This window comes from Lampris incognitus, chromosome 6 (assembly GCF_029633865.1).
Source record: "Lampris incognitus isolate fLamInc1 chromosome 6, fLamInc1.hap2, whole genome shotgun sequence".
Lineage (NCBI taxonomy): Eukaryota > Metazoa > Chordata > Actinopteri > Lampriformes > Lampridae > Lampris > Lampris incognitus.
In genome coordinates, this window is record NC_079216.1 from 60,500,085 (window position 1) to 60,644,263 (window position 144,179).

The following is a 144,179-nucleotide window of genomic DNA, read 5'->3' on the forward strand; positions in this document are numbered from 1 at the left end:
GAACAGCCTTATTATCACCAGGGGGGACTATGTCTGGTAAATATAAATACAGTAGTGCTGCGATGCCAAATAGCGCCACAGGGTTTTGTTGTGATGCACTGGAGTAGAGCCGTTCTCAGTGCTGCTTTGACCGACGTCCACAAGAATGAACTTTCACCGTAACAAGTTGGTGCAGGTTATGACTTTTATGTTTTACTGTTCATGTATGATCAATGAACATAGTGCCGTGGAGACCTGGCATTGTATGGTCAATGCATGTATGACAGAATAAAGTTGCAGTGTGGAAACCCCCCTCTCATTGTCTGTCGACTCTGAACTAATCAGCTATCCTGGGGCTCTTGCTAACTAGCCACATGCTGCTAGCTGTCTCCACCTACACCAGCCCAGTGTTACAATACACCTTAGCCAAATATAATTAAAATCAGTTTTTCACAATTCCTGATATTTATTAATCCTGGAAAACTTAGGTCAGTTTAGGATCACTAATTTAACAATGTGAAATGTCAGAAAAAATAGTAGAGTGATTTATTTTAGCTTTTATTTCTTTCGTCACATTCTCAGTGGGTCAGAAGTTTACATACACTTAGTATTTGGTAGCATTGCCTTTTAAATTGTTTACCTTGGGTTAAACGTTTCGGGTAACCTTCCACAACCTTCTCACAATAAGTTGCTGGAATTTTGGCCCATTCCTCCTGACAGAACTAGTTTAACTGAGCCAGGTCTGTAAGCTTCCATGCTTGCACATGCTTTTTCAGTTCTGCCCACAAATTTTCTATTAGATTGCGGTCAGAGCTTTGTGATGGCCACTCCAGTATCTTGGCTTTGTTGTCCTTATGCCATTTTGCCACAACTTTGGAAGTATGTGTTTCAGTGTGGTTTAATGGAGCGGACATGGGAACTCCGAACTCGGTTTCAGACATGTTTCTTTATTTCTGGCGCCATCCTGTAACTTCCAACGTAAATGACAGTGCATCAGGCTGACGATTGGCAGATAATTCTCATATCATGACACCCCCCCTTTTTTGTTTTAACACAAATCATAATAAAGGAACTAAAACCACACTGTCGAGCCTATCACTTTAAACAGAAATGTCACTGACCAACACGACAGCATATTTTCAATGGCTTTCGGCTTCAACAGCTTTTTGTTTCTCCAATGGCTCTTTAAAATGGTCTTTCATTCATTTTAACTGTTTGTGTTTTTAAATCATGAAACAGTCTCTGGCATTAAACAGTCTATTTAAACATGGAACAGTCCATAGAGCTACTCCTCAGTAAGCCTCTGTGGCTTTGAAGGAACTCGACCACTTGCAGTTTTAACAGGGAGACTTGGGAGCTCTGTTGGACTGACATCTCTTTCCAGTGTTTTGCTTTGAGTGTTCAGTTCATTTTTTCCCCCCAGTGTGGTCACTCACATTGTGCTGACTCACATTTTGATTGTTCATTTCCTTGGGTTTGCTGTTAATTTGTTCCTTTGATAGCATTGGAAACTTTCTGTTCTGTCTATACACCTGTCCATCAGACGTCTGGACAACATAGGATCTCGGCTGCTCAGCAAGTGCAGTTACTTGAGCTGGATTCCATGTGCCATCCTGACATTGTCACCAACCTGGAGTCTCTGAAGTGCTTTGTGCTTTGGATCCTTGGTCAAAGTATTCCCTCTGGTTCCTTTGCCTTGTTTCTAACAACTGCTGCACTGGATTGGTTACAGTCTGAGGCTTCAACAACTGAGATGTAGTCGGAAGTCTGGTTCTCATTCTTCGACCCATCAACAGTTGGGCTGATGATGTTCCAATATCCGCTATGAGGGTGCGTCTCAGGTTCAGTAGAGAGAGGTAAGGATCTTTCCCATCAGCCTTAGCACGAGCTTGACAGTCTGTACTCCTCTTTCAGCCATTCCATTTGACTGCGCATGGTGGGGGCTTGAAGTTTTGTGACTGAACTCTCCCTCTTTTGCGAAAGCTTAGAATTCACATGAGCTAAACTGTGACCTATTATCTGAAATTAATGTTTCTGGAATTCCATGCCTGGCGAATTGGGATTTCAAATGGGTAATGGCTGTTGCACTTCTTGAGTCTGACTTCAGTCACTCTACTTCAATGAACTTGGAATAATAGTCCACTAAATGTAGATACTCCTGCTGGTCAAAAGTGAATAAGTCAACACCGATCTCCTGCCAGGGCCTTTCAGGAACACTGTGTGGGCATAACGGCTCTCTGATTTGCCGTTTTTTCATGTGTACTGCACAGTTCAGTTGTTAACCATTTCTGTTATGCTCTGAAGCATCCCAGGCCAGAAGAGCACATCTTTCGCTCTCCGCCTGCAGCTCTCTATGCCTAAGTGAATTCACTTTAGCATTGCTGCTGGAATGATGAGTCATTCTCCTTTAAAAACAATTCCATCCACAACTGAAAAAATTTCCTCCTTGAAGTTCAAATACCTTTGTATTTATTTGGCAGCTTGGCTCCCCCTTTCAGGCCATCGATTCAGTACTGTCTCGGTAAGTAAGTTTTGTCAGTGTTACATCCTTTCCAGTTTCCTTTTTGAATTTTCTAATTTCTCATTTGACACAGGTAGGTTTGACATCAACGTGCACCTGAGCTTCTGTTTCTTTATCAGGTAAGTCAGTCTCTGGTAAGTGTGCTCTGGATAACACATCAGTGACATGCATTTCTTTACCTGATTTGTATTTTACTTTTACCTGATACTTCTGTAATCTCATTAACAGCCCCTGTATTCTAGCTGGAGCTCTGCTCAACGGCTTTTTCATAATTGCTTCAAGTGGTTTGTGGTCAGACTGCACCTCAACCTCTCTTCCATACCACAAACTGGTGAAAGCATTCCGCCCCAAACACAATTGCTAACATTTCTTTCTCGATCTGTGTGTAGCGCTGTTCAGTTTCAGTCGACGTGTGTGATGTATATGCTACTGACTTGTCCTCTTGAAGTAAGACAGCTCCCAGTCTGGTTTTAGATTCATCAACAGAGATTGTTACTGGTAGTCTCACATCATAGTACCTGAGTAAAGGGGCTTCAGTGAGCATTGTTTTCAGCTTGTTTAATGCACACTGATGTTCATCCTGCCACTGCTAGGTGACATCATTCTCATGTAAGTCCATGCAGTGGCTCAGTGTGTTGTGACAAATTTGGACTGAACTTTGCTAGGAATGTGACCATGCCTAGGAATCGCTCCACACATACTGTACATTTTTTTAAAGTTAATTGGCTAACAAAGTGTCTGGCAAACCCAGATTCTCTGTAATTCTTCATCCCAAATCATATTTGTGATACAATTGTTGGTCTTTCTTTTATATTAACATGCTCACCTAACAAACTCCCCGTGTCTTTAGCTAAGTTTCGTCAGCAATCCCTTCTTGCCTGGAAGTTATGCTTCATCCACAATTTTTCTCCTCATAAAACTTTCTTATGGAATAATGATTATATTAGGAATAAGTCTCTTTTTTTATCCCAAGTGGTTCCCAAGAAATATTGCCAATGTTTTATCCATTGTAGATGAACATGGCTGTATACTGTCCTATGAGCTTTTTATAATTAGACACAACTTTCCAATTTCTTTTAAAGAATACAATTCCGTTGTCAAAGCCATTCCTTCTGGTCTAATCCATCTTATTAGGAGTCACCTATGTTTTGGTGGAGGAAATACCCCAGATGCTCCATCTGCATTGCTTTTGAATGGTATCGCCATAAATGACAAGAAATGTAATAATAGACATATTCGGCAAATTTTTCAAAGTAAAAACAAAATCACTCCAAGAGGAACATTTTACTGGAATTCACATTTGGAAGAAATTAACTGGCAAAAAAAAAAACATGGCTTTTACCTTATAAGTTTTGTATTCCCAACAAAGTCAAAGAAGTTCATTTTAAAACCTTACGCCAAATCTATCCAGTGAAATCTATAATCTCCAGAGTATGTGGATGTTGATAACGCTTGTTCTTTTTGTGGACATGCTGATGAAACGTCGATCCATTTATTCTTTCAGTGTAAAATAACAATGAAATTTTGGTCTGATTTAAAGTCTCATATTTTCAATATCACTAATGTTACTCGTTGTTTTACTCTTAAAGATATAATCTGTTACTATGACAATATGAAAGACAAATCTCTGAAATATGTTGTTAATTTTTTTATGTTATTGGGAAAATTCTTTATTCATAAACAGAAGTTTTTAGGTTCATGACCATCCTTCCCTCTTGTTTTTTTTGATGGAATTTAAGTCAGTGCTTAACTCTCTTGCTCTCACACACAACAGAAGAAGTAACAGGTTCTTAGAATATTACAGAAACATATTTGATGAAACCCCCTGATGTCAAATGATTTTTTTTCTTTTTTCTTTTTTTGATTTTATTTAGTTTAAGATTTTTCTATTTATTTTTGTCTTGTTACTATAATTACTTCATTTTCAACTATTTAGAGTGTCATTCATCTCATATATATTGGTTTTTGGTGTTGTTATCAGCTCTCCTGTATTGTGTTTTTTTTTGTTTTTGTACCTGACATATTATGTACATTGTCTTGTTGAATAAAGTAATATAAAATAAATAAATAAATACCCGTGACTACTGCAGAGTCATTTGACCCGGGAGTGGATGCCGATTATACCTTTTTATTTTCCCACTGGCCAAAAAACCCACTAACATCCGCCTTCTTACGTTGACCAAAAGCAGGTTTTTTTGGCCAGTGTGTTTGCTGAGTGATGAACCAAACGCATCTGCCAATAAACCGTTGTAGCCGTATGAACTGATTCGCCCTGCTTTGATTTTCTTACCTGGATTATTGAGCATGCCTCAAGACAGTTGGTTTTTTGTTCAGACCAGAGGACATTTCTCCAAAAACCAACATTTTTGTCCCCAAATTGAGCATCCAGACAAAAGGGGGCAGTTACAAGAGAAGGTACCAAGAAAACAACTACAATGGTCAAAATTGGAGCATTCACCGGCTGAAATGAACAATGTCCCCAGCACTTAATAGATTTGGCCTTTTTTGGGGGAGAAGGTAGAAAGAAGCCCTCTCCGAAAAACGCCGACATTGAGTCTGTGAGGGCAATTCATATATGACTGTTGCTTACTTTTAAGTACTTTTAAAGTTTTGTATGGTTCATGTATTTGAAATGTCATCAATTTAGTACTTAATCACAACCAGTAAGTGTATTTTATATGCACAACACACTATCTCTATCTCACTCATATACACATGCACACACAGATACACATACACCACACACACTGTTGCGGAAATGGTCTGTACCGTGGGTTGAACATCTGGTTATTTCCTACAAAGGGGAACCATCCAGTCATTTGCATCTAAGGGAGGCCATCTTACACATCAAGTCACACAACTTCCCACCCCCTCCGTATCACGAATACGAGGGCTCCTTTTAAAGAGATTTGGCTAACGTAAGCATAGAGAAACAGGTACACAAACAAGAAATGAGGATTCTTTTTCTGTCACAACACGCACACGTTTTCTCTCTCCTCTCCTGAGCAGGAGCACACCAACATGTACATAACTTGGAGGGTCCGGTGAGATCCTAGGGTTTTTCTTTTGTGTAAAATGCATATGGCTGGGGGGCCCAGGAAGCATAATTCACGCTAGATGTCAAAACAGGAAGGCTATAAAAGCCTTGGCCACACAGGGCACACTGAACTTCCACTTAGGGGTTTGCCTGGTGCACCGGCGAGATGATCTGCGACTAATTTTTTAACTTTTTGTGCGCTATTGTTAACTTTTGGAGAATTTCAGCAAAACTCGATTAAGAAGAAATAGTTTGTGTTTGATTTTTTTTTCTCTCACAACTCTGAAGAATCCACTTTGGCATCGAAGGTTTTTCCCCCTCCCCAACCAATATAATGCTAAAGCCAGATGACCGTTTTTCTGCCTATGTGTGTGTGTGTGTGTGTGTGCACATGTGTGTAGCTTCCTTCATATGTGTTCACATGTAATCCTGTAATGCACGCATGCGTGAACGTCCTCCGTCTGATGTAACCCAAGCGGTCTGCATGCATCATGCCAGCTCCTGGCCTCTGGGAGCCTTTGACGGTGTTTCATCAGACACTAGACCCGAGGAGACTACCTGCTCTGCCTCCCGCGCCGCGCCACAAGCCACCTGATTACCTGTCACTCATTTTAAAGTGGTAAACAGTTCAAGGATTCACCATAACGGATTACGCGGAGGGGTTTTTTTTTTTTACACTCGAGCGTTTGTCTCGCTCGGCGAGCTCGGCTGCAAAACGAACAGCATCACGGACTGCCTTCGAATGGGTGGAGGTGAAACACTTTGAGGAAACCCCAAACTAGTCGGTTTGGTTGAAAACGTGACGTAAATGCCACATTAACTCAAGAATAAGGGAACGGTTGACTGAACAGGATGGATAACAAAATAAAAAGAAACCACATTAACCACATGGCCCCTAAATCCGTCACATCACGGTGAATGTACACGTCTTGTCAACATCTGGCAAAACAGGGTAGGGGCTCTTCGAATTTGACGTTCCTCATATTGATCACCCCAGAATTAACTTAAGGCCACTCGTCGTCTGTTGCATTTCACGGGCGCAGCCCACTTTTTACCCCAACGTGGTTCTTATTCCCGTGCTGATTTTATAAAATGCCACTTCTGAGAGAAACCTGTCAGGTGAAAACAACCGCTGGTAACGTGGCAGTCGGTGTGTGCAGGCTGACGGTAAACATTCATCTCAGAAGTTGAGTTTCGTCAAATAACCCATTAATGTTAAATAGCCATTCACTCCCTTGGCAGCCTAAATGTTCCCCGGCATAAGTATCACAGCATTTGTGCAAGGTTTGCAATATGAGTTCGTCACATTATTTTGCCTTTTCCGGCTGGAGGACGGAGGATGTTGCTGGGAACTACACAGCATACCCCTTGATAACTTGTGTGGCTTGCCTTGAGGCGTGGTGCCATGGTAACGGAAAAGGGAAGAGACGGGGGGGGGGCGGGGCTCGTCTGCAGAGAGATAGCTCCATCCCTGCTCCCAGATGGCAGCCCTTAGCATCCTTAGAGGCGTCAAGGCCACAGGGACCGATAGAAGTCACCAACTTGTCTAGACTAAACTCCGGCAATCTCACTGAAACACAATTTAGACCCCGCTAACGGATTAAAGGATGCCTGCATGATGCAAGTGCAACAATAAATTGGCTCATTCGGGCGGAGCGTAACTCGAGCGGAAGATAAAAGAATTTATACCTGAGGTTTTCGATGAATTGTTTTCCATGGCTTAATATAATGAACATGCTAATCAAGACCGGCAGACTGTGGTAGTGCATGAAATCAACATGCTAAAACACCAATGGGCCGTACTGATGCATGCTCAGTAATCCAGGTGAGAAAGTCAAAGAAGGTTGAATCAGTTCATCTGGATACTACATTTATTGACAGATACGTTTCATCACTCAACTAAGCGACCTCTTCAGTCTTTGACACTCCGTTCAAACCAGCGTTCCTCCCTATCAAGGGTGTGCACATCCTCATCCTCGATGTGCACACCCTTGATAGGGAGGAACGCTAAAAAACATTCCCAATATATACCAAGTCCAGCTGCACTTGATTCAACTCCTTTGGATGACCAGAACCTGGATGAATGAGAACATTCCCAGACATTCCCAAACCAGCGTTCCTCCCTATCAAGGATGTGCACATCCTCATTCACACACTCTTTCAAGGATGAGGATGTGCACATCCTTGATAGGGAGGAACGCTAAAAAACATTCCCAATATATACCAAGTCCAGCTGCACTTGATTCAACTCCTTTGGATGACCAGAACCTGGATGAATGAGAACATTCCCAGACATTCCCAAACCAGCGTTCCTCCCTATCAAGGATGTGCACATCCTCATTCACACACTCTTTCAAGGATGAGGATGTGCACACCCTTGATAGGGAGGAACGCTAAAAAACATTCCCAATATATACCAAGTCCAGCTGCACTTGATTCAACTCCTTTGGATAACCAGAACCTGGATGAATGAGAACATTCACAGACATTCCCAAACCAGCATTCCTCCCTATCAAGGATGTGCACATCCTCATTAACACACTCTTTCAAGGATGAGGATGTGCACATCCTTGATAGGGAGGAACGCTAAAAAACATTCCCAATATATACCAAGTCCAGCTGCACTTGATTCAACTCCTTTGGATAACCAGAACCTGGATGAATGAGAACATTCCCAGACATTCCCAAACCAGCGTTCCTCCCTATCAAGGATGTGCACATCCTCATTCACACACTCCTTCAAGGATGAGGATGTGCACATCCTTGATAGGGAGGAACGCTAAAAAACATTCCCAATATATACCAAATCCAGCTGCACTTGATTCAACTCCTTTGGATGACCGGAACCTGGATGAATGAGAACATTCCCAGACATTCCCAAACCAGCGTTCCTCCCTATCAAGGATGTGCACATCCTCATTCACACACTCTTTCAAGGATGAGGATGTGCACATCCTTGATAGGGAGGAACGCTGGTTTGAACGGGGAGTCAGAGGCCATCTATGTTAAGAGGGAACGAACATACCTGAACCGGGGTGGGGTGGGGTGGGGTGGGGGGGGGGCGCGAAGAGTGTATCTGTCGCCATCTTACGATGCTGTGTTTGCAACCATTCCTAAATCCTCTGTGAAGAGAACACATGGCCATTGTAACTCTAGTTAATGATCACGCCTGTATTTGCATATGGTTTTGGTCGTTATGCGTCTGTATTGTTTAAGGGTGGGGATACCTGCAGTCAGTTGAGACTGAAGATGTCGCTTAGTTGAGAGATGAAATGTATCCGTCAACAAGCGGTGTATCCGGAAGAACCGATTCAGCCTTCTCTGACACTAATGGGCCGGTTATTCAGATTCAGATCCAGACAACTTTATTTATCCCGGACGGGCAATTCAGTTTTACAGTCTACCCAGACCATACACAAACTCCCACGTGGCAGTCAGCGGTGTGTCAGAGACAATAGACAGATCGGTACACTGGCGATTAAAACTCAGTTTTGAGACGACTTTGGAAAGCGGTCACTGGGGCCCGCTGCAGCACGGCAGCGCAAGAGCATTTGGCAGTATGAAAGCCACTTTATTTGACACTGTATTCTTACAACGAATCTGGTCTCTGCATCCAACCCATCCTATTGTATAGGAGCAGTGGGCAGCTGCAGCGCCCGGGGACCAACTCCAGTTCTTCTTTCCATTGCCTTGCTCAGGGGCACAGGCAGGAGTATCAACCCCAACATGCATGTTTTTTTGATGGTGGGAGGAAACCGGAGCACCCGGAGGAAACCCACGCAGACACGGGGAGAACATGCAAACTCCACACAGGAAGGACCTGGGACGGCCTGGGGGTTCGAACCCAGGACTTTCTTGCTGTGTGGCAACAGTGCTAACCACTGGGCCACCGTGCCAAATATCCAAGAGGCCGAAACATATGTTGGCTCAGGATGACTCAACAACAGCTGAAATACATCCAGACCTGACCTGCTATCACAGTCTGGATGTATCTGCTCTTGTAAGCGACATTTATTCTTCAAGAGTGTGAACACGATGGGGCCCCACATAGGTCAAGTGGCCCCTTCGGCTTCGCTTCAGTTCAACGGCGGTTTTGCCCTGCCGGGCCACGCCCTGAATAAAGGTAGCAAACCATCCCCCTTTCGCCGTATCGGCACCCGGCGGCCGCGGCAACATTTATGAGCTCACTCATATTTTGGGGCCTCAAAAGCAAATTTCCCTAAACAACTTGACACATGTATCACTATCGCCAATTTCCTTTCCTTGTTTGTCCGAGAGATCGTTACACATGTATAGACCCTTTTGCTGCCAAAATGTGCGCGCATACTACGCGTGACGTATTTCATAAAAGGGGTCTATACTCTACGCTATGTATGATTGTCCTGCCGGGAGCAGGAGTTGAGGACCCACATGCAGACAGGCTGAACAGCGCTTTAATAAAGCAAGCTAACGTACAGAAAGAGTAGACTCAGACAGCAAGGAATGCCCGAGACAAGACGTGAAGTATGCTGCTAAACATAACGCTACCTCACTTATAACCCCAGAATGAGCTGGGGCAACCAGGGGGGGGGTACATACCTGCTGGAGATCCAATCAGGGGATGGGGAGCAGGTGAGCAGGGCAGGGCAGGGCAGGAACAGGCATGCCAATCAGGTAATGGGGGGCAGGTGAGCAACAGACATGGCATGCCAATCAAGTAATGGGGGGCAGGTGAGCACAGCAGGGGCAGAAACACAGCCATGACAATAATAGCCCAATGGAGATTTGGTCCCCTCGTTCTTCATTCCCCCCTTTATCCCATCTCACCCCAAGCTGTCCCAGGAGGGCCCCCACATGCGAGCATCTTGGCACACGCTACAGTGAACACACGTGTTTATAAGGTATTTACTTGTTCCAGGTTTCAATTTCTCTTTCCTGTCAGCCCGCTCATGGTGCTAGGAGTAAGATCTGAAGAAGTCCAAATTCATCTCTCATATTTTAAACGTGGATGACAAAAAAAAAAAGGGGGGGGGAGAGGGGTTCTGACAATACCTGACTAATATAAGATTGGTTTGCTCAAATAAAAAAAAAATCATGATTTTAATAAGTTTATGAAACAGTGGTATCCGTGGCGTTGCGGGTCAAAAGCATCGTAGGTCAAAATCAGCCATTAAGTGCCCTGCGAAAAAGTAGAAAATCCCTGTTTGGTTTTGGCTAAGAGCGACACAGTCGTATGGAAACGGTTACGTATCTGAGCAGACAAATTACATTTTCACGACGCGTCAACATACTGCTGTAATTTCACTCGTTCGATGCTGTTAAACTTGTTTCATTGACGTTTCATTGCTTTAATATTCATTTGACTTCACTGATGATTACTGCTTGATTGGTCATTTTCTTTTGTTGGAGGTTTTTCCAGTGTGGGACTTCAGGAATAAGGAAGCACTTTGTCATTATGAAGCAAAATGTTGTGTCCCTCAGCCCACAGCAGTGCAACGCAAAGACAAAAACACATCCCAAAACTACAAGAACACATATATCCAAACTAACCCACATATCCAAACTAACACGTATATCCAAACTAACACTTATATATCCAAACTAACACATATATCCAAACTAACACTTATATATCCAAACTAACACTTATATATCCAAACTAACACACATATCCAAACTAACACGTATATATCCAAACTAACACATATATATCCAAACTAACACACATATCCAAACTAACACGTATATATCCAAACTAACACATATATCCAAACTAACACGTATATCCAAACTAACACATATATCCAAACTAACACTTATATATCCAAACTAACACATATATCCAAACTAACACACATATCCAAACTAACACATATATCCAAACTAACACACATATCCAAACTAACACATATATCCAAACTAACACACATATCCAAACTAACACACATATCCAAACTAACACACATATCCAAACTAACACATATATCCAAACTAACACACATATCCAAACTAACACACATATCCAAACTAACACACATATCCAAACTAACACATATATCCAAACTAACACACATATCCAAACTAACACACATATCCAAACTAACACATATATATCCAAACTAACACATATATCCAAACTAACACATATATCCAAACTAACACATATATCCAAACTAACACATATATCCAAACTAACACACATATCCAAACTAACACACATATCCAAACTAACACATATATCCAAACTAACAAATATATCCAAACTAACACACATATCCAAACTAACACATATATCCAAACTAACACATATATCCAAACTAACACATATATCCAAACTAACACACATATCCAAACTAACACATATATCCAAACTAACACATATATCCAAACTAACACATATATCCAAACTAACACACATATCCAAACTAACACATATATCCAAACTAACAAATATATCCAAACTAACACACATATCCAAACTAACACATATATCCAAACTAACACATATATCCAAACTAACACACATATCCAAACTAACACATACTATGTCCAAACTAACACACATATCCAAACTAACACACATATCCAAACTAACACACATATCCAAACTAACACATATATCCAAACTAACACACATATCCAAACTAACACACATATCCAAACTAACACATATATCCAAACTAACACACATATCCAAACTAACACATACTATGTCCAAACTAACACACATATCCAAACTAACACACATATCCAAACTAACACACATATCCAAACTAACACACATATCCAAACTAACACATATATCCAAACTAAAACATATATCCAAACTAACACATATATCCAAACTAACACATATATCCAAACTAACACATATATACAAACTAACACATATATATCCAAACTAACACATATATCCAAACTAACACATATATCCAAACTAACACATATATATCCAAACTAACACATATATATCCAAACTAACACATATATATCCAAACTAACACATATATATCCAAACTAACACACATATCCAAACTAACACATATATATCCAAACTAACACATATATCCAAACTAACACATATATCCAAACTAACACATATATATCCAAACTAACACATATATATCCAAACTAACACATATATACAAACTAACACATATATATCCAAACTAACACATATATCCAAACTAACACATATATACAAACTAACACATATATATCCAAACTAACACACATATCCAAACTAACACACATATCCAAACTAACACATATATCCAAACTAACACATATATCCAAACTAAAACATATATCCAAACTAACACATATATCCAAACTAACACATATATCCAAACTAACAAATATATCCAAACTAACACACATATCCAAACTAACACATATATCCAAACTAACACATATATCCAAACTAACACATATATCCAAACTAACACACATATCCAAACTAATACGTATATCCAAACTAACACATATATCCAAACTAACACACATATCCAAACTAACACACATATCCAAACTAACACATATATCCAAACTAACACACATATCCAAACTAACACATATATCCAAACTAACACACATATCCAAACTAACACATATATCCAAACTAAAACATATATCCAAACTAACACACATATCCAAACTAACACATATATCCAAACTAACACATATATCCAAACTAACACACATATCCAAACTAACACATATATCCAAACTAACACATATATCCAAACTAACACATATATATCCAAACTAACACTTATATATCCAAACTAACACATATATCCAAACTAACACACATATCCAAACTAACACACATATCCAAACTAACACACATATCCAAACTAACACACATATCCAAACTAACACATATATCCAAACTAACACATATATCCAAACTAAAACATATATCCAAACTAACACACATATCCAAACTAACACATATATCCAAACTAACACATATATCCAAACTAACACATATATCCAAACTAACACACATATCCAAACTAACACACATATCCAAACTAACACATATATCCAAACTAACACACATATCCAAACTAACACACATATCCAAACTAACACATATATCCAAACTAACACAGATATCCAAACTAACACACGTATCCAAACTAACACACATATCCAAACTAACACACATATCCAAACTAACACACATATCCAAACTAACACACATATCCAAACTAACACATATATCCAAACTAACACACATATCCAAACTAACACATATATCCAAACTAACACACATATCCAAACTAACACATATATCCAAACTAACACAGATATCCAAACTAACACACGTATCCAAACTAACACACATATCCAAACTAACACACATATCCAAACTAACACACATATCCAAACTAACACATATATCCAAACTAACACATATATCCAAACTAACACATACTATGTCCAAACTAACACACATATCCAAACTAACACACATATCCAAACTAACACATATATCCAAACTAACACACATATCCAAACTAACACATATATCCAAACTAACACATATATCCAAACTAACACATACTATGTCCAAACTAACACACATATCCAAACTAACACACATATCCAAACTAACACATATATCCAAACTAACACATATATCCAAACTAACACACATATCCAAACTAACACATATATCCAAACTAACACATATATCCAAACTAACACATATATCCAAACTAACACATATATCCAAACTAACACACATATCCAAACTAACACACATATCCAAACTAACACACATATCCAAATTAACACATATATCCAAACTAACACACATATCCAAACTAACACATATATCCAAACTAACACATATATCCAAACTAACACATACTATGTCCAAACTAACACATATATCCAAACTAACACACATATCCAAACTAACACATATATCCAAACTAACACACATATCCAAACTAACACATATATCCAAACTAACACACATATCCAAACTAACACATATATCCAAACTAACACACATATCCAAACTAACACATATATCCAAACTAACACATATATCCAAACTAACACATACTATGTCCAAACTAACACACATATCCAAACTAACACACATATCCAAACTAACACATATATCCAAACTAACACATATATCCAAACTAACACACATATCCAAACTAACACATATATCCAAACTAACACATATATCCAAACTAACACATATATCCAAACTAACACATATATCCAAACTAACACACATATCCAAACTAACACACATATCCAAACTAACACATATATCCAAACTAACACACATATCCAAACTAACACATATATCCAAACTAACACATATATCCAAACTAACACATACTATGTCCAAACTAACACATATATCCAAACTAACACACATATCCAAACTAACACATATATCCAAACTAACACACATATCCAAACTAACACACATATCCAAACTAACACATATATCCAAACTAACACACATATCCAAACTAACACATATATCCAAACTAACACACATATCCAAACTAACACGTACTATGTCCAAACTAAACCAAAAAAAAATCACTGCCCAAGGGTCTGCATGGGCTAGCGGTTAGCTTAGCCTGCCCTGCTTCCGCGTCCCGTCAGACCGCCCCGGGTGATACCTCCCGGGGTGCGGCTCCGGGCAGGGCCGCGGTCCCTGGGCCCACGGGATGCAGCAGACCAAGCTCTCCCAGCCGATCCAGCGCCAGCTCTCAATCCAGCCATCAAACCAAGACACAAACTCTTAGACGCAGACGTGGACAAAGACGCTGTATGGACGGTACTGGGTGAGACCGCCTCAAACGTGGATTCACGCCACCAAAAAAAAAAAAGACTTCTTGATTTTTACAAATTCGCTCAAATTGGTCGTATGTGTGGGCCCTGTGATGGCCTGGCGGCCCTTCCGGGGCGTCTCCCCTCCTGCCGCACCCCCGTGACCCTGAGAGCAGGATGAGCAGTTTGGATAATGGATGGATGGTTGTGAAGAAGCTGGGTTTATGGTTTATGCCTATTAGATATATAATCAATCTGTCATGTAGTTACTATAGTTGGCTGAACGTACGGTGATACACATCTTTCTCTCTGTTGCTCTCACAGACGCACTACACATAAACATCCTCGTAAATTAAGCAGACACCTACAACAACACACACACACACACACACACACACACACACACACACACACACACTCTTCCTTTTATGGTCATTTCTTCACATGAGGACTTGGTTTACATACTCTGGCAAATGGCCAAAAGAGGTGGAAGCGTGTGAAAGTGGTTTGTTTGGAAATGTATTGAAGGCTTCGTCTTAAGAAACCGCTCTTTCAGTTTCATCTGATCTCCCCCGGCGCGCACCAGGAACTGTGTCAGATTTTTGTAAAAAATTTTTTACATTTTGGGTTTGTAGTATTTCGAGAAACTAAATTTGTAATTGAATATTTCCAGTAAAGATGGACTAAAATGGATGTTTTGTGTTTGCTTGTTCTTCAATTGCCGCAACTCTCGAAGAACCCATTTTTTTGACAATCTAGAGGGGTTTTTGGTTTTTTTCTTTCCATCCACATTTGCTCGGTTCATTCCCTCCATCACGATGAAGGCTTTCCATGTGTGTATGGCCTCAGCAGCTGAGTAACTACTCCATGTCCACATTTAGATATTGCATTTTCCGGGCGTTCTTGATTTTTTTCACCTGAAGACGGGCGACTCAGACGAGGAATGGCGACAGTGACCTCAGGCACTGTGTTCTGTAGCAGGGACTTGCCCCAAATCCCCCAAACATGGTGTCTTTCTCATGGTAAGCACTGTCCATTATTACACAAAACTAGATAACTATTAAATACTGTGAAAGGTGTAAAAACACACAGCACCACAGAAAATGGTGTCATCCTATAAGCTAAAAGGAAAATGACGTCAACGTTTGGCAGTTCTTTACAGGTCTTGTGTTAAATCAGTGCTCACTTATGTTTCTGACTTCTAACTGTACAAAACAAAGGTTGCAAAAGGTTGATATTATCATCTTGCTGGCCAACATTTGCCGGTAAGGTGTTAGGTGTACAGCGCCATCTTACTGTTATTTTTGAGCAGCAGGTGCTCAAAGGTGTTGTGGGCAGTCAAAAGCCTCCTTTAAATGAGGGATTTTGAGTTGCTCCCTTTAGGATGGAGGACTAAGTTGCCTAGATTAAAGAAGCACATTCAGACGGGTGACAAATTAAAGGGAAAACCTGAATGCTTGAGTTGACTCCTACCGTGACGGGGGGGGGGTCTGGGGACTCTGCTGTGCTGCGGGGGGTATTTCCCTGGCATGGTTTGGGTCGACTTGTCCCCATAGAGAGAAGGGTAATTGCAAATCAATACAAAGTTATTCTGAGTGATCACCTTTATCCAGTGAGGGAACGTTTCCATCCTGATGGGAGTGGTCTCTTCCAGGATGACAATGCCCCCCCCCCCATCCACAGGGCATGAGGGGTCACCCTGAATGGTTTTGATGAGTATGAAAATGATGTAAATCATATGCAACGGCCTTCCCGGTCTCCAGACCTCAACCCAATTGAACACCTATGGGAGATTTTGGACCGACATGTCAGACAGCGCTCGCCACCACCATCATCAGAACACAAAATAAGGGGATATCTTTTGGAAGAATGGCGTCCATCCCTCCAGTAGAGGTCAGAGACTTGTAGGATCTATGACAAGGAGCACTGAAGCTGTTCTGGAGGCTCCTGGTGGTGGACCAACGCCTGACTAAGACCCTGTATGCTGGCTCTTACTTTAATTTGTCACTCATTTGCACTTAAAAACTCATAAAAAGCTTCTGGAGGCTCCTGGTGGTGGACCAACGCCTGACTAAGACACTGTATGCTGGTTCTTTAATTTGTCACTCATTTGCATTTAAAAACTCATAAAAAAGCTTCTGCAATTGCCTTGCTCGATTTGCCAAATATGGTTTCAATGCTGATTTGCATGCAGCTGCGAGTTGCACGTTTGCTTTGCACAAGCTGGATCTGTTGCACCTGCGCGTCTCCTACCTCCACGTCGAATTACCCCCGTATTTAATATCTTGGCTCCTTTCAATAATTGTGGGTGCACGGTGTTGTTTTTATGCATTGCACTAACTCGTTGCTTCTAGACACGTTTCCCGTGAAGGGCCGATGAAAGGGCCAAACGCGAGCTCCCTTCCAGTTTGCGTCGGGACCAAAACGCGGTTCCCCTCGCAAAGCGGGGTTCCCTCCAGAAGGGGGCAGCAGGAAGAGGTGGAAGCAGACGGGAAAGATGAGTAAACAGGGGAGAAAACAAATCTCGCTCGGGTCAAACGTGACCCGCGGGGATACAACGAGACGCGTTGTCGAGACGTTTGAGACGGAAGATGTGCCTCCTCAGGGGGGTCTGTGGATGAACGGGAAGAGCAAGGGTACTCCACCTGGACCTTGCGTCGCCATTGGGAACCAGTTGAACGTGACGAAGGTCACGAGAGGAAGGGACTGAGCACGTGGCGGAAACATCAGCGCGCCGCACAAAAACAAACTCCAGCTGCGTTTAAGCCCCGCCCACCGATCAAAGATCATAACCCCTCCCCTCCCCTCCCGCCTCCCCGCACTTCTTCCATATCTTCGGGACCTCGACGCTCCCAAGACGGCCCTCCGGATCGCACACGGGGCTGTCCTTCCTTCGGCGCAGACGGTCTCTCCCCCCCCCCCCTCCCCCGGTGAGCGTGGACGCCACACACCTGGTCTGTCGGGGCCCTTCTCGTGGACAGCGGCTTGAAAATCTGCCCAATTCCAGCGGTTGGCAGATGTTTGTTTAAAAAGAAAAAAGAAAAGTTCCCCCCCCCCCCCAACTCGTGACGTTGTGTTTTATATGGAGTCTCTCTGGACTTGCTGGAAACTTTTCGCAGTGGAGAGGTAAGCGAACTTTTTTTTTCTTTTTTGGGGAGGGGGGGGTCTCCCCGGTCTCCCCACGTTTTAAATTGGGTGCCGCCGCCGCGCCGTTTCGAGAAACGCCGCCCTTGCTGCGAAGACGCGAGAAAGGCTCGCGGCGTCGGGCTCGCGGCGTGTGTGTATCGCGCGGCTGCGCCTTAACGCTGAGCGAGCCGCTCCGCGACGGTCGGCCGGTCGTGCGCGTCACCCCACGCGTGGAAAGCCAGGCAGTCGTTTACCTCCCTTTTTTCTTTTTTTTTTTTTGCTCCTTCCGCGCCACGCGACCCGCCTGGGTTTCTCGAGCGCGCCCGCGTGGGAACTCGTGTTTGTGCTCGCGCGGCTTAGCTGCGCGTTGCTTTGCACCTGCAGGCTGCCGACGGTGCGCCGCGAGGACGGGGTGACGTCCTCAAGCAGATGGGACGCGCTCAGTGTGGCCGACTACAGCGTTTCTCAAACCCCTGCAGGAGGATTACTTTGTCCCGCGTGTTCTAGATCTGGCCCTGCTCCGACACGGCTGGTTCAAATGATCAACTCGTTAGGAGCCCCCGAAGTTGCCCAGTAACACAACTGATCATTTGAATCAGCTGTGTGTCGGAGCAGGGACAGGTCTGAAACACGCAGGACAACGCGCTGCTCCTGCAGAGGTTTGAGAAACGCCGGGCATTGGGGGGGGGGGTGTACAAAGTCGGGGTTAATTTAAATACAAAATGCACCGACCGGAGTAGATTGCACTAATTATTTAACAACCTGCAGTTTAATTTAAAAAAAATCAGTTTTTATCTTAACCGGGAGCCACCCTATATAGGCTCCAACCATTGCCTTACGCATCGCCACCTTCTTAAAATGATGGCCTGTCATATTTTCAAGTTTTTAAAATAAATACCAGAATAAACTGAAACTGAAACAAAATTTGTCTTTTGTTTGTTTTTTTAACTTGAAAATATGACCTGGGCCGTTATTTTAAGAAGGTGACGACATGTGCACAGCGCACTCCATGCAGGCGATGTGGTCCTCACTCAGCCTCCGCTTGGGTTCTTCTTGGGCGGAACTGTAGAGTCTCTCATCTGGACATGTGCAGTGCCGTCCCCCCCATTCCCCCCCATGCTTTCAAAAAGGTGTCGGGGGTATGTTCTGATGGAGTCTTGAGAGCCGCAGGGGCAGCCTGTGCTCGTTGATGTGGGCTTGCAGGTCAGCAAGAAACACAGGTTATGCTCTGCAGGTTATTGGCGCCAAATTTTGAAAATAATTGCGGGTGTTTTTAGAGTTTGAAGGATTTGTATTTTTCCCCGACAAGAAAAAAAAAACGCACCGGTGACACTGACATTGTAGCGTTCACCGCTGTTAAAAGAACACACGTCCAAACTCACAACTGAGCGTCGCTTTGTCGACCCTTTATGACGTAGAAGCTGCGCTGTAAACGAGATGCGCGCGCAGAACGTGTGGCAAAACATGGCTGGGAAACGACGGGCGTACCTATGAAAGCGTATAAAACTTAAACGGGGAAAAGTTAGAAATTTGGGGAAATGGAAATCTCTGAATATGTTGAAGGTCAAGGAAGACGGAAAGCATTACGATTCGACACTTAAGCTAAGCACCGGAGAAAAACTTCCCGATCCGTTTATGCTTGCTGAAGCTCAGCGGACAAGTGACATCATAAAGTTTCCAAACATCGGCTGGAGGGATGTGACTAAATGCCTCATAGACACACCGAGTATATTTATGAAAGAATCAATGAAGGCATACGAGTCTTTAGAAGCATACGATTACTTTGTTGGTGGACGTGTCCAAGACCGCTTTTACCGTCCGTAATCGAAGGAAAACAAGTTTTGCTTCGTCAAATCAAAATCAAAGGCAAGCCCTCGTAGTGTGTTTGTATTCAACCAAACTTGAATTGTTTGTATGGTTATGAGATCGAGGCTGGAGTCAAATTATGACCTCAAACCTCATGACACAAGAAAGCTGATGGAATCGTTGTCACATTTGAGGAAGGCTAGGCATTAACAACTCAAACTTTGGTTTGGCAGTTACTCTACTAGGACAGTATCACATTTAGAGCTGTTACTTATGCATGTTCAATCACAATACTTGTAATTCCTTCACAGCACAGGCAGACACAAGGGGCTTTCTTGCTACTGGTTTATTTGAAGGCCAAATCCTCCGTGAAAACTAAACACACATTATTGAAGAAAAAAATATACAGAACATGTTAGCTTAACACAAAACAATGGCATGCACAGCATGTGGAATAAAATTTTACCAAAGTAAAATACAGATAAACAAATACCTCGTTGGCTGCATGCTACAAAAAGGGAATAGTATTCAGTTCTTCCATATAACCATTCATATAGAATTAGTCTGTTGTGACCAGCATAAACCTTTCACCAGCACATATATGATGTCTGTGAATGTTCTCATTCATCCAGGTCATGGTTATCCAAAGGAGTTGAATCAAGTGCAAGTGGACTTGGTATATATCCGTGAAGACGTTTCGCCTCTCATCCAAGAGGCTTCCTCAGTTCGTGCCTTTCTGACTAGACCAAGCGGGTCTGACTGGCTGGTGATGAGACTCAGAATTTATCCTCTAGGAGTCGTTGTCAGAGCTATTGATATGCGTGGCTCTTTGTGATCCGATGTCCAGTCGCCATCGGAGCTATTGATTTGCATTTGTTTAGCAGCGACGGTCGTTGGGGGTGTTAGTTTCGACTTCATTATTCAGTGGTCATGAGAGTCGTTGTTCTTGGAGGCTAGGCTTCTTGAGTCTCCTGTGTAGAGATGAAAGGACGGCATTGTAAGTGGGAGATAGGTGGTGTCGCAGACCTCCTCCTCTGTTGAGGGATGGTTTTTCCAGTTTCACATAGATGGCTTCCTTCACCCCTCTTTCAAACCATCTATCTTCTCTGTCCAAAATGTGTACGTTGCTGTCCTCGAAGGAGTGTGTCTTCTCCTTTAGGTGTAGATAGACTGCTGAGTCTTGTCCTGAGGAATTTGGCCTTCTGGGTTGGGCCATCCGTTTGTGTAGTGGTTTCACAAAGGTCCAACTGGGGTAGCCGCAGGTTTTTAAAGGTCCCCTCAGGTGTTTGTGTTCTTCTCGTTGGGCCTGAGTGCTGCTGGGCACATCATCAGCTCTGTGTTGTAGAGTTCTGATGACGCTCAGTTTGTGTTCCAGCAGGTGGTGTGAGTCAAAAAGTAGATATTGGTCTGTGTGTGTAGGTTTCCTGTAAACCCCAATGTGGAGGCTCCTGTCTTCCCCAATGTGGACGTCACAGTCCAAGAAGGGTAAACTGTTGTTCTTTGCGTCTTCCCTTGTGAACTTAATGTTCTTGTCCACTGAGTTGATGTGTTTGGTAAACGCTTGCACCTCTTGTGTTTGGATTTTGAACCCATGTGTCGTCCACATATCTGAACCAGTGGCTCGGAGGTGTTCCTCTGAAGGAGTTCAGGGCCCTGTGTTCTACCTCTTCCATATATATAAGTTGGCCACAATGGGCGATACTGGTGAGCCCATTGCGCAGTCGTGTTTCTGTCTGTAAAACTGGCCCCTGAATTGGAAATATGTAGTGTTCAGGCAAAGGTCCAGTAGTTGGCAAATCTGGTCTGGGCTGAGGTTGGTCCTATTGTGGAGAGTGTTGTCCTGTAGCAAACATTGTCTCACAGTTTCCAAAGCCTCCATAGTTGGGATCAGGGGTGGAAATTAATTTTTTTGTCCACCTGCCACTGTGGCTGGTGGATTCAGAAATCTACCAGCCACTCAATTTTTTTTAACAGCCACTTTCTTGTTTTAACCGGCAGTGTGTAACTGCATGTGAAAAATAATAAAACAAGATCTACAATATTCAAGCAATAGGCTATTTTAAATATTTAAACTCTTAAAATACTATTTTCAAAATCTTGTTTACTCTTCTATGGTTTTCAAAATTGTGTACACTACCTTTAAAACATTTAACATATTTGTCAAAAAGTAACCAGTGTATCAGTGCCACCAAAATTCCCTTTATTATTACATAAACCAAGACTGTAACAAGTAGAAGGAATTGTGTCAGTATGGGTCTTAATTCAACGTTAGTAAATGACGATTTACTTGCTAACTACACGTAACGTTAGCTGATAATGACATTACATGACAGCTATATTCTGACCTTAATTCAACACTTAATCTAACATTGGTGAATAGATTTTTAAAAAATTACGATTTACTTTCATTGCCACACGTAATCTGTAAATGGCCTTCCTTTTCTTGCCATTGTGTGGGCATTTCTAAACAGTAGGCTCATCTTCTCCAACTGGGATGTGTTCATGGCAGCGGTATCCTGTGGGGTCGATTTTCCCTGTACTATCTTTATTACATGGATGTGACATTTGGATGATTCATGGTCTTTTATGGCTTCCAATTTTAGGTTTTTAGTCCCAATAATGAAACTGTGAGCTTTCTTGTTGGCATCCGAAGCGTGTTGACGACATACCGAACAGAACATTGTCTGGCTTGTCTCCTCGTAAACTAACCAATCACGGGACTCTCTGTCTCCGTTGTCAGTTATTCTCCGCTTCTCATTAAAAAAAATGCTTTCGTTTCGTCTTTGCCTCTTTAACCCGTGTCTCCTCCTGGGATGTTTTCTCTGCAGACCTCTTAACCCCTGCGATGTAACGCCACATTGTGTTTTCTGGCTCTTTCCTCGTCCTCGAAAGTGTCTGTGTGAATTGGCAGACTCGCAAGACAAGCGTCCCTATACTCTGCCTCTAATTGGCTAACCAACGATGGCAACAAGTACTAGCCAATCAGAGGCAGAGTAGGGCGGGTCATAGGGGGGGAAAATAAGGCAGATTCGCGATTCAGTATGTCACAAATTGCTACTTTTCTTTATCCGCCACCGTGGCTGGTAGGTTGAGCAAATTCATCCGCCAATACGCAAATCCACCCACATTTGGCGTGTAGCGGGTGCTAATTTCCATCCCTGGTTGGGATGCAGGTGAAGAACAAGGTCACGTCGTAGGATACCATGGTTTCATCCGGTTCCAGTTTTACGCCTTGGACCTTGTCCACGAAGTCAATTGAGTTTTGGATATGGTGAGGTGTTTCGCCCACTAAAGGGGTCAAGATGTTGGCTATATGTTTGGCAATGTTGTACGTGACCGAGTTTATGCTGCTGACGATGGGCCTGGGGGGGGGGGGTTCCATCTTTATGGATCTTAGGGAGTCCATATTTGCATGGAATGTTATCTTGTGGGTAGAGACGGTGGTATTGTATCCGATCAATGGTTCCTCCTTTCTGTAGTTTCTGTAGGTATTCTATTATTCTCCTCTTGTAATATATATATATATATATATATATGATATCCTTGCTTGCAGGTATTGCTTAAGTCTTACTCACATGAGAGCTGCCCAACAAACTTGTGTGTAACCTTAAGCTGAGACTTCAAAATAATAGTGCTATTACTTGTACTAAATGAAATCATGTATAAATAACAAATGCAGCTTAAATGAATTCTCAGTTATAACATTGGTCTTGGAAAAAGTAGACAAACTATACAAATTATGTAAACGACATAATGGCATCAGTTACACTCCCACCAAAATCACACACACCTTAGTATGGGATTTCTCTAAACACAGTGGTTGTTGTAAGTAAACACTTTACCTTCTCAATGAAACATTCCCTGTTATTAACCATTTAACATGGAATTTCAGGTAAAATAAACACCTTAGTCTGCCGCAAGCAGAGTAACAACCTTCTGTACAGGTCTTTCGAGGAACACAGTTTTAGTTGTGGGTTTCCCCTTTGTCAAATGTGGTGTTACTAACCAGCAATCTTAGTTTTCTCACCCTACTATCTGATCCTGGATAGGTTTCTGTGATTCTGGCCAGCTTCCATTCATTGCGTGGTGCCAGACCATCTTGTAGAAGGACATTATTGTTGACCTTCAAGTTCCATTTGTTCTTATGCCACTTTATCTTGGTTGTAAGTTCAAAAGATATTCTTTCTTCCATTGAGTCCAAAACTCATTAGCCAAATACTTCACTTGGCGCCACTTCTTTTGAAAATAAAGATCTTCTCTGACAAATTGTCCAGGTGGGGGCAGAATGATTGTAGACTTCATTGTAAGTATGTGGTTTGGAGTTAAAGGTTCAGGTCCGGATGGGTCATTCAGATGTTCAGTGGTGAGTGGTCTGCTGTTGATGATGGCCATAACCTCATACAGGAACGTTCTTAGAGAGGTGCTGTCAAGCCGTCGTGCTGACTGGTCGAGAATAGCAGTAAGGAACACTCCTTATGGTTCTTATTTGCCTCTCCCAGACACCGCCCATGTGACTTGCCGCTGGAGGGTTCTATGATGGGAATTATAAAAATGAGCTGGTCAGGAGCCTTGGTTGTCAATAAGTCATTTAGAAAAACATTTGTTTAGAAAAGCAAGACAAAAACAGACTTTGCGCGTAAAGGGACAGTTTACAAAGAGTAACCCGTCACGGAAGTACAGCCAGAAGAGAATGGTGAAGAAGAGAGAGGGCGTTGGCCCTGCTAAGTATTTTTATAGGCTTAGATCAAAGGATCTATTCAACAAAGGGCATAGGTGTGAGAATGTGCAAATGGTCTGGGGGCTTCAGTGCAATCTGAATCTGAATGGCTACGTGTAATCTCCGGATCTTCCGGGCGCAATCTGGCCGGGGATAGATAAGACAGAAGACTTTGTTGTGTTCGAAGGGGGTTATGTTAAGACAAAGGCCTTTGCTCTGTTCAAGTGGAGTATATTGATAACTACATTTTTCCATCACAGTCCTCCCTTTTCTCAGTATAAGAACACTTGAGTAATAATATGTAAAAAAACAATTTTACCTTGAACAGATCGGAAAATGTTTCAATCAAACAGTAATAAAAAATCAACAGACTAAGAAAGTTTAAGAGTAGAAAAAAACTTTGTCAATGAGGGAAAAACAAACCAAACAACCATTGAACCATATGAATTTAGCAGAGAATGTTTACATTATATTTTTAGTAAAATCGCATAGCCTACTTTTCCCTCAATGTCGCAGCGATCTGAAACCTTCGATCGGCTAGTTTAAAACCCTCGCACCCTGGCTTGCAGATTAAAACGTCAAACACAATAACATTTCTGAAAGTTCCAAATTAACTTTTTAAAAATAATCATGTCATTAAAATAAGAATTGCATTAGAGTCGGCTTCTGGCGCTTTAGCCAGACAGTGTACCATCAAAACCCGAACAAGCAGTGAACCAAATGCTATACGGGAACAGAACACCTAATACTGCTTGAAACCCGGTGAGGGCTCTACGAAACCTGGAATTCAAACTGTTAGGGAGGTGTTGCATTTCACCGTTAGAGACTTTCCTGAGAAGTGGTATCATGTGCGCCAGATAGCAACGTCCTTTACTTCTAGCGGGTAATTTAGTAAATGCATATTCACCACAGATCAGGAAAACTCCTTCTGGTAATCGAATCTGTTGACCTGAGTATCTAAAGTCGTAGATGGGTCCTGAGCAGGAGCTCTTTCCCAACTCTAGGACGGCAGAAGATGCATTTACTGGGACTGTGTTCAGACAATAGGTTACGTTCAGCAAAGGGATAATTCTGAACTTTTGATTGTCCAAAGCTCTGGCTCTCATGGTGTACTGATTATGCACCTGTTGCTGCGATTTCAGGAGGCAATCTACAATTTGGCATTTTACCCCTGAAAAATCAAAGGAGTTTCTCCAGGATACAGTTGTGGAAATCGTGGAACATATCAACCAAGAGTCTTGTAAATTGTCCTGATGTTTCTGAGTGAATACAGCTTGGATGTTATGCACTGTTTGTGATCCTTGTAGCTGAGAGAAATGTGTTACTTTGTACAATTTAATAGTTTTAAAAGAACTTGGCCTGTGATTGTCATTAACCTCTTGTGTGAACTTTCCCCAAAATGGTCTTGTCCAGGCCTGTATAATCGGATCCTAGACGGTCCATTCCAAAATGGAATTGACAAAACGTGGATGTGTTTGTGGAAATGAACATGTGGATGCTAACAATGTGAGCATTGAGATTCTGCCAATTGTACTGTTTCCATTCAGCTAGCATGAGCGGCAAGGGGTAGAAAGTAGGTGTTGTCATACTGTGTGGTACCTGCTGACAAATCCAGCATTTTTCACAATTCATTTCAGCTGCAAAACTTTGAACTAGATTTACTGCAGATGCAAATCAACTTGAGCTGTTGTTTCATCTAGTGTCTTAAATGAATCACATTCGAATTCTGTATCAGCTGGCCAATCTGGAACATCAGTACACTTGATTAGTAAAATCCTTGGTTCTAGACACTTGAGTCACGGTCTTGTTTGTAGCCCACCAATAGAATGATTTTTCACTTCGGATATTAATGACAGTCACCTTTGTGTGCTCAGAGTCTTCATGTTGGAGGAATACACAGTTTATATCCAGCAGTGTCCATTGGTCATCCATGATGGTGTAAACCCGACAGTCAATTGACAAGCAGAGTTTTAAGGGGCAAAGAAATGCTCTAGCCAATGGGGTATTTCTTCTTTGTCGTGGTGGGAAAGTTTGTTCGGTGCTGTCAAATGGGGATTGTGTGGAGTTGTGGGTTGGTTCTGTGGATTTGGCCGGGGATGGAAGTATGGTTTGGGCAGTGGTGGTAGATTGGCGTGAGAGTGGGGCTTCGGCTGAGGTGGGGGTGTGAGCTGGGTGGGCTGAGGTGGGGTTATGATTTGGGCGGGCTGAGGTGAGGTTGTGAGTTGGGTGGGCTGAGGTGGAGGTGTGAGTTGGTTGGGCTGAGGTGGTGTTGTGGTCTGGGAGTGAGATGGGGGTTTCTTCTGGCTGAGGGTGGGTGGAATGGTGCGAGTGTGGTGCCGGCTGTTGTCACGGCTGTCATGCCAATGACAATGAGAAGAAGGTAGTGCCAGTCACCCTTCTTCTGACTCATCCTCATGTGAGGCCACCCGACACTTTGCTCTGGATCTCGTTGTTGCCACTGGAACATCCTGGTCCGGAAGATTCTCCTGGTGGGCCCGGAACTTTCCTGCAGTGGCTCACATGGACCCACGAAGCTCTCTCACGAATCTTGATTCCCGTCATTGTGGTCAGAAGAACCTCATAGGGTCCCGTCCATCTGGGTTGGTGCCAAGTCTTCCGTCTCAGGTCACGTACTACCACCCAGTCTCCTGGCTCGATGGGGTGGAGGACCTCCTCTTTCGGATCTGGTAAAGCAGCTCGCACACTGGAGAACAGATCTTTGAGAACAAGGTTAAGTGCATAACAGTATTTGATCACGTCATCATCACATGCCTGGAGGGTCAGTTTTTTCTTTGGAAAAGGCATGTTAGTCATTTTCATGGGGCGTCCAGTTAAAATCTCATGTGGTGCCAACCCTGTTGTTTTATGTGGACGTCCTCTCATGTACATAAGTGCGAGTGGAAGAACTGAGACCCATGGAAGATTAGACTCTGACATGAGTTTGGTTAGTTTGACTTTCAGTGATTGGTTTGCGCGTTCTACAATCCCACTGCTAGCAGGGTGATAGCTGCAGTGCGTTCTCAAGTCAACCCGTAGACTGTCAGAGATGCTTTGAATGACTTGATTCACAAAATGACTCCCATTGTCAGATGACAGCTTGGTAGGCAAACCGTACCTTGGGATGATCTCTCAAGAAATTCTTTGCTACAGACAGTGCTGAAGCATGTTTGCACGGGAATGCTTCCGTCCATCGACTAAAAACATCAGTCATAACCAAACAATATTTCTACCCTTGGCACGGAGTAAGCTCAATGAAATCCATCATTACATGGTCAAATGGACCTTGTGGTTTTGGGTGTGCTGACAGTGGCATTTTTGTGCCTCGACCAACATTGTTCTGCATGCATATGACACATTTTGCACAACTCTGGTCAGCAAACGTGCTCAATCCTGGCGCGTACCAGAACCTGTTGACATTCTCAATCACCCCTCCCTTTGACACGTGGTCTTGCCCGTGTGCTAACTTAAACGCATAATGAAAACAGCTTCTTGGCAACACTGGCAGGTCATTTGGTCCCACCTATAGGTTTTCCTGTGGAAGAAATGAACAGTGAGCCTTTTCCCATTTCTTTTTCTCTGCTGGTGGGACAGACTCCTGTAAATCTGCAACATCCTTTAAGGACAGTGGGGTTTCTCCATCCGGTTCTGTGAGTGGGAGAGAAACCATTGAAAGCACTGGCGAGTAAGGAGACGCCGCTGCTGCTTTTGACGCCGCCGCATTACCTTTTGAGATAGGATCAGAGGATTTAGTATGAGCTTGACATTTGCACAAAGCCAAACTAGAAGGCAATAATATTGCTTCCAGGAGGTTTTTGATCAACACATGGTGTGCAATTGGCTTACCAGTTGATGTGAAGAACCTGCGATTCCCCCATAGCGTACCAAAATCGTGCACCACCCCAAAAGCATAACTGCTGTCAGTGTAAATGTTAACTGATTTACCAGTGGCAAGAATATATGCGCGGGTGACAGCGAACAACTCCACGCCTTGCGCTGATAGATGTTTTGGAAGACGAGCAGATTCCATAACTGTGTGTGCTGTTGTTACAGCAAATGCAACAAGTGGTTCTCCCTTGTTTGAGCGTTGGGCGGAGCCATCCACAAAATATTCTAGTTCAGGGTTTGTTATATGAACATCTGTGAGATCTGGGTGTGGCTTACAGACTTCTTCCACTATGGCCACGCAATCATGTGGTTCTCCATCATCTGGGGGTTGGAAGGAGATCTGCTGGGTTTAGAACAGAGCATCTTTTGATTGTTACATTTGACATGGTTAGCAACACATTTGCCAATGCAACAATCGGGCTGGATGTAGATGAGCTGTCTTCGCTTGCAAAAGCAACGCTGCAACAGCATGAGGCACATGGACATACAGTTGATGCAAAGCAACAATGTCAACACAACTTAGTACTGCTTCAGTAGTAGCTGCTACTGCTCTCAAACAGGACACTTGTACTCCTACAACACTGTCAAGCTTTTTCGAGTAAAAAGCTATAGGCCTCTTTTTACCTCCATGTTCTTGTGTTAGTACAGCTGACATGACGTTGTCTCATTCGTTCGTAAACAAATGGAAAGGTTTGTCATAGGTAGGCCAAGACAGGGGGCTGTTGATGGCCTCTGTTTCAATGTCGTGAGTGCCAGTCAGGTCTTGTCTGTCCACGTGATTTTGTCACGAGGCGCTAATTTCTGTCCATGGGCCAGATCGGACAGTGGCTGTGTGATTTCTGCATAGTCCGGGATCCAGGTTCTGCAGTAACCTGCAGTGACATCATTTGGGCTTTGGTTGTGGGCTGGGGCAGTGCCAGAATTGCTGCAACACGTTCAGTCCCCAGTGACTTGCCCTCTTTTGAGATCATGTGACCTAGGTATTTGACTTTTTCACGTACCAGCTGGAGTTTGTGCTTTGATACCTTATGGCCATTTTGCGCAAGAAACATTAGCAACGCTCTAGTGTCCTGAACACAGGCTTCTCGACTAGAGGAGGCTGATGGCAGGTCATCCATATGTTAGAGGAGTGTACTGCCACCAGGAGGAACAAAGCCCTCCAAGTTCCAAGCTAACTCAACTGAAAAATGCGTAGCACTGTCACAAAAACCCATCGGCATTACAGCCCAGGTCCATCTCTTGTTTTTGGAAGTAAAAGCAAAAAACTCTTGAATCCGGGTGCACAGGGATGCTGAAATATGCATTTGCTAGGTCAAGAACGGAAAAATTAGTGACTGTTGCCAGTATTGATGCAAGAATGGTAACAGAATTTGGAACAACAGGTGATATAGGATGACATACATCGTTTATCTTTCTCAAATCTTGGCAAAAACGCCAGGTTCCAGAAGGTTTCCTTACCGGCAAAATAGGGCTGTTACATGGTGAATTTGGACACGGCACTATGGCTCCCCTCTTTACCAATGAAGCATGTACCCCCACTATTCCCTCTTCTGCTTCTTTGGAGAGGGGATACTGTGCTCTGTAGGGCCTGTAAGGATTCTTTGGGTGTACAACAGGCTTAACGTTCTTAATTCGGCCAATTTCAAATTCCTCTTTAGCCCACAAAGTTTCAGGTAACCCCTCCAATACAGATAGATCTTCTGTTTTGTCAGGTGGTGTTTGAACAAATGAAGGAGTGAGGTTTAACCCGTGCACCCTCCGTTTTACCTCTGTTGCCCATTGCCATGGGAAGCATCTCACCCCTAGCCATGGAGAATATCTCACTTGGTGTGGTTCTCCTTGCCAGTCAGTAGTCTCCATCACGCCCTTCAGCCATGCTCCAGTATCCCTCCTGTTGACAAACTCAGAATTCGCAAATGAAATGTGGGGCACTTCATTTTTGTCTGTGTTATACAGCAGTCTCTGTGCGTCTGTCAGATGGACAGAGAGTGCTGCAAAATCTGGACCCACATATAGTTTGTCACATGATATAGTCTCTCCTGATGGTGGTGCAAACCAAGCTTCCTCAAACTCATAATTCTGTGTGACCGGTGAGAGTGACGCTGTGCAACGCAACTCTGTGAGAGGCTCAAACATTCCATCATATGTCTAGCATGTTTCGATCTCTGAAAATAACTTACTCAACTGGGATGACGTCTGATCATTGTTCTCTGATCATTTGGACCTGACTGCTGCCTTTGACAGGGTTGACCATAATATTATTTTATCACGTCTTGAACTATGTGTAGGAATTAAAGGTACTGCCCTAGAATGGTTCAAGTCTTACCTGTCAAATAGAAGCTTTTCTGTCCATATAGACCAATTCTCTTCAGCTGCGGCCCCACTTAACTGTGGGGTCCCCCAAGCCTCCATTTTGGGCCCCATTCTCTTCTCCTTGTATATGCTTCCCTTGGGATCCATTATTAAAAAACATATGTCTTTCCATTGTTTTGCTGGTGATTTGCAAATCTATCTGCCTATAAAAACAAACAGCAGAGATTCTATACAGGCTTTGCTGAGTTGCTTAAAGGATGTCAAAACATGAATGGAGTTAAACTTCCTGAAACTAAATCAAAATAAGACTGAAATTATTGTATATGGACAACCTGATGTGCTGGATGGTTATGATAGCGCTCTTGGCCCCTTAGCTTCCTACAGTCACTCTTCTGTTAGGAATCTTGGGGTGATTTTTGACAACTCTTTTAACTTTGATAAACAAATAAGCTCAGTAGTCAAAACAAGTTTTTTTTCAATTACGACTTTTGGGAAAAGTGAAGGCCTATCTCCTTCCAAATGATCTTGAAAGGGTAATTCATGCATTTATTACCTCTCGTTTAGATTATTGTAATTCATTGTATGTTGGTGTAGCTCAGTCGTCACTTCGTCGCCTGCAGCTTGTACAAAATGCAGCTGCTTGCCTGCTGACAGGAAAGAAGCGATGTGATCACATAACGCCTGTACTGGCCTCCCTTCGTTGGCTTCCTGTCTGTTTTAAGATTTTATTACTTGTTTTTAAGTCTTTGAATGAGCTGGCACTATCTTATTTATCTGAGCTAATACGTCATCATACACCAGTCAGAGCACTCAGGTCAGCAAACCAGATGCTCTTACATGTTCCGAGATCCAGGCTTAAGAATAGGGGCGACAGAGCCTTTGCAGTAGCTGCCCCTGATCTCTGGAACAACTTAACGGTACACATAAGCTCTGCTCAGACCCTAGAGACTTTTAAATCATGGTTAAAGACCTACCTCTTCTCGCTGGCATTCAATTCAAGTTGAGCTTGACACCGTGATTTTATTGTGGAAATATACTTTTACTCTTGTATTTTATTGTTTACATTTTAATGTCTTTATTTTATTATGTCTTTTTTACATATATTTTTATATTCATATGTGTCACTTATTTTATATTGTATTTTAAGCTTGTGCAGCACTTTGGTTCAACTGTGGTTGTTTTAAATGTGCTATATAAAAAACTTGACTTAAAATTCAATTTTCCTCATAAATTGTACCCCCTTCTCTATCTAAGAACAGTTGTATGTTGCCAGGAAGTAGATTATATCTTGATTTTTACGTTTGTGCAGTCTTAAATTCTAACAGGTCCATGAACTTCATAGCCTGTGAATTTAAAACGTGTGTTATTGTGTTCCCTATATCCTACATTGTTTACTATCCTTATTGCTCTTTTTTGTAGTACACATAATGGTTGTAGGTTGCTTTTGTAGGTGTTCCCCCATACCTCCACACCATAATTCAATTATGGCAATACAAGTGAAGAATACAGAATGCACAATGATTTATGATCCTGAATGTGCTTTGCCTTTCCCAGAACTCCAATGCTCCTTGCCATTTTTTTTCTCCTCATGAATCTTATGATGTTTCCAGCAGATTTTAAGGTCAAATATCACACCCAGAAATTTATTTTCATATACTCTTTCAGTGTTAATATTGTTGATCCTTCTACTTGAGTGTCTATTTTACGATTTCCAAATAACATAAACTTAGTTTTGTTCAGATTTAATGATAATTTGTTTCTGTCAAACCACATTTTTAACTTTTTCATTTCAGCTGTGATCAACGCCAAAAGCTCCTGTACCAGGAACTGTCTGTGGAACAAAAAATGGTTGTGTCATCCACAAATAAAATGAATTTCAATGGACTTGATACCTTACAAATGTCATTGATGTACAGAACAAATAATTTAGGGGCTAATACTGACCCCTGTGGGACTCCACAAGTAATGTCCATGCATGGTGATTTGTAGTCGCCTATCTGCACAAATTTCCCATATAATTTTTCAGCCAATTTAGCCCCACCTCTCTGCTACCATATCTTATAATTTTATTAAGTAGTAGTTCATGGTGAGTTGTATCAAACGTAGGGCTGGGTGATATGAATTCAAATCAATATCACGATTATTTCAAACTTTTACCTTGATTATGATTATATGCTCTTTTTTTTACACTGCCCTCATAGTTCTCTGACAGGTCTGTACTGTAAATATGCTGAACTGCCGGGATATTTTTTCTAATGAATCATATCTGTGATTTTAAATAATTTAAGGAAACACACAGATGAACTATTTATGGCTGTTTATTTAATATTTTGAACAGTTGAAATCAAAGCACACATCACTTGAAATGAAAACGTCTTGTGAAAAAGGGTCACATTTTATTTTTAAAGTAAAAAAAAAAGTGGAAAATATCTTGCATCTCTTGCAAACAAACTAAATTATTTTAAATAATGCCACGTGAAAAGTAGAAAATAATAACTTGCATCTCTTGTAAACAAAAATAATGCCATTATTTATGGCTATTTATTGAATATTTCGAACAGTTGAAATCAAAGCATACATCACTTGAACTAAAAATGTCTGGTGAAAAGGGTCACATTTTAGTTTTAAAGTAAAAAGCAAGTTCCCTAAAAAAAGTAGAAAATAATATTTTGCATCTCTTGCAAACAGAATAAATTATTTTAAACAATGCCATGTGAAAAGTAGAAAATTATAACTTGCATCTCTTGCAAACAAAATAAATGATTTTAAATAATGCCATGTACAAAAATGTCAATGTAACACTGCTGATTGAGCAAGAGAAGGGCTTGCACAGGGCACCGCCAATGGATCAGCAGGCTGTGCTCAGTGTTGTATGTGAATCTGACTCATGACCGCTGTTAGATGTGATCTGGTCCTGTTACTCTATGCACTAGGAGGTATTTTACTCTAGGTTCTTTCTAAGAAACACTAGCATGTTTACCTCTTCAGATTTCAGGCAGTATCTGAGGCATGTAACAATGTTTCCTCCTGAACTGAAAACCCGCTCATATGGGGAGCTAGCGGCTGGTATGCAAAGATACTTTTTTGCCACCTTGCTTATTGGGAAAGTGTACGTGATGCTTTCTCCACCATTCCAGTGGATTTTCCTCACTATCCAGCATGGGAGACACCAAGTAGCTGCTCAGCTCTGCTTCTCCTGTTTGCTGAAGTGACACAGTGGGTGCAGTTGAAGGGGTTGCCTCACTTCCTTTGAAAAAACTTGCTAATGACCTCCTTGGCTTCTTTGCTTTTGATGAAGACGTAGGCGGTTCTGTGCTCTCTGGGGTACTTTCCCTGTGGGCTGCAGCTGCTGACTCCATCATCTCTGTTTTCACTTTTTCCTGAATGGTGAGGACATGGTGTGCAGAAATGTATGCCGTTTTAAATCTGGGATCAACAAAACTGGCTGTGTTCAGTAGCTCTTCTGTGATGGGTTCTGAGAACTTCTCCTTAAGGTACTCGAGGATGTGGGTTTTGATTATTTTAGTCGGCTCCATGTCATCTTCCTCCTCAGCCAGCACCCGTGAATGGAGGATGTGTAGAACAGGCTTTACAAATGAAATTGTCACATACTCTTCCCCTGACAAGGCATCTGTGAACTCCATCAATGGGGAAGAGAGCTTTGTTGACAGCCTGTAAGACATCCAGGTCAGCCCAAGATGGAACAAGGTGCCTCGATTTCTTATCGTCGGCGAGGACCTGTGTGATGGCTTTCTTTTGCTCAAGGACCCTTGCAGTCATCATTTGCATTGATCCCCATCGGGTGGCACATGCAGTTTTCAACTTGTGTTGTGGCAGATTCAGCTCTTGTTGTGCCTTCGGAAGCACCTTCTTCTTTTTCCAACTATGGGAAAAAGCACCGACAATCTTTTTGCACACCCTCATTGCCCGCTCCACACGTTCTTTCACTGCATTTTCTGAAATGCACACACATGAAAAGATGAATTATTATATTATTGAGGGTTTCACTTATACCCGAAGATTTTACAAACTGTATAGCTTAAGCAAAATTAATAGATGATGTGACAGACACGGCATTCTTTTTAGGTATAAGCTGCTCAGGTTGAGGCCTATTTGTGGGCTCAGTGTTGGCGCTTATGTCATCCATACCGCCAGCTTGCTTTGAGTGAACTCGGACTACCATTAGTTGGACGGGCCGGAGGCATGTGACTGAACATGACGTAGTATTTTTTTTAAAGGGACAGTTCATGACTGCGCACATTGGGGAAATTATTAACCGACATGAGCAAGATTATGTCAGTGAGAGGTTCTTAATGTCGGTTCGATACATTTTCGGTTAATTGCCCAGCCCTGTTCAAACGATTTTTTAAAACTCTATAGATACTCCCACTGCACATTTGTTGCTATCAGTACTAGTTATTTCTTCTAGTAGCTCCATTAATGTCACAGGCGTTGATCAGAACCCATACTGACTGTCTGACAACAATTTGTTTCTCCGTAAAATTACCCACCCTTGCAATATAGAGTTTTCCCAAAATCTTAAAGAACTGGGAAATTAAGGACACAGGCCTGTAATTGGTAAAGTGATGTCTATCCCCAGCTTTATGTAGTGGGATAACTTTAGCAATGTTCATCCATCCATCCATTATCCAAACTGCTTATCCTGCTCGCAGGGTCGTGGGGATACTGGAGCCTGTCTGCATCGAAATGTACCCGTTTCGAAAGACAAGTTGCAGATGTAAGTCAGTGGGTTTACAATACCATCAGTGACTTTCTTACCTAAAGTCATATCAGTTCCATACCAGTCAGCTGACGTTTGGTTCTTACTCTTGTTAACAATATCAATGATTTCCTTTCCTTCTACAGCTCTCGCAAAGATTGAGCTTCTATCTCGTAATCCTCAATAGCCCCCACCTCTTGTGGCTGTGGGTCATCGATTTCTTCTGCCAGTTTTGGTCCCACACTTGCAGAAGATTTGTTAAACCCAGTTACCACATCATTCACCTTGTGTACAGTTTTATCGTTGTCTATGAAATACTGAGGGTAATGTGTTTGTTGATCCTTTTCTAACTGTTCTGCTTTTCATGAACTGTCTATGAAGAGCTTTTTTTTTTTTACAGGCATTTTGCAGTCCCTTTGTAATCCACGGTCTATCCTCATAGTTTTGCTTCCTGTTGTATTGTTTTATTGGGCAGTTGTTGTTTTATAGTGTTATGAATGTACTGAGAAATGTGTTATAGGCTTTGTCAATGTCATTTTCCTCATATACTTTTTTTTTTCCAGTTTTGTTTTAATAATTCATTTTTAAATGCACCCATGGCTTCTCCTGTATTTAATCATATTGTCTTCCTTAGCCTTCACATAATCACAGCCATAGATCACAAAAACTGGCAAATGGTCACTTCTGTCATTCGTTAACAACCCGCTCATTATATTGTTGTCCATATTATTTGAGAATATGTTGTCTATTAGAGTGGCACAGTGTAATGTTATTCTGCTGGGTTTTGAGATGGTGAAGACTCATGCTATACATTGGCATCGTTAAACTCGTCCGTCAATTTGTGCTTGTTTGGGATTCAGCAAATCTATATTAAAATCCCCACAAATAAACATAACCTTCTGATCTGACTGAGCAAACATTTCTTCCATCCTTTCCCTAAATATTTCAATGCTGGATCCAAGTGCTCTGTACACACAACTAACAGTTACATTTTTTTCCTTTTTTCCATGTAAATTTCAATGGTAATGCATTCCATTACATCATCAATAGTTGTAGACATGTTTTTTACTACCTTACAATTGAGGTTTCTGTCTACATATAGAGCCACACAACCTCCTTTATTGTTCCTCCTATTCCTGTAATTTAAGTCATATCCATCCATCTCAAAACCCACCCCTTTCTCATTGTTGAGCCAGGTCTAAGATATCGCTATGATATTGAACAGTTTCTTGAATAGATTTAAACGTTCTTTTATGTTTTGAAAGTTTTTATATAGACTTCTACTGTTAAAGTGAATGATTGACAAACTATTCTCTGAATTAATATTCTTGTTAAATAGTTCTTCGGTGCGATAACAATTATTGTTTAGACTATTGAGGAAGTTCATGTCAGGATCGATGTCTTGTTCAAGGTTCATGAATTTGTGTCCAATAATCCAATATAGTACATAGTCAAAACATGTTAATTATGCTATTGCCTGAAGAACATTTGTATCAACATGCGTCCAAACAGCATCTGTAAACGTGAGCAGCTTTTACATAACCTGTCAGCCAGCATCTAACCTGACTAAGCATGCCCAAGACAACGTTTGTATAGTGCCTACACTGAGTGCATGACCAGGCATGCTGGGACTGACCAAAATGGCTCGCTTTGTGGGCATTTAGTAGGTTGAATCAGTTCATCTGGATTTGCTTACCTGGCTTATTGAGCAAGCATCAAGACAGATACTGTTCTGTTACGGTAGTTCAGTGAATGACATTTTTCCAAGTCATTTCAATTGTTGGTAACACTTAAGTATGGGGAACGTAGTCACCATTAATTAGGTGCTTATTAGCAACATATTGGCTCTTAATTGGTCATTATTACATACTCATTAATGCCTTATTCTGCATGGCCTTATTATACAACCAGTAAGCCATTAACTATGAGTTTTCCCTCTATATCCTCAGAAGTATTGCTTATTAGTAGTACCATCTCAATATGCTTCGCTTAGTCTGGACTTTATAAGGTGGTAGTACCACAAGAAGAGTTATTCTCCCTTACTAACGATTAATGAATATAGTCTGTTCTTACATAACAACACGCAAAACTACAAGTGTTCATAGTGTTAAATTACTCTAAATTAAGTTTTTTTACTTGGAATATGTTCCCCATACTAAAGTGACATCTTGATCATTACTAATTCACTAGTAATTAAGTTTTTTTATGTTCCCCATACTAAAGTGTTCCCTATTGTTTTCTGCGACACGTAGTGAGTGGTTCCTTTAAGAAACACAGGAAGTTAGCCTTCCACGTGACTTTAGTCAGGAAATGAAGATGCCTTGCAAAGGACGGCTTTTTTTAAATTTTATACATTAATTTCATTTTTCTCCCAATTTAGTGGCAATCGATCCCTGTTTTTGTTCAAACACCCATCCTCGTACCGCATGCGTTCGCCAGCTGCGTCTCCCCGGCCGGACGCCTCGCCACTTCCGCGACAGGGCGAACCCAGGTTCGGCCCCACGCGTTATTATGGATCCCACTGCTTTTCTGGGCATGACTAGGAAGACCCGCCCCTACTCTATCTCTGATTGGCTAACCCTATCCCTAACCCCACCCTTAACCAACGGGGAGGCAGAGTTCGCGGAAAACGGGTACGAGTACTGGCCAATCAGAGACAGAGTGCCCAGAAAAGCAGTGGGTTTCATAATAACGACTTCCCCAGTTTGTTTGTTTTTCTCCCCGCACCCGCATTCCGGGAACTCTGCCTCTGATTGGCTAGTACGCGTTGCCTCCGTTCCCCACACACCCAGAGACGCGCTCATGTGACGAACACAAGCCGACTCCGCCCCCCTGCGAAAGACAGCGCTGCTGCGTCATCGAGTCCGGCCGCCGTCGGATCTGCCGAGTCCCAGCGGGCAAGCGCATCGACACAAAGCCGACGCTTAGACCGCGACACCACCGCGGACCCCCCCTGTGTTTTAAGGATCACTATCCATCAGCAAACGTCTGCACACGTCTTATGCCATTCGTTGGTATGTAATTCGATCTTTTATCATGCTCTACAATTGCAATTCATTATTTGGCTTAAACTAAACGTTTTGTGTATTTTGATGTAAAAAGGCTACCAAGCTATTTTCGGTCGATGCTATTGTAAACTACTAATAAGACACGTTAGCCCCTAGCTAACGGCTCAGACCCTTTAGCCGAGCGGTTAGTGACGTCGCCTTGTGGTACAGTACACCTCGTTTCGAATCCCGCACCGGGCAACAAAATAACCGCTTACATTGGTGGCAGCGGTGGGATCCGGAAGTGCGCAGATCCTCAGAAGTCTCTTCGGAGCGCGGGAAGAACAAGCGCGAGGGTGCGCTTCCGGGGAGGGTGACGACTGTAAACTACTAATAAGACACGTTAGCCCCTAGCTAACGGGTCTGACCCATTAGCCGAGCGGTTAGCGACGTCGCCTTGTGGTGCAGTACACCCAGTATCGAATCCCGCACCGGGCAAGAAAATAACCGGTTACTCTGTGTACAACGAATGCTGTGTTTATGGTCACTAGGCGTTATAGTAGAACACAGTGATAGACACCGCATTAAAATAAGACTGTTACGGGTCGTTTGACTGATGATTCATTAAATATGCCATGTAAACATGTAATAGTTGAAAAGGGATAACAGAAGTGTGTTTACGGGGTATTTACAGCAAGCGTAGTTTTGTTTTTGTCTGTCCTCAGTTTCACCCTTTTGCAAATCAATAAACCTGCGGACAGCGGATTCTGTCTCCAGAGATTTGATCAGCAGAAGGTGTTTAACTTACTGCCAAGTTGTCAGTACACAACAAGGGCAGCACTTGGTGGGCAGTATACTCATAGACTTAAAATATGACGGGAAATCGCAAAAATAGGTTATATCTACAAAACGATATGCGACAGGAAAATTTTGAGGTGATTTTTGTGATCAGCAGCCCAAAATCCACAAAATTCACCCAAACGTGTTCAGGAAGCAAAATCTTCGTTGTCCAGTGATCACTGCAACCACGAGAGGTTCTTCATCATACCGTCTGTAGATAAAAAATTTTTAGGCTGATGGGTCCAGTAGTTTGCGAGATTATCCCACACATACACGTGCATGCACGACCAAACGCATAATCCCCTCTAGCACATCATCTGGTGGAGATTAAAAGGGAAGAAAAAAAAACTAAAATCAAAAAAGGGGAAATATCAGATGGAATTTAGGGGAAAAACTGATTTCATATGGTCCTAAAGAGTTGGAACAAAATGCATGGTGACTGAAGAAAATGGTGGTGTTACATGGTGATGTTACAAAAATGTATGCGTTTCACATTTGGTCTGACTTTTAAGGCTGTTCTCATCATAGCCGGAGGCACAAACCTTGGGTCACTGTATGTAAACTCAGCCCTTGTGGAAATTCATCCATTTATTAGATTCTTGCTGAGCTCACACAATACATTCCATCTCCCATTGAAGTAAACTAGAAAATCATGTTCTCTCTTCATCTAGCTGAACTAACAGTAAATGGTCTAGTAATTAATCAGTTGAAAGACATTTGAGTTTTCAAATGCACTCACTTTCTTTATACTTTTTAGGGTACTTTAATGTAGCTGCAGTAAATGGCTAGTTAATCACTTGAGGCATAGTAAAGACCTTATAGCAGCACATAAAAAAGATTCTCATAGGCTTATGATGCACATTTGGGTAAATCAGGTGCTACAGATGGTAGGTTTCAGATTCCCAGGCATCTGGAAGTATAAACTACTTTCAGTAGCATGGTGACATGGGAGAAGCAATGAGAGTTGGTTTGTTTATTTTGGTAAACACATGATATAACACAGAGGACTTCTGGTTTTAAATGCTCTTTTTTCACAATTGTGAGCTGGAAGTCTTGACAAGCAAGGCAAGGAGTTCTTTAACTAGTCTCTTCCTCTTGATAGCTTTTTATTTACACTGGAGATGAAATTGAATGACAATTCTAATGAATATTTCTATATTTGTTTTTCAGGTCTGAAATGATATTGAATCACTGTTACAAAGTCACCACATGATGACCAACCAACCAGTGCAGAGCCTCATTGACCCAGTGGCTCAAAACAAGATGCCATTAGTTGAAGGGCCTTTAGCATCTGAAAGGCTGTCAAAGCCAGGAGATATGTCTGGGTTTCACAGTGAGCAAGCTCTGCAGTGCAGGAGGTCGCACTTTACTTATGAACCCAGTGAAAAAGATGTACCTGGACGTATTCCTGCTTGGCGCAATCTGAAGACCTCTCTGCTGGATGGCAGGATTCCTCTGAGTCACCTCTCTGGAATGAAGGGGCAAAACCACGTAATTTATTGGCCGGACAACAAGGCATTCTCAATGGAGGAAACTCATCCTCATTCCTCTTATGTGCATAATGCCCCAGGCAAGCAGGACTTTACATATTACACCAGGAGTCCTGAAATCAGCAGCCCAACAGCAGCTCCACTACAAACAGCTGGAGATGTGAATTGTTCTCCACCATCTGAAAACTCTGTTTCTTTAGCAATTCCCAAACCAATATATGGGCACAGTTCCTGCTGGAATGAACTTGGTGGTGTGTTTGGACAGAGATACAGTATAGAGCATGGGCCTCAGAGGATGCCAAGCACTGTCTTTGAGGGGGAATGGACACACGCTGATGCTCGCTATAGCAACCCGTCTCACATCCAGAGGAAAGCTACAGAATCATTGCAGCAACAGTCAGGTCTGCAGCTTGTACCCAGTACAGAAAAACTACCACTTAAAGACATGATGATGCATAAATACCAAAGCATGAGCCCAAATAAAGAGAGGAGTTTACCTACCTATATTGACACAAACTATAGCAGTTATCTCCGTGCCCCAACTCTCACACCACTCAGCCCCTTGGCTGAGCACAGCCAGCATTTACAGACGGCTCCCAACACCTACCACAGCCTGCATCACTCCCATCCTCCCATATATGGGCATATAATATCAGCACAACATGGTATTCCATCACAAGTTTGTCAAGACCGTTCTCCCATGTCTGAATACAGTCCGGTACCCGAGTACTCTATGTTTTACTACCCTCAGGCAAATATGGCAGTAGAGAGCAGGCCAGTGTGTAAAGATATTGGGAGGATGCACAGTGAACTTTCTGTTCCTGGTATTCCTAAACACCCCATCGCTAAGCTCCAGGAACACCACCTCCTCTCCCAGCCTGTTGGCACTATTGCCTCACAAAACCATTCCTTTTTGCAGGGTTTTGACCACCAATGTTATGCAGTTCACAGAACAAATATGAATGCAAGCCAAATGAGAGCTTCCTTAAGAAGGACACATGCTCCACTGAGCTTGCAATCAGTTGACCTAACCACTTCTCCATCCAGCCTAAAGATGGATGGACATGTGACGCCCTTACCCAACCTACATGAGGACCAACTCACTACCAGCCTACATGTTGAGCAATTACAAGCTTCCCCAGCAAGGCTACAAGTGGACCAGACTGCTGCCAACAAAATTATGGACCAACTTAGTGTCTCACCGTCCAGTGTGCAAATAAACAGCCCTTTCGCCCCCCGCCCAGTTCTCCATATAGATCCTGCCAGCCTGAATATGAACCGACCCTTGAATTACTCCCATTATAAAGCTGAAGTCACATGTCCAAAGCAGCCCCAGAGCTGTGCTGATTCTCTACATGCTTTGCTGTCGCAGTCACCAACTCACCACGGAGTCCAGATCCACAATGCTGCCACTTGTAGTGTTAACCCTGTAAAATTGTCTTGCCCTCCTGCCATTGTAATTAGGAAAAATCGGGATGCTTCACTGTCCAGTTTAGGCAATGCTGTTTGTGAAGAAAGCCTGAAGAGAAGTATTTCACATACACACATTGATCACACAACCCAATCCATCAAAACAAAATGGGAGGGTAGAGACTCATTTGAGATGGGCCTGTTTAATAAACGGCAAAAAGTTGAATTTGAAAATGTGAGTGTAGAGGCTGATCAGCTAGCTGACACCTCTCCTATGCCCATCATTGACAGTGTATTCAGCTTGGCTCCTTACAAAGCATACTTTAAGACTTCTGGAGTGCTGCTCCCAGCCAAAGGAAAGAGCATTGACCATCTATCTGAGCTCTGTGTAATCGGCAATCCTGAGTCATGCATCCAAACTAATGTGCCAAAGAGGGATGGAAAGTGGCCCGTTTTCTGTAGATTTCCCAAAGATGAGCTAAAAGGCCGTCCAGATAATTCAACAGAGAAGCCTGTCACACAAATACTTGAACCCACAAAGATAAAAGAAAAGAAGATAGATCCACAGGACGCAGACAGTTCATCAGAAACTCATGTCAGTGATTGTAAAGGGAATCTAGATTGCTATAGGGAAGCAACAGTCAAGGAGGAGGTAGAGGAGACCGTTTCATCCGACGTTGTATCCATGTTGGAGATTGAAAAATGTGAACCTGATGAATCTGAAAATAAATCTTCAATAGCAGTTAAACATGGGATGTCAGAAAACCCCGAAGCAGGAAACCTGTCAGCAGACAGGAAAGTAAAATCTAAGAGGAATATCAATCTACTGCTGGAAGAGACGGACAAAATCCCTTACCCTGAATCCATTACTCTACCTCAACCACCCAACAAAAACCTTGACATCCAAAATCTCCCTCCACATTTGCTTCCGCTGTACAGCTACAAAATTATCTTCCCTAACAATCTGTGTCCTACCTCTGTTGAAAATCCAACGAGGCCTCCTGTTCAGCCCACAGTGGAGGTCAAACCCAAATCGGAGCTCAACAAAAAAGTCCGCCAGCATTTCCTTGAGCTCCACCATTCCCTTTGCCAGCTGGTGTCTAGCTTTGTGTCAGCCTCTCCAGAGAAGGAGCTTAGAAACTGGCTGTCTCATTTTGAATTGACTGAACCTGCATCCTCCTCAGTCAAAGTAAAGAACCTATCCTTTTTGATGGGGGTCAAAGCAAGGGAGGTGTGGCTTAGTGAGGATATCAAGATGACTCTCCATAAGGTTCTTCAGAGGTTGAGAGAGTACATAACCCTGAAGCAATGTCCATTTCCACATGTTATGCGGACAGGGGCAGTGTTCATCCCCATGCTGGTGGTGAAGGAGCTGCTGTTTCCTCAAGTCCAGGGCAGCTTCATTGACCAGGTGCTTCAGGAGCACAAAGTAAATTTGCGGCCCACCACTCTCTCAGAGGAAAAGAGTCTTACTGAGCTCTGTAAACGTTCCTGCTCCAACAAGCTAAAGAGGCTCCTCTCTCTCAAACACCTGCCGGACATTTATCCTGATGTAGTCAGCCTCTTCTATCATGCCTGTGTCCACAAGCATCTGGGTAAGTGTAAGTTTATGTAAGGTAAACTAATATGTGAAACTTTTTTTTTTTTTTTGCAAAACTATATTTTAGATCCCAATGTGTTTCTGGCCTTTCTCCAGTGAGTGGACACTGGTATGTGTTTCCTCTCTGTCATTGTGAAACCAAATGTGGTAAACTTGGAGGGGTTGTAGTTGCACAACTGTCATAACCATCCTTCACTGAGCAATGAATGAATTAGACTTGCTTGTCTAAGCAGTCCTGAAGTTGATGTTTTTATGATGCGAAAAGGAAGCAAATGGACAGCAGACATCTATTAAGAGGTTTGGCATGAGGTGCATTCTGAACCACAACATCTGCCGCTTGGTTTAATGAATTTGAAGTCACAGAAAAGATTTACAAAAGAGAACCATTATCACTAAACAATATAGACTGAAAAAACTTGTAAAATCATATTTGCTTAATTTTTGTATTGTATTCATTTTCTTGGTACAACCACAACTGTCATTACAGCCTTTTAAATGTCATTGCAGCTATACACAGTTGCGAACCTGTGTATCTGAGAATTTGTACAATTGAGCACGTGTGTTGAATCTGCTTTCTTTCACGTCTACCACAGTTTGTTAAAATTTTGAAAGGAAAAAAAGTGATTTGAGTACATGTGCAATGATGTCCTTGAGCAGAGCAATTTGTGGCCATCTGTATCTCTCCCATTCAGTACAGTCTTGACCATATAAGCTGTCTATGGTCATGGAATCACTTCTCCTTATTATACTATCTCAGTACCTGTTTTCACTACACACATAGAGAACTGTACATTACTTGGCAAGGCACAAAATATAGAGTGTCAAAATGACGGTACCTCCGGGATCTGGAGCAGACTCCAGTGTGGTCGGTCTTGGTTTATGTGCATTTGATCCATTGAAAATGACATACACCATGGCAGCAGCATTGCCTGCCATATTCCGATTTCAGAAAATCCCAATTTATGTTGACGGCGTATTGTAGTTATTCCTCTACAATATCACTGCTGGAACAGGCCAGAGTGACAAGGTTAACCACACAAGCCTTTTACCTCATGTCTGTTAATGAGATTCTCTGGGTTCAAGGCCCATTGTTTAGATCTGGTCAAGGTAATAAATACTCCATTTCAAATCCATTATCAACTGCACACGGTCTACTGGATTGTTCCCATCTAGTTTTAAACACGCAATAGTCCGACCTCTCCTGAAGAGCTTACTCTCCACCTTCTTGTTTTAAGCAATTTTAGACCAATTTCAAATCTTCTTTTTTTTGTTTATCGGATTTTCCCCCATTTTCTCCCCAATTGTACTTGGCCAGTTACCCCACTCTTCCGAGCCATCCCTGTCGCTGCTCCACCCCCTCTGCCAATCCAGTGAGGGCTGTGGACTATCACATGCTTCCTTCAATACACGTGGAGTCGCCAGCCGCTTCTTTTCACCTGACGGTGAGGAGTTACACCAGGAGGATGTAGCGCATGGGAGGATCACGCTATTCCCCCCCCAGTTTCCCCTCCCCCCCGAACAGGTGCCCAGACCGACCAGAGGAGGCGCTAGTGCAGAGACCAGGACACATACCCACATCCGGCTTCCCACCCGCAGACACAGCCAGTTGTGTCTGTAGGGATGCCCAACCAAGTCGGAAGTAACATGGGGGTTCAAACCGGCGATCCCCATGTTGGTAGGCAACGGAATAGACTGCCATGCCACCCGGATGCCCCCAAATCTACCTTTTCTATCTAAAATCTTAGAAAAGTCTGTTGCTCTTCAACTAATCGCACACATAAATAGTTTTAGTACTTTCGAGCAATTTCGATCAGGATTCTGTACCCACCACAGCACAGAAACCGCTCTCATTAAAGTCACCAACGACTTCTTGCTCACCACTGACTCTGATGCTCACTCAGTTTTAATTCTGCTTGACCCGAGTTCCACTTTTGATACGGTTGACCACAACATCCTTTTAAATCGGCTGGAAAACTATGTTGGCATTAAGGATACTGCTTTTGCCTGGTTCCAGTCGATAACTATCTGACAGATCTTTCTCTGTTATAATGGGAGAATTCTCCTTATCCCCAACCCCCCTCACATGCGGTGTCTTGCAGGGATCAATTCTTGGTCAGTTATTTTCCATTTACATGCTCTCCCTGGGTCAGCTCATCTGTCATCATTTTCACTGTTATGGGGACGACACCCAGCTTTACCTTCCGCTTACTGGTAATGACACACACGATCTGTCTTGTCTTATGGCTTGTCTCTCTGATATTAAGTACTGGATGTCACAAAACTTCTCTGGCTCAATGAGTCCAAATCTGAGGTCCTTTTATTTGCCCCCCCTAACCTAAAGTGGCAACCTAGAAAAGAGTCTAGGGAACCTGTCCTCCAATGTTAAGCGCTCTGCCCGCAGTTATGGTGTCTTTTTTTACTCCAAACTCCGTTTTGACACACAAATCACCTAGTACAGTCTTGCTTTCTCCAAATTAGGAATAACCACAAAAGTTTGGGGAAAACTTTTTTTTTTAATTTGGAATCACATTAATAGCATTTTACATAATCATCTTTAGTTAGATACTTTTACAAAATAATCCATCTTTTCTGCTTTTTACAGAGTAATTATATAGAACATAAACATAGAACATGGGGTGTTTTCCATTTGAGATAAAAGAAAAGGTACAAAAAAACATGCTTACATAAACAAATTTAAACAAAAGAGGGGCGTTTTTGGGGAAATATACACTTTCCAAAATTTCCTCAAATTTAGTTTCCTCAAGCCTCATGGAGAAGGTAATTCTTTCCATCACAAAAATTTCATAAATTCTATTAAACCGGTCCTCTATAGATGGTATGTCTGGCTTAAGCCATTTCTTTGTAAATGCTCTTCTAGCAGCTACACTCAATATTCCAAATAAGTAACTTGTATTAACGTTTGTGGGTGTTGCATGTAATAGACCAAAGAGGAGTTCATCGCAATTAAAAGTCGTTTTTTTTCCCCCAAATATAGTCACTAATTCTATATAAATCTTACGCCAAAAGGTATTGACTTTTGGGCAGGCCCAAAACAAGTGGTAGTGATTGGCTTCCTGGGAGCCACAATCTCTCCAGCAGCTGGAAGAGCCTGAGTGGTGAGGTGACTGAACAGGTGTGATAAAATATCTACTGAGGCTCTTCCAGCCAACACTGCCCATGAGGTTGAGCTTGTTATCTTCCACTGAGATTCACAATAGTTTGTCCAAACTTCCTCTGGAATGGAACGGTTAGTTTCCCGTCCCCATTTTTGTTTTATGTAGGCGGTGCTTGCTATCGTAATCTCCCGAAGTCCCCCTGTATAGCCTAGAGATTATTGTAAGCCCTGAATCAATCCTATAGGCACTAACAAAAACTTCCAAGTAAATTATTTTCAAATGCCTTTTGACTCTTAACATAAAACCGTTAATGTGATGGTGTACCTGAAGAAATCTATAAAAGCCACTATTATTTAACCCATGTGGTCTTTTCAACGTTGCCCAGTGTCCCCTGATTTAAAAAAAAAAAAAAAGAAAAAAGAATACAGTATGAGGACAGGCCCTGATTAGCCCGTCCTTTATAACTCGCATCTGATTTGTTTGGGGTCAAGTCGAGGCCGTGAGAGCACCATCTCGTAATTCTTATCTCTTCAAACCAGCCATTCTTAGTGATCGTATTTAGCCATGTTTTCAGAGATAAGATAATTCACTTATTAAATGTTTAAAAATGTTCTATCGTTACTAAAGTCGACTGTGTGTTTTCTGAAAGAGCCCTACAGCCGTGGACCTCCCTACCTGAGGAACTTAGGCTAGCAAACCCACGGCCTTCTTTTAAATCACTTCTTAAAACTCATTTGTAGTAAATCCGTTGTTGCCCAATTTTTATTTATTTTTTGTTGTTTATATTGTTTTGATTGTATACTTTTATAATTTTACATCTTTAATTTTATGTTTTTCTTTCATCAGCTTATTTTAATTGTTTTTATCATAGTCCTTGTTTTGTCAGCCCTAATTCTCTTCGTTTTAATTATGCTCTTGTGACTTTATCCTGACCGTGTTTTACCTTGTTGTGTGGCGCGGATCTGGCATTGTCTTATATTTTTATTGTATTTTGTTGTTTTATCTTGACTGTGTGCAGTATTTTATCCTGCTGTGTAAGGCAACTTGTAACGCTGTTCAGAAAGATGCGATATAAATAAAGTTTATTATTATTATTTATTTATTTTTTACAGAATCGACCTCTTCCTGATGCCCAAAAGAGAGCCCAGGTATATTTCTCTCGTTATGTTGTCCTTTGGCTTTACTGTTCTTTGCCACGTCTGATCGCTGCTCAACTAACACGTCCTCTAACAACTAATGACGAATCACAATAAGTTCCTCTTAACATGAGTATGTGACTCATTGGGGGGGGGGGGGGGGGGGGTCAGTCTTCCGTAATACTTTTACCGGTAACACTTTAGTATGGGGAACATATTCTAAGTAAAAAAACGTCATTACTAGTGAATTAGTAATGATCAAGATGTCACTTTAGTATAAGTAACAAAAACTTAATTTACAGTAATTTAACACTATGAACACTTGTAGTTTTGTGTGTTGTTATGTAAGAACAGACCATATTCATTAAGTGTTAGTAAGGGAGAATAACTCTTCTTGTGGTACTACCACCTTATAAAGTCCATACTAAGCAAAGCATATTGAGATGGTACTACTAATAAGCAATAATTCTGAGGTTATAGAGGGAAAACTCATAGTTGATGGCTCACTGGTTATATAATAAGGCCATGCAGAATAAGGCATTGAGTACGTAATAATGACCAATTAAGAGCCAATATGTTGCTAATTTGCATGCTAATAAGCACCTAATTAATGGTGACTATGTTCCCCATACTAAAGTGTTACCCTTTTACCTGGTAACTTGCCCAACCCAGAACAATTTAGGGGAGGCTAACTGTTGGATTTTGTCATCAAAGTCCAGGTAGAAGAAATTACATGGCTAGCAGAGGGGCATAAAGGGGACAGACGGCATGCTGGCGGGTTATGTGACCTCTGGCTTGGTGAGAAGTCTGTGGTTTGACATGCTGATGCCCCTGTTTCGTGCTTTCAGAAATCTATTCATTTTCTTAAAGGCCGACATTTTGTGGGAACATGATTCACTCAATTCACTGATCCAATTAAATGGTCTTCCATTGCTGAGTCAATTTCGGAGGTTGAGGCGAACAAATGGTGACGTCAGAGAAATGTCAAGACACGTTTGGACACGTTTATCGAGAGAAATGTTTCATCACTCATCTAATGCCCCTTTTCCACTACATGGTACCGGCTCGACTCGCAGTGTTGTTTTCCATTACCGTAACAGTACCCCCTCAATGTAGGTGGTCTGCATTGATTTTGGTAACTGCTCCAGTCCAGTAACAGTTACAAAAACGCCAGTACTTTCCAGTAATGGAAAACGAAAAAGTCGAGTCGAGCTGAGCCGGTACCATGTAGTGGAAAAGGGGCATTAGTGACCTCTTCAGTCTAAACTGACTGCAGGTATCCCCACCCTTATACACAAAACAGTTGTATAACGACCGAAACCGACCAGTTTCATATGCTAATAGGTGTGACCATTAACTAGAGTTTCAATGGCCATGTGTACTATTCACAGAGGATTTGGGAATGTTTGCAATCACAGCATTGTAAGGTGGCGACAGATGTACTCTTAGCGCCCCCCCCCCCCCCCATTCAGGGATGGTCGTTCCTTCTTAACATGGATAGCCTCCTTGCCTCCCCATTCAAACCAGCGTTCCTCCCTATCAAGGATGTGCACACCCTCTTCTTTGACAGAGTGGCCACTGGCCTGTAGATGGTGTACACTGTGGAGTCCTGGCCTGACGTGTTAGCTCTTTTGTGTTGTGCCATCCTCTTGACCTGTGTCTGTTTAGTTTTCCCAATGTACAAGTCACGGCAATCCTCCCGGCACTTAACAGTATATACTGTGTTTATTAGTGTTTGCTCTGTTTATGCCAGGGGACCCGATCCTTGGGGTGGACCAATTTCTGGCGCAGTGTGTTTTGGGGTTTGAGAGCAACTGAGATGCGGTGTTTGGAAAATAAACGTCTCAACTTTTCTGACACTCCTGCCACATATGGAATCACCACTGGTTTACGCTTGGGCAGCAGTTGCCCTTCTCCTCTCTTCGATTGGCTGGTGCACTGTTTGGGCATCTTACTGGCTTTGACAAATGCCCAGTTAAGATATCACACTTAACCAGGGCCTGTTTCATATGGGATTTCTCCCCTTCCCCGGCCGCTGTGTCGGTGGGGATGTTGTCAGCTCGGTGGTACAGCGTCCTGACGACTCCTAGTTTGTGCTGCAGTGGATGATGAGAGTCAAACCTTAAGTACTGATCAGTATGTGTTGGTTTATGGTAAACATCAACCATCAAATTTCCCCCATCACTAATTGCAATTTCACAGTCCAAGAAGGCTAACCTGTTTTTCACATCCTCCCTGGTGAACTTGATGTGGTTGTCCACAGTTCATGTGGTTGGTGAAATGTGGTACGTCCTGAGATTTAATTTTAACCAGGTGTCATCCACAAATCTGAACCTATGGCTAGGTGGTGTCCCTGGATAGGACATCAGAGCCCTTTTTCCACTCCCTCCGTATACAAGTTGGCCACTAAAGGTGAGAGAAATGCTTTTTTTTTTTTTAATTATTATCATCTGTCAGTGGCCATTAGCCTTTTTTGCTCAGTTTCATTTTTTTAACAACTTTATTTTTTGTTTATTCTTTTTACAATCAACATTTTATCTATCAGTATTTTATCAAGTTAGACTACTCACATTTCTGTTCACTGCTTAACTTCATATGGTTTGGGGCATTTTGGGAATGAACATTTTCCTTGTCCTGCCTCACTGCTCTAATGTCCGTTACTGATGGCATCCCTCACTGCAACTGACCTTTTCTCAGCCTACACCTAGGACATTTTATTCTGTCTCTGATGAAAGAAAGAAAAATGGTATTACAGACTGAGTGGGTCATGTAAGACTGAGCGGGTCCAAATAGCTGTTACTGTTGCTGAAACCTTTTCCTCGGTGTTTTAGTGAATATGACTAATCAGTTTTGTGCAGGAACGTTAAAGGGCCGTGGACTGGATGGGTTGTAGGCTTTGCTTTGGAATCCTAGTGGAGGAAGACTGCTTTGTAGGAACAGGAAATGAATTTGATTCTCTTCATGAGTTCCAGCTGGCTCTTGATTTGGCTCTTTTTCTTCTCTTAACACTAATCCTGACCCCTCTCCTCGTTAGCTTTTGTTCATCACTTCACAATGCTCTTTAGTGAAATGATAATGATCTTTATGCATGCTCAATAACCCAGGTAAGACGATCAAAGAAGGTTGAATCAGATCCTGATGAACTGATTCAACCTTCTCAGATCATGAAAGTCTGTTTTTTCCCTTGCCTTATTTTGCATTAACCTAATTTTTACAATTACACTGACCTATCCTATTTGCTTCCTTCCATTTATTGCAGCAGTGGAGCTTGATGAGCCTGCTAAGAGACACCCAGATGAAGACTCGAAAGAGACTGATCCTTCCAAGAGTTCTACATATTCTGATATCATCACATCCTCACTAGGCTCTGGGTCAGACGAACCAAGACAGCTGGAGGACCAGAAGAAAAACTCACAATTGAACAAGCATAGAACAAAAGGCTGGGTGAAGAGCAGGTCAGGGCATTCGGTTTTGGAGGATGAGGGAGTGAAATGCACAGTTCAGCTTGGAGATGAAAATGTTATGCCCACACTTGATGAGAGACAGTTGAATCAAGTTAAAGGGATTCCAGAGGAGAATCCTTCGCACATCACTCCTCAGGAGGAGTGCGAGTACTTATGTCCTTTGAGCTCAGATGAACTCGGGTCATCTACTAGTGACACTGAAATAGAGGGCGCCTCCACCCTGCCCGGTGTCAACCAATCCGCAACCCTAGCCAAATGCCAGGAAAGATCCAAGAACCATCCAGGCATGATTCTCAAACTAAAGAAGGTATCATTTAATAAAGACCACCACAGTAGAAGGGCCTGCTACCAGCCAGTTTCCACCACTGGAACGGTTTCTAATCCTTCCTTCTCGGAGGCCAAGAATGGACAGAGGAAGCAGACCAAAAGAAGCAAGGGTGACCCCCGCAGGAAAATAACATCCAGGGTCACCCACAGGTGGCAGATAACAAAGCGTTTCTCTCATGCCCTGCGACTTCTAAGCAGTTCTTCCCCAAGAAGGCACCAACCCCTCATAAAAATCAAATACTGCCCCTTCCTGTCTACCTTCCACAGCGCTGAGCACAGAAGGCGTTGGGTGCTTCGCTCGGCTGTCCAGAGGGCCCGGCAGGCCATGACGTTCTCCTACCCAGACCTGGTGGGGAAGAGAATTCAACATTTGTATGAGGAGGATGACAAGTCAGAGGTGTGGTACAGGGGAGAGGTGGTGTGTATCCATGAAGCTCACCCCAATCCTCTCAAAACTGTGTTTGAAGTAAGGTACGACAGTGAGCCGGAATGGAAGTACTACCTGGAGCTGTTGATCGATTATAAAAAAGGCTGGCTCAAAATAGACTAGGTTCTTCACAAATGCCTTACTCTGTGTTTTTGGTATTTCAACAGACTTTTGTTTTGAATTGATACTGTATGTGTATACAGTATCAGTATACAGAGAACGATTCTGTGGATGGAGTTTTTGGAATGTGTTGCACTGAGTGGAGGTGTTGGCCGTTTTTTTTTTTTTTGTTTTTGCTGTGTTCTGTTTTTGGGGTTTTTTAGATGTGTTTTTGTGTTGCACTACTGTGGGAAATGTAATTTTGTCTCTTTTGTATATGTAGTACATAATATGACCAATAAATTGTTCTCGATACAGGTAGTCCCGGGGTTACGAACGAGTTCTGTTTTTGAGTCTGTAATTTTAAAAAGATCCATAAGTACACATGGGTATATATGTGATTGATTTTGTTACCTGTTACAATATGGTAGAGAATTTTCATGCTGACTGGTTTCACTTGACTTTAATTTTACTGTGTGTGTAAAATGAAGGCAGTGGCAGTACTTTACCTCTGAACCAAGCTGCTTAAGAGCCTCTTGCTAAGATGTGCTCTGAGTCAGGGTATTTCCATGGCTGTGAACATTAAACTTTCCTGTCAGTTTTTGCTAGAATTGAAATATTTAATGTTTTCATAATTGCATTTTGAAGAACAGAGGCTCGCTTATATGCATTGTTCAGCTCTGAAATGTTAAAATGTCTGTGTTTTCTCATGTACATTAAGTTGTTCCTCTTAAGAGTTTGTCATGGGATATTTGTTTTGAAAGTAAAAAAAAATTATTTTCCAGAATCTTGAGCCATTTAATTTGAAATCAAAAGTAATCAGATTGAATAAACATACAAACTTTAAACACTTATCCATCCTAATGGCCATACTTTCTTTTGGGATGGTAGTAATCTTTTGCATCAGATTTCTTGAGCATCAAGAAACCAGCCAGATATTTTCTCAACTCAAAGCAGAAAAAAATATATAAAACTTTGTTAGAAGAAACACTCAACGGTAGGGAAAGTGCTCAACAAATGAGCAAAATAATTACTTGACTCACTGGATTTTTTATATATAATGTAATAACCTGAGCAAATTTCATGCCAGCAATAAGATATCATACATTAACCAGAGGCAGGTAACTTTTTTTAAGGATGTCTATACAACAGCCCATCAATTTTGCCTGTCATTTTTATTTTTTGGGCAGAATCAAGTATACATGGTCCTTGTCTCCCTCGTGTGGCATACTATTGAAGCTGCAACGTCTTCACGCCCAGAGCTCCTGAGGGGAGGTTATGTGGCCTAATGCTTCGTGTTGTGCTGATAGTGGAGAGTTGAGAACATTGAAATTACAGGAAAGGGGGTTTGGTCTGCACAAGTCACAGAAAGACCACACTGAAAGTTTTTTTTTGATTAAACAATACCTGCCACAACAAAGATGTATATTGTGCATTATGAAACAATCACCCATACCAGAGGGATGTTTGCAACATTTTGCACTTTAATATTTTCTCCAAAACAGACAACTAATTTCTTCCACATTTTTACACTATGTAAATACGAAATAAAACACCTTTTGATAGCATAAAGAAAAGATATATGTAGAAAAGTATTAAAAGTTTTTGGATGTCTCACTTTAATGAATGTAGCTGCTTCTGTTACTTTGTTAACTTGAAATGCTTATGAACTACTAGCAGACATGAAAACAGTGAGCCCTGGATAAGAATGTCAGCCTTATGATCACAGCAATAGCTGGTGTTCTGTACCTGCAAGACAATTTGAAGAAAACTGCCCACCTTTATTTGCTCAATGTGTTACTAGGTTTTTAACATGGGCTGAGACACAAAATAAAACAGGAAAGTGACATACAAACAACCACTTGAATCCTTATATTAACAATCTGCAAGTAAATCAGTGCAAAAACCTTTTTTTTTTCTTTTTTTTTTTTTTGCCAGATCAAAGTTAAAATGAAATTACCAAAATGCTTTCATTTCACCAATATTCTGGAAGACAACCACAGCTCTCTGTCAAGGTTTGTAGAATACGCTACATTATAAAATACACAGCGCATAGATGCATTATGAACATTTGGGTATCATAATTGAGACCAAGCCTATTCTAATGACTCACACAGTACTCCCAATAATGAGATTTCTCATGACATTTATTCAAATAAAACAATACAGATTTTTATTTTTTGCTAGGATAAAATAAGTTTGTTGAACATGTAAGCATTTGGGAGAGAATTCCTTAAAGATCTGAGAATGGGGTTAAAGGATGCGTTTTAAAGATGGCTGACACTTTGGTGTCATCTTCTGACTTGCACTAATAGCTGTATGTTCATGTCCCCTCGTCAGTCTTGTAAAAGACCGCAGTAATGCAGAGACATATGCGAGCATTTACAAGCAGAGAGCTTGACGTCCAGAGCGACCACCACACAGAAAAATGTGATACCTATAGGGGCAGTGGCATTTCACTGTCAATTCTTCAACATGTGTGCGAAAAACACTAATGCAAAAGCATGTCAACAGCATTATATATATATTTATATATATATAAAAAAAAAACAATCCTACAACCCTCTGAACTTTGCTCTATACTTCCCATCTGTCTACTAAGGCTCACGCAAGTCTGTCTGTGTAGCTAGGTTTAAAGCGATGCACGGACTCACTGCAATGTAAAAGATCTCGTCAAATAAACCACGGTCATCATCAGCCCCGCTCCATTTGGGAGTTCCCATCTGGAGTGATGCAAAATGCCTGACCCTGTATGACATTGATTACCAGCAACAGATAGCTGCGCTGTCAGTACATTCCATTACCCTCATTCTATAACCAAGGTGCAAGCTGAGTTTTAAGAGCTACCTCAAGCCACGTTGAGTGGGAAAAAAAAAAAAGAAAAGAAAAATAAGAGTGAATGTCACTCAGTTTGGCTCTTGTAAATTAGTAATGTTCTCAAACGTCTCTAAAAACAACTAAGGGAAGGTACAGTAAAAGGGTTAGCGTAGAGGGATTCTGGGCTGGTGCATTCCCCTTCACCTGTAAATTAATCCCCCCCCCCCCCTCGGTTTTCGAAACCTTCTGTGCACTTTCACAGGGTCCTCAATCTCAGTTCCTGACAAGTAACCGTTTCTGGAAGTCTCTATTTTAGAGTTAATGGTAAGTAGCGATTTACGCGCCACTGATGAGACTGAGGATGATGTGGTGGGGGGGGGGGTTGCCCTAATTGCCAAAGACCTAACTCCCACACTATAGTGGAAGGTAGAGACTCACCTTACACACCAAATGTACACCTTTTTGGAATATTGGTAAAGAATAAATATTTCTAAATTTAAAAATTATGCAAACACGTGCCACTCTTGCTCTTTAATTTCCATGCATATGGATCACTTACAAAATTGAAAAATACAGACTTGCTTTTTTGATCTTTTCTCTTTTTTCACCCCGAAATGTCTTTGCCCCTTTGCAATCAGCCAAACAACATTCAGCGATCCAGACAAGGATCTCACCACACATAGCAGACATGGCCAGGACAATTAAAGCTGTGCTTAAAACATTTTCACACGAATGAATGGAAGAAAAAAAAGTCAAAATCAAAGAATAGAAAAAAAATTGAAATTAAGATGGTTCAAGAGGTGTTACAATACAAGCCGAGAGGATGTATTTATTTTAGATGGTTTCTGCTTCCTCAGACTCCACGCTGTTGCTAACAATAACTGTAGTACACTTATTTTTTTGTCATTCTACGTTTTTATTTAAATAGAATTTACTTTGAAATTTTTTGTTTAACAAATCCAGGGAAAATGATGCAAAAGTGGTTGGGGTTTGCCAAAGTGGAGGTGGTAGAAGGCCCGTGCTGCCCTGTTAAATTACATCAGCGCTCTAAGTTTGTCATGATACTCAAGAGTCCGTTGCATGGGGACGTATCCTCAATCCTCGATGTACTCCCACAGGTCCTTCTCATAGCCTTCATGCACATGCTGTAACAGCACTCTTCGCCTGCTCTCACAGTATCTAGACATAAGAGACAAGTCGGTGTGAAAATGAGACCACTAAGGCGGAACAACTGTGGGCAGCAGTGTTTCCTTGACCCACCTGTACTTATCTTGTACTTTCTGTTTGATGTCCTGCAGGGAATCCTGGGAGATGTCTCGCTCCAGGTAGCCAGACAGCACCTCAGTGGCATTTTCCAGGTCTGCCTGGTTGTTCTGATAACATACAAAAAAATAGAAATAAGAGCATGCAATTCCACATACTGCTCAATTAATTAGTAGAATATGGGGCAAAAAAGATCTAACCCACCATTCTTTTAAGACATTTTGGAGTTTTTCATTTTTTGTTGCCATCATTTAATAGTATTGTTAACTTGTTTATTGGAAATCCAGAAACTGAAATGGCCACATCAAGTTTTGATTATAGATAGTGTCTAGCCATAGTTGGGGGCGTGGTGTGGGCGGAGTCAGCGTGGGGGAAAACAATCCTTTCCCCCTGACTGGAAAAGCACGGTATTTAAACCCATCATGGCTTATGTAGTCACCGCTGCTGCTCAACAGAGCACGATATATAGAAAAAACTGAGTAGTATTGGGTCAGATTGGCCATACAGTATACATGACTGGACAAACGACCCAACTGAATGGCCAGAGGTGTCGTTTCCTGACATTTTCTGTTATCTGGTTGAGTCTCCAGGTACGAGACTTTGCTATAACCTTAGATGTGATTACGCAAACTGACTGTAATATCAGTATCCTACGGTCAATCTACGGTCTATATTGGTATCCTACGTTCATTAACACTATGATATAAAAGACTAGTATGTCTTGGCATGTTATAAGGCAGTATATAAAATTTTAGTTTGGGATTTTTTAATTTATTGATGTGCAGAACGCTACGCAACAACTTTTCGGCATGGTAGCGAGCAAAGATCAATAGTAATAGTAATAGCAAAGATCAACCACCTCAAAAGGTCTACCTGCCTTAACTCGAATGATTTGTTTTCCCCCCACGGCATAAACGGATGTGACGTTTTGTGGGCGTTCCCATAAATGCAGACTATCTATAGCTAGTTGACTGTTGATCTGATAAACAGCACAAACTTTCCAAGTGACAATTGTTACTCTATTAGTAACTTTTTGTTTCATGCAATATTTACAGTTAATTCTGTTCGAGGAGTAACTTACAGTAGCTCGTTTTACTATACCTCAAATATAATGGACTGGTTATTCTTCTTGAGGTAGAAGGCAAAGACATAGGTGAACATGAGTGTGGAGCGGCACTGGCACAGCACATCCACGGCCTTCTTCAGAAACTGCACCTCAATCCATGACATGTTGTGCTGCTGCATCTCCTCCATCTTCTGCTTGACCTGAGCATATAGCTTGTGCTCAAAGCGCAGGCTCTGCATGTGGTTCATGTAGCGGTTGCAGTAGAACAGGTACCTCTGCAAGGCTGCCCTGGAACGCTGAGTCGAGCAAAAAGCCGACAATTACAATGGAAACGACCCTGCCTTGCACTGGACGCTCACCAGCACGGCAGCAGTTTCTATGTGCCAGTTTGTCTTGACATCTTCCAAGCTTCCTTAACATTCAAAATCCTGTCCTTTCACCAGACACTTGCCACATTGTGCGAAATATGTTCAGCTATTTATGTTTGAAGATTCTGTCTTTAAACAGATACATATCTGAACATATTTGCATGCAATTTGAATGTCATTTGTGTTATTGGACATATTTACATAAGTCCTTGGCTTTTCCGGAAAGGGAAATTGTGGAGAGAATGCTGTCCCACAGTGTGACAAGTACCTGGCAAAGTAGTAAATTCTGAAACTCTAAATGTCATGGTATGCCCTTCAAGGTATTCATCATTACCTCTTGCGCATCTCTGGCTGCCTTAGCGTCATCTTCATTATAGCGATTGCAGTTGTACCTGGAAAAAACAAAACCACAACTCATCAACCGACATTTCCTGGAACATTTTTTTCTTTCGCAACATATAACTAAAGCTTTAAAATGGTGCTTGAATAGTTTGGTTGTTTTTACAGTAAATTAATTTAAAGTGACTTCTGACATGAATATTTTAGATGTGTCGACTTGTTTTTCTGTGTCTGCAAGAATATGTTGCAGACTAATACAAGATATGGGATTTAATTAGATTTTTCTTCGCAGATTTTCATCCAGCTTTCCATGTGAGATTATGTAGGCTTCAAAACATTTTGATTATGATATACTTTATTAATCTCTGTGGGGAAATTATACTCTGCATTTAACCCATCCTAGCTGCGTAGCTAGGAGCAATGGGCAGCCACAGTGCAGTGCCCGGGGATCAACTCCAGTTTGCCTTACCATGCCTTGGTTAGGGGCACAGACAAGGGAGTATTAACCCTATCATGCATGTCTTTTTAAGAGACAATTTCAATCTGATATTTGATTTTTGGAATAAAAAGATCTTAAGAACATGGTGACTGTTGTCATTCAGACGGTTTTCATAGTTATAGAGAAAAATTGTCATGGCCTTGGGTCACGTGTGTTTGAGAGATACCATGTACAGGTTACCGTGTACACACGACAACCGAGTCTGGTGAAGGACTGGTAATGAAAGAGAAGAAATGTGAAAGTGTTCTGCCAATGTAGAGAACTACGTTCAAATACCGGCTGGCCCGTAATGCTACATTTTATCTATGTCAACGGCTGGGTAATACCATCACTTACCAAGCTGAGCCATGAGGTTCCCATGGACCCAGACAGACCCAACAGAATTCAGCTTTGCAGTTCTGGTTCCGACAAACCATGTGATTGCAGCCACCATCTTTCTCAATGGTCACGTGGCATTTTGGACACTCCTGTGGGATGGAAGAGCAGCGTGGCAGTGGGTCGTAATTTAAACCAAATAACTTCCATTCTTAACGACAGGTATTTAGTCAGGAAAAGTACATTAATCCATATATTCTTCTCTCAACATGCAAAAAATAAAGTAGGCACAATACTGGGGATTAACAGGTCGATTTGATATACATCATAAATGGTTTGGTCCAACGCTGAGAGCTTAGCAGCAAGAAATGTCAAGTCAAACCAATAAACACTTCCTAAATAACTGGGACAGTGCCAAGCAAACCTTTAAGTTGCTTTCATTTAGCTCAAATTATAAGCATACAAACACATTGGAAATTTCATCTCCGTTTTTAAAAACATTTTACCACCTATTTAGCAAATCAACCGACTCCTTTTCAGGCCCATCTTTTCAGGTAGTAGGCAGAATTGAAACAGACAAACTCAAAATGAATGAATGAAAACAGACGAACAAAAACAATACATTAGCGACTAGTGGAATTGGCTTTGTGATCAAAATATGGCTGCCCGGCTTCCGGTTTGGCCAGCGAGCAAAATGCCACGTTTGCTGTGAGCTCCGGAGGCCCATGACTTTATTTCATATTTCTATCGAGCAAAATCCTGTATTCTTGACATTCGTATTCAAGGTCACGTTATCGCAGTGTATTTCGACTTTCTGTTAGATTTTTTGGCCGAAGAATGTCGTCTGGGGATGAAAATTCCGATGCTAGCAGGTCCAGCCAGGCACCTGCTAGCAACAAGTCGCTTCCCAGAAGGAAGACGGGCCGCTCGGCGAGAGAAGAGCAGAAACAGATTGAGCCGCTGGCCAAAATGATTGAGGAGGTACAGAACATGGTCAGAGAATTCAGAGACACGTTTGACGAGAAGATCAAGGGGCACATTGACCCGATTCTAGCCAAGTTTGATCAGATGGACAAGTGCCTCTCTGAGAAGACGCGTGCGCTGGAATCCATTACGAAATGCGAGGAGTCTGTCGAGTTGAACCGAGCGGACGTGTTCGAGCTCCAGAACAAGTGCGATACCACAGATGGAAAAATCGGTAAATTGGAACTTCAGGTGGAATATCTGACCGAACGCTGTGCTGATCTTGAGTCGAGGTCTAGGAGAAATAACCTGAGAATCATCGGCCTGCCGGAGAGTTCTGAGTCGCCTCCGCAGCACAAGTTCGCTGCGAGGTTCCTGAAAGACATGCTGAACCTGACCCCTCTGCCCAGAGTTGAGAGAGCTCATCGTGTGGGACACGTGCGGACCGGGGAGGAAGGGAACCGTCCCGCGGCCAGGCACTACCTGCTCTGCCTGCAGACCTTCAGGGAGAAGGAGGATATTCTGGAGAAGGCGCGGAAGATGGGTGTTCTTAAATACAAGGACGCACGGATCCACATCTTTCCGGATCTTTCTACCGTCCACGCGCAGAAACGGGCCAAGTTCGATGAGGTTCGGAGGAGGCTGCGACAGGACCACCCCTCCTTCAGATACCACTACAACTTCAGCGCCGGTCTGGTCCTGCTCCCCAGACCCGGAGAGCGTCACGTCTTTGCCGACCCCAAGAAAGCCATGCGGTTTCTGGACACCCTGGGTCCAGCCTGATCTTGGCGGCTAATCTCCGCTGCTAGCTGCCACTGACCTTCGTTTGTGGACCTGGACTGACATCTGATGCCGTTCACTAATGTGTAATCTTGCTGGGGTAGGTGCCCTGTTCTTGAGTTGAGGTCTGTGTGCTACCTGTAGTCGGCCAGACGGCTATATTTTTCGTTTCTATGTTAGCCTATCTGGTCGCTTTTTTTTTCACACTTTAATCTGATCTAGGCCTAGCCTACATTATTGTACGCCAGTTTGGATAAGATTTATGTGCCATTTTAAGGCCGTCTTCAATGTCCTGAAGTAGTTGCCAGTTTAATAATAGATATTATACATATTATTATAGCCTACCTGGCTGTTTATTTATCTAGCCTAAGGTGTAGGGAGGTGAGGCTTTCTGTAATTCATTTCATAATACATTTATCATTAAGCTAATTTTGTTGAGTAGGCTTATGTATTTTTGTTTTCCCCCTCCCGACTCAGCCATATATTAGGCTATAATTCAATATTGGTCGCACTCCCTCTGGCTGTAGGCCTACTTTTGAATGTTATTATTTCCTGTGTCCTACCATGGAAGTGTGGTTTGTGTGATAGGCCAAACACTCATTACTGAGTAAGGTTAGGTTAGTGGCTTATTAGTGGCCTAGGCCTATCAATATTTTCGTAATAGGCCTACACTTTTCTCCGCCTCCACCTGGGCTCTAGGCCTATAGCCTATGGTTTTACTTTTAAGGTCGATTGTTTTTGGGCTACTGTTCGTTGTGGCCTAATTATCTACATATACTGTTTAGGCCTATCTTTTATGTTGTTTTTATAGTGTGGGGAGGTGAGGTTTTTTGCAATTATTATTTTTTATTTCATAATACAGTATGTTTTTTTTTCTCCCCTCCCAACTCAGGCCTAGCCATATATTAGGCTATAATTCAATATTGGTCGCACTTCCGCTGGCTGTAGGCCTACGTCTGAATTTTATTGTCGATGGTTGTTTTTGGGCTACTGTTCGTTGTGGCCCAATTATCTACATATACTGCTTAGGCCTATCTTTTATGTTGTTTTTATAGTGTGGGGAGGTGAGGCTTTTTGCAATTATTATTTTTATTTCATAATACAGTATGTGTTTTTTATTTTTCTCCCCTCCCGACTCAGGCCTAGCCATTAGGCTATAATTCAATATTGGTCGCACTCCCTCTGGCTGTAGGCCTACTTCTAATGTTATTGTCAGTGGTTGTTTCTGGGCTACTGTTCGTAGTGGCCTAATTATCTTCATATACTGCTTATCTTTCATGTTGTTTCTTGAACATAATTCTGGTCGAATTTGCTGGATAGAAGCATTGCTTTGCATACCAGTCACAGCCTAGAGAAATGCAGGAACATCTCTATGCCTGTGTGCGGGTTAATGTTATGTGGGTGGGTTTAGTTGGGGGTTTTTTTGTTACTGTTTTCATTGATGCATCTTTCACTCGGACGAATGCCAGGTCAGTGGTCTGTCTAGTCAGCCGTTTTTACACTCTCAGCCCATGGCGATTCTAACGTTTATTAGCCTTAATGCCAATGGTCTGAATTACCATAGCAAGCGTGTTGCACTGATGGAGGTGGTTCGTAAGAGGGGGGCAGACATCATCCTTTTACAAGAAACCCACAGATTATCCTCTGATGTGAACGGACTAGCTAATATTTCAAGGTTGTGGCATCATTGTGCGCAAACAGTAGAACGAGAGGGGTAGCGATACTCTGCCGCCGCAGATTAAATATGGTTGTGAATGAGTGTTTCTCTGACGAGTCGGGTAGGATAACTTTGGTTAGGGTTTTTTTTGAAGGGCGGTGTATTGCTCTTGTATCTGCGTATGCTCCTAATGGCTGTGTCAAAGACTTTTTCAATCTACTTACTGTCACTATGTTAAAATATTCCGATTGTGCTTTCGTTGTGGGGGCCGATTTTAACGCGGTCATGAATAATGTGCTGGACAGGTCAAGGAGTAGTGCATCGCATGACCAAAAGGCGGCCTCTGATATACTCGTAAGGTGGGCTGATGAGGTGGGTGTGATGGACCTTTGGAGAAGGTTTAATCCATCTGCTAAGGACTTTTCGTTTTATTCAGCAAGGCATAAGTCCTTCTCGAGAATCGATTATATTTTTGTTTCGCAGGGCTTATTCCAAAATATTGATAATGTTATACTTGTCCCCATGACCCTTGTCGATCACAAAGCAGTGTTAGCTAAGGCCTCTATCCGCCCTTCTTTAAACAAGGCCCCTCGCTGGTGCTTCAACACCTCCCTCCTGAATGATGAGTCATTTAAGACAGTTTGTGGCTAATATGAAAGACTTTTTAGTTATTAATGTCGGATCAGTTGGTGACCCAAGGATTCTTTGGAATGCGATTAAGGGTTTTATTTTGAATAATACTACAGTATATACTTCGACTCTAAGTAAGGCGAGGGCTAGGAAGCTTTGTGATCTTGAAAATAGGTTCATCGCTCTGGACAGTCAGTTACAGGCCAAATACAGTGACAGCACAGCCTTACAGCGCATTTTAGTTAAAAAAGAAAGAAATTCTCTCCTTAAACGAAGAGCTGAATTCCAAATACACCGCACAAGGCAGTTTTATTATTTTAATGGGGCAAGGCTAAGTCATCTGCTTGCCATGCGTTTGAAATCTAATGAACATTTTGTTGATATTTCTATTGTCAAGGATGCTGATGGCATAGTCAGATCTGATCCTGTGCAGGTGAACAAGGTATTCCAGTCCTTTTATGTAGACCTGTACGCCTCTGAGGTTACTCCAGATGCAGCCAAGCATAAAGATTTTCTAGACAATCGCGTACTACCTCGTCTCACAGAAGAGGAATCTGCCTCACTGAACTCTCCTGTCACTCTGGATGAGTCGAAGGAGGCGGTTAAGGCTATGCGCAGAGGCAAATCGCCTGGGTGTGATGGCATCCCCCCCGAATTCTATTTAACTTTTTGGGAAGTTCTGGGTCCACACCTTCTCAACATGATATTGTTTTCTATTGATGAAGGGTCTCTCGCAAGTAGGGATGCCCCCCGAAACCCGGTTCTAAACGGGAACCGGTTCTAAATTAGTAAAAACCGGAGCATTTTTAAGATCCGACGTTTTCGGTTCTGCTATTGGTAGTCGGTAGGTACTCGAGAAATCATGGAGTGAGATTTATATTGTGGCAGTTGTGTTTTTCGAGGAATTTAAACGTCGCGAACATAATCTTGTTTGCCGTTTTCTCCATCTCTCTCTCTTACTGCGCGAGGGGCGGGGCTGTGCTGTGCTCCACACACTCGCTCACACATGCACAGACAGCTCTGCTCAAGTGCTCATCATGGCGGAGAGAACTAAACGTTCAAAAGTTTGGGTATATTTTTCAAAAGTCGATGACAACAACGCTCGTTGCCACAAGTGCAACAAATCATTTGCCAGTAAGGGTGGCAATACAAGCAATCTGTCGAAACATCTTTTGTCGAAACATGGTATTAATCTGCAGAAATGCGGAGTTTTCGACTGCTTTGCTCGTAGTGTTCCATCCACGTCCACTGCAGGTAAGCCGTATGAGCCATAGATACGGAGTTAGCTAGGCTAATAACGAATTATTACGAATAGGCCAATAAATAAAATATAATTGCTTAGCTAATTGTTTAGCTACAAATATATAAGCCATAGATATGGAGTTAGCTAGGCTAATAACGAATTATTACGAATAGGCCAATAAATAAAATATAATTGCTTAGCTAATTGTTTAGCTACAAATATATAAGCCATAGATACGGAGTTAGCTAGGCTAATAACGAATTATTTCGAATAGGCCAATAAATAAAATATAATTGCTTAGCTAATTGTTTAGCTGCAGATATTTGAAAGATTTCACAACTTTTTGTAGATTGTCAGGCTGAGGCTGCAGCCACCATGTCCCAGCCCACCCCTCCTCCCTCTACCACCACCGGTCCCAGCCAAGCCCAAAGTCCCTTCACGCTAGCAGCTAGTGGAAGGATGACGGAGGATAGGGTGAACGAGTGTCACAGGGCTGTGACCCAGTTTGTTGTCAAAGGCCTGCACCCCTTCTCTACAGTGGAGTCCAAGGGCTTTAGGTAACAACTAATCAGTCAGTGTATATTGAGGTTTTTTTAATACATAGTTGTCAAAAAGGGGAGCAGCTTTGTTAGATGTTATTGAAGCAGCTATTCCCACCACTCCACACACATTTACAATAATTCAATTCTTTCTTTACTTTAGGGAGATGACCAATGCTCTCAACTGCAAATATACCCCTCCCTGCAGGAATGTCCTCAGTAACACACCGATTCCTGCCTGGTATAATGTTGAAAAGGCCAATGTTATCGCAGAGCTTAAAGATGTGCCAAAGTTAGCCATTACAACTGATGGGTGGACCAGCTTAACTCAGGACCACTACCTCACGGTTACAGCACATTACACAAGCCAAGGCAGTGTGAAACAAAAGGTGCTTAAAACCAGAGCTGTTTACCAGGCACAAACAGGAGATGTAGTGGCAGAGGAGATCACAGAAATTCTTGAAGAATTTAGCATAGAAGTTGGCAAGATTGTAGCAGTGACAGTCGACAATGCTGCTAATATGGATGTTGCCATAAGGAAACTCCATGTCCTGAAAATCGGATGCTTTGCTCACACACTGAACATAGCAGCGCACAAAATCTATCAGATCAGTGCCATTGACAGGTGGGCAGGAAGAATCAGGGCAGTGGTTGTCTGGATGAAGAGGTCATCCATGGCTAAAACAGTCCTGAAAGAAAAGCAGCAGCTCCTAGGTAAGAAGCCAGTTCAACCTATTAAAGCATTTTTAAAAAATTCCCAATCAAATTTTAATTAATCTAATTATATATTCAAGTGTGCTGTGATGAAAATGTTGTTTGTTTCCGACCTTCCCCAACACACAATGATCCTTGATGTGAAAACAAGGTGGAATTCTCTCTTCCTTATGGTAGAAAGATTCATGGAGCAATACCCAGCAATCCAAGCTGCATCCATGGACCCACGACTCAGGAAACAAATGGAAAAGGACAAATTGGGCCGGCTGAAAGATGAGGATTTCCAGAAGGCTGAGGAGTTTGTACAACTCATGCGTGTCATGTACACATCCACCCTCTGCGTCTCCAGTGAACAAACTCCCACCTGTGGCCAAATCCTCCCGATCCTCAGGAAACTTGAAGACCATTTCACAGTGCAGGAGGAAGACACACTGTTTGTGTCGAGCATTAAAGAGAAGGTTTGGGGGAATCTCTCTGGACGTTACCAGGAAGACACCATCCAGGCCTTCCTACTCGAGGCGACAGCGATGGACCCCAGGTTCAAAGGGAAGATGGAGAGTGATGCCACCTGGGACCGGTTGAGGGAGGCAGCTGTAGCAGAGGAGGAGGGCCACACAGAGGAGCAGGGCCACACAGAGGAGCATGACCACACAGACACAGACCAGCAGCAACAGGAGTCAGAAGAAGGAGGAAAGGAGGAGACAGCCACTCCACTCTACAAACCAAGGAATGCCTTGGAGGAGCTGTTTGCTGATGAAGACATGGAGCTGCGGACCACCATGCGGCAGAACACCTTGTCCGTCAGTGAACGAGTTGATAACGAACTCCAACTCTACAAAGGCCTGCCTTCCATCCCCATGTCAGAATCCCCTGCTTTGTGGTGGTGGGAAAAGAGAGGTACTCTGCCCTTGCTGACACAGCTTGCAACCACCTACCTCTGTGCCCAAGCCTCCTCCCCCCCCAGTGAGAGGGTCTTCTCTACAGCCGGGGACACTATAAGTCAGGAGAGATCACGACTCCTGCCGGAGAAGGCAGATATGTTGATTTTTCTGCAGAAGAACTGTTAGGATAATGTTCTAGGTTCTTGTTTGTTTGAACTTCCGTTAGCCTTTTGCTGTAAAAATTTATTTTTAATATTTTTTTTTTTTCTTTATCTTTATCTACTTTTATTTTTTATCTTATTTGTTGTTGTTGAATGTTGATTATAAAGTCTATAATTCAGATGCATTTAAAACATTGCTGCTGCTGCTGAATAAATAATATTTGTTTATATTTATATAAAGTTATATAATAGAATAATAAAGCAATGTCGATTCTGTTCTAAATTGTCTTTTTTTCTTGCATAATAATCAAAAAGAACCGATAAGAGTATCGATAAAGTACCGAACCGATAAGCAGTACCGATAAGAGTAGTAGTATCGATAAAATCCTAACAATACCCATCCCTACTCGCAAGGGATGTTAATATTGCTATTATTTCATTATTATTGAAGAAAGGCAAAGATCCCACTGAATGTGGCAATTATAGACCTCTTTCTCTGCTCAATGCTGATGTTAAGATTTATGCTAAAACTTTAGCAGGCCGCCTCCAAAATTATATGCTTAAGTTAGTACACTGCGACCAGACTGGGTTTATCAGAACAAGGCTGGCCTCTGACAATGTCAGACGTTTGCTCCACATTATTGACAAAGCTTCTAGCATTAGAACGCCTGCTGCTGTGCTGTCACTTGATGCTCTTAAAGCTTTTGACCGCCTTGAGTGGTCTTTTCTCTGGTCTGTGCTGGCTGCCATGGGTATCGGGGATCCCTTTATTAATATGATCAGGGTGATGTATGCTAACCCTACTGCTAGAGTTCGAACCGGGAAGACTTCTTCACCCTTGTTTGATATAGCCAGGGGCTCCAGGCAGGGTTGTCCCCTTAGCCCCCTGCTGTTTGCGCTCTCACTGGAACCCCTAGCACAGACTATTAGGCAGTCTGATCTCGTTGTTCCCCTCGTGCTCAATGGTACCGCTTACCTTATTTCGTTATACGCGGACGATTGTCTCCTGTATGTAGCCGATTCCCCCAAATCAATTCCTCCTCTCCTGGATATTTTTGACCAATTTAGTTCCTTATCGGGTTACAGAATTAATTGGACCAAATCAGCGTTATTGCCCCTGAACGAGGCCATGCGTTCGGCCGTACTTCCCCCGCTTGTTCCGATTGTAAGCCACTTCAAATATTTAGGGATTGACAGCTTTCCGTCTCTGACAGTCACAACAAAATCTAACTTCGACTTGACCTTTAAGAAGGTCTCTGAGGACATGATTAGATGGGCTTCAATGCCCAATTCCATTCGTGCTAGGGTTTCCATCGTCAAGATGAATATATTGCCGCGGGTTAATTTTGTTAGCCCTATGCTCCCTCTTCTGCCCCCTCCTCGGTACTGGGATAAACTCCATTCAGCGATTACCAAATTCGTCTGGAAGAACAAGCCTCCTCGCCTCAAACGCACGATCATGAATCGTAACAGATCAGATGGTGGCGTTGCGCTCCCTAACTTAAAGTATTACTGTTGGGCCTACACCTTGCGTTCACTTACGACCTGGCTCGATCCTGGTGCAGAGGTCGCGTGGAAATCTTTGGAAGAAAACTTGGTTCAACCCATACGACAAGCAGATTTACTGTTTTCTAATATTTCCACTGCCCAGTGTAGGAAACGATTTGGCCCCATCATACCACACCTGGTTGCGGTCTGGAGATCTGTGGAGTCGGCATGTAAGATCACCGCTAAGCAGAACGTTTGCTCTCCTATATTTTACAACCAAGGTCTCCTAGTTGATTGTCGTCCTATTCCGCATAATAGCTGGTCCAGTAGGGGTGTACACTCTCTTGGTAATCTGTGTGATGACCGTGGTCTGCGTTCTTTTGAGGATCTCAGGAATCAATATGATTTACCGGCCTGGTCTTTTTTTTTTCTATCTTCAGTTGAGGGCTTCCATGAAGGCTCACGGGGTGCCGTGGCTCTCTTCTCTCCCAGTGCATCCACTTTATAGAATAATTAGTGAAAAGGTTAGTACTAGGGGTTTAGTTTCTGTGCTGTATGGCTTTATCCTGGAAAGAACATACAAACCCCTTGCGCTGGACACAATTTGGAGAACAGATGTGCCCGATCTGGATACTGAGTTCTGTTGGGAGACGGTGTGGTCTAGTATTCTCTTAGCGTCTAGGAATCCAGATCATCAGCAGATACACTATAATTTTATACATCAGACATATCGCACCCCACGACAGAGGTTTTGTATGAAACTTGCTGATAGCCCAAACTGTACATTTTGTTCGCTGAATGTGGTTGGAACCTTCTTTCATATGGTCTGGGAATGTCCAAGGGTGAAAGGGTTTTGGGAAATGGTTGCTGATAAATTGTCCCAATTTTTGTCGATTACTGTACCCGCTGAGCCTGCGGTATTACTTCTAAAGGACTTCTCTGCACTACATGTACCACTAATCAAGCAGCGCATATTGCTTGCGGGACTCACAGCAGCCAAGAAGATGGTTGCTATGCGTTGGAAAGCTCCAGATGATTTGTCATCTCGTCATTGGTCCCTCTTATATCTGGACATTGTATATTTGGAGCTCTCGACAGCAAGGATCCATGGAGCAAGGGCTGGAACTATAGACATGTGGAATTCTGTGGCCGCTGAGTTGAAGAACTTTATCGACTGAACACTGACCGAGTACTGTATGCTGTTTCTTTTTTGCAATTTTTTCTGTAGTTTTTTTTCCCTTTTGCTTTCTCGTTTGTGGGTGGGTTTTTGTTTGCATTATTGTTCATTTGTGTGTCTTGATTAAAAAATGATAAAATAAAAAATATCTGATCACAAAAAAAAAAAAATGGCTGCCCCCTCCTGATCCAGCCTGGGGGAGAAAAAGGTTTCTGATGAGGCAGACTAGTGGGTTATTACAATACCTTGGTATTTGCTGCAATCCAGTTTGAAGTTTCACTGTCATCATCACATTTCTTAATCCACTTCCTCAGCCACTACAAAAAAAAAAAATACAAGGATGGAAAAACATATAGAAAAACTTTTTATATCAATCAATCAATCAATCAATCAAATTTCAGCAAAAAATAATCTGACCCATTAATAGTGTGACAACATTTAATTGTGTTATTGTCTAAGGTTTACAAAGTGGCTCATAGGCATGCTTTTTCCTGCCAGGCTTCCTCTGCAATAACAAGGCAAGTCTCATGAGAGTCCTCCAGCAAAATGAGTGGGAGGGTGGCAGTCTGCTCTCTCGCTCTTTATTCAGACAAAGCGCATGGTGTCTAAAGAGGGCCATTTTATTTAGATAAATTCTGGAAGAAAAACTTAATTAACTTTCACAAAAGAGAAGTGAATTATAAAAGGAGGTTGTATTGACACTTTGTATGCTGTTATTCATAAGAATATCCGCGCATAAAACTATAAATGCATGCCTCATTTACATACCTTGCACTTGACAGGATCATGCCAGTTCTCTCCACAGTTGAAGCTGCAACAGTGAAAATGATAATCCTTAGAATTGTCAATATTTAATATTCAACATACAAGAGCGATGCTTCCACATTATAGCTAAGCATTGCTGGGGAGCAGGACAAGAATGCTGATCTGCAATTAATTTCTAAACCCTTCAGGACTCCCCAAACTGACAATATTTTGAAAACAAACCATAGCTACAGATGAACCTGTCCTAGCGATCACAGTATAAAAAGATTTACATTTTAAATGTGGAGTTGACTCCCAAGTAATCTGTGTTAATACTTCACAATGATCTAGTTGCAGGGATTAGTCATGACCTGCCAACAGGAAGACAGAATCCTGGAGGAGCCTGCTGCAGCAGTAACCCATTGGGGGGGGTTTAGTGGGTGGCACATACTTGGCATTGCAGTCCAGGCCTGGCTCACATGCCAGCTCTTTTGTTGTCTGAAGCATTGCTAAGGGGCAATGCTACTCCTGAGTAGAAGGCCGTCATCTGTAGTCTAACATAGCCAGGGCCAGTTAAGATTGCTTAAGGGTTCTCTTACCAGAACTGACGGCCACACTTGCACCTCACAGGCTTGGCATCTGGGTACTGCACTTTGACAACGTGATGGCAATCTGGAGCAGGGCACCACTTTAACAGTCGATTGCACTAAAGAAGAGAGATAACAGGCAGAATAACAATGAAATCAATGCCAGGCTTAGGTTCATAGAGGTAGTTCATTATTACAAGTGTTTCCATATAGCCTAATAAAACTAAAGAAACTAAAATATAATTTAATACAGACATGAAAGAAAAACCAAGCTTACCTCTACAAAACTATTTGTAATTAAATGCTGGTACTTCAACTTCACTTTTGAATCTGTAATGAGTCGCCTAGAGAGAAAGACAATAAAACTTTACTAGCCTCCATGAAATGAAATGAGTGGATGTGACTTCACTTTTTCCTATGTATGTTTAACAGATAGCATCAAAGTAGTGCAACTATTAACCACACCATTTTGGGGTGTAAAACTTGTCTATTGCTAACTGTGCCACTTGTTCCACATGTTGAAGTGTATGGGGGAAGCCCAATCATTGATTACAATGTCATATGTAGACATTAAAAAATATTTGATAATTATGTAGGAGTGACAAATAGTTTTATTTTCTATTAACGTGTGTGCCAAGTTTTATTTTAGTTGTGTCTCAAGTTATTACTGCTATGACAGTCACATTTTCCTCTGAGATAAATTTATCTAGCTAGACAACAGTCATTAGTAAACTGAAATAACTATGCAGCGATACAGATGCACTAAGAACAACTTAATTCAAGTCTCAGCTCATGATCAGATGACAAATACATTGGAATTCCATTTCTTCATGTGGCATCTTGATCAATCCCTATTTATTTAGTAGTTTCTGCTTTGTTTGTCTGTTCCACAATCACACACCTTGAAACATATTTTCAACAAGTTAGGTCACTTGTAAGATCAGAATGTAGGTTAAGACAATTACTGTCTGCCTAAGAGCAGAGTCAAGAGATTAGTATCCATGCCTTTAACGCCGAGGCAAAGTCCAGTCAGTATAGGCCGAGAAACATGTATTGTGTAAAATAGTACAAAAGCCTCGCTTACAGAAACCCTCCAGAATAATTAACAATGATGTTTTTTTCATTTTTTAAATGTCAGATGAAAAGTGTTAAATCCATAAGTCAAACTTTTTTCAGGTGCCCTTATCCTAACTGTTAACCTACAGATACTCACATGACTGTGTTGTCGTCAACCAAAATGTCACAACTATGAGCAGGACAAGAAATAGTCTGAAAGAAAACAGTCCAGAAGATTTAAAGAAACAAAAAATCATTAGGTATTAAAAGACAAACAATGTTTAACTGGTAAAGGGGTGCTACAGCAATGCTTTGCAAAATACCTGTCCCATTCCTTCTTCTATGATTTTGGTAGTCAGATAATCTCCCCAACACTGCATGCAGAATTTGTGTCCGCACTCCAAGCCTGTGAAGTACTGTGAAGACAAGAAATATTTTTTTATTTTAATCGAGATGCCAAACCAAGCATACAAACTATTAGTAACAAAGCAAATTAATACATATTGTTTTGGTAAAAGACAAGTCCAAGCGGAAAAACTCTGCCGAAATTTGACTGAAATATGGTTAACATGCAAAACTGCAAATTTTCCAAAATAAGACAAAAATAAAAATCCCAATGGGTGTTAACATTTTTTAAGTATTAACTGGTTTAGTCTATTATCTCTACATGACATTAGGAATACAACTAATCTCACAAACTGGCAATATAAAACCGTAGAGTGTTATCATCTCAGACCAGTGGTAATAAACCACATGCGTTCCAAAACAATCAGTATACAGGTTTTAATTCGAAACAGACACCACACCACCCTGTTTTACAACTTCATTACCTTCCATCCGTTTTGAGAGAGCCAAATGAAATCCACTATCACCATGTTTGACTGGCATGAAAACCTACATATTCTTGTACCTCAAGGATATGTAGTTGGGTGGGTCTAAGACCAAATAAAAGGCTTAAATAGTTGTAACATGCTCAACTAAGTGGTTCACAAAGTTTTTTTTTTTTTTTTAGCCTAATGTGACTGTCATGTAAAGTCAGAAAAGGAGAACACAAACATTTCATATGATAAAAGCAAAAGATCTTCTTTGCTTCTTGAGAAAAGCAAAGATCTTTGCTTCATGAGGAACCATGTTTAGTTGATGATAGTGATCAAAAAGCAATGACTGAAGAAAAAAAAAACAGTAGGTGGGCCTGTGGGTGTACACCTTTCAAAAGTTAACACTATATGAAAGGCTTTGACACCTACAAAGATTCAATATCTGTAAAATCCTTACAATATGCAAAATGTTTAGTTGCTCTAATATCAGTGAATTAAGAGTTGTACGTGGTCCCTGAGGTTACCACTGTGATTAAATACACAAATTAACTGAATTATGATAAAACAGAGCAATTTCGATTCAGGGCAAACTTTAATTGGCTATGTAACACACTCATTTCTTTATTATTCAATAACAATAATCAAACTTATTAGTGATAGCAGATCTGATGGCCCAGAAAATATACAGAATAATTTTGTGCCCTGTTAAAATGTCTAACAAGCCTCAAGTGCAATTATGGGGTTAAGCATGCGCAAACTAACTTTAATTTATGGTCACCTACAATTATTATTATAAAATAATAATAAAAAAAAAAAATCACAAAAAGTTTATAACCAAGCTGAAAAACATGCATCTGCAGATATTTTCCAATGGTTGTCTTTCCTGGGGGACCCATCAGTTTCAAATTGTCTGCAACAAGTCCTACAATGTGACTAAGAATATTAAGGACACTTAGTAGAGCACAGCTTCTCCCACTTGAGCCAACCAGCTTCCCTGCTGAGACGTGAACGTTTGTCAGTAACATGTATGCTGAAATCTATTCCTGATTTGGCCGATCATCAACAGTTTGTAAAATACCTAAAGCCTAAAATGAAGTTAAATAAAAAAGGCAATTTCTCAGACAATCTTTCTGCCCAGAATGTGCAGCAGCCATCATCTACCTAATGAACTTACAGAGTTGGGGTAGTTTAGATAGCAGATCTGACATGGCATGTCTTGTGCCGATGATCTTGTATTGATTGGAGGACGGGTTCGAGACTTCTTGCTAGGGTTGATGACGTGACACTCAGAGAAAAGCTTGTCCAGGTTACCATCAAAATACCTGTGTTAGTGAAAAAAGTAACTGAAATCAGTACATGAGTAAGGTCAAGGGACAAGCAAAACAAAATATATACCTGTTGGCAAAAATGACTGCAAAGAATGTCAAATGCCAAATGAAGACTGCCGAAATACATACCTTTCCATAAGCTTCTCTTTGTCCCAATTGAAGTGACTCAGAAGAATGCGTGTAATTGTTGCAGGATTCTAGAAGTAAGAAAACCCAAGTTTACATTCAAAATTTACATCAGGGGCATAATCTTGACTAGAATAAAGCTGATAACATGAAATGACCACACCAGAGAAAGAGTGAAGTTTCCAGTAAACTGCCAAAGTAAGTAAAACGACTGGTAGTTAAAACAATCTTAGTTCTACAAAAAGGAATTTGCCTTGTGCAACAGTAGGGAAATGAAAGACTACAAGGAAAATTAAACTGATGGTTTTGCTTATGTGCAATCAATAATGTAGTAGGTTGCCACAATAAAGTCCTCACTGTGAACCAAATTCACGGAGAAATCAGTGTTCTTCTGCACATAGTCTTTCCCACAGCGCCTACACATACCAGAATGCATTGCGCTATAGCTTCTGTCTCATTGTCCATAAATCCTCTTCTGTTGTGGAACGTTATTTCCACCATTGGAAAAACAAAGCTTTGCCAGAATGAGGATGTTTTTTTTTGTTCTTTTTTTTTTAAACAGAGTTTAGAGTATTAGAAACCCTGCTAGGCTGCTAGTTTTAGGCTACTAAGTGATATATTCGTGAAGTCAGCTGGCGGAGAGAAAAAACAAACTTTCACGGCCACCCCAGTGTTGCAGAAACAACTGCAGGTGTTTATCGTGCGCTATCCCTGTCACAGACAGACAAAGACAAGGTTGAAAACTGGCGAATTTTCCCTTTAAGGGGCCTCTTACTTTGTGTATCTAACCCAGTTCCTGAGTAAAAGTGCCATCAAGGCAAACAACAAACAATATTTGCTTAGACTATGCTATTGCAGTGAAAATGTCTGTGTCCGAGTAAAATCGTTCGAATGCAGCTTGACCACTGTATATCCCCGTCACCATCATTCACTCAATGCGCGATGGTCAAAGGCTTACAGCTGTTATACAATCTTTTCCTTGTTTAGGATGCTCAGACAACAGCAAATCTGGTTGATATCACTGGGGTCTAGGCTTATCTTGTGCCGAGTGTGAAGTTTAAAGACATAGGCTGCAATCCAACCTGTCAGCAGCCAAAGACCCAAACTCTGTCATCAGCACTATATTGACAATTGACTCATGTAAAATGCATTTGTACATAGCAAACTAGAACATAGTAAAAATGACAAGGAGCAAACCATGGTTATGATAAATTTTCCCTGAAAGAATCATTGCAAACAGCAGTGTGTGCCTCACTACAATAGAGAGAGTGAATAAGGAAATATTTGTGAAATAGTTAATGTCGGTGTGTATCATACTTGACAAAGTTTAGTGATGCACGGAAGGCCTTAAAACAGACCAACTCAAATCAAATTTCAATGACGTAGCTTAAAACCGGTTGTCAAATTAGCTTGCTCTGGGTTAAAATAAGTCTTACAACTCTTTAAATCTCCTCCTTCAGGTCTGAATGGGGACATATGTTCCAGTAAAGCAGTTTCAAATTCAGGTTCAGGTTTTGTGTTTGTGTTTATATTTAATATTCAAAAATCACATAGCATATAAAAAACAAACAGGGGTACGTACATCTTACAAAACAATATATAATTGGGGTGTGACAGCAGTTCCATATTAGTATTAATTATATTCATTAAAATTGGTAACAATTCTAGCTATTTTGTGGTTTTTACATTCACAAATAACTGACAATGGCTATTGTAACGTGCATGGATAAGTAGACACGTCGGTCCTTGACTAACGGGTCGGACCCTTTAGTCGACTGGTTAACGTTGTCGCTTGGGGTGCAGGAGATACGGGTTCGCGTCCCGGCTGTGGCGACGGTATCTCGGACTGCCCCCCGAATTCGCTACACTATGATGTCTAATGCTACGTTCAGACCAAAGGCGGCGAAAATTGTTTGGGCGGCGCAAAGTCAACGGGAGGAGGCGAATGGGCCGGAGTAATTCGCGGCGAAATTACGGGCAGCGCGAATTGGGCGGATCGAGCGACGAACGCGCCTTCGCGGGAGTTCAAAAATGTCCAACTTGGGCGAATGTTTCGCCAGGCGACAGCCAATCACCTTCAAGTAGGGTTAGAACCTGCCTTCGTGTTGGGAAAGAATACACGCCCCCTACCCAGAATTCCGGTGAAATTCGCCAAGCTGGGCACGTCTCCGGTTTATGCTATGAACCCAAACCGAACGCTGACGCCGGTTTCGGCGGCGCAAGTTGATATAAAGCAGAGCCGCCGCAACTGATCTCTGTCGCTCATCCATGATGATCACAAGTAAACACAAACTGCTGGTGTGTGGTATTTGTTGTGTGCGGTCTAGCAAACTTGCTAGCAGCGTTGGTGTAACTAGACCAGTGGTTCTCAACCTTTTTGGGGTCCTGGACCCCCTGCGTATTTTTGATCTACCCTGAGGACCCCTCCACCTGATCTTGGGGGAGGGGGGTTGCAATTTGATAGAAACAGTAGAAACTGCATTTTAAATTGCGTTATAGCATTTATTCACTCTTTGGGGCAAAAATAAGAGCTTTCAGTTGTAACTTAGATATAGTTAACAAAACAGAATTGTTACGCAGTAACTTTCAGATATATGTAACAAAACAGAATATGTATTCAGTAACTTTCAGAGATATTTGTAACAAAACAGAATATGTATTCAGTAACTTTCAGATATATGTAACAACAGAATTTTTATGCAGTAACTTTTAACAATGCAAACGGGAGCGAGATCTCTTATTAAAATACAATAAATTACACTTGTGAAACAGATGTAATTAGAGAAAAAAGTCCTGTTACCCTTTATAGTTTAGGTAGATAAAGGTCTCAGTCACATTTGAGTAAAATAATCCTATTTCTATAAATGTCATAGGATCTTTTTTTTAAAGATATTTTATTTTCGCGGACTCCTTGCAATTACACCATGGGCCACTAGGGGTCCGCGGACCCCCGGTTGAGAAACACTGAACTAGACTGCTTGTTGTGACGTCAACACAGCGAATTCGCGTTCTGTTCGAGCACACCTGGCGGAGCTGGCGGCCAAACATGGGCGAACAAAGCAGCGCCAACTCTCGCGCCGCCTTTGGTCTGAACGTAGCATAAGATCTTGTTTCATTTTTGGAACAGCATCTTTATTTGCTTTAAAATTTGAGCAAATTTCATATACTTTTAATATACCCTTTTTAAACATCTGTGTTGGGTTTGCATTCGCTCGTCTCATTATCAACAAAACATCCATGAAAGTCCGTTTCAGATGTTTGAGAAAATTTTCACAACCCGATTCCGATATAACTTGATAACCTATGTTGTTCATTGTCCAAAAGTGACTTACTGACATTTTCAAAAAATATTTCAGAAAGCCACTTTTGGAGCCAAAATTATGTTAAAACACACTCCAGGTTTAATCTATTTTGTGTCTTGGAAATTGGCCAAAGTTGTCCAAATCAATCATTGTTAAGCTGGGGTAGGTAGTTTTTATTGTGTCATTGGGCAAAAATGCCATGATAACCTTTCAGCATATTGTAATTCAAGTGATGAGAGAAAACTAGACTTCTACACCTCTTCTTGTCACTGAATTCAGGCTTTTAAAAAAATCTAGCCCGGGACGGAAGATTTTAACCAATCACGGGTCATTTCAGAGAGAGGGCATTCCCATTGGTTGTTCCACACATGCAAATGCGCGTGTACGCGATCAATTCGTGTCCACCCTGTCCCACTGGTTGCTTGTGGTTGTAACCCCAAAAATCAACGAGACCAACTCAAAATGGCTGCTTCACATTAACAAGATTAGGGTAACAAAGAAATTCGATGATTTTTTTTAAGTGGATATATTATCAACTACGATACAAGTTTCACTAGTCTCGCTTTGACATTGGTTGTACGTTGAGTGTAAAGGGTTGAAAAGCGATGCGGAGGTCATTTGGTGGGAGGGACTTAGTGGTGTGACAAGAGGCAGCAGAGAGGCGGAGGGATTTGCATTGGAATGTTCAATGTTACCTACTGCAACTTTAACTTGTTCAGAGTTACAACCCTAAGATTTACCGCACTGTGCTTTTTGACCCATTTCATAGCTGGTGTATTTAATCTAGTTATTCTTTCTGTGGTTACTGTCTGGTAAGAATTTTTCCAATTTTTTACATTTACAAGATGCCTTTTGGACAAGTTGTTACATCTTTATTTTGTTGTCCAATTTATTGTTTGAAAAAGGGTATTGCATTTAGACGCAATACCCTCATCATATCTGAAATGAACACAGTGAATTAAATCCCTAGTGTGAGATAAATGCATTGATTTATGGATATTACTGTAAAGCTGAAGTTTAATGTTTTATACAGTATAGAATACATTTTCTAGAATTTCTCCAGACTTTTTCTATCAACCAACCCCTCCCGTCTGATTAAGCAACTGATGAAAGAGGTGGTGCTGCTTAATATTAAGGCAAATCTTGATGCCAACCCAAGGAGTTGTCCTATTACATGTATTTTTTTGCTTTTACAAAATAAGTCTTCTGGTTTTTCAACAGATCTCATGAACAGCATAGACTTATTGTGTATGTCATACCATTTAAAACTTCAGATCTCCTGCATATGAACAATGAATAATTCATTTGGGCCCCTGCTTAGTACACTTAAGAGTGACCAGTCAGTCTTGTGCACATTGGATACCTGAAAATTAAGCAACCAAAGGTAAATTCTTAAGTGGTGAAATGGTTAGCAACTTTTTGACTACATGGTTAATATTCCAAATTGAATAAAAACCACATTTAACTGTGTGTGTAAAACTCACTTTATCTGTTCTCTTGGGGGATCAGGGCCTGCTGCTGGTTTAATTTAAGCAGTGTCTGTGCAACTTGACCCTTAAATCGCATTTGGCAAAAAGGGTATTTGTTGTGTGGAGCCAAATGATTTTTTTTTTGTATATTTGACACAGCTCTGGGTCTTAAGATATATTCACAGTCCAGATGTAGGATTAATCACCACTTCGTACAGCACTGAACAGTGATATTATAGCAGAAGAATGATCTCTAGCCATCTTACCTCGCACTGTGCTCAACATCATCCATTTGAACAATGCCCCAGTGTGTTTTGACAATTAAGTGTACTGTGTGACTTCAGATTATCTACCACTTTAGAAAACCACATCCCCTAAAATGGTAGAAAAACAGAACACTTACATCCAATCGTCCTTCATTTGAGAACTCTAAATGTTGTTTATTCAGACCACTTTCCAGTAGACTTCTGGTGGATTTATACATTTGTAAAGCAAAACCCTGAAAAAGTTCGTGGATCTGACAGCTATTGTTGAAGGAAGTACTTTGCCACCATGAGGTTTCTTGCGACTTTATAAAAGTAAAGACATAGTACTGGTCGTGTTCTTGATATGTTTCTTACTGGACCCAAATCTTAAATTGACAAAAATCGATAAGGATATTAGGGCTCCGCGTCAGTTTTGATATAACTAGCTTAGTGACAGGGCCTAAATGAGGTCAGACCAAGGAAACTTTCAATTTCATTGTGGTCCGTATAAGTACAAGGAGTGTTGAGGACTATATAGGCCAGAGTTGAGGCCAAGAAATGTTCCTCTGCTTGTGCCTTTTAAGTTTAGTCTGGAATCATTTTAACGTCTTTATGTTCATGTCAGGAAACTTATAAGTCATCATTCGCTATCTGCTATCGTTAGCTCAGCTAGCACAAAATACACTATTCAGAAAGCTAAATGGCCAAGCGTTCCTTTCCCCACTGAGATAGCAACATGCACGAACTGCACAGCTAAAATCCCTACCCGTAAATGGCTGACAATTTTCTCGAAAGGAGATTGCGTTTTTCGATTTGACCTGCAGTCTAAAAGGTGCTAGTTAGCGAGCTAACTAACCTAGCCGGCTAACGTGAACGTAAAATGGGATTAGCAAACGTAGCTGACCAACTTCTCGATGGGGATAAGACTATTTCCTGGAACACCATCTTTTACAATTGTGATATTTCCCAGCAAATTCAATAAACGACTTTGATCGATTCGTGATTCGGTATTCTCGGGGATCGAACAAGGGGAAGGGGGGGGGGGAGAAACTGAAGGCAAGTTATTTTCGGTACGGGTCAATCGTGAAACTGTTAACTCCCTAGCAAGTCAAAGACTCCTGCGCGGCTAAGCTAACGGCCCGTTTACGGTGCTCCTAAAACCAGACCCCGGTCTTTCCTGTGGCTGGCATACCAAAAATACCTACCTGGATGACCTCGTTGACCTCCCTGATACACTCCACCATATGCTGAAGGATCTGCTCGGCAGTCAAAACTTCGAAGCGGTAGTCCTCCTCCTCTTGGCCGGGCCCATGGCCGCCTCCGCCGGTTTCACCGCAGTCGTCTCTTTCGCCACCGGCGACCACGGGGTCGACCAGCTCTACCTCGCCGAGCTCCAGGGTGTCGTCCTCGGGCTCCTCTTCGCCGCTGTCTTCGCTGCATTCCTCCTCTTCGTCGTCGAATTCATAGTTATAACCCTCGTCCGAGTCCATTCCTAGGGCGATTATCAACGTGTGACAAAGCACGCCCGACAGCCTTGGCCGAGGGAAAGGGGGGATATTTTTTTTCTTCTTCTTCTTCCCGAGCAGCGGCGGGGAAGCCGAAACAAAACGAGCCTGTTATTTTCAGCCGCAGCGAAAATAACAACAAACCGTCGCCGCCGCTAAGCCAACAAAGAAGACACCGCGTCACGCGCTGACGACAGCCTTACGTCAGGCTAGCTTTAAAAAAAAACTAAAAAAAAAAAAAACAACTTCAAAATAATATCACTTATTTCAAACGTCTTTTCTTTTTTTTTCTTCTTTTTTGTGGCGCAGCATCCCCACGCTTATTTTGAAACATACACACGCGCAACGTAATACGAAGCGCGCGATCACGCGAGCAAACGAATCCAACTTCTCTTATGTACAAAATGCCCACAAGGGGCTACCTTAAAGGGGAAGAGAGGACACATTAGTTTGAAATTCACGACGCCGACAAAAAAATTAAGATTTTTTTTAATTTTGCATCACCACCCAAATTGATTTTTAATTTATCAAAACTCAAAAGGGTGTTGACCTATTGTCTAATTAAACTTACTTCAGTTCCACCGTTTTGCACTGCGCATAAAAACTTGGGTAACACTTTAGTATGGGGAACGTAGTCGCCATTAATTAGGTGCTTATCAGCATGCAAATTAGCAACATATTGGCCCTTAATTGGTCATTATTAAGTACTCATTAATGCCTTATTCTGCATGGCCTTATTATACAACCAGTGAGCCATTAACTATGAGTTTTCCCTCTATAACCTCAGAAGTATTGCTTATTAGTAGTACCATCTCAACAGGCTTTGCTTAGTATGGACTTTATAAGGTGGTAGTACCACAAGAAGAGTTATTCTCCCTTACTAACACTTAATGAATATGGTCTGTTCTTACATAACAACACACAAAACTACAAGTGTTCATAGTGTTAAATTACTCTAAATTAAGTTTTTGTTACTTAGAATATGTTCCCCATACTAAAGTGACATCTTGATCATTACTAATTCACTAGTAATTAAGTTTTTTTACTTAGAATATGTTCCCCATACTAAAGTGACATCTTGATCATTACTGATTCACTAGTAATTAAGTTTTTTTTACTTAGAATATGTTCCCCATACTAAAGTGACATCTTGATCATTACTAATTCACTAGTAATTAAGTTTTGTTACTTAGAATATGTTCCCCCTACTAAAGTGACATCTTGATCATTACTGATTCACTAGTAATTAAGTTTTTTTACTTAGAATATGTTCCCCATACTAAAGTGTTACCAAACTTTCCCCTGACGATTCACCAAAATAACCACACCTCGAGCCTTATTTAGTCACATGACTTAGTGTTGCGCAACACCCTGTCGGGACAGCGGACGCGTCGGCTTGTTTGTGCACGGAACGACAAAGAAAGGGACCGGCGAAAGCGTGGTCATGTCGGCTCCCCGTGTAAAACGCCCCTCCGGGGCTGCGTTTTGTCGTCTGCTTCTAGTTCTGTATCAGGTAGGCCGACACACGGCCGAGGGAGTGTGGCCTTTACCGCAAACTCGGACCACTTCCGCAGAGCGGTATCCACTGAAAGCGTCGGGGTTCAACTTTCACTATGCAAGGCAATGCTCTGTGCTGGACGCGGCGTTCGGACGGTATTTCTCCACCATCTTCCCGGATTACGCCTCAGGTGGGTGGGGCGTCATCAGGTTTATTTGCACGAATTTTAAGAAGCTGCGAGGGTCCGACACGTAGGTGCGCTGCGTTATAGACCCCATCCGTCCTGTTTGTTTTGGGCTGGTGTGTGTACAATGTAAAGGGAAGCGCGGCCTGCACGTTTTGGGTTTGTCATTTTGGCCATTTAAGTGGGTCGACGGGGTTTGTAAAGACAGCGGTCAATTATCAGCCGAAGTATGCTATAAACATCCCAAGTCACGAGGGTGGTTACAAATGTTTTTGAATGAAGAAGGGTTAAGTAGTGATGGTGCATTTAAATACATGCATTGTCCATGTGCTGAGATTAGACTTTTGCACACCAGTTTATCGTCACAGCATTTTGATTTTTTTTCTTCTTTGACCAATAGATAATGCCGTTCTCCCTGTGAACAAGGAGGAGTCCTTTTCTTTGGTTGTGAAATTGGACCAAGAAGACTGCGAGAGCTACCCGAACGCAGACTCCTCCGAAAGATGTAAGTGTTCACAGCCTAAGCCTTTCTGATCAGAGGAGGTATTGCACCACAGCATGCCTTTTGAAGTCCTCTCAACAACCCCCAGTCCCCGCTACTGTGTCCCACGGCCTTGTCTAATGTGCTCCTGTTCCATGTTCTAGACAAGCTGAGTGTGTCTGCAAGGCAAGCAGCTCTGGATGCGGAGACGGTGTGGGGTGCACTACGAGGTACTGATACAGTGCCTTGCAAAAATATTCAACCCCCTTGACAGTCATCGCCAATTTCTGGATTATAAAATACTCACATATCTGTTCCTACTACTACTACTACTACTACTTTTGGCTGCTCCCGTTAGGGGGCGCCACAGCAGATCATCAGTTTCCATTTCTTCCTGTCTTCTGCGTCTTCCTCTGTCCCACCAGCCACCTGCATGTCTTCCCTCACCACATCCATAAACCTCCTCTTTGGCCTTCCTCTTTTCCTCTTTCCTGGCAGCTCCATATTCAGTATCCTTCTCCCAATACACCCAGCATCTCTCCTCCACACATGTCCAAGCCATCTCAATCTTGCCTCTCTTGCTTTGTCTCCAAACCGCCCAACCTGAGCGGTCCCTCTAATATAATCGCTCCTAATCCTGTCCTCCTTCGTTACTCCCAGTGAAAAACTTAGCATCTTCAACTCTGCCACATCCAGCTCCGACTCCTGTCTTTTCATCAGTGCCACTGTCTCCAAACCATATAACATAGCTGGTCTCACACATCTGTTCCTGAACAATATTATTCTTGTGAACCCATAAGCTCTAACAGCATGTTCCTAAAGCTAAAATAACATGTTTTGCTGACTTTCTGTAAATAGATTAAAAACTAAAATATAGTGCTTGCGTAAGTATTCAACCCCTACATATCAGTACTTTGTAGAGTATCCTTTTACTGCAATAACAGCCATGATTCTCTTGAGGTAAGTATGTACAAGCTTTGCACATTCTCTTGGGAGTGATTTTTGCCCATTCTTCTTGGCAGCATTTGTACAGGTCTTGCAGGTTGGTGGGATGGCGCCTCTGGACTGCGATTTTCCATCTGTGCCATAAATTTTCAATGGGCTTGAGGTCCGTACTTCGACTTGGTCATTCCAAAACATTCACCTTTTTGTTGCTGAGCCATGCCATTGTTGCTTTGGCCTTGTGCTTAGGATCATTGTCTTGCTGGAAGGTGAACATTCTCCCACGTTTTAGTTTTGTGGCAGACTGCAACAGGTTTTCTTCCAATATTTCCCTGTATTTCGCTCCATGCACTCTTCCCTCAATTTGAACAAGGTTCTCAGTGCCTGCAGACGAAAAGCAAACCCCATAGCATTACGCTGCCGCCACCACGCTTCACTGTAGGGTGTTTTATAAGGCATGAGCAGTGTTAGGTTTGTACCGCAAATAACGCTGAGTTTTGGCCAAAAAGCTCAGCTTTCGTCTCATCTGACCACAAAACCGTTACCCCCATCTGGGACTGTCACGATCATGACATTTTAGTTGACGATTAATTGTCATACAAGTAATCGCGACTAACAATTTCCCCCACCCCCCCCCCTTTTCCCTCCCCAATTGTACTTGGCCAAATACCCTATTTTCTGAGCCGCCTGTCTTTCCAAGTTCAGCGAATTGGGTGGGGTGGGGTGGCGGGTCCGTAGATGTTTATTTATTTTTTATTTACGGTATTAGCGCTGTTGACCGCCACCTTTTTGCTGCCATTCCGACAAATCGCCTCCTCCCAAGTTATGAGGCTCTCCTTTTTCATCCGGCTTAAAACCAAAATGTGCCCAGTGGTGTTCGGCTTTGCAACTGCGTCCATGACGTTAATGTCAACACGTGCTCGTCGAATATGATACAATGTTACAACGTGAGCGTCTCGAGATGAAACAAAAGTCGGCGCTAATTCGCCACTCGCGTGCCAGGGACGCGACAAGGCGACGCCATCAAAAGCGCCGGTCAAACAAACGGCGCGAAGACGACGTAGAAACACTCTAATATTAAACAAACAAAAAGACAGAATCCTGGGTTGTCGATGGTATAATGGCGGAAACACTGTACCTCGCTTAGGGTGCGTCCGTCAGCCCACTTGTAGGCCGCTCACAAGCCCCTCCACTCAAGTCCACCAGCCTGGGAACCGTCTCCCGCCCGCCAGCTGCCTCCTGGCCGCCGACCCAAGGCCAGCGAGCAGCGCCGCCGAGGAAGCGATCAAGAGGGGCCCTCGCGAACTCGGAGGGCCCTCTGTTCCAGTTAGCCGAGTTAGCCGTTACACGCGTCGTGTGAAAACCACACGAAAAATAGGCGAGAAACCGAGCCGGAACATAAAATCGACTTAAAACAACTAGGAACGGTATTTTAAAATAGCCGGCATCACGTTTTGTACAAAAAAGACAGTTTTAGGCGGACTCATTTTACAATCCAGGGCCTCCCTTCTTCCCTTCCTCAGAGTGTCGGGATTTGGCGGCGCGGTGCATTAGCAAATTCTGATTGGCTCTCTACGAAATTCAAATAAAAAAACATTAAATGATTGGTTCTTCCAGACCGGTCGCCTCCTCTTTACGCGTGTATGGACACTCTTCTGCAAGTCACGTATACGTGTCTATATACACGTATTTCGGTCTCGCAAAAACGTGTCCTCTGACATGTACGTATTGTGACGTAGTGTAGCAGGTTCTTCAGATTTCACCTCAACGGGGTAAATGTAGTTACTGGAGAGAGGAAAAAATACAGGCCATACAGGAGAAAAAATACATATATAGTGTGCATTAATCCTATTTTACAGGTCCTTACATACAAATGAATGGAAACGATTCTAACGATTATGCTGAGTGATCACGGTCGGGTTTATGTAATAACGGTGACAGCCCTACCTACCCACGTCCTAACTGGGTCTCTCTCATGCTTGGTAGCAAACTCCAAGTGTGCTTTTATATGCATAGTTTTGAGCAACAGCTTCTTTCTTGCCACCCTCCCATACAGGCCAGATTTATGGAGAGCTCGTGATATGGTTGACTCATGCACATTTACTCCAGTTTCTGCCACTGACCTCTGGAGCTGCTTCAGAGTGATTGCAGGATCATCCTCAACAGCCCACGTCTTGCTCATACACTTAGCTTTGAGGGACGGCCTGACCTACAAAGCATATGGGTGGTGTGATACAGCTTCCACTTTCTGACAATGGATCCAACAGTGTTGTGTGGGACATCCAAGCACTTGGATATTGTTTTGTATCCCTTTGCCACCTTCTGCATTTTAATCACTTTGTCTCTTACTTCAGTATCACGCTCCTTTGTCTTCATTTTCTGATGGAGTTCACGCCCGGCTAATGAACTTTACACAGAGTACTTTTATACCCATAAACGAGACCATTACTTTAATATATTACAGGTGCACACTAATTATGTCCAATTGTGTTTACCCAGGTTTGTTTTAGGAATAGTTTGTCATTTGTGTAAACTTGGAGCTTTCAGAGCACAGGGGGTTGAATACTTAAGCAAGCACTATATTTTAGTTTTCAATTTATTTATAAAAAGTCAGCAAAACATAACTTTTTTTTTTCGGGGTTTTTTTCTCCCCAATTACCCCACTCTTCCGAGCCGTCCCGGTTGCTGCTCCACCCCCTCTGCCGATCCAGGGAGGGCTGCAGACTGCCATATGCCTCCTCTGATACATGTGGAGTCGCCAGCTGCTTCTTTTCACCTGACAGTGAGGCGTTCCGCCAGGGGGACATAGTGTGTGGGAGGATCACGCTATTCCTCCCAGTTCTCCCTTCCCCCGAACAGGCACCCCAACCGACCAGAGGAGGCGCTAGTGCAGCGACCAAGATACATACCCACATCCGGCTTCCCACCTGCAGACACGGCCAATTGTGTCTGTAGGGACACCCGACCAAGCCAGAGGTAACATGCGGATTCGAACTGGCGAGCCCCATGATGGTAGGCAATGGATTAGACCACTACACTACCCGGACGCTCGAAACATAATTTATTTTGGCTTTGGGAACATGCTGTTAGAGCTTATGGGTTCACAAAAATAATATTGTTCTGGAACAAATGTGTGAGTCTACTACTACTACTACTACTACTTTCGGCCACTCCCATTAGGGGTCGCCATAGCAGATCATTCGTTTCCATTTCTTCCTGTCTTCTGCATCTTCCTCTGTCACACCAGCCATCTGCATGTCTTCCCTCACCACATCCACAAACCTCCTCTTTGGCCTTTCCTCTTTTCCTCTTCCCTGGCAGCTCCATATTCAGCATCCTTCTCCCAATATACCCAGCATCTCTCCTCCACACTTGTCCAAGCCATCTCAATCTTGCCTCTCTTGCTTTGTCTCCAAACCGTCCAACCTAAGCGGTCCCTCTAATATAATCATTCCTAATCCTGTCCTTCTTCGTCACTCCCAATGAAAATCTTAGCATCTTCAACTCTGCCACCTGTCTTTTCATCAGTGCCACTGTCTCTAAACCATATAACATAGCTGGTCTCACAACCATCTTGTAAACCTTCCCTTTAACTCTCGCTGGTACCCTTCTTTCACAAATCACTTCTGACACCCTTCTCCACCCACTCCACCCTGCCTGCACTCTCTTCTTCACCTCTCTCCCGCACTCCCCGTTATTTTGGACAGTTGACCCCAAGTATTTAAACTCATATGCCTTCGTCACCTCCACTCCTTGCATCCTGACCATTCCACTGTCCTCCCTCTCATTCACGCATAGGTATTCCGTCTTGCTCCTACTGACTTTCATTCCTCTTCTCTCCAGTGCATACCTCCACCTCTCCAGGCTCTCCTCAACCTGCACCCTACTCTCGCTACAGATCACAATGTAATCTGCAAACATCATCGTCCATGGAGACTCCTGCCTGAGCTTCTCCGTCAACCTGTCCATCACCATTGCAAACAAGAAAGGGCTCAGAGCCGATCCTTGATGTAATCCCACCTCCACCTTGAACCCATCTGTCATTCCAACCGCACAGCTCACCATTGTCACACTTCCCCCATACATATCCTGCACCACTCCTACATACTTCTCTTCTCCTGACTTCCTCATACAATACCACACCTCCTCTCTCGGCACCCTGTCGTATGCTTTCTCTAAATCTACAAAGACACAATGTAACTCCTTCTGACCTTCTCTATACTTCTCCATCAACATTTTCAAAGCAAACATCGCATCTGTGGTGCTCTTTCGTGGCATGAAACCATACTACTGCTCGCTGACCATCACCTCTCCTCTTAACCTAGCTTCTATTACTCTTTCCCATACCTTCATGCTGTGGCTGATCAATTTTATACCTCTGTAATTGCTATAGTTCTGCACATCACCCTTGTTCTTGAAAATCTGTACCAGTATGCTTCTTCTCCACTCCTCAGGCATCCTCTCACTTTCCTACATTGTGTTAAACAATCTAGTTAAAAACCCCACTGCCATCTCTCCTAAACACCTCCATGCCTCCACAGGTATGTCATCAGGACCAACTGCCTTTCCACTCTTCATCCTCTTCCTAGCTGCCTTCACTTCCTCCTTGCTAATCCACTGAACTTCCTGATTCACTATTCCCACATAATCCAACCTTCTCTCTCTCATTTTCTTCATTCATCAGCCCCTCAAAGTATTCCTTCCACCTTCTCAGCACACTCTCTTTGCTTGTCAGCACATTTCCATCTCTATCCTTGATCGCCCTAACTTGCTGCACATCCTTTGCAGCTTGGTCCCTCTGTCTAGCCAATCGGTACAAGTCCTTTTCTCCTTCCTTAGTGTCTAACCTGTCATATAACTCACCATACGCCTTTTCCTTTACCTTTGCCACCTCTCTCTTTGCTTTATGGTGCGTCTCGTTGTACTCCTGTCTACTTTCTTCATCTCTCTGACTATCCCCCTTCTTCTTTGCCAACCTCTTCCTCTGTACAATTTGCTGTACTTCCTCATTCCACCACCAAGTCTCCTTGTCTTCCTTCCTCTGTCCTGATGACACACCACGTACCTTCCTAGCTGTCACCCTCACTATTCTGAAGTGGTGCCTGGCCATCCGGCAACTCTTTACTACCACCCAGTGCCTGTCTTAACTCCTGCCTGAACTCCACACAACAGTCTTCCTTCTTCAACTTCCACCATTTGATCTTCGGCCGTGTCTTCACTCGCTTCCTCTTCTTGGTCTCCAAAGTCATCCTACAGACCACCATCCGATGCTGCCTAGCTACATTCTCCCCTGTCACCACCTTGCAGTCTCCAATCCTTTTTAGATCACGCCTTCTATATAAAATAGAGTCCACCTGTGTACACTTTCCTCCACTCTTGTACGTCACCCTGTGTTCCTCCCTCTTCTTGAAATATGTATTCACCACAGCCATTTCCATCCTTTTCGCAAAATCCACCACCATCTGTCCTTCCACATTTCTCTCCTTGACACCATACCTACCCATCACCTCCTCATCACCTCTGTTACCTTCACCAACATGTCCATTGAAGTCCACTCCAATCACCACTCTCTCCTCCTTGGGTACCCTCTTCACCACTTCATTCAACTCACTCCAGAATTCTTCTTTCTCTTCCATCTCACACCCAACTTGCAGGGCATATGCGTTGATAACATTCAACAATACACCTTCGATTTCCAGCTTCATACTCATCACTCTGTCTGACACTCTCTTCACCTCCAGCACACTCTTGGCATACTCTTCCTTCAGAATTACCCCTACCCCATTTCTCCTCTTATTCACACCATGGTAGAAGAGTTTGAACCCACCTCCGATACTCCTGGCCTTACTCCCCTTCCACCTGGTCTCTTGCACACACAGTATGCCTACCTTTCTTCTTTCCATCATATCAGCCATCTCTCTCCCTTTACCAGTCATAGTGCCAACATTCAAAGTTCCAACTCTCACCTCCACACTCCTACCCTTCCTCCTCTCCCGCTGCCTCTGGACATGCCTTCCCCTGCTTCTTCTCCTTCGCCCAACAGTAGCATAGTTTCCACCGGCACCCTGCTGGTTAACAGTACCGGTGGCGGTCATTGGTAACCCGGGCCTCGACCGATCCGGTATGGAAATCTTATTTATGATCCGCATATTTGATTTGGCAAAGATTTTACGCCGGATGCCCTTCCTGATGCAACCCTCCCCATTTGTCCGGGCTTGGGATCGGCACTAAGAATGCACTGGCTTGTGCATCCTCAGTGGCTGGGTTGGGAACAGATGTGTGAGTATCTTTTATAATCCAGAAATCAGTGAAGACTGTCAAGGGGGTTGAATACAAGGCACTGTATTTGGATTAACATCCAACACACAGCAAAGATACACAATGCTCAAAAGCAAACGGCACAAAACAAATGTATGGCACCCTTAATGTGAATTCACCAGATGTTTTATTGTATATTTGATAACGTCATTTTGCTGTGCCCAAGTTAAAATGCATTGTGTTACCATATCAACCAGATGTCCCCTTTTGATTAAGCACAGGCTTAGAAACATTCAGTCAGCTGGTGTATCAAGATGACTTTGGCACAGTAAGTCATCCACCTTCTTATGTAATCAAACGCGTTTTCCAACTGAAAAAGCTGATTAAATCTTTGGTGTATAAATGTACGATGTAATTTGGTAACTTGAAATACAAACTGTATACTCTAAGGGGAGGGACAGTATATCACCTTGCTCTGTTTTCTCTCTAGTTTTTCATAAACAAGACAGAAATAGAGGACTTCCCTCGGTTCCAATTCAGAGGAATTTTACTTGACACCTCACGTCACTATTTACCTTTGCAGACTATTCTAAAGACGCTGGTAACAACCACATAACACACTCTTAACCTCAATCTGCTGCTGCTTCTGGTTCACTCATCATGACTGTTGTTAACCTGAATCCCGTTTCTTGTCAGGATGCGATGTCTTACAATAAATTCAACGTATTTCACTGGCATATTGTAGATGACCCCTCATTCCCATATCAGAGCCGCACCTTTCCAGAAATTAGCAAGAAGGTGAGACAAGGGTGTGAGCACAGCAAATCACCGAACACATGACATGCATCGAGGTTTATTTGCAGAATTGTGTGTTACCAGAGTACGTTGTGTATCATATAATCCTGTTTTAACACGATTTGCCACACATCAAAGAAAGTTGAATCAGTTCAGCTGGATACAACGTTTATTGACAGAAACATTTCATCACTCATCTAAGAGACCTCTTCAGTCTCAACTGACTGCTGGTATCCCCACCCTTATAAACAGTACAGTTGCATAACGACCAAAACAAACAATAAGTTTCAGAAGACTCTGTAGAAAAATAGAATGACAATTGAAGGTCAACAAGTCTGAATTAGCACATAACACCCTTAAAAACTAAATGTTAATTTACCAGAAGGCACTTAAGGATGCGAGATCAGTGTACTTCTCTGCACTAATATTGAGAAATGACTGTAATACTAAAGTTCTCTTCAAGGTACTTGATTCTGTTATTAACGGTCCCTCCACTTCTCTTTTTGAACCTGATGTTGAGGTGTCCAAAAAATTTCTCACTCATTTTGTAAACCAGGTGGAGAATATTAGGTCCCAAATCCAGCCAGGCTCTTGTGTTCGTTCAGTTCCCCATGTTAATTCTGCCTCTTTCACCCAGTTTCAGTCAATTACAATTTCAGTGCTGGAGAGTACAATCTCCAATATGAATTCCTCCTCCTGCATCCTAGACATTATTCCCACTAAGGTGCTCAAGGAGGTATTTTCTACTATCAGCCCTGTTATTCTGCAAATTCTTAGTATTTCTTTGGCCTCTGGTTCTTTTCCAGACAGTTTTAAGCATGCCATCATTCAACCATTGCTGAAGAAACCTAATTTAAATCCCCTGTCCCTAAGTAACTACAGGCCAATCTCCAAATTGTCTTTTCTATCTAAGGTTCTGGAGAGAGTAAGTTCTTCTCAGTTGATTTCTTTTATGAACACTAATACTGCTTTTGATAGTTTCCAGTCTGGTTTAGAGCACTTCATAGTACTTAGACAGCTCTAGTTAAGGTCACTAATGACCTACTGCTGAATGCAGACGGAGGTGACAGCTCGATTTTAGTTCTTTTAGACTTAAGTGCTGCCTTTGACACGGTTGATCACAACATCATCTTACATCGTTTAGAGACTTGGGTTGGCATCAAGTGCTCGGCTCTTGGCTTATTACGCTCTTACCTCACCAACAGACCTTTTTCTGTTGTTCTGGGTAACTCTACCTCCTCAGTGGCTCAGTTGAGTTGTGGTGTCCCTCAAGACTCAGTTCTTGGCCCCCTTCTCTTTTCTATATGCATGCTGCCCCTTGGCCAGGTCATTGAAAATCACAATGTGCTCTACCATTTTTATGCTGATGACACTCAGTTACACATGCCATTAAAACCCACAGATCCTAGCGCCCTAGCAAATCTCACAACTTGCCTTTCTAACATTAAATCCTGGATGTCCAATACATTTCTTAAATGTAATGATGATACGTCTGAGGTCATTCTGTTTGCTCTTGAAAATTCCATCAGCCTTTTTTTTTTTTTTTACTAATCTTGGTGGTGTGTCGGGTAGTCTTAAGTAGGCTGCCAGGAATCTTGAGGTAATATTCGATGCTAACCTCAGTTTTGATAATCAAATCAAACATGTTGTTCAATCATGCTTTTTCCAGCTCCAGCTTCTCTCCAAAATTAGGTCATTTTTATCAATTGCCGATCTGCAAAAAGTTGTACCTGGTTTTATCTATTCTTGACTTGACTATTGTAATGCACTTTATTCTGATATCAGCAATGGCTCCTTCCATTGTCTGCAGTTGGTACAAAATGCTGCTGCTCGGCTCATTACCGGGACAAGGAGGCATAATCATATCACTCCTGTGCTTGCCTTACACTGTCTCCCTGTTATATTTCGAACTGATTTTAAAATGTTACTGCTCACTCTTAAAGCTTTAAATGGTCTTGCTCGTTTATATATTTGTGATTTATTCACTTGGTCTAGCTCTCCTCAACCATTAAGGTCTGCAGATGGAGCCCTGCTAGTTATTTCCAAGTCTCCATTTGTTACAAAGGGTGATCGGGCTTTTGCTGTGAGAGCCTATGGAACTCTCTTCCTGTTGAGCTAAGACAAACTAGGTCTCTATCTTCTTTTAAATCTCGTCTTAAAACTTTTCTTTTTATGAAGGCTTTTACAAATGTTTGATGCTTGTTTTTATTGATACTGTTTTATTTTTACTCTGATCTTACTATTTTTGCCTTGTCTGGTTTTATCTTTTTTTTGTGAAGCACTTTATAAAATTGTTTTAGAAAAGTGCTATATAAATAAAAGTATTTTATTATTATCATTATTATTATTTTTATCATATGCAAGTATGAACGTGACCATTAACTACAAACCCCAATTCCAATGAAGTTGGGACGTTGTGTAAAACATAAATAAAAACAGAATACAATGATTTGCAAATCCTTTTCGACCTATACTCAATTGAATACACTACAAAGACAAGATATTTAATGTTCAAACTGATAAACTTTATTGTTTTTTTTGCAAATATTCACCCATTTTGAATTTGATGCCTGCAGCACGTTCCAAAAAAGCTGGGACTGGGGCATGTTTACCACTGTGTTACATCACCTTTCCTTTTAACAACACTCAATAAGCGTTTGAGAACTGAGGACACTAATTGTTGAAGCTTTGTAGGTGGAATTCTTTCCCATTCTTGCTTGATGTACGACTTCAGTTGCTCAACAGTCCGGGGTCTCCGTTGTCGTATTTTGCACTTCATAATGCGCCACACATTTTCAATGGGAGACAGGTCTGGACTGCAGGCAGGCCAGTCCAGTACCCGCACTCTTTTACTACGAAGCCTCGCTGTTGTGACACGTGCAGAATGTGGCTTGGCATTGTCTTGCTGAAATAAGCAGCGACGTCCCTGAAAAAGACGTTGCTTAGATGGCAGCATATGTTGCTCCAAAACCTGTATGTACCTTCCAGCATTAATGGTGCCTTCACAGATGTGCAAGTTACCCATGATGCCATGGGCACTAACACCCCCCCATACCATCACAGACGCTGGCTTTTGAACTTTGCGCTGATAACAATCTGGATGGTCCTTTTCCTCTTTAGCCCGGAGGACACGACGTCCATGATTTCCAAAAACAAATTGAAATGTGGACTCGTCAGACCACAGCGCACTTTTCCACTTTGCGTCAGTCCATCTCAGATGAGCTCAGGCCCAGAGAAGCCGGCGGCGTTTCTGGGTGGTGTTGATATATGGCTTTCGCTTTACACGGTAGAGTTTTAACTTGCACTTGTAGATGTAGCGACGAACTGTGTTAACTGACAATGGTTTTCCCAAGTGTTCCTGAGCCCACGTGGTAATATCCTTTACACAATGATGTCAGTTTTTAATGCAGTGCCGTCTGAGGGATCAAGGTCACAGGCATTCAATGTTGGTTTTCGGCCTTGCTGCTTACGTGCAGAGATTTCTCCGGATTCTCTGAATCTTTTGATGATGTTATGGACTGGAGATGATGAAATCCCTAAATTCCTTGCAATTGTACGTTGAGAAATGTTGTTCTTAAACTGTTGGACTATTTGCTCACGCAGTTGTTCACAAAGTGGTGAACCTCGCCCCATCCTTGCTTGTGAACGACTGAGCCTTTCGGGGATGCTCCTTTTATACCCAATCACGACACTCCCCTGTTTCCAATTAACCTGTTCACCTGTGGAATGTTCCAGACAGGTGTTTTTTGACTTTCCCAGTCTTTTGTTGACCCTGTCCCAGCTTCTTTGGAACGTGTTGCAGGCATCAAATTCAAAATGAGTGAATATTTGCAAAAAAACAATAAAGTTGATCAGTTTGAGCATTAACTATCTTGTCTTTGTAGTGTATTCAATTGAATATAGGTCGAAAAGGATTTGCAAATCATTGTATTCTGTTTTCGTTCATGTTTTACACAACGTCCCAACTTCATTGGAATTGGGGTTTGTAGTTACAATGGCCATGTGTACTATTCACAGAGGATTGGGAAATAGTTGCAATCACAGCATTGTAAGATGGTGACAAATGTACTCTTAGCCCCCCCCCCCACCCCACCCAGTTCAGGGATGGTCGTTCTCTCTTCACATAGATGGCCTCTTTGACTCCCCGTTCAAACCATTTTTCCTCCCTATCAAGGATGTGTACAACCTCATCCTTGAAAGAGTGGCCCCTGGCCTATAGATGGTTGTAGACTGTGGAGTCCTGGCCTGACGTGTTAGCTCTTCTGTGTTGTGCCATCCTCTTGGCCAGCGTCTGTTTAGTTTCCCCAGTGTACAAGTCACTGCAATCCTCCTGGTTCTTAACAGCGTACACTATATTACTCGGTTTGTGCCGGGGGACCCGATCCTTGGGTTGGACCAACTTCTGGCGCATTGTGTTTTAAATTTTGAAAGCAACTGAGACGCGGTGTTTGGAAAATAAGTGTCTCAACTGTTCCGACACTCCCGCCACATACAGAATCACCGCTGGTTTATGCTTAGGCAGCTGTTGTCCTTCTCCTCTCTTCGATTGGCTGGTTCACTGTTTGGGCATCTTCCTGGCTTTGACATATGCCCAAGAGGATAACCACACTTAACCAGGGCATGTTTAATGGCGGATTACTCCCCTTCCCTGTCCGCTAAGTCAGTGGGGAGCCCAAGAGTGTATCTGTCGCCATCTTGCAATGCTGTGATTTCAAACATTCCCAAATCCTCTGTGGATAGTACACATGGCCATTGGAACTGTAGTTAATGGTCACGCCCATATTTGCATATGAAACTGATCATTGGTTTCGGTCGTTATGCAGTTGTATTGTTTACAAGGGTGGGGATACCTGCAGTCAGTTTAGACTGAAGATGTCACTTAGATGAGTGATGACAACAGTATACAATGTTTATTGACAGTATCTGTCAATAAACATTGTATCCAGATGAACCGATTCATCTTTCTTTGATTTTCTTACCTGGATTATTGAGCATCCATAAAGACAATTTGACACACAACTGATGCTTTGTATATGATGCTATATGAAGTAGGAAGGTATTTGTAATCACTATTCATTTTTGACTGGACATATTTGAAATATTGTTTCATACTGTGTGAGAATGCTGGAAAACTGCCTCCACCCATAACAAAAGCTTTTGGCTCTGATTCAGGGGGCTTTTCACCCGATGACTCACATCTACACACAGTCAGATGTGAGGAGAGTGATTTCACACGCAAGGCTACGGGGAATTAGAGTCGTGCCTGAGTTTGATTCACCTGGCCACACACAATCATGGGGAAAAGGTAAAAGACAACATGAGCCCCGTGCAGACATGCTCAAATTTGTCGGGTGTCCTTACAGCTCATTGAAATAATGGCTTAATTCCACCCGAAAATTGATGACGTTAAAAGCTTTTTTGTCATGAATACTTGCATGCCTTTAGTATGTCTTAGAATAAAGCAAAAAGAGCTGTGAAAAGATTAATTATTTCTTATTCTACAAAGATATTGTAAAATGGCCTGGATGCATTTGTTGGTACCCCTAAGAAAAGATAATATAATTGGATTATAGTGATATTTCAAACTATTTAGTTTCTTTGGTTTGGCTGTTTGGTATCATTGTGTGCACCACACTGAACATGGACCAGAGAAAGCAAAGGAGGGCGTTGTCTGAGGAGATCAGAAAGAAAATAATAGATGAGCATGGTAAAGGCTACAAGACCATCTCCAAGCAGCTTAATGTTCCTGTGTCAACAGTTGCCAAATATTAAGAAGCTTAAGGTCCACAGTACTGTAGCCAACGTCCTTGGGCGTGGCCGCAAGAAGAAAACCAACCCCAGATTGAACAAATGGGTAGAGCGAATGGTAGAAGACGAACCAAGGATAACTGCCAGAGATACAAGCTGAAATCCAAGGTGAAGGTACGTCAGTTTCTGGTCGCACCATCTGCTGCTTTTTGGGCAAAAGTGGGCTCCATGGAAGAAAACCCAGGAGGACTCCTCTTTTGAAAGAAAAACATGAAAAAGCCAGACTAGACTTTGCTAAACTGCACATTGACAAGCCACAATCCTTCTGGGAGAATGTCCTTTGGACAGATGAGTGAAAATTGGAGCTTTTTGGCAAGTCCCATCAGCTCTATTTTCACAGATGGGGGAAAAAAATGAAGCTTTTGAAGAGAAGGACACCATACTTACAGTGAAACATGGAGGAGGCTCGGTTATGTTTTGGGGCTGCTTTGCTGTGCCCGGCACAGGGCGCCTTGAATCTGTGCAGGCACAATGAAATCTCAAGACTATCAAACCATTCTGGAGTGAAACGTACTGCCCAGTGTCAGAAAGCTGTCTCAGAAACAAGTCATGGGTCCTCCGACAGGATAAAGACCCAAAACACACAACTAAAAGCATCCACGAATGGATAAGAACAAAACATTGGGCTATTCTGAGGTGGCCTTCTATGGGTCCTGATCTGAATCCTATCAGACATCTATGGAAAGAGCTGAAACTTGCAGTCTGGAGAAAGCGCCCATCCAACCTGAGGCAGCTGGAAGAGTTTGCTCGGGGAGAGTGGGCCAGATACCTGTTAACAGGTGCGGAAGTCTCATTGAGGGCTACAGAAGATGTTTGATTTGACAGAAAATGTTTGATTTTGTTGCACAACTTCTTAAGGTTTTGCAGCAAAATATCAGGTCAACGGTCCCATCGTTTCTGCCCATGCTATTTTCATTTGTTTTATTATTTACAATATATGGAATAAAAAAAATCAAAAGCAAAGTCTGATTTCTATGAAATATGGAATAAACAATTGGCGGGTGCCAATTACTTTTGTCAGTTTCAAGTTATTTCAGAGAAAATTGTGCATTCTTCCTTTTTCTTTTTGTGGTGGGGTACCAACAAATGTGTGCAGGCTATTTTAGACCATCTGTGAAGAATAAGAAATAATTTATCTCTCTTCACAGCTTCTTTGCGCCCCCCCCCCCATTGTACTTATTACCCTACTCTTCCCGAGCCATCCTGGTCGCTGCTCCACCCCCTCTGCCGATCCGGGGAGGGCTGCAGACTACCACATGCCTCCTCCGATACATGTGGTGTCTCCAGCCGCTTCTTTTCGCCTGACATCCTCCTCATCACATTCTTCATCTTTCTTATAATTCCATTATAACTCTGTTATCCTCCTTCAATGTGTTATTCTGTACACACAACACCCATTGCACATCTGTCTAGTCCATCTTGGGAGAGAGATCCCTCCTCTGTTGCGCTCCCTGAGGTTTCTTCCTAGTTTTCCCGCCATTTTTATTTTATTTTAGGGAGTTGTTCCTTATCCCATGTGAGGGTCTAAGGACGGGATGTTGTGTTGCTGTCAAGCCCACTGAGGCAAATTTGTAATGTGTGATAATGGGCTATACAACTAAAATTGACTTGACAGTGAGGAGTTTCACCAGGGGAGAATCACGCTGTTCCCCCTCCCCCCCTGAATGGGCACCGCAACCGACCAGAGGAGGCGCTGGTGCAGCGACCAGGACAAATACCCACATCCGGCTTCCCACCCGCAGACACAGCCAATTGTGTCTGTAGGGACGCCTGACCAAGCTGGAGATAACACTGGGATTCGAACCGGCGAGCCCCATGTGGGTAGGCGACGGAACAGACCGCTGCGCCACCTGGATGCTCTACAGCTGCATTGCTTTATTCTGACATAGCAAAAGCATGCAAGTATACATGACAAAATAGCCTTTAATTTCATCACTTTCCAGGAGGAATGAAGCACTATTCGAATGAGCCGTAAGGACACCAACACGTTTGAGCGCGTCTGTATGTAATATTAGGATCATTTTTGTGACTTTAAATGAATGTTATCATTAGTCTGTGAATAGATGTAGCGTTATTCTTGTTTGCACACAACAGGTGTATGTGGAAACCGCATATTACCTTTGCCTAGAAGACATGTACTGAATCCTATAGACTATCTCAGTAAGGTGAACGAGGTCGCTTGCTGGTTATAACAGGCCGTGTAAATCAGTTGTCCTCAGTCATGTGCCGCGGAGGGTCATGCTAATGCAGGTTTTCTTTCCGACCCAGCACTACACCAGCTGATTTCGGTGATTGGCATCCCTTCAGTCAGACGGGAGAGTCGGTTACTGAAATCAGCTGACGTAGCGACGAGTAGCTGGGGAAACTTGCATACGCGTGATGACCGACGAGCACTGATGTGAGGTATCGGTGTCACTGCAGTGCCTGTCCTCATCCCATGTCTGTGTACATTGTCTGTCTCCACACTAGGGCAGTCTGACTTGTTGACGCCTTGCTACAGAGGCAGCACCCCATCAGGTACTTTTGGTCCTGTTAACCCAGCCTCGGCCTCCAGCTACCGGTTCATGGCACAACTTTTTAAGGAAGTGGCCTCGGTGTTCCCTGATCCCTATATTCATTTAGGAGGGGATGAGGTCGACTTCTCCTGCTGGTAGGCCAGGGTTTAATAGATCTTTAAAATTGGTACATCATGCCCTTTCAACCACTCAAACAAGGAACCCTCTTGGATTGCTGTGATTTGATTCCCGTAGGAAGTCGAACCCTGATGTCCGAGGATTCATGCGAAAGATGGGATTTGGAAGTGATTACACTAAACTGGAATCGTACTACATGGAGACGTAAGTAGTAGAAGGCAACACCCATGCGTTGCATAGGCCTCATAGGAAATGCAGATGGAACCGCAACAAATGGATAGGGCGGAGGCTGCAGGACTTTGTGGTCAAATTTAGTCACGGTGTTAAGACAGGACACATGCACTGATGCCATGAAGGACATTGTCTGTATTTTCAGCATTGTGAACATAACATCAGCTCTCAATAAGACATCCGTTGTGTGGCAAGATGTGTTTGACTACCATGAACATGTAAGTACACACGTACACAACGATCGTTCGTCATTATCTTGAAGCGCCAAACTTAATCTGATGAAATGAAACTGCTGAATAATGGGTATCCAAATGCAGCTTGTGAGTTGTAGGCCTTGATGCGTGCTCGAGGATCCAGGTAAGAAAATCAAAGAGGGTTGAATCGGTTCATCCGGATACAACGTTTCTTGACAGATACGTATCATCACTCCGCTAAGTGACGTCTTCAGTCTAAACCGATCTCTGAGTGGTGGGCCCCTACTTATGTTTCCTCTAGAATTCAATTCTGACCCAGAGTAAATGGAAAACTAGTAGTGGGAACGGTAAGAAAATGCAATGAGTTGTTGAAATTATAATGTAATTGAATTATTTATACAGACAAGTCTGAATGTTTAAAAATACGTTCGAAGACGCAATTCATGTCTTAAGCTACGTTTCTGTTGCCAAAGGTTTTGAGCTTTATAAAGCCATTGCTGACGACTTGGATTATTTTCTGCCATTTGTGAAGGATGTGGCAGCTTTTTACTTGATGGCGCTCCTGGTGGATTGGAAGACCGTGTTCCAGCGTAGTTCTGTCTGTGGTGGAGGTTCGGGGGGAGGGCTGCGGCCTGTGTGAGGTGCACAGGGTGACTCAGGCAGGGGCTCAGAGTGCTACTGGCCTCTCGCTTCTTGATCAACCGGGACCCACACACAACTGGGCTCGCTACTACACTGTGTGGCCCCTTGCCTTCGAGGGCCAGGGCAGAAGCTGTGTGCAGTCGATTGTTGCAGTGTGATGAATAGTAATAGCATTTTGTGCTCTTTGTCTCTAATATCAATTCAAAGGGGGGGAATAAGGGGGGATTGAAAGGAAGGCAATTTTGAGCGTCACTGCAGGGCACTGTTATGACTACTCATACCACTAGGTGTCACTGTATGTCCTAGAATAGAATGCAGCCATGGTCATGACGCTTTAGCCAGTGTAACATTTCTTTAGTGTCTGTGATGGTTAACACTTGCTTGTATTGGTTCATCCAATCCTCTTAAAATAGTGAATAGCCAGGGATGATTCTAGGATCAGACCTTTAGGGGGCTCAGCCTCCAATGAGAATGTCACATGCATTACAGTGCCTTGCAAAAATGCTCAACCCCCTGCTAAATCACATATTCCATTGGATTACAATTAATACATTCATATTTTTGTATATATGATATTTAATTCAGTTTGCGATAGTCAATAATCTATACTGTATAATCTCATCAGCAGAACAGTGGTTGGTAAATTCATTGAGACAGAAACCCACCCGGCATGCAGTACAGGTTGTGAAGCACTCAACGTAAAGGTAACTTATTGTAGGTTAAGGCAAAAAGATGAGTTTTAAGTTTGGATTTAAAGGACTCCGCACACTCTGATTGTCTGACGGCAGCAGGCAGGTTATTCCACAAGAACGGAGCCCGACAGGAAAAGGCCCTGCCAGCAGCTGACTTCTTTTTAACTTTGGGTACACACAGGAGCCCTGTATTTTGAGAGTGGAGAGCTTGAGATTAAATGTACGGTTTAAGGGGATCAGACAGGTAAGATGGGGCCAGCCCATTTAGGATTTTATAAGTCAGCAGAAGCACCTTGAAGTCTGAGCTAACATGGATGGGAAGCCAATGAAGGGAGGCAAGAATTGGTGTAACCTGGTCAAATTTCCTAGATTTAGGTAGGGTTCTAGCTGCAGCATTCTGAACCAGCTGAAGACTTGTAGTGCTAGCATGTGGCAGACCTGAGAACACAACATTACAGTGATCAAGTCTCAGTTTTACCCGAATTTAAAGGCAGAAAATTTAGTGACATCCAATTTAAATAAATAAATCCACAAAGACACAATGTAACTCCTTCTGGCCTTCTCTATACTTCTCCATCAACACTCTCAAAGCAAACATCACATCTGTGGGGCTCTTTCGGGGCATGAAACCATACTGCTGCTCGCTGATCCTCACTCCTCTTAACCTAGCTTCTATTACTCTTCATCAAATCTTCATGCTGCGGCTGATCAACTTTATGCCTCTGTAGCTGCTACAGTTCTGCACATCGCCCTTGTTCTTGAAAATGGGTACCAGTATGCTTCTTCTCCACTCCTCAGGCATCCTCTCACTTTCCAAGTTAAAACCCCCACTGCCGTCTCTCCTAAACACCTCCATGCCTTCACAGGTATGTCATCAGGACCAACTACCTTTCCACTCCTCATCCTCTTCATAGCTGCCCTCACTTCCTCCTTGCTAATCCACTGCACTTCCTGAGTCACTATCCCCACATAATCCAACCTTCTCTCTCTCTCTCTCTCTCTCTCTCTCTCTCTCTCTCTCTCTCTCTCTCTCTCTCTCTCTCTCTCTCTCTCATTGTCTTCATTCATCAGCCCCTCAAAGGACTCCTTCCACCTTCTCAGCACGCTCTCCTCGCTTGTCAGCACATTTCCATCTCTATCCTTGATCGCCCTAACTTGCTGCACATCCTTTGCAGCTCGGTCCCTCTGTCTAGCCAATCGGTACAAGTCCTTTTCTCCTTCCTTAGTGTCTAACCTCTCATACAGCTCACCGTACGCCTTTTCCTTTGCCACCTCTCTCTTCGCTTTATGCTGCGTCTCGTTGTACTCCAGTCTACTTTCTTCATCTCTCTGACTATCCCACTTGTTCTTTGCCAACCTCTTCCTCTGTATACTTTGCTGTACTTCCTCATTCCACCTCCAAGTCTCTTTGTTTTTCTTCCTCTGTCCTGATGACACACCAAGTACCTTCCTAGCTGTCTCCCTCACTATTTCTGCAGTGGTTGTCCAGCCATCCGGCATCTCTTCACTACCACCCAGTGCCTGTCTTAACTCCTGCCTGAACTCCACACAACAGTCTTCCTTCTTCAACTTCCACCATGTGATCCTTGGCTCTGGTTTCACTCTCCCTTTTCTTGGTCTCCAAAGTCCTCCTACAGACCACCATCCATTGCTAACTAGCTACATTCTCCCCGGTCACCACCTTACAGTCTCCAATCCCTTTCAGATTGCGCCTCCTACATAAGCATATATATATAGTCCACTTGTGTGCACTTTCCTCCACTCTTACACGTCACCCTGTGTTCCTCCCACTTCTTGAAATAAGTATTCACCACAGCCATTTCCATCCTTTTCACAAAATCCACCATACCTCCTCGTCACCTCTGTTCCCTTCATCAACATGCCCATTGAAGTCTGCTGCAATCACCACTCTCCCCTCCTTGGGTACCCTCTCCACCACTTCATCCAACTCACTCCAGAATTCTTCTTTCTCTTCCATCTCACACCCAACACGCAGTGCGAGATGAAAGAGAAAGAAGATGTGCTGATAACGTTCATCATCGCACCTTCGATTTCCAGTTTCATCTTCATCACTCTGGCCGACACTCTCTCCACCTCCAACACACTCTTGACATAGTCTTCCTTCAGAATTACCCCTCCCACATTTCCCCTCCCATCTACACCATGGTAGAAGAGTTTGAACTCACCTCCGATGCTCCTGGCCTTACTCCCCTCCCCTTGCACACACAGTATGCCTACCTTCCCTTTGGTAACCCGGGCCTCGACCGATCCGGTATGGAAATCTGAGTTATGATCCGTATATTTGATTTGGCAAAGCTTTTACACCATATGCCCTTCCAGATGCAATGCTCCCCATTTATCTGGACATGGGACCGGCACTAGGGGTGCACTGGCTTGTGCCTCCTCAGTGGCTGGGTTAACCGAACGCAAGACTGCCAGTTCAGCAGCACTTCGAGGCGGGGTGGAGCTGTAAAGTTTTACTGACAGTTTTACGATCCAGTGGCGTTATGAGATTTAGTCACGAGCTCTTTTTAATACTTTTCATTGGTTAAATATTTGCAAAACCCACAGGCCAATATAAAGGGTGACCAACAGCATTGCTTTATGGAAAAAAAAATGAGGTGTGAGGTTTCCGCCGGACAGCGACAATTTAAGCCCTCAGACAAGTTTGCAAAATCCAATGTTAGAGGGCTAAAAAAGATTTCAGAAAATAATAAAATGTAATAATAATAACAATAATAATAGTAATAATAATAATAACAATAATAACAATAATTGTTGGTGTTATTTTAGGGGTGCTGAGATGAAATTTAGGTGTGCTTGAGCGCCCCTAAACAGAGTCTAAAATCGCCAATAACTTGAGTCGTCAGGAATGTAGAAACTATTAACAGCAGAATGGAGCGAACAGAAAACAGGCCACAAACAGCTTTACACAAGAGCGGCGATAAAGACAAGACGAAAGTTAATTGAATGACTTTAAGTCCGTAGAGGTTTGCATAAGAGAGCTGCTTGCTTTCATTGTCTACAGTGATTGAAACCTCGGTCATTATTATTTAGTGAGGTGGCTATGCTAATGTGTTCCTATGACAGACATACTTTTTTCTTTTTTCTTCCTTTTTTTTTTCTCCCCATTTGTACCCGGCCAATTACCCCACTGTCCCGAGCCGTCCCGGTCGCTGCTCCACCCCCTCTGCTGATCCGGGGAGGGCTGCAGACTACCACATGCCTCCTCCCATACATGTGGAGTCGCCAGCCGCTTCTTTTCACCTGACAGTGAGGAGTTTCACCAGGGGGACGTAGCGCGTGGGAGGATCACGCTACCCCCCCCGCCCCCAAACAGGCGCCCTGACTGACCAGAGGAGGCGCTAGTGCAGCGACCAGGACACATACCCACATCCGGCTTCCGGATCCTGGTTCGAATCCCCGTGTTACCTCCGGCTTGGTCAGGCGTCCCTACAGACACAGTTGGCCATGTCTGCGGGTGGGAAGCCGGATGTGGGTGTGTGTCCTGGCCGCTGCACTAGCGCCTCCTCTGGTCCGTCGAGGCGCCTGTTCAGTGGGGGAGGAAGAACTGGGGGAAATAGCAGGATCCTCCCACATGCTACGTCCCCCTGGAGAAACTCCTCACTGTCAGGTGAAAAGAAGCGGCTGGTAACTCCACATGTCTTGCAGGAGGCAAGTGGTAGTCTGCAGCCCTCCCCGGATTGGCAGAGGGGGTGGAGCAGAGACTGGGAAGGCTCGGAAGAGTGGGGTAATTGGCCGGATACAAATGGGGAGAAAAAACTGAACCCCCCCCCCCAAAAAAAAGTACACCCTGGCACTAGGAGAACCAATTCAGATGCTTTGTGCTGTGGGGGGCAGGGGGGTATAAACTCCATGCAAGGTTGCAGTGATTAAAGCAAAGGCTTTGTCAACGCATTACTTCTTCTAAAATATCAAACCACTGAACTTGAGCAGATAAAGCCATGCAGCGATCCTGCAGGAACAATGACAGACAACGCAAGACCGAGCAGAGGGGCACCACGACATGTTGTCTGTTATCCCCGCTCAGATTCCCAAGGATACAGTGCTGCACATCTGGAAGGGCCTCCCTGCTGAATACAAGAAGGAGCTCGGCAGGATCACCGAAGCAGGCCACCGGGTCCTGCTGGCTGCACCTTGGTACATCAACCACATTGCCTACGGCCAGGACTGGCGCCACTCCTACACTGTGCAGCCGCAGAACTTCTCAGGTGTGTCACAGCCCAGAAAATATAACACACTGGTGCAATGACAGAACGTATTTACCTGTTGGCGGCAGTGGTGTCGAGGCCGTTGAGGAGGTAGGCACACTGCGACCTAGACGGGTAGCTCACTAAGGAGAAAGTGGGTACAGTCTCCTGTATATTTCAGTGGCTTTTTGGCTGGTAAGTGATTGTATTGTAAATTGACAGAAGAAGAGACAGCTATACTCCGTATACGTACGTATAGACTCTCCACTACACCACTGGTTGGTGGTGCTGCTCGCTGATGGGGGCATAGCCACAGAAATAATCTTGACAACCATGGACATAGGTTGCTATGTGGGGCAAGAATTTAGCCCCGTATGAATATATACTCTCCAAACAAGCAATATTATGCAAAGGCATGGTGCTTGACTTGAGTGTTAACTTGCAGTGCTGTGTTAAATGTGTAGATCAATATGGCCGCAATGCTAACTGTTCTTTTACGGTGTCAAAATGTACCGTGATCTGAGATCCGGCTGTCAAAGTACTGGTTTTGTCTTGTCTGTAGGAATTTGCAATGCGTTGGTAATCCGGGTGTGCTGACTTTCCGCTCGCAGGTACAGAAGAGCAGAAGAAGCTGGTGATCGGGGGTGAAGTCTGCATGTGGGGGGAGTATGTCGACGCCACCAACCTGTCTCCACGTCTTTGGTATGAGAGATTCAGAAACCCCGGGCTCGCAACAGCGGTCGGCACACTACACCGGTGGCCCGATGATGTGCGACGGAGGGCGGCTGGTGTAGCGTTTGGTTGGAATGGAAACCAGCGTTCACACAGCCCCCCCCCCCGCCCCCCGCCGTGGCACGTGATCGGGCACCTCTGGCACGCTGTAATTGCAGTAAGAATTGAATGTGTAAATGTGTACAACCCACCCCCCGGTTTGTGTGTTCAGGCCCAGGGCGAGCGCCGCGGCGGAGAGGCTTTGGAGCGACGAGCTGCAGACCTCCAGCGTGGAGCAGGCACGTCCTCGTTTGCAGAATTTCCGCTGCACGCTGCTGAGGTAGTTGGCTTTCCTGCATAAGATATTTGTGTAGACCCCGTTATTTCAACCCTTCCGGGGCTACGGGCCGCCTCCACTTTCAGAGAGTCGTATTTATATCACCGCTCACATATTCACATTTGGCCCTTCCCTCTGTTTTCAAGGCGCGGCATCCGGGCCGAGCCTCTTGTTGTCGGCCATTGCCGACACGAGTACCAGGGCGTCTGAAGACCTTTCCTGGAATAGCGCTACGAGCTTCTTCCAAGATTATTCAAGCTAATGAAAATCAACGTGGCCTTCTCAAACAAATCCTTCAGCCGGGTTTGACACTCGCCTCAGTCCTCAGGGGTCTTTCTGTTTTTCTGCGGGACAGTTTAACTGGTCTTTAAAAATCTCATCACTTGTCTTGAAAAGATCTGATCACACTGAAATATGTCTTCTCGGGGATACTAAGTGGGGAAAAAAAGACGTATTATTGCAATGGCTACTTTGTATGTAACATTAAATCCAATTTAGTAATGGCAACAGTTACTGTGATCGGTGTAAGAAATGCAGAATGTGCCGCTACGCTGCTAATAAGTAACCGCCAAAATGTGGCGATTTAGATTCACTTCTGTACTGTGGTTACTTGATATTATGTGGTTGTGTGATAACATGTCACATGTTCTGGTGTGTGAATAAACACTTTTTCACCCACCCCTCGATCACCTACTCATTCAAGTGTGCAAACCCCCCCCAGGTTCAACCTTTATGAAAGTGGAATAGCACCAACGTGCACGAGGGACGGCTTTCGCCCCGTGTGAAGAGACGCTAGCGACGGCCTTGGATAAGGACTGGCCGTGGAGTTATGATTCGTGGTTGCGGTACGTTTAGCAGCAGTAGTTGGATAGCTGCACCCACACCTAAACACCCAGCAGATAGCGAGAGCATAACTGGCCGTTACATTTGCCCTTCTTTTTTTAATTTTTATTTTTTTTGCGAGACATTTCTGTATTTTATAGATTTAATCATTTTGATTTGCATTTCAACGTTGAGGCTCGCCCACATAGAAGGAGTGGTTGGTCACTTGCATGCTTGGAAATAAGCTTGTGTCAGTCCCTTGGTCAGCAGTACCGAGGACTTTAAGATTAGTCCCCCTAATGTTTAATTTACTTGTTGAATTGAGCCGCCGTGTCTTTGATATGGACTGAGACAATTGATTTTCTCATTGTGTGGATTATAGTGTTGGCAGCAGATGGCAGGGCGGGGCAATCCCCGGCCGGTGGCTGTAGTGCTGACACCTCAATCCTGTTTCCACTCTTCATCTGACCCGGGGGGGGGACCATAGGGGGCTTCGCAGCCATGCAGCCTTTGTTGCCCGTCCCTCTTAGCTGCAGGAGTCGCGCTTGGAATAATAAAGGGGACGGGGATCAACAAGACCAGCTCAGTGCAATACAGCCAAATGTCTCTGCCAATAATTAGCATTGTGGGGCAATTATATACATTATATACGAATCAGCTAAACCGAGACAGTGTAGGACAGACTTTCTATGGACCACATTCATGAAAGATTCTTACTTTTTTTTGGGGGGGGTCAAGTCAGTTTTATTTGTATAGCCCATCCACCCATCCATTATCCAAGCCACTTATCCCAATTGGGGTCAGGGGGATGCCAGAGCCTATCCCAGCAGTCACTGGGCGGCAGGCGGGGAGACACCCTGGGCAGACCGCCGGTCCATCACAGGGCCCTATTTCAGCAGCTCAGATTTATTCTGTATTCCAAAAGTCAATACCTCTCCCGGATCTCAGATCTCCTCACTGGATTTGAGGGTTTCGGTTGGTGTTGAGTATTATTTATGTTGTTAGTCAAATATGTTGGTAGTCAGCCCACACTTAATGTGTTGTGTTACCGTTCTAATAAATTGGAAAACACATTTTGAATCAAATAGCGTTGACTCAATTTGTCAGCTGAGTTATCAAAATATAACGTGATATGAATGTTAGACTACCCAGGTGGTACACAGCAAGTCGTATTTTCAGCTATATTATTCAATTTTCAGCAAATTATGTAGAGTATTGCCATGTATCGCAGTATGTTTCGTATCGCAATGTGTCGTGATACAACCGTATCGTGACCCCGTGTATCATGATAGCCCAATATCACACATTACAAATATGCCTCCAGGGGCTTTACAGCAACACAACATCCTGTCCTTAGACCCTCGCATCGGATGAGGAACAACTCCCTAAGAAACCTTTAACAGGGAGAAACATAGTAAGAAACCTCAGGGAGAGCAACAGGGGAGGGATCTCTCTCCCGAGACGGACAGACGTACAGTGGATGTTGTGTTTACACAACTTACACGATGCAACATTGAGAGAGGATAACAGAATTATAATGCAATTCTAAAATATATGAAGAGGAGGATGAGGAGGATGCCAAGCAGTGTCCAGACGCCACCAGAACAGCCCGGACCTGAGCCACGTGACCTCCATCACCATGTAAAAAAAAAAAAAAGTGTGGCTTTCTTGGTTGGCTGATGTTGGTGCTTGAACATTTTATATTTGGTCAAATTTCAACTTCGGATATGTCATCATGCCGAATGCAACACCGACATAGACTTCCTTTCTGCCATGTCCTTTAAATTCTCACTCAGCGGAAACCACTAAAACCACTCCAGGGATAATTTGGCAGATTTGCCGCCGGCGCTCTTCTGGCGGTGATTTCTCATCTGAAAACATGTGATCGGTTGCGGCATTATTTCCTGCAACCTGAAGCACCTGCCGCCTCCGCACAAAGAGGCCACCCACCGCTTAAAAAATTAATCTCACTCTTTGACAATAGCTGACATTCAAGAGATTACATATAAAGCTGCTTAGGCTGTTGCATAGGTTTGTGAACTTGCATTCAAGGGCATCCGCTCAAGGGTAGGCCGAAAATACATCTCCATAAACAAGTCGTGCCAATCGCAACGCTGTGTGCTGGTTATATGAGATGGTCCCAACCTGCTGAATACTGCGAAAGAGGACATGGAGGAAACCTGCAGCCCACATGACTTTGTTTAAAAAAAAAAGGTGCATTTTCCTTAATAGCACATTAATCTGCCTGGCCTGGGCGTCATGTGTGGGTGCTAATGATGTGACACCGGTCCTGCTCCCCGTAGAGCTGCTGTTATCAAAAACACCCCCCCCCCCCAAAATACATTATCTCATCCTGATCATTCTGCTGTGAAAAAGCTGTAGGATTCATCAGACGGTCGAGGCCGTGGAGCTCCGTCACAGTGAAGAAGGGCGTAGAAACCCGACGGCTGTCTATCCCCGTCCTGACCCGGCGGCAGCATTCTGCTGATGGCAGCAGCACCGGCCGCACGGACACCCTGGGACAGGCCGGAGTATCCTGACTCATAACTCATCTTCGCCATGACGTCAAATCCTGGCTAATTCCCGTTCAGTTCTGCGTCACTCGCTCCCTCGCACGCTGAGATTTGCCACGGGATAGATACTCAGTATTCATTTGCATCACTCGAGCCCTCAAAAGGAGCCGCGACACGAGCCCGGGACACGCGGTGGGTTCACGAAGGCCCTGATGGCCGGTCCAGCTTAGACTCCGGCGTGGTGTTCAGTTCCCCCCCCCCCCCCTGATGTGCAGGCGAACTAATCCGTGGCATTCCTGTTACCAAGACGTATGGTGAATGATGTGATCCTGCAGGGTGGAGAGTCTCACATGCGATGCTCAGCAGTCAGGCTGCACGTAAAAACCATTTACGTTTGCATTCACGGGGGTTTCAGGAATTTTGAGCCTGATTTCCAATGACGGTGCTCAGTAACAGATGCACTGAAACACCTGTGAGATGAAAGGATGGCAAGACGTCTTGTGGATTTAGATTAAATCACCGGGGGCGGTTTATAAAGTAGACTAGAAGAACCCCGCTACAATGTAGCGGCTTGGTTCTCCACCCGTCTAAATCTCCCCCCTCTTCATCCTGCCAGCTAACCGCCTCCCCCCTGCCCCTAAACCCCCCCCCCACTCCAACTCCCTCCCCCCCAAATGCTCAGAATCATCTGAAATGCCGAGAAAAGTGGTGCCATTTTTAGAAAATGCATATTTTGCATAATTATGCATAATTATATTTTAATGTTCTGCTATTTTTCTGGTCCTTTCTGGAACAATACCTACCACCTTCGCAAAAAACTTGGATCATAAGTGCATTTTTGCAAAAATGCATATATTTTGCATAATGCCAAAACATTTCCAAGTTTCTAAAAAATTTTTATATACACTACCGTTCAAAAGTTTGGGATCACATTGAAATGTCCCTATTTTTGAAGGAAAAGCACTGTACTTTTCAATGAAGATAACTTTAAACTAGTCTTAACTTTAAAGAAATACACTCTATACATTGCTAATGTGGTAAATGACTATTCTAGCTGCAAATGTCTGGTTTTCGGTGCAATATCTACATAGGTGTATAGAGGCCCATTTCAAGCAACTATCACTCCAGTGTTCTAATGGTACAATGTGTTTGCTCATTGGCTCAGAAGGCTAATTGATGATTAGAAAACCCTTGTGCAATCATGTTCACACATCTGAAAACAGTTTAGCTCGTTACAGAAGCTACAAAACTGACCTTCCTTTGAGCAGATTGAGTTTCTGGAGCATCACATTTGTGGGGTCAATTAAACGCTCAAAATGGCCAGAAAAAGAGAACTTTCATCTGAAACTCGACAGTCTATTCTTGTTCTTAGAAATGAAGGCTATTCCATGTGAGAAATTGCTAAGAAATTGAAGATTTCCTACACCGGTGTGTACTACTCCCTTCAGAGGACAGCACAAACAGGCTCTAACCAGAGTAGAAAAAGAAGTGGGAGGCCGCGTTGCACAACTGAGCAAGAAGATAAGTACATTAGAGTCTCTAGTTTGAGAAACAGACGCCTCACAGGTCCCCAACTGGCATCTTCATTAAATAGTACCCGCAAAACACCAGTGTCAACATCTACAGTGAAGAGGTGGCTGCGGGATTCTGGGCTTCAGGGCAGAGTGGCAAAGAAAAAGCCATATCTGAGACTGACCAATAAAAGAAAAAGATGAAGATGGGCAAAAGAACACAGACATTGGACAGAGGAAGACTGGAAAAAAGTGTTGTGGACGGATGAATCCAAGTTTGAGGTGTTTGGATCACAAAGAAGAACGTTTGTGAGACGCAGAACAAATGAAAAGATGCTGGAAGAATGCCTGACGCCATCTGTTAAGCATGGTGGAGGTAATGTGATGGTCTGGGGTTGCTTTGGTGCTGGTAAGGTGGGAGATTTGTACAGGGTAAAAGGGATTCTGAATAAGGAAGGCTATCACTCCATTTTGCAACGCCATGCCATACCCAGTGGACAGCGCTTGATTGGAGCCAATTTCATCCTACAACAGGACAATGACCCTAAACACACCTCCAAATTGTGCAAGAACTATTTAGAGCAGAAGCAGGCAGCTGGTATTCTATCGGTAATGGAGTGGCCAGCGCAGTCACCAGATCTGAACCCCATTGAGCTGTTGTGGGAGCAGCTTGACCGTATGGTACGCAAGAAGTGCCCATCCAACCAATCCAACTTGTGGGAGCTGCTTCTGGAAGCGTGGGGTGCAATTTCTCCAGATTACCTCAACAAATTAACAGCTAGAATGCCAAAGGTCTGCAATGCTGTAATTGCTGCAAATGGAGGATTCTTTGACGAAAGCAAAGTTTGATGTAAAAAAAATCTTATTTCAAATACAAATCATTATTTCTAACCTTGTCAATGTCTTGACTCTATTTTCTATTCATTTCACAACATATGGTGGTGAATAAGTGTGACTTTTCATGGAAAACACAAAATTGTTTGGGTGATCCCAAACTTTTGAACGGTAGTGTAGGTGAAAAAATCTAAGATGCTCATCAGAATCATCTGAAATGCTGAGAAAAGTGTTTTTTTAGCCATTTTTAGAAAAATGCATATTTTGCATATTTGTGCATGATTATGCATAATTTTAATGTTCTGCTATTTTTTTGTAGGTGCCCCTGATCCTCCCCAATAACCTCCAAAAAGAATCAAGGCCCCAAGCGCTTTAGTTTGGCCCTTTATAGACTCTCACACAGACACACACCAGACACACATTGTGACAATACAGGAGTAGATAAACCAGTGACACCAGTGGGTTACTCAGCTGTTCAGGAGGTATAGTGTATTGCTGATGGGAGAGTCAGCCAACCTGTGGTCGTACAAAACAGTACGCTGGCAGTCAATCCAAAACACAAGTCAGCTCACCGGTGTTGAACACCAATTACTGGCACTGCATTCTTTGCAAGTACCACTTGATTTGAACGATTCACACATGTTTGTGTTTGTTATGCAGTTTGCCCCGTGACGGCCTGGCGGCCTGTCCAGGGTGTCTCCCCGCCTGGCGCCCGGTGACCCCTGGGATAGGCTCCAGCATCCCCGCGACCCTGAGAGCAGGATAAGCGGTTCGGATAATGCAGCTCGGGGCGGTGCCGTGGGTCTCTCTAAAAGTTAGGGATGAGATTAACCGAGATCCCACTTTGGGATTTTTGCAAGCTGCAATAACGCCGCTGAAAACCAGTGAGAGCTTGATCATGAATTTAGGTTTTACGACTGAAACAAGCTTTTCAGTCATGGCATCATTTGTTGGTTAGTTTGGCGGCACAGTGGCGCGGTGGTTAGCGCTGTCGCCTCACAGCAAGAAGGTCCTGGGTTCGAACCCCGGGGTTGTCCAACCTTCGGGGGGGTCACCCCAGGTCGTCCTCTGTGTGGAGTTTGCACGTTCTCCCCGTGTCTGCGGCGGGTTTTCCCCGGGTGCTCCGGTTTCCCCCACCATCAGAAAGACAATGCATGTTAGGGTTAATCCTCCTGTCTGGGCCTCTGACCGAGGCAGTGGAAAGAAGAACTGGAGTTGGTCCCCGGGTGTAATGTCTCCACGGGGATGAATAAAATATCTAAAAATGAAAAAACTAAAAATTAAAATGCATGTTCCTTTATTACCTGAAGACCATTTTGGGTCCTGTAACAGTTCAATTCCTCCTCGTCTCGGGCCATGTCAAGTCAAATTAAGTCCATTGTATTTGTACAGCCCAATATCACAAATTACAAATGTGCCTCAAGGGGCTTTACAGCAACACAACATGCCGTCCTGAGACCCTCGCATCGGATAAGGAACAACTCCCCTAAATAAAACCCAACTCTTAACAGGGAGAAGAAACAGGAGGAAAGCTCAGGGAGAGCAGCAGAGGAGGGATCTCGCCCCCTCCAGACGTCCTGCATAGAAGTTCTCTCATTTCTGGAACGGATGGAAAACAGTTTTTCGACACTGCAGATACAAACGATTACAGTATGACGGCCAAAAAGTGAGTCTGGCTTTTGTGCTTTGAGACCGGATTGTTTAACTTTATCCGCAAACTACAACAAAAAAAGAGAGGCACATTGAGTTTTCTGATAAAAGTTTAGAAGACGCCCTCTCGTTTCATCGAAACCCCCCACAACATGAGGATAAACTCCATTTTAGCAGCACCCCCGGAGCTTCTCCAAAACAGGGAGTTGGGAGTCAGGTGCCCCTGGCAGCCATGCAGGCTGCAGGGTCTCTAATCCCTTTACACACTCGTCCCTGTCGACACAGAGCCCCCTGTTTTCGACACAGGCCTCCGTTGAAATCGAGAATGACTTCATACGAATAGTAGATGCGAAAGCCTGGACCGTCGCCTCCTAGTCTGAAGTCTAACTTTTGAGACGAGAGGAAAAAGGTGCCACTGGTGCAGCGGCAGGGTAAACCCCCGTTGTCCGGTCGGAGCTCGTTACTTTTGGTGGCGGCCTCGGTGATAATTGCGGCCTGGGAGCTTTGTAGGTGGAAATGGGAGCAGGGTTTTGCCGGCTCCGGATTTTCCCGGTGACCCTGCCCCACGCAAAGCCCCGAGATAAAACCCACAAAGCGAAGAAAAGGTAAATCACTGGCCTCTTTGCTCTAATTAGCAGTAAATTGGGCATGGGTCGCTAATTAGGCGGACCGCGGATCCAGAAAGCAGCCACCATATGGCAGAAGAATAGACTTAAGAGTCAACCCGTTGCTGCTCTTTCAATCTCAGCAGCGCTAATTGTTTTTCTTCTCATCACCCCCTTCCATGATCCCTCTCAGCGAGAGAGACCACGTTTCATGGTGGTTTAAGCTACTTTGTTGATTTGGGGTTGGCCGTGTCCCCCCTCGGACCACATGGTACGGCAAGGACATGGCCGCACAGGGTCATTGCGGGAGGCCTGAGATGCGGCAGAAGTTAACACCACCGTCAGGCTTTTGTATGGCGATCATCTAACTATCTGAAGGTACTTATATACGGCTGTGTTTTCCCCCAGATAATCATGATCAATCCAGATGAATAAACGGATAAGTAGAACAATACGACGCCCTCTTCATGCCCAGACATGTGCCTCTAAGCCTGCTCTGTGTCACAGTAATTCATGTGGACAGAAGGGTGGATGAAGGTAGGAAACTTTCCGCGCTCCCAGAAAGCCGTTACCGACAGGCCAGGGGGGGGGGGGAACAGCGAGGCAGGTTTCAGGTGGACGGGTCCGGCAGGACGATATCGGCTCATAATTCGCGAAGAGCAAACATCACGACGTCACCGGACAACGACGAGAAAGGTGGACCGCCTCTCGTCCCGTCCAGCGCCGACACTTGTTGAGCGGGGCTCTCCCTCTGAGCGGCGTGACTGATTGATTCACCCTTATGGACAGTAAAGATTAAGGGGATGACAAATCAGCATTTGCTTACACAGCGCCTGGGGCTAATCTTCTTGTCTTCCTCCAGGAGCCCCCAGACGAGATGGGCTCACACACTCGGTCTAGTCGAGGGGAAGAAGGACGAGGCGGCAGACTGCTTCTCCCGCTCCGTAACGCCGGAGTCCCACCGGCCCGGACCCCCCAAATCAGCGAGCTTCTCTCCGAGCACCTCTGCGCGGGTTGCATCGGGCCGCTTACTCCGAGCTGATGGTCTGCTTCCCTTTGCTCTGAAGGGGGTCAAGACTTGTAATAGACATCCGAGAGCTCCTTGTTTCGAGAAGAGGCCGTCGTTCAAAACAGGATACTCCCTATAATGGAGGACCAGACGGCCAGAATCCACGCGGTGCCCTCTGACAATTCGAAGAGCCCGCATCAACACGCCACGGATGGAGTTCAGGCAGGTGAGCAAGGCGATTACAAAAAAAAAAAAAACCCCCATATTCACAATGTTGGCAATGGAATCGAAGCACAGAGGTCCAGCTAGATTGAACCGCGAGATGAATGGTGAGATATCTGAAGGGTCAAATGTGCTCTCTTTTCTTAAAGAGACAACTCAAAGTTCTGCGAAGGCGCTTGGCCAAAGCCTGCTTTGTAAAGTGTGCGCCGACTCCAGCAGCGGTAAACACTACGGCATCTACGCCTGCAACGGCTGCAGTGGCTTCTTCAAACGCAGCGTGAGGCGGAGACTCATCTACAGGTGAGGCGGATTGCAGAGGGGTCTTAGAGACACACCTTTATACTCAGTAGCTGGTAGAGGTGGGGTATTATTCAGGCCGGGGGCGGGGGGGGGGTTGTCCTGTAGCTTTGCATTAGGTTCTCTGTCTAAACATGGCTTATTTCAAACGTGACAGGTGTCAGGCCGGAACCGGCATGTGCCCTGTTGACAAGGCTCATCGCAACCAGTGCCAAGCCTGTCGACTGAAAAGGTGCCTCCAAGCTGGTATGAACAAGGACGGTGAGTTGAAAATTCCTAAATGTGCACATAGACAACATGCGATGCATAGGTTTGACGCTCCATCGCTCCTACGGTAAATGCTGCAGAGTCCACCTGACAAATTATATACCTCTTATCTGGCAAAAGCCGTGCAGAACGAACGCCAGCCTCGGAGCACGGCACAGGTCAGTCTCGACTCCATCAACATGGACACCGAAAAGGAGCACCTGGCTACCACGTGGGAGCCCGCCACTTCCGCCACCCACCCGGTCGTCAGCAGGCCACTGGTCAGCTCCTCTGTCGCGGCTTCTGACCCCGCCGAGTCCTGCCGCAGCCCGAAGAACAACCACCGCCTCATGGTCAGCCTGCTGACCGCGGAGACCTGCGCCAAACTCGAACCCGAGGACGGTGAGATCATTTGTGGGATAACAACTGAAGGTGGATCAGGGCATACATGCAGATGTGGTTGAATTATCCATCCCATCAGATCTGTAGTCTGACTCTGGTGAAGTGATGTCCCAAGTTCCCATTGTGCTTTGTTTTTGGCCAGCTAAGACGACCGCGGTTTTTCACAAAGCATAACATGGGAAGGTGTTTGGAGGGATGTTTAGTTGTTGCGTTGTGTGGATATGTGGAATCTGAGCCACCTGGCATTGAAAGTAGCAGGCAGCTTTTACGTACCTCTCTTCTTCTGTTGTTTGCAGTGGAGGAGAACATCGATGTGATGACCAACGAGCCAGAGAGGGAGAAGACTCCCTCTGACTGCCACGTGTCCCCATACACCTCCAGCTCTGCCGAGAGTGCGCACGAGACATCAGCCCGCCTCCTGTTTATGTCGGTCAAGTGGGCGAAGAATCTGCCAGTTTTCTCTCACCTGCCATTCCGCGACCAGGTAGTAAGACTCATCACAGTGCAGCCATGGATTCCCATCATAATTTTTTTTTACAAAGTTTTGCCCCCACCACACCTCTATCAGCTTGGCCGTATGAGGAATGTGTGAGTAGCGGGGCGTTGCAGAGTTACACTTATGAATGCAATTGTGTTGTTTACAGGTCATCCTGTTAGAGGAAGCGTGGAGTGAGATGTTTCTCCTCTGTGCCATCCAGTGGTCCCTGCCCCTGGACAACTGTCCTCTTCTTTCTCTGCCAGACCTCTCCCCATCACAGCAGTCCAAACTCAGTCTCCACACAGCTGACCTGCGCACTTTAGAAGAGGTCTTTAATCGCTTCAAGGCCCTGGCTGTCGACCCCACCGAATTTGCCTGCCTAAAGGCAGTTGTGCTGTTCAAGCCAGGTTAGATATTCTTTCTCCTGATACAAATTTGGGTGTTTATCGGAGAGTCTCCGTCGCAACTGACGTAGGCTGTTTGACCTTTCGGTGCAGAAACACGAGGTCTCAAAGACCCGGAGCAGGTGGAGAACCTGCAGGACCAGTCGCAGGTGTTGCTGGGTCAGCACATCCATTCGATATACTCCAGCCAGAGTTCCAGGTAAGCCCTATTCATCCGCCTGTCACTTTTTCTTTTTCTGTTTGAAACTGTTCGCTTTCTTTAACGCATGAATTTAAACGAGCGTCACTGATCTTTGCTCTTGCCTGTTAAGGTTTGGAAGACTGTTACTGTTGCTGCCATCCCTCCACTTTGTGAGCTCTGAGAGGATAGAGCAGCTATTCTTTCACAGGACCATTGGCAACACGCCCATGGAGAAGCTTTTGTGTGATATGTTTAAAGGCTGAGAAAGCATCCAGAAAAGCAAAACAAAGCGTTCTCTCATGCCATGCAAGTTTATGTGGCTGAAACACTGAACATTCACAAATGCAAACTAATGAAAGCCACCGCCCCTTGGCTTTAGTTACACGTGAAGAAAATCAATGCAACGTTTCAATTATAAGCACATTTTTTTTTCTAAATGTTAGAATTTTGCCAGCAAACGCTGCTACAACTAAATTGGATATATATTTTGCTTGGAGGCGAAGCGGCATATTGTTTAAAATGTTTAAAGGTTAACGTGTATTTTTGACCACTGAGTTTATCTGCACTGAATCAATAAATATCTGCTTGTCTGACGTCTTACTTTTGAGTGTTAATTGTCCAGCGTCTTTATTTTTAGAAGGCGTGCTCCCGTTTTTAACGATCGCAGCCGCATGCAGTTACACAGGAATTACGCTGGGTGGCAATAGTGCTCATCTGCCCACCGCCAGCGCAAGCGCTGAGAGCGAAGAAGAGAAAGCGGAAGTAGCGTTAGTAAACAGCTGGCTGTGCCGAGGTGTTTTGACGCGCAGCCGTCGCGCTTTTACTTCACCTTTGGCTTCCCGGCCTTCGCTGAAAACCTGTGAGAATATCGGGAAGAGGCACTAAAACCATGACGCCGCCGTTTGGAAACAGATCCGATTTCACATAACGATGTTCGGGAAGTCGTCCAGCCACGAGTATCAGCCCCTTCAACAAAGTGGCTCAGTCGGGCAGTTTGTGGGTACAGAGAGTTTTGCACATCCCCAGTACCACAAAGGGCACTCGTTTGACTACATTCCTAAAGTCTGTGAGAACGACTTCACCGGTAGGTCGTGTTAAACTCAGTGAGGGCTTTATTTCTTGACACCCAGAGTTATAGCAGAGCTCGGTTCCCTGGACAGGATTCACCCAGTTAGGCGAGACTTAATGGTCAAACCAGCCCAGAAGCATCATGCTTCTATGACGTTCATCTCTAGACTCATCTAGATTAATTTTGGAGGAGTAACATTTTAAATGTATTATTGGGCAGCACAGTGGTTAGCACGGTTGCCTCGCAGCAAGAATGTCGTGGGTTCGAACCCCCAGGCCGTCCCAGGTCCTTTCTGTGTGGAGTTTACATGTTCTCCCCGTGTCTGCGTGGGTTTCCCCCCCACCATCAAAAAGACACGCATGCTAGGGTTACTACTCCTGCCCGTGCCCCTGAGCAAGGCAACGGGAAAAAGAACTGGAGTTGGTCCCCTGGGCGCTGCAGCTGCCCACTGCTCCTATACGATAGGATGGGTTAAATGCAGAAGACACATTTCAGTCTAGCCTGTACAATGAGAAAATGACAACATAAAGTGGCTTTCTTTCTTTCTCTTTGTTCACCATGAACCATGGATTTAATAACAGTAATGTTAAGATGTCAGAAAGTTAACTAGGCTACTATATTAACATACCTTAAAAGGTTTATTCGTCACATACTTCATGTACAAGTACAATGAGCGGTGAAATGCTTCTCTTTTTTTTGGGCAAACTCCAAAATTGTGCAACAAGAAGTGGACAACACCAGTACGTGCAAAATCTGTATGGAGGAAAGGGGATAGTCTGACAAAGTGTCAGTGCTTGCCAGTGCTTACATTTCGTAGTATACGTTATTTATATTATTGTTGTTATTTGGTGTTAAGTACTTCATGGTCTGGGGAAAGGAACTCTTTAGTCTCTCTCTGTGTTGGCCTTGTGACTGCAGACGACCGCAGCAGCTGAAACAGTCTGCTGTTTGGATGATGGGGATCCATCGTTTTAGCCCTAGTTTAGCGCCACCTGGTGTATAAATCCTGTAGGGGGTGAGTGTTGTCCCTGTGGTACGCTCAGCCGACTGTACCACTCTCTGCAGGGCATTTTGGTCTTGAGAGGTTCAGTTTCCATACCAGGTGGTGAGGCACCCTGCCAGGATGGTGTCAATGGCACCAGAGTAAAAGCTTTTCTGGATCCATGGGGAAACACTGAACTTCTTCAGTGTCTTCGGTACCTACATTTTTTATTTTTTTTTGGGATGATGCATAACTGTATTGCTAATCTTTGCACTTTCATGTAGATTCCTCTCAAGGATGGCCGTCTTGGATCTGCAACATAATTGTCATCTTCCTGGTCTACATCTGCACCTTCATAACCTTTCCCATATCAGGATGGTTTGTGCTCAAAGTAAGCCGGCATGACTCTCTTTTTCAATCCCACACAGTCTTCACTGACCTATTAGACTAGCCATCACAAACTCTGACTGATCTTTTCTCTAGGTGGTTCCTAACTACCAGAGGATAGTTGTGTTTCGTCTGGGCCGAGTATGTCCACCCAAGGGCCCGGGGGTGGTCCTCGTGCTGCCACTGATAGACCAGTGGCAGAGAGTAGACCTACGCACCCGCGCTTTCAACATCCCTCCCTGTCAGGTACACCAGTATTCATACAAGTCAACCTTCTTACCACTATAACCTGTTGTTAAGGCAAAAAGTCCTGTATAGTGTTCAAACAGTAAAAACATCAGATAATGGAATAGGTCAGGAGAAAGAAAAGTCTGTCATTGTTGGGAGAAAAGCACATTTAGTGCTCGGCGTGCAAAGCTTTTCTGACCCAAACTGAACTTGTGTTGTCCTGTCTTTACATTAGTGACAGCTACCACAGATAAGAAACTTGATCCAATTTATGATGGAAATTGTGTCCCTTAGATATATGTTTGAAAAGTCTTTCAATATTAACTCAGGAAATTAACCCATCACTAGATCTATTCTAATGTTCAGAGCATATTAAAGAAGTGAGTGTGCTATTTTACTTTGTCCTTAAAGGTAGAACGAGTAGGATTTGTCGGTTGCGGTTTGTAAACACAACATTCAAATTTGGCCCCTCCTCCCTGGCTCGACATCACCAGAAGTGCGTGCCCCCTGACCGCAGTTGCTAGAACACATCCCAGCATGCAGGCCAACACCGTGTCGCTCTTCGTTCCCATCCTTTCCTTCGGTGCTTGCCAGCGGGTGAAAGCCAACCCCAGACTCACTCTCGTTTTGGAACGAGTTTTGTCCGCTTGGCGTTTCGCCTTGCTGTATTTGCGTCTTTTCGGCGCCGTGGCCACCATTGTCGTAGCTTCCTCTTGGATGCATGATTACAATCTTGGCCTGGCACCTGGTTGCTACGTTTTTACAGAGTCCTGCTACCCAAAGGTCAACTTCCAGACACATCCCGTACACAGCAAAATAAGAAAATACACACAGAGGACGGGGTCTCTGTAGCTACAGACACCATCACACACGTCTTGTGGGTCATCAGTGATGATTGAGGGGGATTATTTTTGTATGAGTCTATACATTCAATTTTTAGGAAAATCTTACTCACTCTACCTTTAAGGTGGCAGTCTTGATGCACAGTCCATTTTAAACTCACAGGAAGTACCTTATGGGAGTAGGCACAGTAGCACATCGAATCACACATTGTTTCAGCTAACTTAAGATTTTCAGATTCACATTATTGTGGGTTTATTGAAAAAAGAAATCACAAATCCCAGCAAGCGATTATTTAGTTCATCGTTGACCTTAAAATATATGACAGCTCAACACCCTATGCCTGTTTTGAGTATCAAGATCTAACCTGTGAATTGGTAAAAAAGAGGCTGTTGAGTCTTTGTTCCCATATTTCTCATTTATAAATGCAAATCTTCAAACTGGATAAGTTAACATCCGGGATTTAAGATGCTAGATATCTCACTAAATAGGCTTTTAAGAAACATTAGCCCTTTCCTCTTGCATCCACTGTCGAGTTGGAGGCATTTCACTGTCGCTATCAATAAAATGGCAAATTAGCATAACTTAATTATGACATGGTTCCAATAGTAGTAGTAATTCCAGACTCAATTCCTGATTCACATGAAAGGACTCAGTTGACACTGGTAATTCTTAAAACTAAATATTATACTTGAGCAGTACTTGCTTTAGGACATTGGATGTCTCCACATTAACAAAACCAGTCAGTCATATGTGTAGTCAGACAGCTTGGTTTGTTAAACAGGTGCCAAGGGCCTTGTAGTTTCTGATTGTTATAAAGCTTAGGCTGCTAATATTCAGAAAGCCTAGATGTATATATAGGGCGGCACAGTAGCGCAGTAGTTAGCACGGTCGCCTCACAGCAAAAAGGTCCTGGGTTCGAGTCCCGGGGTAGTCCAACCTTGGGGGTTGTCCTGGGTCGTCCTTTGTGTGGAGTTTGCATGTTCCCCGTGTCTGTGTGGGTTTCCTCCGGGTGCTCCGGTTTCCTCCCACAGTCCAAAGACATGTAGGTCAGGTGAATCAGACATACTAAATTGTCCCTAGGTATGAGTGTGTGTGTGTATGTCAGCCCTGTGTGATGGCCTGGCGGCCTGTCCAGTGTGTCTCCCTGCCTGCCGCCCAATGATTGCTGGGATAGGCTCCAGCATCCCCGCAACTCTGAGAGCAGGATAAGCGGTTCGAATAATGGATGGATGGATAAATGTATATACTAGTCTTTCCATTCACTGATGTACTCCCATGCTAGGTGACTACACGGGATGGTGGTGTGTTGTCAGTGGGAGCAGACATCCAGTTCAGGATCTGGAACCCAGCCATGTCAGTACTGTCAGTCCAGGACCTCAATGCATCAACCAGGCTAACAGCACAGAACACCATGACCCACAGCCTGGCCAAGAAGACTGTCAAGGAAATCCAAACTGAACGGGTTAAACTGGGAGAGTATCTGGGGGTGCGACAAAACGGCAGTTTTATTATTTCTATGTCTCAACACATTTTTACGGCTGTAGACTTCAATTCAAACCAATATTTCTTTTTATTTTCTCTGTAGATGGATATCAATGAATTGACCCGGCCATGGGGACTGGAGGTGGACAGGGTAGAGCTTGCAGTGGGCTCTCTCCTCAAAGCCCCGGACAGCTCCACAGGACCTGTAATTGTGCCTCCTATTATGCCGGGATTGGAAGGCCTCACTGGTCCCATTCAGCAACTTGCTATGCACTTTTTGAGTCACAGTGGGCCTTCACAGCATCAGACAGGTATTGAACAATATTCAACATCCCTTACACTGAAATTTAATATTACATACTGAATATGATGTACTCAGTAATGTATCCCCTGCAGTATAACTTATCAGTGTATTGTGTGCCCTATAGAAGACAGTGTAACCTTCACAGATGAACTCGGCGGTGCACCTCAGGCTGTCGTGGCTTCGCCCGGCTCGGTTGAAGAGCTACTCGGGGTGGTCAGGCTGCTGCTGTCTGAAAGCCTGGTCAGCCAGGTTAGGGCTTGCTTCCAATTCCACATCAGCTCGGGGGATGGACAGCTTGAGAGCTACTTTGTGGACCTGAGCCAAGGTGATGGTTTATTGACCAAAACAGTATAGCAGAGACTTCACTTCGATATATGAATTTACTGCAACATGTGCTAAATGTGTGTAATGATACTGGGATTAACACTGGAAGTGTTGTTATAGAAATGTAAGATGTGTGTTTTCCTTTGTGCTTTACTATAGGCAGTGGTGCAGCAGGTGCAGGATCCCCTTGCAGACAACCAGATGTTACACTGAGCATGAGTGACAGCGACCTGCTGGCCATGTTTGAGGGCAGCCTACGACCATTTGCTGCCTACACCGGTGGGAGACTGAAAGTACAGGGAGATCTGAAAACTGCCATGAAGTTGGAAGAACTCATAAAACTAATCAGGAAATAGTTGCTCAAGTATCTTCTGTGGCCTTTGCAAATATTTTGATATTCATTGAATCTTTGTTTGGACATATACCTGCTATTAGCAAGTTGTTTTTAACGTGCTCACAGTTTTCTAAATACATGAAAATGTATCACAAGAAAACAACGAGCACAAATTATTACGGTGTCGATTTCCTTCAAGGCTACACGTTGAAATCTGGGTAGAAAATGGTTGCATCTTAGGAAACTATGAAAGTAGATCTTGTTGATTTTGATTTCCTTATAATATTGAGAAACCTTTAAAGGGAAACAATCACAATTTTCAACATTATCTCTTTATATACAGACAGGTGACAAATTAAGGGGAAAACCTGAATACTTGACTCCTACAGTGATGGGGTTCGGGGGCTCTGTTATGCTCTGAGGGACATTTTCCTGGCATGGTTTGGGTCCACTTGTCCCATTAGAGGAAGGATAACAGCAAATCGCTACAAACTTATTCTGAGTGATCACCTTTCTCCTATGATGAGACATGTCTATCCTGATGGGAGTGGTCTCTTCCAGGATGACAATGCCCCCCTCCACAGGGCACGAGGGGTCACTGAATGGTTTGGCGAGTATGACAATGAGGTAAATCGTTTGCTGTCACCTTCGCAGTCACCACATCTAAACCCAATTGACACCTATGGGAGATTTTGACCGACGTGTTAGCACTCTCCACCACCATCATCATCAAAACACCAAATGAGGGAATATCTTTTGGAAGAACGGTGTCTGTCCCTCCAGTAGAGTTCAGTTAGAGTCTATGACAAGGAGCACTGAAGCTGTTTTGGAGGCTCGTGGTGGCCCAACATCTTACTCACACACGTTATGTTGGTTTTTCCTTTCATTTGTCACCCATTTGTATATTGTGGGCATAACACTCCGTTGAGTTTTCCATGCGGCTTTGAAACGCCGACGAAACTCTGCAGAAACTGGTGGACATTCCGTGAACCGCCGTCTTCGGTGGCATTCACTACGACAGCTGTATGTCGCGTTATTAGCATTTTCTTATGTGGTGTAGCCCCCTGAAAGAAGGGGGCAAACCAGGAAGTATGAATGTAGTTTTCATATCCATGGGTTGTTGGACAGTAACAGCACTGATGGACACTTGTCTGCACAGTTTCACTGGCATTTCAGAGACGCACAGAAGAGTGCTTAGTACTGTGGCTGCTACTGATGTATTATCCATATAAACACACATATAGTGTTGAAAAGCACGGTTGTTTCCCTTTAAATCATTTCGCTAATATATTGAAAACGTTTTTGTCACACTGTAAACACCTTTTTTTAATTTGCTGTAATGTTATTTACTGGTATTTGCTTGTGCGTGGGGCCTTTCTTTTGGAGTTGAATCAGGATTGTGTTCAGCCCACAACACTCAAAACAGGTCCTTCTTGGCTCCGCTGCAGCTTTGTTGAGCGCATGTTCCTTAAGTTTCCTCGCTGCAACAACATTAAATTATCTGAATCCGTACTGGTGTTGACCATTTCATATTTCCGGTTCAAGACAATCCTGTGGAGTCTCTCAAGGATCCTTAAAGTCTCAACCTGCTTATCTTTTACATCCCTTCATTTACTCCTTACCCATACCGTAGTACCCCATCGGCTACCAACTCTACTACAAAAACTAGTGGAGGCAATTGAGCGGACTCTATTCTTGCTGCTCGTCTGATATTTCCTGCCTGCACCTGCACCAAGAAGAAGTAAACGCAGTGCACGAGGCATCAATGTGCTTAGGCCACATAAAAAAACTGCCAATAAGCTCTTGACTCAGTTTTCTGCAGTTGTCATCCCTTACCGAGTCCAACGCCTCTCTCTCCTGGCCAGTCGCCTTTCTGCCTTCCTCACTTTCTTTTCTCGCATCACTTGGCGATCAGTCGCAACACTGCCTGTGCTGTATCGGCCTTTATGTTGCCTTCTGACGGACATCTCCAACCTGCCAGATGCAGAGAAACCTGCTCACACCTTTCTTTCCTCAGGAGTCTGCAAAACCGCCGTGGCTGGAATCCCGAAAACTCTTCAGTACGGCTCATTCACCCTTGGCCATGTTGTCCGACAGTTGATCTTTCCTCTGCAGACGTCGGCCCATTTAATTGTCGTCATGATGTTGGGTTTAGATGGTGCACAGAAGATATCCGCATGGATGAGCAGCGTTTATTGTTTACCAGAGCAACAGACGCGATAAGAGTTAAGTCACATTAAAATAGCATTAATTTAAATCAGTAGCTAAATCTTGGGTGTTGTTGGGTTTTTGTTAATGAAAATGGAGTCATTTCAATTTATTAATTGGTATTTAGTGTTTTTTTTTTTTTTTACACAACTGGTGGGTTTTATCGTTTCAGTTTTTGCCTAAATTACGTCTGGTGGATGACGTATGCAGCTCCTCCAGCCATGGCCTTGTCCTCATCCATAAATCAAGGCAAGAGCTCGTTTTCAAAGACGGCAAACCTTCTGAAGGTCTCCGAGCCACAGCAGTTATTGTTTTTGAAATGATTAAAGCAACTTAGGACGACATTAAGACCACTTTTTACCGCCACATTTACCGCAATTTGGCATGGTGCAAACTGGAATATGGATTTTTTTTTCCTTTTCTGTAAAATCCAAAAGTTTCGCTGCTTTATTGCACTAGGTTGGTCAGAGGCATGTTCAGGGCCGTGAGGGGGGCTGACTGTTCGAGCAGCCCCCCCCCCCAACCGGGCCAGACGTCCCTGAGAGAGCAGCTGCCGCGGGGAAACCAGAGGGAGCGAGCATTAGTTGGTAGGATGGCCAGGTGGGGTTTGTGGTGCAGCCCTGGGATGCTGTGCTTGTCGTGGACGGAGGGCCTGGTGGTGCACGGTGTGCGCCATAGCAGCAGTTTACCGGTGGTCAGACAGGTGGGCCCAGAGAGCCGCGCTGCCGTGAGACCTTTCGACGAGATTCCAGGCCGGTGGAAGAACGGGGTGGCCAACCTTTACAATTTCTGGAAGCTGGACGGCTTCAGAAACCTTCACCGCATCATGGTGCACAACTTCAACACGTTTGGGCCCATTTACAGGTACGGAAGACGGGGCAGTTTGCATCGGCTGGCGGTTAGGGTTGCAATAGGTGTATTTGCAGATATTTCAAATGGTGCCATGTTAAGTAAATCAAGTCAGTAACTTCAAAAAAAGAACTTACTGTAGACTATACAACTATTATGTGAATGATGTGGTTTGAGGGAGGCAACGTGTCTTATGTTCTCTAGTTTAAGATAAATGCAGGCATGATTTGCTGAAAATTGTGTTTTTTAAATGAGATGTTCTCTCTCTCTGTGCAACAGGGAGAAAATAGGTTATTATGAGAGTGTCAATATCATCAATCCAGAGGACGCAGCCCTCCTGTTCAAAGCAGAGGGTTATCATCCCAAAAGGCTACGAGTAGAACCATGGACATCATACAGGGACTACAGGAACCGAAAATATGGAGTTTTACTCAAGTACGTTATACAAGTAACCTAATCAACCTTTAGGTGTTATTCCAATAGCAGTAAAGCCTACCCAGTCTCCTATATCAACCACCAAATCTTCCAACAGGGATGGAGAAGACTGGAGGAACAACAGGGTGATTCTCAACAAGGAGGTGATCTCCCCGAAGGTGCAGGGCAACTTTGTGCCTCTGCTGGACGAAGTTGGACAGGATTTTGTGGCCAGAGTTTATCAAAAAATCGAAAGAAGTGGCCAAAACAAGTGGACCGCTGACTTCTCGCATGAACTCTTTAAATATGCACTGGAATGTAAGAATGGCTTTTTTTTTTAATCCCAACTGTCAACTCATCTGTCCATATTTTGGGCTGCCAAAGGTGTTTTGTTGCTGACGTGTCTCATGCTCTGTGTCTTGTTTGTGCACATTTCCGTGAAGCGGTGAGCTCAGTGCTGTACGGCGAGCGTCTGGGATTGATGCTGGACTCCATTGACCCCGAGGCTCAGCATTTCATTGACTGCATCACCCTCATGTTCAAGACCACCTCACCCATGCTGTACATCCCCCCGGGCCTGCTGAGGCGGATCGGGGCTAAAGTGTGGCGAGACCATGTGGAGGCTTGGGATGGCATATTTAATCAAGGTAGGACTTCACTGGTCAGAGAGCGATTGACAGCACCATGTTGTAGCATGACTCCAACTAGATTTCCTCAAGTAATATGTTGTAGGGGTGTAGCACGCCATTAAATCCCTCAGTCAGGTTTCATGATGAATCAGCAGAATGCATAATAGAGATAAGCGGCACGGTGGCACAGTGGTTAGTGCTGTTGCCTCACAGCAAGAAGGTCCTAGGTTTGAACCCCAGGCTTGTCCAACCTCGGGGGTCATCCCAGGTCATCCTCTGTGTGGGGTTTGCATGTTCTCCCCGTGTCTGCGGTGGGTTTTCTCCGGGTGCTCCGGTTTCCCCCACCATAAAAAAAAACATGCATGAAAGGGTTAATACTCCTGTCTGTGCCCTTGACCGAGGCGTGGCAAGACCAACTAGTGTTGGCCCCGGGTGCTGCCCACTGCTCCTAGCTACACAGCTAGGATGGGTTACATCCAGAGTGTAATTTCCACAAGAGGATCATAAAGTATCTCCAAAAAACAAAAAATCATTAGCATGGTCATTTGAGTGTCACACGTTACTACCGTTGTGTGTGATGTGGTTTTGTCTCTTACACAATCCTGTGGCTGATAAGCGGACCGCTGCATCCAGAACATATACAAGAAGCTACATCAGGAGGGAGGCTCCCCGACAAAATACCCCGGGGTCCTGGCGAGCCTGCTCATGCTAAACAAGCTGTCCATCGAAGACATAAAGGCCAGCGTCACCGAGCTGATGGCAGGAGGTGTCGACACGGTACAAAAACACAAACAACCGACTGGGGACAGTCGGTTGAAACATGCCAAAACCTTAAAATGGATGCCATCGTGACTGGCTCTAAGTACAATGTGTATTTCAGACCTCTATAACTTTGCTGTGGACGTTGTACGAGCTGGCCAGACACCCAAGCCTCCAGGAGGAGCTAAGGGCGGAGGTGGTTGCTGCCAGGGCCGAAGCCCAGGGAGACATGCTGGAGGTGCTGAAGCGGGTGCCGCTGGTCAAAGGAGCCCTGAAGGAAACGCTAAGGTGAGAGCTGCAGCACAGGAGGCGAGGCGCGAATGAGGTTGGACAGATGGAGAGATAGCTAATGGGATTTAAATCCTCAATGTCACCCATTCCACTTCCACACTGTGCGAGCGGAGTTTGATCAGTACTTCACGAGGAAAGGCCAGACTAGCCTCAAAATGCCACTTCTCCACCATGTTTGAAGACATAAGTATATGGTCAAACTCTTGTCCATACCGATTGCCTCATTCTGATGTTTTGATTAGAAATGTACACTACCGTTCAAAAGTTTGGGATCACATTGAAATGTCCATATTTTTGAAGGAAAAGCACTGTACTGTTCAATGAAGATAACTTTAAACTAGTCTTAACTTTAAAGAAATACACTCTATACATTGCTAATGTGGTAAATGACTATTCTAGCTGCAAATGTCTGGTTTTTGGTGCAATATCTACATAGGTGTATAGAGGCCCATTTCAAGCAACTATCACTCCAGTGTTCTAATGGTACAATGTGTTTGCTCATTGGCTCAGAAGGCTAATTGATGATTAGAAAACCCTTGTGCAATCATGTTCACACATCCGAAAACAGTTTAGCTCGTTACAGAAGCTACAAAACTGACCTTCCTTTGAGCAGATTGAGTTTCTGGAGCATCACATTTGTGGGGTCAATTAAACGCTCAAAATGGCCAGAAAAAGAGAACTTTCATCTGAAACTCGACAGTCTATTCCTGTTCTTAGAAATGAAGGCTATTCCATGCGAGAAATTGCTAAGAAATTGAAGATTTCCTACACCGGTGTGTCCTACTCCCTTCAGAGGACAGCACAAACAGGCTCTAACCAGAGTAGAAAAAGAAGTGGGAGGCCGCGTTGCACAACTGAGCAAGAAGATAAGTACATTAGAGTCTCTAGTTTGAGAAACAGACGCCTCACAGGTCCCCAACTGGCATCTTCATTAAATAGTACCCGCAAAACACCAGTGTCAACATCTACAGTGAAGAGGCGGCTGCGGGATTCTGGGCTTCAGGGCAGAGTGGCAAAGAAAAAGCCATATCTGAGACTGACCAATAAAAGAAAAAGATTAAGATAGGCAAAAGAACACAGACATTGGACAGAGGAAGACTGGAAAAAAGTGTTGTGGACGGATGAATCCAAGTTTGAGGTGTTTGGATCACAAAGAAGAACGTTTGTGAGACGCAGAACAAATGAAAAGATGCTGGAAGAATGCCTGATGCCATCTGTTAAGCATGGTGGAGGTAATGTGATGGTCTGGGGTTGCTTTGGTGCTGGTAAGGTGGGAGATTTGTACAGGGTAAAAGGGATTCTGAATAAGGAAGGCTATCACTCCATTTTGCAACGCCATGCCATACCCAGTGGACAGCGCTTGATTGGAGCCAATTTCATCCTACAACAGGACAATGACCCTAAACACACCTCCAAATTGTGCAAGAACTATTTAGAGCAGAAGCAGGCAGCTGGTATTCTATCGGTAATGGAGTGGCCAGCGCAGTCACCAGATCTGAACCCCATTGAGCTGTTGTGGGAGCAGCTTGACCGTATGGTACGCAAGAAGTGCCCATCCAACCAATCCAACTTGTGGGAGCTGCTTCTGGAAGCGTGGGGTGCAATTTCTCCAGATTACCTCAACAAATTAACAGCTAGAATGCCAAAGGTCTGCAATGCTGTAATTGCTGCAAATGGAGGATTCTTTGACGAAAGCAAAGTTTGATGTAAAAAAAATCTTATTTCAAATACAAATCATTATTTCTAACCTTGTCAATGTCTTGACTCTATTTTCTATTCATTTCACAACATATGGTGGTGAATAAGTGTGACTTTTCATGGAAAACACAAAATTGTTTGGGTGATCCCAAACTTTTGAACGGTAGTGTACGTTGCATTGGTGTACAAGAAATAACTTGACTTTTCCCCACAAACACTGGCAACGATGGCCTTTCCAGTCGTGCTTTCTGCAACAGTAAGATCTGCTGACATTTTGAGTTGAGTCTGTGAAAAAAGTCTTCTTGATCTTTTAGACTACATCCTGTTGCAGTGAGTTTGCAGAGGTACACAACTGAAGACATAATCATTCAGAACTACCACATACCATCTGGGGTAAGAGACAATAAGCACACATTTAAGGCTATTTCTGTTTTTGTGATTTGAGGGGTGTTGTACAATTGTTGTAGAGAAGGCATGTTAATTGAACACGGTGTTGAGTACCACTCTCTTTGTGTGTGTGTGTGTGTGGTCAGACTCTGGTCCAACTAGGGCTTTATGCAATGGGCAGAGACCCCCGGCTGTTCGCGCGACCGGAGCAGTACCAGCCCTCTCGCTGGCTGAGGACCGAGAGCCACTACTTCAAGAGCCTGGGCTTCGGCTTCGGCCCACGCCAGTGTCTTGGACGCAGAATAGCCGAGACGGAGATGCAACTCTTTCTCATCCACGTGAGACACGCAGTGAATAAAGAGTCCCAACATATCTTGAGCTCATTTACGCTGTGTCCTGACCATGTTTGTGCTTTGTCTTCTTCCACTGCAGATGCTGGGGAACTTCCGGGTGGAGAAGCAGCGCCAGGCTGAAGTGCAGAGTGTCTTCGAGCTCATTCTGTTACCTGAAAAGCCCATCATATTAACCTTAAAGCCTCTTAAAGGCAATCAGTGACAGAAGAGTTTAGAGGGACATGGTGGGTCTAGAGCAAATTACCTCATTAATTGCAGGGCATTGCATTTCTATATTTATCATTTTTCAAATTATGAAATCGAACACTGTTTTTTCATAGTGTATTGGAGATTAGAGCATATGTAACAGCGAGACCACATACTGAAACAGAAAGAATTTCTTAAAATACAGAATGTATTACCCGTCAATGTAAATTACTGATAAATCAATAATACAAGTGATGAAAAAAAATAATCTGGTTCTTTGGCAATAATTTCCCAAGTCTAAGATCATCCTAGCGGCACGGTGGCCCAGTGGTCAGCACTGTTGCCTCACAGCAAGAAGGTCCTGGGTTCGAAACCCAGGCCATGCCAGGTCCTTTCTGTGTCGAGTCTGCACGTTCTCCCCGTGTCTGTGTGGGTTTCCTCCGGGTGCTCCGGTTTCCTCCCACCATCAAAAAGACATGCATGTTAGGGTTAATACTCCTGTCTGTGCCCCTGAGCAAGGCAATGGAAAGAAGAACTGGAGTTGGGCCCCGGGTGCTGCAGCTGCCCACTGCTCCTATACAATAGGATGGGTTACATGCAGAAGACACATTTCATTGTATTTCGTACAATGGCAAAAATAAAGTGGCTAAAATATTTAACATCTGATAAAACATAACCGATAGTTTTCGGTTTTAACAGCCTGGTCAGCAGCCCGGTGGATGAGCCACAGCTCAATAGACAGGCGTATCGCAGCCTGTTTCTGCATCAGTCATACAGGACTATCACACAGCCTTCTGCAGGAGAAAGAAAGGGGGGGGGCGATAAAGAGAGCCACTACATGCACTTGATTTATCAGTCATGTCAAACGTAAAGCGGCCCCCTCCTGATCGGGGGAAGATTACTGCTGGATGTTCAGGCAAAGCCGTGCTCGTGCTCGCTCAGTTTGGTCATAATTTCCTGTTTCTGTCTTCCCCATAATCTAGAGGTGTCCTTCAGCTGAGGCAGGCACGCACACTAACCAGCACGACTGTAACAGATGAGGGACTGTATTGACCTGTCATGATGTTTGTGCTGGGGCATTTAATTTCTTTTCTCCTGAGCCGCCAGTGTTTTATCCTTACCTCCGCCGTCTCCAGTTTACTCAGCAAGCTCCATCCATCCATTATCCAAACCGCTTGTCTTACTCAGGGTTGCGGGGGGATGCTGGAGCCTATCCCAGCAGTCATTGGGCGGCAGGCGGGGAGACACCCTGGACGGGCCGCCAGCCCATCACAGACTCAGCAAGACCATTTCTGGTCTTGTTTCTGGTAACTGACAGGGGCATCGCACACATACCAGTTTCCCAGCTACCGCTATGTGTATTTTCCAGAAAAAAGTGAAAACTGACTTGAGCTGTACGTTGCATACAATAATACTAATTAGCAACTCTTTCTATAATCAGCAAAAAAATATTCATGTCCCACTCAGAAAGTTCATATATGAAGGTCTACTGTACAGAGCCTTCCTCTGCCCGTAGGTAAGAATTTACTTACGACATGTCCGTATCCCTCTGGTTGAGAAACGGCTTTTGTGATGTCTGTGCTGTGGGTGTCTGGATTTAAGAGGACCTGTTCCGGCATATGATGATGGGCTCAGGCTGTTGGTGCACTTTCTCCAGCTCTTTCCTGAGACGAGCCTTCTCTGCTACCTGGGCGGACTCCTTTCTTCCGTCTGTCTCACCTGCACACGGCACGATGACAGGTAGCGATGCAGGACTTCGACATCCTGCAACATTTGGATTGCACTCTCACCCTTTACTAAAGCCCCCTCTCCTGCTGTGTCACAATGTCCTCCAAACTTGCCATCTTGTCGACCTGACTTCGGTAGTTTTTCAGATCTGCCGGCAGTTGTCGGCGGGCGTTTGGAAACTCTGGCAGCTCTTCGTCTGTGTCATTCTTCTGCACGATGCATACGAGGAGAAAACTATATAATGGTGAGTGCACGTTGACATGAATGGTTGGAGTCACGTGTTTAATGTGAGGTAGCTTGTCCTCCAATTAGCCCTGATCAGCTCATCCTGCAGCTGCTGGATCTTGTCCCTGCATGAGGCAGATTTAGCCGTCTTGCTGGCCAGCTGGAATTTCAGACAAAGTTTACACAAATTAATGTATCTGGGTAATGATTCACCCCTGTCTTTTATAGGGATTATACAGACGTAGCCACAATAGCTGTTGTTGATGGCATTAAAACACTGCTACGGGAGCCCAGTCTGCACCCGTCTACACAGTAACTGGGGTTTTCCAGGGTGGCTGTTATTCAGGGGAAGGTCTACAAGGAGTTTCAAAGACTTCCCCCAAGTTAGAACAACATTAACTTCCATGAGAGCCGGGGCCTTTTCCATTACAATAACAGAGGAACAAACCGGGCATCATCCAAGCTCGTGACGCAGGATCGAGTTCCTGTTCGGAGGGAGTTAAATCTGTTATCTTCGCTTTGATGCCAACAGAGAAGGTTTTTTTTTCTTTTTTTGGGATGTCCTTTCACTGAGGGTCACAAACTGTCCTTCAGGAGATAAGGGACGCACTGCCCACGAAGCTTATCGGGTTCTACGGCCTAAATGAGCCGCCTTATCACAGCACGGCACAGGCAGCCGCAAGGATTAGCTCCAGCACACAGAGAAGCACCTAGCACGTCGCTTCCTCCACCCGCACTGAAATACACCTACACCTCCTGCACCATGAAGGGTTCAACAACTGCGGGGTGGGTCGACAAGTTTGCAGCGCTCTACTCTGGCTGAATTACCACATTTCTCCACACACGTGCAAAACTGCTGGATTACTGACATGTGAGCCGCTCCACTGCTACTGCTGAGATAACGAATTTGGTCCAAGAGGGGTGTGAATGAAAATGGCTGACTAGCAGCACCAGTAGTCTGCACGGGGCTTGAGCTGTACATACGCGGTCGGTGACCTCAGCCCTGGTCATGACGTCGCCGTCATCCGGCAGATCTCGGGCAAGCTTCTGTTGCAGCAACATATCGTGGCGGAGCTGTTTTCTGCCTGCAGGGTCACATTATTGGCCTGCATCCTCAGGCCAAAATGTCTCCTGCCGTGGGCGTCCGGGTAGCGTGGCGGTCTATTCCGTTGCCTACCAACACGGGGATCGCCAGGTCGAATCCCCGTGTTACCTCCGGCTTGGTCGGGCGTCCTTACAGACACAATTGGCCGTGTCTGCGGGTGGGTAGTCGGATGTGGGTATTTGTCCTGGTCACTGCGCTAGTGCCTCCTCTGGTTGGTCGGGGCGCTCCCCGGATCGACAGAGAGGGGGTGGAGCAGCGATCGGGACAGCTGGGGGTAATTGGCCAGATACAATTGGGGAGAAAACCCCCTCTTTCTTCTCCTAAATTGTACCCGGCCAATTACCCCACTCTTCCGAGCCGTCCCGGTCGCTGCTCCACCCCCTCTGCCGATCCGGGGAGGGCTGCAGACTACCACATGCCTCCTCCGATACATGTGGAGTCGCCAGCCGCTTCTTTTCACCTGACGGTGAGGAGTTTCACCAGGGGGACGTAGCGCGTGGAAGGATCACGCTATCCCCCCCCCCACCCAACAGGCGCCCCGACCGACCAGAGGAGGCGCTAGTGCAGCGAACAGGACACATATCCACATCTGGCTTCCCATCCCGCCCGACCAAGCCGGAGGCAGCATGGGGATTCGAACCGGCGAGCCCCCGTGTTGGTAGGCAACGGCATAGACTGCCACGCCACCTGGACGCCCCCGTCTCCTGCCATCTTGTACAGGTCTGAGCGGTATTTCTCCACTTCCTGTTGCTGGTGAGATCCCAGCAAACCAAAAACGTCCCCAGCACGTCCCCTAAAGGTCCTCTCCGAAGGTCCAGTAAATGTCATTGTGTAGGATTTTCATTACGCCACGGGGACGTTATTACGGGACGTCCCTGTAACGTCCCGAGGACATTACAGGAACATTAGTGGAAAGATCTCTAGCCCTCTCCGTGACGTCCCGGGGACGTTATTGTGGGACGTCCCACAATAACGTCCCAAGGCCATTACAGTGATGTTGGGGAAAGGTCCTCTAGACGTCACGGGGACGTCTAGAGGACTTTTTTTGTGGGATGTTATTGGGACGTTATTGTGGGATGTCCTGCAAGAATGTCCTGAGGACATTACAGGGACGTTAGGGGAAAGTCTTCTAGACGTCCCTGGGACGTCACGGGAACGTCTCACAATAACGTCCCCATGACATACACAGGGACGTTATTGCGAGACGTTCCCGTGACGTCCCGGGGACATTACAGGGACATTAGGGGAAAGTCTTCTAGACGTACCCGGGACATCACGGGGATGCTGTGGGACATTCTTTGAACGTCTCGCAATAATGTCCCCGTGGCATAATGAAAACCCTACACGATGCCATTTACCGTCCGTTCGGAGAGGACCTTTAGGGGACGTGCTGGGGACGTTTTTGTTTGTTTGCTGGGATCTGCTCGATTAAAGGGAGATGTCTTCAGATAAATGGGGCCGAGGCATTTTATCTGAAGACTTGTGATGATTTCTCCTGAAACTTCCCCCGCGTTGACCTGCACACGAGCACGTCTCAGGAACTAGGGTCCAGGTTTTAGGGGGGACAAGGTTTAAGGTAGCTATCAAATCTTAGACTTGGTTACGAGCAAGAACTCAGTGGTACTCCCCGGCCGAACTGGACCAGGATGAGAGGATGGTTAAAGACAAAGATCAACTGAGGTTGGTCGCAATCTTGTCCCGTGGCCAAAATAACTCAAATCCCAACTCAAAATGTCCATTTTGCTGATGGCGAGACCTCCACGTGTGCTAAAGGGTTATTATGAAGCAGGCTGATCCTCAGTATCGTCATATAAATCATATCGTACAAACGTGATCGGCTGTGATCGATGCTGTTGCTCTCATCCGCTTCAGCTTGCAAATGCGTGTGTTTGTTTTGTCGTGACTACGTCCGGTCTGTGTAAAACTGCACTGGTCTTCTCCTCAGAAATGGACACGTTCATGAGCACAGGGCGAAAAGCAGCAGCTCCACATTACTGCGCTGAAACCGAAGCCACCAATGAGAGGGGAAACGTGGCGCTTGCTTGGTCGTGTGGAAACACCGCCACCAGATGTCCCCCTCGGCTCTGCGTGTTCACCTGCGGGCGGCGTGTTCTCCGCCGGCTAGATGGAAAAGTCTCGCTGTGCCTAAAAGGATTAAAAAAGGAAATCTTGGTATTAAATGTCGGGACAATTTGTCACGAGGCTCCCGTCTGAGCCGTTTAATGGGGATATCTGTGGGTTTCCCTGAAGCACGAAACATAACGGACTCCAACGGAGACAATAAATAAATAAAGAGTCTAAACAGGGACTTTTGTGCCGTGCCACTTGATGTTGTGGTAATGGGTTGTCCAAGGCTGGGGTACAGTGTAATCATGACTCCAGCTTCTCAAATCCAGCAGGACAATACGTGGATATCCTGTCAAGGTCTTCTGTCACGCAGGATTTGGATAAACCCTACTGGTTCATGCATGTAGTCGTGTCCTCCTGTGAAAGTCCTTTAGGAAAAAAAAAAAAGGGGGGGGAGAGGGGGAGAAAAACCTTCTGATGGCAAACACACTCTTATTCAACAGCTGGGCAGAATGCAAAACACCGTATTTTAGCTTTTCCTCAAAGTCTGGGGGAAAAAATAAAATGTCGCACGCTGTTCTTTTTTTCTGATCAACGTCTTCAAAGCATCGTTCCCACTCTTGCTAATTTTTTTTTTTTTTTTACCATTTCACCTTTGCGGTAATGAGAGTACATTCCCCCGAAAACATCCGTCTCTGCTTCTTCCGGAAGGCAATTATAGACTGGGGTGCATTGTCCCACAGCTCTTCCACGGTGGCGTCTGTCCCTGTGATGCACGTGCCTGTTGTCCAGCAGCGTGCGGCAGCATTGTCCTCTGCTCTGCTCGACCTGCGGGGGTCAGGTTGTGCACAAAGAACTGAATAGAGACTGAACGCAGGGCCTCGCTCTGTGTCTGTGTGTGTGTATGGGGGGGGGGGGGGGTTGGCGATTAGGAGATTCCAATCTGGGATGGTGTAGTTGTGGCTCCCCGGGGACACGGGGGGTGAAATTGAGCATCTAATTGAAAGGGCAGGAACAAGGTGACAATCATGACTGTAGATGAGACAGGAGACACCGGGCCCTGCTGGGGGCCCGCTGGTGTTGACGGACGATGGAGGAGGGGTGGGGTGGTCCCTATGATGGGTTTGAAGAGCGCCGTCATCTGGGTCGGGGGGGTGGGGTGGGGGGGCTGCGAAAACTGAGGGTCGCTCGCCCCTCAATCTGCCCAGAGGATATTAAAGAGAAAGAGGCCCGGGTGCCATAGGACTGTTAGATCACAAACACATGGCGGCCGATTCTACAGGAAGGTGGAGCGAAAGTGTTGGCGGACAAGCGTGTGCTTATTTATTTATGCTTGTACGTGAGGGTGGGGTGGGGTGGGGTGGGGTGGGGGCTTTCTTGTGACAATGACTATTTCAAGGCCATTATCGTAATGGCTGCGGTACATACTATGTGTGCAGCGTCACCTTGAAGTCGCCCACATCTCCGTTTCGATCAAATGATTTATCATCCGGACAGAAACATCAACACAACACACACACACACACACACACACACACATATATATATATATATATATATATATATATATATATATATGTGTGTGTTTGTGTGTGTGTGTATGGATGAATATGCGTCATGTCGGCAAATCAAGGAAATCACATCTTCTGAGCTATGAATTCAAATTAATAACAAAGGACACGGTGACAAAAAAAAAAGATCACCGAATCGACAACAGATAATGTCAAGATATGCACAGAGAACACCCAGAGGACCTCCCCTCGCCTCCTCGCCTCCTCGACACAGCCGCGCCTCGAGTGCGGCGAGCCTGTGAGAAATGTTAATCTATTCTGCTCGCTGCCATTTTCTCTCTCGTGCGTCCGGGTTGGTCGCCTGGAGCTGAGCGGGTTGGTCGCCAGGAGCTGACCGGGTTGGTCGCCTGGAGCTGACCGGGTTGGTCGCCTGGAGCTGAGCGGGTTGGTCGCCTGGAGCTGAGCGGGTTGGTCGCCTGGAGCTGACCGGGTTGGTCGCCTGGAGCTGAGCGGGTTGGTCGCCAGGAGCTGACCGGGTTGGTTGCCAGGAGCTGACTGGGTTGGTTGCCAGGCACTGACCAGGTTGGTTGCCAGGAGCTGACCGCGTTGAGAGGCGGTATCGATGTCAGCGGGACTGAATGGCGCGCTTCACGCCGGGCGCTGTAATGACGCAGCCTTCATTAGCACGCTTTACATTACACGGGCCTCTCTACAGCCCCGTCTTTGCGTCGCTAACAAGCACGGCATTAGACTCGGTTGTATTTGAGAAATGTTGACCCAATTAGTCCCCCTTTTTTTTATTTAATATAATCAAACTATCATTTAAACACAGGCTGGTTAGCCTGTTTTACAAATGGGGTGAAATCTCTTGTCACACATTATGCGCCCTCTCCAAACCCAGGTCAGGTAGGGGTGTTTGTTTTGCCCTACAGAGCAAAGCCTGATGGAGACGTACCGCACAGGAAGAGAGGACGAATGTGAGAAAATTCAGATATTAAAAGGGAAGCCCCCCCGCCGAAATTAATTTGCTATGCTTTTCTGTGACTGACTATTTACCAGACACTTCCTGAACTGTTCCTGAGAGATAAAACTCTCCCGTGCGGTTTTCCCCGGGACATGAAACAAGCACCTCGAATTAATTTTTTACAAAGTGATCAATTATACAGTTAAAAACCTTCAGACCCCAGATTTGATCTAAAACACATTCTCTTAGAAAATACTATATCTTAGTGTCAATGGATTTATGGATTAATCAACATCACAAAGCTCTCTCTCACACACACACACACACACACACACACACACACACACACACACACACACACACACACACACACACACACACACACACACACAGATGATGCCAACTCACTTTTGTGCTTCATGGTCACTGATCCCTGCAGCTTGGGGTTTGTCCTTAAGTGCGGGGAGAGGGTGTCTGAACCATGAAACACATCTGATAAACTAAAACACATTCACTAATCCTAAACATTTTCAAAATGTGAAACTCATCCAAAGACTCTGGTGACGTGTTTTGAGGAGTAGCTATGAATGGTGATAATAGGCTCTTCCAAAAAACACTTTTGCTGACATTGGCAGACAGCTTACAGATATTAATAGCGTCTTATTAACACGTGTTGGAATGTTTTATCTGGCGTACACTTCCCCTTTTCATCCAAACAACTTCTTCCTCTTAGCATTTACCAGAGTAGACTGTCTAGACAAATATAGTCACTGTTAACCATTAAACACGTCCTACATTTACCCTTGTAATGCTATTATTAACAATTATTCAGAAATTATAAGACCATTATCAGTGTTGTTGAGCATTTGTTTATGATAACGTGTGAGTAATTGCCCTGTTACTTACCGGTTAACCATTCTTTACAGTAACTCATTACAAAGAATAACGTAACGGTCTAAACCCCTTTAAGGTCCGAGCCAGAAGAAATCAGAACCCCATTCATTCGTCGATCGGCCTTTGCCCTGAAAACAACAATATTTTAACGAAATGTCACTGACTCCTGTCTGACTGGGCTTTTCTGTCTGCTTACTGAGAATATCCTGGGCCCATCTGTGGCCCCCTCCTCCCATTACCGTGCCATCATATCGTGCCCTTCTTCCACAATATTCTATATCCTTCTGACCTGCTCACTACTGTAACGGTAGGAGATACTCATAAACCTGCAGGTGCATTGTGTACACGGGGTTTGAACTGCACGTGCTGACTCGAACAATAGTTAGTGTACCCAATGCATGCGTGTGACTTTACCGTTTGTTTGGACTGTGGACTTGCTAGGTTTGGTTTAAGCCGGAGTGACGTGCAGGTTCATCGCGCCCTGTATCCGTGTCCCAGTAGCTCCATCCTGTTGCTGCTGGTCTGTGCTGTGGAGTTCAGTCTGGCACCGGCATCCGGACCAGAGCGTCATAGGATGGGAGTTTGCATCCATCTGCCTGCAACTGTAAAAAAAAAAAAAAAAAAAACACTCCGATATGTTAAAAAGATTCTCCCAGCACCATGTTGGGAACTGTACCAGAAATAAACCAGCTTTTGATACCATCCACAGTAATACACTACACAGAATAAAAAGGCAAACTTAACTGTTTCTATGAAATACACAAAATCTGACCACACCGGGGGGAAGAAAACTGTGTTAGTATTAAATTTTACAAGGTAATTGCTGAGCAATTTTTCATTGACAATGTGCAATACCTAAATTGGGAATGTGATATTTCAAGCGTGCTTCTGCAGAAACTATCGAACAAGTGGAGTAATGATCAGAATCAGAATCAGAACCATGTTTATTGGCCATGTAGGCTTGCACATAATTTGACTCCGGTTTCGTGGCTCTCAACAACAACACAACAATCTTCAGATATATACACAAGGATTGACTATATACAGGCGAAATGAGAGGTGATAAAGTGCAGTGGTGCAGAGAATATATCAGAGATGCTGAAACAGATGTTAGCAGGTTACTTACATACATGCCCTGAGGTAGATGGACATGACAGAGTGTACCGGTATACCTTCAATGTACAGTACAGTATATACAAAATGGGTGGATTTATTGACAGTGTTAAACATTCAGTTGAATGACAGCGCACGGAAAGAAACCCTAATTATAATTATACCCTAAATGATACCTTCCGCTTCCGGTGTGGGAAGATGGTAGCGAAAATTCATGTTTGCAGCGGCCTCACCCAGTGCCAGTTTCGGAAGATGGCTGCGCGAATTCACTCACCCAGTGCCGTCCATGCAGTGTCTTTGTCCATGTCTGCGTCTAAGTTTAGTCTTTGTTTGACGGCTGGGAGGGCTGGCGCTGGATCGGCTGGGAGAGCGGGCCAGGCTAAGCTAACTGCTAGCCCATGCAGACCGGCAGTTCCGATAACACCGAGGGCGGTCTGGTGGCGGCCTCACCCGCTGTTGACTGTGGTATTTTTGACGTCCTCGTGGGGAGTGCGGGGAGGTGTGTCGAGGGTGTCTGGCTGGGAGAGCTGGCGCTGGATCGGCTGGGACAGCTTGGTGTGCTTCGTCCGGTGGGCACGGGGACCACGGGCCCTGCCTGGAGCTGCGCATGAGAAGGAAACACCGAGGGCGGTCTGACAGGATGCTGAAGCGGGGCAGGCTAAGCTAACTGCTAGCCCATGCTGTCCGGCAGTTCCGACAGTCATCCTGGTTGGCGTTTGTTCCCTTGGACAGTGATTTTTTGTTTAGTTTGGATATATATGTTAGTTTTGATGTGTGTTCTTGCAGTTTTTGGATGTGTGCTTGTCTTTGTGTTGTACTGCTGTGGGCTGGGGGATTTCTGATCCCCCAGGAAAACATCTATTTATCTGACTTGCCCTTCTGTAATAAAAGAGCCTATGCTCAACATCTCCACAACACTGCTGTTAGACTGAGAGCCTCTCTTTCCCTCTTTCAAATTCCCCATACACAAAGTACTTTATAGATAAGTACTTAACTTCGTCTAGTCCGGGTAATGGTCCTTTGTTTAACCGCAGTGCTGATTAAATACTGGCTGCGGAGCCTACCTTAACTGCTGTCTGGCCATAGAGAGGCTCTTTCTTCTTTGAGGCCTTCATCAGACAGAAGTTCTCAGAACATGCACCAGATGGATTAACCATACATGACTTAACATGCAACACAACTGATAGCGGAAGCGAAAGTTAAAGTTCCATGTTGGAGGAAGAACAAAAGCCCCGGCAACTCGCCGGGCCAACGAGAGCAGTGCCTTCATCTCAGGACGACAAAGCATCTCGAACACCATTTCTAACAGTCCATAACGTTTGTTGATCAAACATGCCAGTGATGACACAGTACGAGAATCTGGCAGCTTTCTCCTGTATATTTCAGTGTTGCAGGGGAAAAACAAGTCAAGCTTTACTCTTGTGCCTGGAAGCAGCGTGTACAAATCAATGGGATCCAAGGGAGGTCCCAACTCAAGTAAATGCGACCCTCCCCCTTGACGAATGCCGTCTAAAGCCTCAATGAGGAGATTGATGAGGACTGACCAACGATGTTTAAGTCACCTGCTGTGTTGCACCATGATGCCCTGTGAGAGTTCATTGCCAGCTTCACTCAACTCAGCGAGAGCCTGGTGTCCAGCCCCTATAACCATATGAGGGAAATATTGTGCTGCAGCAGCAGGGGTAGAGCTGCATAGAGGTCCACACAAATGTCTACAGACAGAAAACGGACGGACGCCTCCGCCACCATTAAATGCAGCGTTCCTTGGCGGCAAAGTAAAAAATGGTGACAGTTCGGCATTTTAGAGCATCATCGAAGCCTGATGTCAAATCATGTGCAACCTTTTCTTTAAGATTCAAGTAATATCTATTTCTGTAATGCTCCGTTTATTGTAGTGGGTTGTATGAAAAGTGCTGGTCTTCATTTTGATCTTATTATTTTACAATTAGCTGTGGAAAAAATTTACACGTTATACCAAAATTAGTGCAGTGAAAAAACAAAGTAACATATTATTACATATTATTAACATGTTATTAACATAACATTATTAACATATTACTAAAGGTTTTTTTTAGGGAGTTGTTCCTTATGCGATGAGAGGGTCTAAGGACAGGATGTTGTGTTGCTGTTAAGCCCACTGAGGCAAATTTGTAATTTACAAATAAAATTGATTTGATTTGATTTGATTTATGGGCGGCACGGTGGCACAGTGGTTAGCACGGTTGCCTCACAGCAAGAAGGTCCTGGGTTCGAGCCCCGTGGTAGTCCAGCCTTGGGGGTCGTCCCGGGTCGTCCTCTGTGTGGAGTTTGCATGTTCTCCCTGTGTCTGCGTGGGTTTCCTCCGAGTGCTCCGGTTTCCTCCCACAGTCCAAAGACATGTAGGTCAGGTGAATCGGCTGTACTAAATTGTCCCTAGGTATGAATGTGTGTGGGTGTGTGTGTATATCAGCCCTATGTGATGGCCTGGCGGCCGATCCAGGGTGTCTCCCTGCCTGCCGCCCAATGACTGTTGGGATAGGCTCCAGCATCCCCGCGACCCTGAGAGCAGGATAAGCGGTTTGGATAATGGATGGACGGACATATTATTACCACATTTAGTGACGTTATCTGGTTTGCTCTGCTAGAAAAACACTACCCAACCAAACAGCTGATAAATACTAGGGTGATGAAATTCTTTTAAAGGCGTGGACATCTAAATTCATGGTAGCTTAGCCTCGCCGAAAATAGCAGTCCTTACTTGCGATCGTGAACAAAGTCAGCTGTCTGTTGATACCCATCTAAATCAAACAAGTGCATGGAAATGTCCGTGTCTTAGCGCGGAACAATCCTAGCGTGTTCGCTGTAAAGATAAACATTCTCATGTTAATTCCTGATAAATAATTTGTTGAACCCTTGCAGCTATGTGCCCTCACAGGAGGCGTAATCTCCTCAGTTCCAACAAATGGGACATCTGTAAAGCTGCAACAAAACTCCCGCTGAGTCTAATATCAAATTAAAATGTATGAGATTGCCTGACAAATTTAGAAAAACCCGTGGAAAGAAACCCATTCCCATTTGCATGATGTGCTAGATAGTCAGTGCTCACGTTCAGAATGCCTATGAGCTTTTTACATGTAATCAGTGGGGAGGTAGTGAGGGGGAACGGGCCGCTTCCTGTGTGGCCCCATGTGCAGGAG

General features: G+C 43.9%; 5 protein-coding genes across 6 annotated transcripts; 4 read left to right on the forward strand and 1 right to left on the reverse strand.

The window, feature by feature from the left end:
* Window positions 1-43,851: 43,851 nt before the first annotated feature.
* c6h15orf39 (chromosome 6 C15orf39 homolog) lies at window positions 43,852-56,371 on the forward strand. The gene is made up of 2 exons (XM_056281290.1): window positions 43,852-44,224; window positions 51,741-56,371. Exons 1-2 carry the CDS (start codon window positions 43,885-43,887, stop codon window positions 52,820-52,822), a joined length of 1,422 nt encoding a protein of 473 aa, XP_056137265.1. The 5' UTR covers window positions 43,852-43,884; the 3' UTR covers window positions 52,823-56,371.
* Window positions 56,372-56,507: 136 nt separating this feature from the next.
* Window positions 56,508-81,052, reverse strand: arih1 (ariadne ubiquitin-conjugating enzyme E2 binding protein homolog 1 (Drosophila)). Its single transcript, XM_056281289.1, has 14 exons — window positions 80,579-81,052; window positions 74,361-74,428; window positions 74,078-74,225; window positions 72,409-72,501; window positions 72,243-72,298; window positions 71,307-71,373; window positions 71,042-71,148; window positions 70,467-70,509; window positions 69,944-70,015; window positions 59,487-59,617; window positions 58,647-58,704; window positions 57,980-58,240; window positions 56,876-56,988; window positions 56,508-56,794 (listed from the first exon to the last, which is right to left on the reverse strand). The coding sequence occupies exons 1-14, from the start codon at window positions 80,861-80,863 to the stop codon at window positions 56,710-56,712; spliced, it is 1,587 nt and encodes a 528-aa protein (XP_056137264.1). The 5' UTR covers window positions 80,864-81,052; the 3' UTR covers window positions 56,508-56,709.
* A 1,206-nt stretch (window positions 81,053-82,258) lies between these two features.
* On the forward strand, window positions 82,259-107,168 carry hexa (hexosaminidase A (alpha polypeptide)). Of its 2 annotated transcripts, XM_056281857.1 has the most exons (14): window positions 82,259-82,566; window positions 82,961-83,065; window positions 83,206-83,271; window positions 90,523-90,569; window positions 90,732-90,842; window positions 90,938-91,039; window positions 96,209-96,341; window positions 99,314-99,494; window positions 99,595-99,681; window positions 99,854-99,926; window positions 105,288-105,468; window positions 106,059-106,149; window positions 106,391-106,498; window positions 106,642-107,168. In XM_056281857.1, exons 1-14 carry the CDS (start codon window positions 82,323-82,325, stop codon window positions 106,703-106,705), a joined length of 1,593 nt encoding a protein of 530 aa, XP_056137832.1. In that variant the 5' UTR covers window positions 82,259-82,322; the 3' UTR covers window positions 106,706-107,168. The 2 variants fall into 2 exon arrangements, with proteins under 2 accessions (XP_056137832.1, XP_056137833.1); XM_056281858.1 differs by lacking the exons at window positions 82,259-82,566; window positions 90,523-90,569 and having other exon boundaries at window positions 82,966-83,065.
* Window positions 107,169-115,577: 8,409 nt separating this feature from the next.
* LOC130114612 (photoreceptor-specific nuclear receptor-like) lies at window positions 115,578-117,932 on the forward strand. Its single transcript, XM_056282475.1, has 8 exons — window positions 115,578-115,665; window positions 115,811-115,961; window positions 116,116-116,219; window positions 116,346-116,606; window positions 116,903-117,090; window positions 117,251-117,491; window positions 117,582-117,687; window positions 117,800-117,932. The coding sequence occupies exons 1-8, from the start codon at window positions 115,578-115,580 to the stop codon at window positions 117,930-117,932; spliced, it is 1,272 nt and encodes a 423-aa protein (XP_056138450.1).
* A 495-nt stretch (window positions 117,933-118,427) lies between these two features.
* LOC130114613 (cholesterol side-chain cleavage enzyme, mitochondrial-like) lies at window positions 118,428-131,624 on the forward strand. The gene is made up of 17 exons (XM_056282476.1): window positions 118,428-118,753; window positions 120,005-120,111; window positions 120,204-120,353; window positions 122,461-122,664; window positions 122,764-122,971; window positions 123,089-123,289; window positions 123,448-123,643; window positions 126,041-126,079; window positions 126,290-126,694; window positions 126,959-127,114; window positions 127,212-127,411; window positions 127,537-127,740; window positions 128,339-128,499; window positions 128,603-128,769; window positions 130,785-130,863; window positions 131,004-131,195; window positions 131,290-131,624. The coding sequence occupies exons 1-17, from the start codon at window positions 118,600-118,602 to the stop codon at window positions 131,410-131,412; spliced, it is 2,946 nt and encodes a 981-aa protein (XP_056138451.1). The 5' UTR covers window positions 118,428-118,599; the 3' UTR covers window positions 131,413-131,624.
* Window positions 131,625-144,179: the final 12,555 nt, after the last annotated feature.

What these genes read in the sequence shown, in the direction of transcription:
- c6h15orf39 (XM_056281290.1), top strand. Translation starts at nt 43,885, where the DNA reads ATGACTCTCCATAAGGTTCTTCAGAGGTTGAGAGAGTACATAACCCTG. An exon ending in CTGTGTCCACAAGCATCTGG is followed by an intron (nt 44,225 to 51,740) that starts GTAAGTGTAAGT and finishes CATTTATTGCAG; the next exon opens with CAGTGGAGCTTGATGAGCCT.
- arih1 (XM_056281289.1), bottom strand. Translation starts at nt 80,863, where the DNA reads ATGGACTCGGACGAGGGTTATAACTATGAATTCGACGACGAAGAGGAG. An exon ending in AGGTCAACGAGGTCATCCAG is followed by an intron (nt 74,429 to 80,578) that starts GTAGGTATTTTT and finishes TCTTACTTCTAG; the next exon opens with AATCCTGCAACAATTACACG. An exon ending in GAACCTCATGGCTCAGCTTG is followed by an intron (nt 58,705 to 59,486) that starts GTAAGTGATGGT and finishes TGTTTTTTCCAG; the next exon opens with GTACAACTGCAATCGCTATA.
- hexa (XM_056281857.1), top strand. Translation starts at nt 82,323, where the DNA reads ATGTCGGCTCCCCGTGTAAAACGCCCCTCCGGGGCTGCGTTTTGTCGT. An exon ending in GCAGCCGCAGAACTTCTCAG is followed by an intron (nt 105,469 to 106,058) that starts GTGTGTCACAGC and finishes TTCCGCTCGCAG; the next exon opens with GTACAGAAGAGCAGAAGAAG. An exon ending in TTCCGCTGCACGCTGCTGAG is followed by an intron (nt 106,499 to 106,641) that starts GTAGTTGGCTTT and finishes TCTGTTTTCAAG; the next exon opens with GCGCGGCATCCGGGCCGAGC.
- LOC130114612 (XM_056282475.1), top strand. Translation starts at nt 115,578, where the DNA reads ATGGAGGACCAGACGGCCAGAATCCACGCGGTGCCCTCTGACAATTCG. An exon ending in AGGCGGAGACTCATCTACAG is followed by an intron (nt 115,962 to 116,115) that starts GTGAGGCGGATT and finishes CAAACGTGACAG; the next exon opens with GTGTCAGGCCGGAACCGGCA. An exon ending in AGCTGGTATGAACAAGGACG is followed by an intron (nt 116,220 to 116,345) that starts GTGAGTTGAAAA and finishes ATCTGGCAAAAG; the next exon opens with CCGTGCAGAACGAACGCCAG.
- LOC130114613 (XM_056282476.1), top strand. Translation starts at nt 118,600, where the DNA reads ATGTTCGGGAAGTCGTCCAGCCACGAGTATCAGCCCCTTCAACAAAGT. An exon ending in ACGTTTGGGCCCATTTACAG is followed by an intron (nt 126,695 to 126,958) that starts GTACGGAAGACG and finishes TCTGTGCAACAG; the next exon opens with GGAGAAAATAGGTTATTATG. An exon ending in TGCAACTCTTTCTCATCCAC is followed by an intron (nt 131,196 to 131,289) that starts GTGAGACACGCA and finishes CTTCCACTGCAG; the next exon opens with ATGCTGGGGAACTTCCGGGT.